The sequence below is a fragment of the Chiroxiphia lanceolata genome, chromosome 2 (assembly GCF_009829145.1).
Source record: "Chiroxiphia lanceolata isolate bChiLan1 chromosome 2, bChiLan1.pri, whole genome shotgun sequence".
NCBI classification, from domain to species: domain Eukaryota; kingdom Metazoa; phylum Chordata; class Aves; order Passeriformes; family Pipridae; genus Chiroxiphia; species Chiroxiphia lanceolata.
The window spans coordinates 113,933,097-114,046,476 of NC_045638.1; the positions used below are offsets into that span (position 1 = coordinate 113,933,097).

General features: G+C 40.8%; 4 protein-coding genes and 1 long non-coding RNA gene across 6 annotated transcripts; 3 read left to right on the forward strand and 2 right to left on the reverse strand.

The window, feature by feature from the left end:
• Positions 1–38,571: 38,571 nt before the first annotated feature.
• Positions 38,572–44,776, reverse strand: C2H3orf38 (chromosome 2 C3orf38 homolog). The gene is given in 10 exon segments (XM_032680912.1): positions 38,572–40,039; positions 40,042–40,095; positions 40,098–40,195; positions 40,197–40,230; positions 40,233–40,270; positions 40,272–40,369; positions 40,371–40,528; positions 40,531–40,570; positions 42,256–42,476; positions 44,574–44,776. Coding segments are annotated over 10 exon segments (909 nt in total). The 5' UTR covers positions 44,707–44,776; the 3' UTR covers positions 38,572–40,004.
• A 4,026-nt stretch (positions 44,777–48,802) lies between these two features.
• Positions 48,803–80,755, reverse strand: ZNF654 (zinc finger protein 654). Its single transcript, XM_032679786.1, is given in 16 exon segments — positions 48,803–52,640; positions 52,991–53,119; positions 53,122–53,676; positions 53,679–53,735; positions 53,738–54,112; positions 54,115–54,944; positions 54,946–55,057; positions 55,060–55,309; positions 57,959–58,086; positions 58,089–58,099; positions 62,604–62,743; positions 63,495–63,697; positions 66,493–66,628; positions 68,254–68,335; positions 71,484–71,629; positions 80,610–80,755. Coding segments are annotated over 16 exon segments (3,294 nt in total). The 5' UTR covers positions 80,742–80,755; the 3' UTR covers positions 48,803–52,632.
• Positions 80,756–81,119: 364 nt separating this feature from the next.
• On the forward strand, positions 81,120–87,755 carry CGGBP1 (CGG triplet repeat binding protein 1). 2 transcript variants are annotated; one of them, XM_032680399.1, is made up of 2 exons: positions 81,120–81,162; positions 83,338–87,755. In XM_032680399.1, the coding sequence occupies exon 2, from the start codon at positions 83,360–83,362 to the stop codon at positions 83,861–83,863; it is 504 nt and encodes a 167-aa protein (XP_032536290.1). In that variant the 5' UTR covers positions 81,120–81,162; positions 83,338–83,359; the 3' UTR covers positions 83,864–87,755. The 2 variants fall into 2 exon arrangements, with proteins under 2 accessions (XP_032536290.1, XP_032536289.1); XM_032680398.1 differs by lacking the exon at positions 81,120–81,162 and adding an exon at positions 81,995–82,152.
• A 3,904-nt stretch (positions 87,756–91,659) lies between these two features.
• On the forward strand, positions 91,660–103,834 carry BTLA (B and T lymphocyte associated). The gene is made up of 6 exons (XM_032679976.1): positions 91,660–91,782; positions 99,730–100,041; positions 100,983–101,015; positions 101,684–101,821; positions 102,110–102,156; positions 103,277–103,834. Exons 1-6 carry the CDS (start codon positions 91,695–91,697, stop codon positions 103,613–103,615), a joined length of 957 nt encoding a protein of 318 aa, XP_032535867.1. The 5' UTR covers positions 91,660–91,694; the 3' UTR covers positions 103,616–103,834.
• A 5,820-nt stretch (positions 103,835–109,654) lies between these two features.
• LOC116783483 lies at positions 109,655–110,733 on the forward strand. The gene is made up of 3 exons (XR_004355708.1): positions 109,655–109,822; positions 110,402–110,493; positions 110,628–110,733. It is a non-coding gene; the product is annotated as an uncharacterized LOC116783483 (long non-coding RNA).
• The last annotated feature ends 2,647 nt before the right edge of the window (positions 110,734–113,380 follow it).

Here is a 113,380-nt window from a genome sequence, read left to right on the forward strand (position 1 = left end):
TTTTTGAGCATGCTAATCTAAATATTCTCCTAGAAAGAGTGAAGAATGGAGCTACAGCCTAGGAGAATGTGTATGTGAGACTAAGACAGCTGCAAAGCTGAGCAAACCTTGCTTGTGAGAGCTGTAAAGAGCTGCTTTGCAGTTCACAAGAGCAGCAGTTTGCTGCTAGGACACATTTCCCTGTGCCAGTAGATTTTCATACAAGACAGATGTGTGTATGTAAATAGTTAATAGATCATGTCCTTTTTATAAAGGCAGCTCATCTGACAATAATAAACAAAAATGTGCAAACACAGCACATAAGAAAATGCCTGAAGACTGTCCAATTTACATTAAAGACAGATGTTGTGACCTCAAGCATATTGCCTTCTTAAGGATCATTTTTTGGTTTATTCTGTCAAGCATACCTGTACATTTTACACAAAATTAAAAAAAAAAAAAAAGCCAACCACAGCACACAGAAGAAAGCAAATCTTGTTTTACCTTTTATTTCTTGTGTATGAAACAGAAGGTGACTGCAAAGGGCTCAGACTTCATTTAAAGCTGGATGCTTCAAAGTTGTTGGTTTGAATTTAAAGACAATGATGACACTATCACAAGGACAAATCTTACATGCTGATTTTAATGGGGAATTTTATTCTTATTTTTATTACCCATTCCTTTCACCCAAATAAGGATTTTGATTTGCAAAAACCCTCAAATTCCTGTCCCTGAAAGGAAACATCTAATTCCAGACATATTTGGTGAGTTGGAGGGCAGGAAATAAGTCAATGATTTTGCAAGACATTTACATTTTAGCCAGATCACATCTGAATGGGGTTTTTTGGTCCAGTCCTACCCAATATTGTCATTTCCATCATCCCCGCCACTGCACCACACAGAGGGGAGCCAAGCACTCATACGTTCCCATGAAATGCAGCTCGTGGGAGGCACTGAAACCAGGAATGTGGCATATGTTGGATGCGCCCCCTCTCCCTCCCCTGGCACGAACGCCACAGAGCTGGAGCACAACTGGGACGAGCAGCTGCTCATGGTGGCACAATTCCCAGGTAGGAGCTTCTCTTCCTGCCCCTGATTTCCCTCTCTCACAGCCATACACCCAGACTGGATCCTGGGCAACCTGCTGCTGGAGCCCTCTCATCTGTCTGTCTTCTGTAGGAAGATGTATTCCCTACAAAACTTTCCCTCTAAGTCTCTTTCTCACTGCAGCTTCTCTCTTCCCCACCCTTCCCACTCCCAGCACTGTGCCTGCAGTAGCTGAAACTGGAACGTGCCTTCACACAGCAAAAGTGGTCCAAATTCACACAGGCACTACCTCCCCCACAGAAAATGTTCAGATGACTATGTTTTCAGGCTACACAGGGAAAAATGTTTACACAGGAACTATGCTTTGGGCACTAGCACAACCAAAAGTCAGAGGCACATAGTCTGAAGATTTGTTTTCAGAGGAAAAAAAGAGAAGTTTTTTTATCTTCCTGAGTATATAGCATAGTGCATGCCTTGGAAGGCAGCCCCAAGGAAACCAGTGGTCCCGAAGAGAGAATCCTGTGGACATTAGTCCTATTTTGCCCACATCTACAGTAGGAAACTCAGCTCTTGGTACCCTTCACACATTCTAATTCTACTTTCTGCATGTGTCACCAGATAAAGTTTCCTCCTAAGTTTTTCTTCTTGCAGAAAGACAAAGAATGTCATAAAAAGTTTCAGCTTTCACTCCTTAAAACTGGTTAGCAGAAATTCTTGTTATCTCAGTATATTGTGTGATTAAGTCTCAAACATCTTTTCAGATAAAAGGAGTTTATCATTTCACACTTTAATAACAGCTGAGAGCCTAAAGCTAAAAAGAGTCTTCATCATACCAACAAGAAAATGATCCAGAACCATCTTAGACAAATATCTTAATAAGTAAAGCAAAACTTTTGCCTTCTCACTTTAGAAACAGAGATACACTAAATTAGTCAGATGCTCATTAAAGATGTACTTGGGAGGACGGAAGAGAACTGAGGCAAACCGTTGCAGTAATTTAAAAAGAAATTTCCAGCAGCAGATTAGAGCCTAAGAAACGTTGGTCTTCTCCCATTTGTAACACAGCAGTGCTAGTTCTGGGCCCTAGAATGGATTTCACATCTGACAGAAGACCACACACAATTTCCCAGGCATTGGCAGGAGTTCAGACAAGCCCACGCACTTCTGGTAGGGGACAAGTACTCAATATCTTGACCTGAACTAGGAGCAGGCCTTAAATTTGCTGTAAATATGCAGAAAAAAACTTAGACATGCTAAGCACTCAAAATTTTGAAGGTGGGGGAATAAGTAAGTTAAAATAAAAGGGGGGGGGGGGAACACATCTGCTTTGCAAGCGAAGGTTGGTTGAAGTGCAAGATCAAAAATTCTGGTAGCGCTACAGAGCCTGCTTGGCTGGGAGACTGTCACTGGAGAGGAAGCCAAAACATTTCAGCCATTGCACAGCTCCAGGTAAACTTGTTTCCCAGAGCAGAATTGCTGCTCATTCCAGCTGCAGAATCCCTCCCCCAAAAATATCACTTCAACCCATTTTCAGCTTTTTTTTTTAAATAAACCATCCTTATAGACTACATAGAAAGTATTCCTGATGTCACTCATGAACAAGTTTTTAGTTTTTTGGGGTTTTTTAATCCCTAATGAAGCCCTATGGCATATTTTGCACAGGCCAAGGAGGAATTCATATGAAACATATGAAGTTACACAAATTGTGGTCAAAGACTTCCTGACATTGAGATCTGTGGGGCTGTAGAATATTCTCCCAAAGGAAGTGGAGGAGACTTCAACATGTGAGACCTTTAAAACATGTACCAGCAGAAGAATGGCAGAAATTAACTCTGTAATAACTAAAGGACTATTTCTTGTAGTAGCTACTCCTGGAATTTGAAGTTTGTCATGGTTACCCTCAATAGAAAGACCAATTAAACACTGTAAAATCCAACAAAAGACCATATAAATCTATTTGCATGGTTTCTTCAATCTTTAATAGTTTTTTGCAGCACAGGAACCAGATGTACTTTTATTGAACTGGGACCCTAAATCTGGTGTAATTCATATGGCCAAAATAACTAGGTAATAATAGTGAATTTACTAGGGGACCATAATAATTGTGGGATATTTCTCTTTATGACGTATAAGCAAAAGTTAACCACAAATGTAATTTACAAACTATTATTTTCTTATATTAAATAAGCTACATAGTAAGCAGCATTGGGACTGAACTGAAAAAGAAAACTACATTTTGGAAAGAAAAGACATTGTGTGATACCATAGCTGGATTCTGTTTATCTCCCAGCTGAATAACAAGGAGGTGACCCCCTTCGAAGCTTCCTGTCCAGAGGAAGGGAAACAAATCATCTCCCAGCATCTCCTCTCCCTGAGGATGGACATTTGGGAACCACTTTAAGCTGGAGATTTGCAGTCCAAATGCTTCCAGGTTTCAGCTCAAGGACTAGGAACTCCCAACCACATCCAGTATTTGGAGCTGCAGCTCGGGGCTGTTCCCAGAGTCCTGAAAACTCACCCTCGTGCTCACATTCTCAGGGCAGCCTCTCAAGCCCTTGATGTTTTGTCTTCCATCCCTTCATGTGTTCAACAAAAATCATTCCCAGCCAAATTTGCTCTCCTCCTTCTGCAGAGTTTTCGTTGCAGCTACCCCAAATAGATGTTCCCAGAAAAAGGAAAAAGTCTCAGCCCTGACTGCCACACCCTGCTCTCTATTTGTGCAAAGGACTGACTGGGTAAATAACATCCACGATTTTCTCTCTTGCTCCACTTAACAAAACTCTTCAAGAGTCCTGCTCTAATATGAAGTTTCTCATCCAGAAGTAACATTTAAGCCTAATTGCACCATCCTTTTATTTTTTTTATCTAGATCAGAGCATAACAGAAGAGCAGTTCTTAGTACTAGACTAAGGCTATTAAGTGCTGGGACATAGAGCTCCAACATTTCAAAATTCAATCTCCTTCTTCACAGGATACCCATACACTTAACATGGATTGCCACATGCTTCCCAGGATCCAATCCAATCCAATCCATAAAGGTTTTCTGTTTGCTTTTCAAATTATTACTAAATGCTTTTAGGATTGGGGTTGTATTGTTTTGTTGCTTTGGCGTTTTTTTGGATTTTTTTACTTTTCAGTAAAAATTTCAGTGGAATTCAGCAGCAGGGTACATGCACTTATAATATCAGATTTGTTTCTTCAGAGAAATACACCTGAAATTCACTTGAAAACTTACAATGAATTCTGATTGAAATAATACAAAGAGCAAGCTAAGTTTCTCATCTGCATTTGAAACAAAATCCTAGAAACCTCTCAGGCTGTTTCTCCCCAGAGTTTCTTATCTCATCCTGTTCACTTGGTTCTCCACTCTACCAAGAAAGATGCTTTTTTAAAAGATTCGTACACTCTGGCAGAAGAATGATTCCAAATTACCTTTCCTCCCCCAACTTGTGGTTGTATAAATACATATCTATTATCTCTAGGTGGACTTGGGAGAGAAACAGAGATGAAGCATTTGGAAGAGGAGGGGAGGAAGATGTAGCTCCTTTACCACCTCATTCACATCAGGTCACCAGAACGGGAGGTGACAGCTCAGTATTAGCCAAATTTGACAGCTCAAATTAGCCAAACAGCCACAGTAAGACAAGGATAGTAAGACCTCATCCATAACACTGTCTACTTTATCTCTAATTTTTTACCTATGCAAAAATTAGATTATTTTTTTTCTGATGCTTCTAGATTTACTGATAGCCTAAAATATTTTACTCTTTGCAGAGAGCAGCATTCACTGCAAACACTTTTACATTGTAGAGAGGAGAAGAAAGGCAGGGAACTTCTTATTATTCCACTTTATTTTCATTAAATCAAATGGTTGAATGAAGGATTTTGAAAGTCCTTTGCAGTACTAACACCTTCTGAGATGATTAGCTTCTAACAAGTCTCTTCCAGGGAATAAGCACCATTCCCTCCTGAAAACCTACATTTAAAGCATATATAGTTCTAACAATGCTCTTCCAGTGAATAAGCACCATTCCCTTCTGAAAACATAAATGTAAAACATATACAGTTATCGTAAAGGAGGATAAATTATGTTTATTCCTCAATTTAACCACAGAGCAGAGGAGATGGGCACAGAAACCAGGACACAACGCTGGGCAAATGCCCCTTGGTCATCTTGTGGCAGAGTCTGTGTCCAGAGCCTGACAGCCCCTGCAGACTGAACCTTGCAAAGAGTCCTACAGCAAATCAACATGGTTTCTGAGATATGGATACACATCCACCACGTACAAGCTGTGTTGGCTCCCAACCAGTCCATCAGCAGCAACTTCATCGCCTCAACAACTTGTCTGACTTCAGCATAAGAAAGTGCCTGCAGGTGAAAGGCTCTGTGCTCCATCACCCATCACACACCACCTGCTCCTGCCAACATCCACATATTAATTGAGCAGCATTCCCAAACAAGAGCCTGCTTCTTTGTCACCATTCAAAATCAATCCTGCGAAGAGCAACCAGACCTCATAAAGAACAGCTAATAATTAATTGCACCCCAATGGTCTCCCAGCTAACTCCCATACATCACAGCCTGTTGGATGCTTTTAATCAAAGTGCTTCATTATCATAGAGCAGTGTATCACCTTTTTTTTCTGAAAGGATGACATTTTTATGGTAGTAACCTTAAACTTTCCAGCCACACATCTTACAGCTTAAGAGATGCCATGAACAACTGCAGATATGGTAGGAAACTATTCTTCCCTTTAGGAAGTGAAGTGGCATGCACACTCTTTGGGGGTTCTGCTAAAGAGTTCCCTGGTGCAATTCTACAATGCATATGGGGATGGTCCTGTGCAGGGGCAGGGGTTGGACTCCATGAACCTCGTGGGTCCCTTCCAATTCAGCACATTCTGTGATTCTGTGGTATTCGCTACGTTAACCAATCTCATTTACCACTGAGAAACCAAGCCTGGAACAAATCCTTAAAGTTTTCACATTCCTCCCAAGTACTTTCCTGAGGGAGCAAGGAGAACACAAGACACACACCACAACTTGAAAATCTAGGTTATGTGACAGCCACTAGGTTATGAGTTAAGAATCAGGTCTACTCACCTGTGCCATTTAGTTCTGTATTTTCTTCTGTCAAATAACCCAGATTCCTTCCCACACATGTTCAGTATGGTACCAACTACTCCCAAAAATGCATAAATAATGCTGTCTTGAATAAAGTCCCTTCTAAAGCATTGCCAACAGTGGACTTTCACTCTTCTCTGCCTTGTCAAGCTTCACCCTCTCCACAAATATTTGTTATGAAAGAGTTGGCCTACATATAAAAAAATGCATCATAGAATCATTTAGGCTGGAAAAGATCACTTTCCATAGAACTCTTTATAAATATGGTGGTTTTCACATTTGTTTCTGCCCTGCTGTTATTCTATGGGTAGTTAGTATGCTTTTATGGGAATTACATATATTATGGAACCTTTGTTTATTTTGAGGCACAGTAATAACCTACTAACACTGCAGGGGAAAATTAATCACACAAAAGGTGAAATACCTCTGTCTAGCATCTCTGTTCAAACATCAAGCGTAAATGGCACACAAAATTCATATTCCAAGACGACATGGTCAGTTTTATGTACATCACCCACTCCCAAATCCGTTAGGGTTCCTGATGAGAAAAATTTCTCACAAGAAAAAGTATGTGCAATACAGCTTTAAAGATCCCAAAGAGCGTGGAAGGTAAAATAGGTTTCAGGCTAAGCAGATATGATTTATTAAAGGAAAGCAAGTGATACAGAAATCATTCAAATTGTGCCATATGACTTTCCCCATTTCTTTTTAATGGAGACAGAAGGTAAATACTGTTTTACCCACACAAAACAACACATGTGAAGGCAGCTTTTAACAAAGTTATGTACCTAGTTAGATGCTAGAAAAAATATAAAGGAGAAGCCCTTCCATCAAATATTTGCATAGAAAATTACAATTTCCTTCAACAAGCAATGGTTCACAAGTGAAACCGAACAATTCCCAGCTCCAGAGCATTTTAAAAAGTGTAAGTTAAGATCCCTTTCCACTCTCACATGATGCATTTCTGGGACTGAATAGGCAGATGATGGAAGTTTCTCTAGCACCACGCACCCTTGCTGGCACTTGGCCTCAATTCTTTGCTGCTTGTGGTATAAGAATGGGCACTTGCAGTGTTCAGAAGATGTAACAGAAATAGGAGAAGTATTTTAAGGAAGATTTCTGGTCTCCTATGCCCACCACGAAATGGCTTTTAAGTTGTCCCTTCAGCAAATAAGTTACTTTTACATACATGGTGATAGAAAGATAAGGAAAAGACAGGCTAATGCTGAGACAGTGACACTAAATTTAATGTACTGAAAACACACACATGCTTTTACCTCTCATCCTAACAATAAAAATAGTGTTAGCATACAAGCCAGCTTGAAAATTTGAGGTATTTTCAATCACATTTCTAGTCTTACAACTAACTGTCATTTGGGTTCTGATAGCAATTGGTACTCAGACTTTTGTTTCCGGAATGTTTATAAAACATTTATAAAATGTTTATAAAAGCTTCCTATGGTATTAAAGCACAACGTAAGCTGTTTTTTCAATAAGATATATCAAGGTAGGAATGAACAGTTAAGCTCCAACTCCTCAAGCTGCAGTGTCCAAGTATTTCCTGGAGTACAGAAGGCATGCAAAGCCTTGGTTCATTTGAATGCACTAATTGCCCATGAGATGCGCCATTTCCTGACCTTATGTTCCTACAGTTGCTTTTACACAAAGATCTCATCTCATTTCATTAAAGCTGGATTGCATTTGTCCTGGCATGGGGTCTGCTGCCAGCACGACCCACAGAGCTGTGGAATGGGAGAGTGGTGAAAATGTGGTGCAGTTGGACTAGAAAAACATTGTAGGTCCCTTCTAACCAAAAATATTCTATCTTTAAAGAGCTTCTCTGTCCAGCCTCCCCTGAGGAGACAGGCAGGATGGGCTCCAGACAGTGCTGTCCATGGCCACAGTTGGTGCTTGGGAAATACTGACAGGACTTCCCTGTTTGCCACTGCTATAAAAGCAGGGATATGGGGAACAGCCTTCCCTTAGACACACACACACTTTTCATCCAGCATTTAAACATTAAATTGTCTCCTAAATTGCCATTCCTGACTCCATCCAACCAAGGACATGTGCAGGAGTCAGAAACAAACTCTTGACCTCTCACATTGACTCCTAGACAGGCTGTACCCCTTTCACACCATATCTAGGACAGAAATGTTTACTTCCTGCTACACAAGTGCAATCATGTGATAAAACAGCTGGCAAAAGATGTCTCCTGTGAAGGAGGGCTCCCATGACAGGCTAAAGCCCCAAGCTCTGGTTGCTGACAGCCACCTCCAGATATGCTCACAGGACTGACATCTGTCCCCTGCTCCTCACATCGTGCCTGCACAGGACTCTTCAGACTTGGGATTTAACTCCTTGTCATGGTTACTCCTCTGACAGCCCTGAAAAGCCTGGATGTGTCTGGCAGCACTTGGCAAACCTCAAAACATCATAAGCACCTTCAGTTCCTCTCACTACAATTATTTAAGAGTTCAGAAATGCTCAGACAGTGTCCTAAGGCATACTGACTCTGAAATGCCAGCCTGGGCAATTGCTGCCCAGCTTCACTTAGTGACAGGCTCTCACACACTTCCACCTGAGGCACAAGTGTGTCTGTGGGGTATAACTCACCTCCTGAAAATTCCCTTTCTTTTAAATTTTCTATCTGCTAATTGAGAGCTGTCATTATTCAAAACAACAAGCTTAAAGGGGGTTGAAGGCATGGGAATAATTCTGAATCAGGAGGATGAAGTTGCTGCCACAAATGAAAGGTCATTTTGCCAATTATCTCCTGCATATATTTTGTATTAAATTCTGCATTATTATTAGGTTCACCAGGTTTTCTTCTGATTGCCATGTGGAGAACTGAATATTTACATAGAGCATGAGGTTAAATTACAAATCACTGAAAAATTATGATGATGGATTTCAGTTTAATAAGTGGTGACATCAGGAAAAAAAATATCTATGCATATATATAAAATACACATACTGTGCTTAATTGTTGAAAAAGCCTGCTTTCCTACTTTAAGTGCTCTCCATGCTGTGCAAGAAAAGCAGCATCAGGAAGGGTTTTAGGTTAGAATAAGCACTATCCCATCAGGTCAGAATAAGCACTATCCCCTTTAGTGATTAGGCATTCCACAATCAAGCAATTTAAAAGAGCTTAATTTCCTATATGACTTAACGTTCTGATTGATAAACTTTTTCTAATTACACCGTGCTACTGTTAAACCATTTACAAATTTCGATATTGAGCAGGAGTCTCTGAAGTCATAATTAAACAAGATACTTTTTTTTAACTCTCTCTTCCCTGCCCATTTGTTTCAAACGGGCCCAGAGGAGCTGAAGAGTCCCAGTGCCCCCTCACCCGTGACTGATGGTGGCAGAGTGGGGACCAGGCACGAAGCCCACGGGTTGCTGGTGACAGAGACAGATGCCTCTCAGAGCTGTACAGATGGCACCAGCAAGACATCCTTGGCTCCTTTAACTAGGGGGATGTTATCCCAGGGAGAAGTGTCTCTGAGCAGAGATAAGAAGAGCAGGGAAGTGTCAGCTTGCCTATCAAGTGGGAAAGATTTTAAGGCAGATTGAGTAGTGGTGGATAACAAAATTCTCATGTTCTAAAAGCAACGATCTGGCCCAGAGGGCTGAAATATGGGGAAGTGATAAGAAACTGTAATAGAGTCTATCAGAAGAAAGCAGCAGTGTGACACTCTGAGAAACTTCCTTGGATGTCTATATAATAACCCTATGAGCATGGAAAAGGGGAAGGGGCAAATTAGAAGATCTAACAATTGGACTAGTACTAGAAGATTTTCTTGTGCAAAAGAAACAGCTGAACATAACTTACTCTGCAGGAAAAAAGATTCATTAATTAAATTTTAAGAATAATTAAATGTGAAATGATTTGAAAAGACTAAAAACATAAAAAAACCAAGGGTGATGTCATTATAGGCATTTTACTGTGGCTAAATCAAAAGCACACCAGAAAAGAAGCCACTGCTCCCTGGTGCACAGGGCAGAGAACTTCATCTGGGTATGTTGGTAAAGCAGCAGAGAGACACATTGACCAACTGGATTTCAATGGGATAACCTTTCATCTGGATAAATCCTCCACCCCTGTTACAAAAAAAATGCAGAGAAAATTACCAGAGGGGAGTTATTTCAGCTCCAGCCCTGACTAACAGGAGAGTGGGAGAGTACCAACTCAGAATTTGACATATGGGAGTAATAAATAACACTTTGGAACAAAGCAACCAAAAAAAAACCCCCAAAAGCATGTGTATATATATACATAATTATTTTAAGCAAAACAGCTTTTCTTCTGATATAGAGGAACAGAATGCAATAGCAAGACCGTCAGGGCTGTGCCAGAAAGAAGCACTTGAAAACAGAAAGAAACATAAATCATATATCAAAAACAAGTTTACATGACTGAGGAATACAAAAGAACCAACATTAATCAAAGTGCATTAAAGACAAGCCACAAAGCTAAACCAGAAAGGGACAAAATGCATCAAGAACAGCTTGGTGGGCACACAACAAGAGGAAACAAAGAAAAGCAAGACCTTCTTCCTGAGAAGATGATGATGCATTTACTCCCTTGTGCCACAGATTCACCAAAAGGGGAAATGTCCTCATGCTTGTGGGGTAACTAATGGGGGAGTGGCCCAAGGGCTGGGTAGGTAGGGTTCCCACCAGTCAGGTATGGACAACACTCCCCTGGAAGACATCAGAAGCTGTAAGAAGGGATCTCAAAGCAGGCAGGAGCACCCTTACCAGCCAAAGGGACACAGAGAAAGACACAGAGGGATGGATGGAAGCAAACACAGCACTGGCCAGGGCTGAGGAAAGCCCATCCACCTCTTGTATGGGGACAGGCAATCCCCCAGCCCAGAGCCACTGCAAAAACCACCCCAGCTCTGTCAAAACCTGGCTCCTGATGTGATCAAAGAGGGCAGGTTTCCACTGGCAGATCAACCCCTGGTCCGTGAGGGAGGCACATTACTTTGATGAAACACGATTTACTCATTTGGTAGGGTACAATTCTTGATAAGCTGGATAGATTTCAAGAAATTACGTTCCTGAATTAATTGCAACCATAGGATAAAAGTCTCTGTTCCGGTGTTTTCTCCCTCTTTCCTCCTTTTCCTCCTATACAAGGCCTTTGAAAGGATGAATAGACAGGTACTTCTCTGCAGTTCTTTGGTGCCTACTTGATCTCCACGGGAAGCCTCCATTGATCTAATTAGGAAATTGCACACTGCTTGGATCAGTAAGTGCACATCTCTTTCTGTAGTGGTTACAGAGTGGTGGGTTTGCTCCAATAAAACCTAAATTAGGTCAGCATTCCCCTATCATTATCCTTGACTTCTCTGGGAAACCAAATAGCAGAGAGGAAACATTTATCTGCCATCTCTGATCCAGCTGTGTTTGCACAACTGACAGGGACCCAGTGCGGACTCCTGGCTACTCTCAGGACCAGAGCCCAGACCCTCGTAAACACAGCCCATGCACATCTGGAAAACAAAGATTTTGAAGTGTTTAGAAGTAACCTACAACCAGCAGCAGATCTTTAAAACAAGTCAGTCATATAGGACATGGAGAAAGCACATTTTGGGACTGCTGAAGCTGCTTTTAATCTTGAATCTCACTGATGAGCAGTTGTGTGTTATGTCAATGCTTTGCATAACCAGTGAACACTGTGGGAGGATTCCTAAAAATGCTCCTTTAATTTTAAACAAACTTTAAACTCTTTGGAAAATTAAAATGATGGAGGATTTCCATCATTAAGCTAACACTAGCTTAAATCAGTTTTCATGGCAGAAATACACTTTCACAATAGCAGGTAAGAAAAACTAGACTGAGTTTATGCTTTTAGTAGGCTTAACAACATTCACTGCATGAGTAATGCCAGGAATGCACCAGAACTGAGCTTTTAGCCATTCACACCGGCCATTCACATTCTACATATTAAGCTGTGGCTGTGGCTTTTGAAATGGTAATTATAGTCCCTTCCTATGTAATAAATTTTTCATTTCTTGGGGGAAAAAGGTATTTCATTAAAGCTGTAGCTCACAAACACCAACTGCAAAAGCTTACAACTGAATATGGGCTTGATTCCATCTGATTACCAGTAGTTATGCAAGGAGAGGATCTCTCACCACTATCATAGAAGACAGACCAAAGGATTTTGGCTCAATGAAAAAGGCTGTGGACAACAACCAGACGATTTTTACTACATATAAGGCAGCTGGTCTGCATATTCAAGGGCAGACAAGCTTTCATTTGCACCGAAAGACATACAAACCAGATTTTAGGAAGCAACAGCACCCACCACCAAGCAGCAGCTAAGGTCAGACATCCATCAAGGATAACTTCAGTATCCTTGATTGCACTTTTCTTTCAGGTTCCCTCCATCTTTGTAGCTCAATAAATCTATCTCAAGATCTTCTAGAAATCAGGCATGAGATGTTGCTGCCGTGAGCCCCAGTTAAGCAGGAGAGTGGTGACACGTGGAAATTGCTTGCCATTATTTGATCTCCAATGATTCTCAGTAATGCTTTGCTGTTGCAATGATTTGCATTCTTATTAAGATGAATTAAGATCATCACGTTGTATCATGACACACCTAATTAATACAAAGCAACTTGGTGGCTTTATCAGGAATATGCATTTTCATGAAAAGCTCAATGTCCTTGCAATAAAAAGTATATGGTGTTGTCACCTTTCTGTATTTTCACCGCATGAACATGACAAATCCTTTCTCTGGCTTTTTTGGGTATTATAAAGTATTTCATGTGTACAGAGGCAACATTTTGTTGAACATATAATGGAAGTACAAGTATTGTGTTAACAGTACCCTTGTACTGTTTCTGACTTTCGTATTCAGAGATAACACAGTGCATTAATACACTCCAGTGGATTTAGTTTAACAGCTGAGTAATGAAAAGATAACCATTTATAAAACTTGATGTGATACTGGATCCATTTGGAGCAGGACCAGGTATAGAAGCTCTGTGTGCAAGTAAGTGATGGGGAATAAGAGACATTCCCTCTACCCCCATACACTTTTTTATTTTGACTTGGGAACATGACATAATTTCAAACACACACTATCCAAAGCAGCATGATGGAGAAATTTCCTCTCTAAAAAGCAGGAAGCTATTTATCAAAGGCTACCTTTTAATTTTGAAAAAAGACTGCATTCAAGCCAGAAGATCAGCTACCAATATTTTTTAAGTGATCTGAAGCATGACAAGCTTAGCCAGCAATAGAAAACCCATACAATCTATCCACTATTGTCTGAGGTTTAATATAGTTATACCAAGCCTATTACTTCTGAGCCTCCTAATGAAAAATGTTCTATTTAACAAAGTGAACATCAACATCTTGAAGAGGTTCTTCTGCTATCTGTCTTCTACCTTTAATTTTAATTAAGGAAACAAATGGACAGTAAATTTGAAGCAAAGAATCAACATTAATCTCTAAATCAAAACGATTTACATTGAGATTACAATTAATCACATGCATGAAATATCTTATTTAATAGGGTGATGCCCTCAGTTACTTTGTTTAATCACTAAAACAATTCAATTTCCAAAATTAGAATTTGGAACCATTCCAAACACAACCCATTAAGATTATCAATCCAGCAAGAGCAGTGACACTAAACCTCTGAAAAAATAAACTCTTCAAAACTTTTTTATTCCTACACTGAAGAATTTAAAGTGGGCCTCAACAGAGTGACCCTCAATTAAAAATAGGGAGGGGTAATACAATGTCTCATCAAGGAGATGACCCCAGAACATTTGCACTGAAACTTGTTGGTGACATTACTCAATACCTTCAAATAAAGGCCATTAAGCCAGATTTTAGCCTGAAGTAAACAGAGAAACTCCACCATATTCCTGGATTTCCCTCCAGTTACACTGGATGTGGGTTTGGCTAATTAATAGAGACAGGATTTTTGCCACCACCCCTAATAAAGAGCAGAGAGGGGACAGTCCCAGACTTGCACTCAGAATTACCAGCTGCCATGGGGGATACTGCACAGACATAAGTCTTGGCCCAGATGCACAGACAGGTTCTCACCAAAATATTGATTCCAGGGTACACCAGTGACAGCTCCTGCAGCTGGATAAGCCTTTTATTCAGGTTCACTTTAAACCTGTTTCTTCAGCCACCTTATTCAAACAGAGTTGACATAATCATTGTCCATGCCCTCCTGTTGTCAAAAAGGGAGAACCACATATCCTTAAGAGACTGTCCTGCTGTGGAGGTGTGTGCTGGGATTTGAGAAGGCAAACCAATGCAGGATTTAACCTAGCTGTAATATTTTAGCCAGCACATCAAAACATGGCCAGAACACCTCACCCAAACATGAATTTACACACACACACATACCCCTTTTACCTCAAGCCAAATGCCATAAGTCTTCAGATTCTGCCTCAGCAGGATTAAGACAAGACTATTCATTATGGGATCAATGACCCTGTCCTCTCATGGGCTCTTTTTCTCTTGCCCCACTCAACTCCAAATCTGTGGCAGGGTGGATTTATTTAAAGGAATGGTGTACATTAACTGACCACTGCTCAGTGATTTCTGTTCTCATCTTGTACTCCAGCACTATGTCTGCACACTTAAAAAGAAAAAAAAAGAAAACAAAAAAAGGAGGAAGAGGAAGAGGAAGGGAATATAGAAGAAATGGGATCTTGGTGCTCTGGATGCCCCAAAGTGTGTTTGTAGTGTGTTTGTGTATGCCTGTGTCATATCTTAACAGAGAGCAGTCACATACTACTTTCCTGTTTAAGTGACACTTCTCATCTAAAAATTCATTTTTCACGTAGATTTTCCTCGCTCCACATCTCTAGAGTTGCACTGCCAGCAGAGAAGAACAAGTCCTTCTGGCTCCCTGCCCCCTCCACATGCCAAATCTCCTCCAGTGGCACCTCAACCACCTTCTTTTCCTCTCTCATATGGTTCCAGCCACTCAGTGCTCTGCAAACCCACCGGCAGAGTCAGCAAAGCAAAAAGCACCCCCAGCTCCTGCCCCTGAGCCCCACCCTCAAACCAGGCTGCCAAGAGCCCTGCTGAGAGACACTGACCCACCTCAGCCAGGAGACAGTCACAAAACACAATTTACTGCTCCCCCTCAAACCATCAGGCCATCTCACTGCCCTGAAGGAGTGGGCAGTGTCCCTCCTTCCTCTGGCCCTCAGGAAAACGCAAGGTTACCCATCAGCGCAAGGAGCCCAGAGGTGCTCTGGCACCAGTGGCAGACAGAAGCAGACAGCAGCAAGCAGGAACACACTCTGGGCATTTTCCTCTGGCTAAAATGCACAGTAGAAGGAAAGAAGGTGGCTGCTGGCAGAGACAGAGGGACAGAATTGAAGTCCAGACCCCAACAAGTCAGGGTGTCCCCTCATGCTGGTGGGGAGGGAGTCTGGATTGCCTGGAGGAGCCCTCTGCACCCCATTCCCAGGCCCTGCTGCTGGAAATGGGGATTGGAAGGAAAATACTGCAAGTTTAGCAGCCTTGCAGTACCAACCCTGTGGGAGAAGCAGTAAGCCACAATTACCCAGGGCTGGAGCTGAAGGGCTGTCCAGATTACAAGCCTAAACTCTCACTGAGAACATGTGCATTGGCTGAATATATACAAAACGCAAATTACATAACAAACAAACTCCATAAACTTGCAGAACAGTAAGGGACATCACTATAATCTAGTGAAAACCTCACAGATATGGGGAAGTTGTCATCGTGCTCAATGTTTTAGTGCTGTGTTGTATTACAAGATTTTCGTGAGCTTCTCTTTATGCTTCTTCAGGTAAAAATGTGCTTTTGTATCTCACAACTCTCTGTGGCAGCTCTTTTTGAGAAGACGACACATGGCACATGTAAAGGATTAGAGTTAGGACTGTTCTCTAAACCAGCTTTCTTATTTGCTGAAAAATGTTATTTTGTTACTCCAGGAACTCTATAGGCTTCCATTTCCCTGGGAATGTGGAGGAAGTACCTGCAGTTAATGCATGAATGGGATATTGGAGGGGGCATCATTTTATAAAAAAAAAATTTCTTTCCAGGCAGCTTATCTTCTTGACATATCAACTACCACATTGCCTTCAGGCAAGAAATAAGGAATATTAACCAACAAATCAAATAAACACATCTTGTGTGCTTTTGGAGTGCAACAAGATAATGGTTTCCTAAATAATTCTTGCTTTTGTTGTTGAAAACCCAGAAGAAGGATATATACAACACGTCTTACCTCTTCTGAACACCCACAGCGATTTAAAACATTAGAGTTCTCTGTTTCATAAAACCTGCTGTGAAAAATTCAGCAAGAATTTGCAAACATCTGAAGCCGAGGGTGGTGAGAAGGTGGCAGTGCACTCCATGAGCCCGAGCACTTGCTCCAGCAGCATCACAAGTCCGGATTCCCTCGGAGCTGTGCCAGGTGGAGCTCCTTGGGGCACGGATGAGGCGCTGCCCCTGAGCCCAGGCTGGTTACAGCAGGCTCAGTCAGCCACTGCCACCCCACACAGCTCCCTGGATCCCACGGGCTGGGGAGGGGTGATTGATCATGTTAATGGGGAAATGGGACACCTCACACCGAGGGAAACCGATCCTTCCCGGTGGCAGCGGAGGCACCAATCCTAAGAAAAGAGTGATTAATGGAGAAGAATTGATCCTCCCAGTCCTTGTCAGGCCTCCAACTGCTGCCTTGAACAAAGAGGTCTGTGTGCAATGCTGCCAGGCAGTCAGTCACGTCATGTCACAGCCTATAACACCTCCCCATACCTTCCCCACTTAAGTCCACCCTTCCTTTTTAGCAGCTACTTATGTGCTAAACAACCTCTTTTTCTGCACACTCCCAAGACTGACAGTGGAAAAACATCCTTGAGGGATGCAGCCCTATCCACCCAGGTGCCCCCAGATCACATCCCACCTTCTCTAAGAAACAAGGCCATAAAATATTTTCAGAAAAGCCCAAGGAGCCCAGGCCAAAGAAACTCTTCCAAAGAACAGAGGCAGATGGAGGAAAGTCTTGGGAAGCTTCCCTGTCCAAAATAAAGTTAGTCAACAAGTGACAAAGGAGATGGGAGGGAGGACGTGCATAGCTTTCACCGTGTCAAAACCCAGCTTGGACTAGGCACAATAAAGTATTAATTGTTGCCTTTTGGCAGTATGTGTCACATCCGTGAAATTTGTGGGGGTTTTAATCTTGATACATTTCCCGAATTAATTCTGTGGCGTGGTGAGGCAGAGGAGTCACATCACTCTGCCTGCGAAGGGCAGGAGTACACCTCTCCTTCAGATTCGACCCTCAAATCTCATTAACTGCAGCAGCATCCTTAGGGCCCAGTGTTTGCACACGATGTCCCCGAACAGGAAGGGAGGGAGGAGAGATGAGAGCACCCCACCAGAGCAGACGGGCTGCCTGCTCGATCTGGCTCCACTCCACCCCCACCGTTGACAGTCCCCCAGGGCACAGCTCTGCTAACAAAAAGGGGCTCTGCAAATACCATGTGAGATAAGCACAGTAGCACATGCAGCTTTTTTGGCATCTGTTTATCATTAAAGATAACCTCACCTGGATGACTTGGGGAAAAGGCCCACCTGTTTTTAAAAATAGGCTTCATCTCTTCTCACAGCAATCTGCCTGTGCTGAGTGATGCTTTAAAAATATACCAAGACATGGTGCTAACACTGAAGCATTTCCTTACCCAACCGGGCAGGGATAAGATCTGCATCTCACAAAAGGCCAACATATGGTGCTGATAGCTCCCTGATTATGTCAACATTTATTAGTTAACTAAAAATCACCAGCCTCCTTTAAAGGAAGGAGCCCAGATGCCTGCAATTAATATTTCCCCACCCCACCAAAGAAACTGTAATGTAATTCCTAATGTCTCTACTCAAAAAGGCTCAAAACTCACAAATTATGTCATTAGAAACAGCAACTGGTAACAAGAGGTTGGGTATAATGTATTTTCATTAGCCGAGGCTAATTGGAGCCAAATGAGTAAAACAATGCAGTGAGGGCAGGCAACAGAAATCCTTGGGTCTTTAGGAGGCGAAATAAATGAGGGTAATCAGTGGTGTATGCAGAATACAGCATGTTCAATTAATATAAATAGGATAGCAGTCAACTGCAGCGCTCACTGGGGCACAGATGAGAGCTGGTGGGCAGCAGATGTCTTATTACAGTGTACAAACACAGGCAGTGTGGCAGCCTGAACCAGGGGAAACCCTCTGGGGGGCTGAAGGGACACCCAGACAACAGAATTAGGGGGTTAAAAAACCCCATAAATTGGCACATGAGGGAATTCTGCTGAGCCTGGTGGAGAAACCAGCCCAGACCTCGGGAGGAGATGGACGCAGGGGAGGAGGCAGCTGCCTGTCATGTCAGAGGAAAGACAGTCGTGGCAGCTCTACCCTTGGCAGCTCTATCACTTTGCCACCTGCACACACAGATATTTTGTGGGGGTGGATTATCTGATCCATCCTCCTCCTCCTCCTCCTCCTTTTCATCATGTCAATTTAATTGTTACAGTAACGATAGTAAATTGATTTTGCAATTTCAGCTTTCAGACCCTTCTCAAGTGAGAACAACCAACCTTGTCTTTCACTTCAATCTTCTTCTCAATAAGATCAAGGCTGCTCTCCCTCAATTTTCTCTTCTTTTAGAAGAGAGAATAATGATGAGCTCCCTCTTCAGTATTTGCTTCTGGTCCAATCTGTGGTAGAGCATGAATTTTTTTTTGTTGTTGTTCCCATTAGGCAAACCCCCTTTTTTAATATTTTGGGACTCAAGACTTTGGAGATTATGTTATTTTATAGCTCAAAAGTCACAAAATGCACATGCTTTTTCAAGTTACTGGCATTTTTATGCAATTCCCAATATATATATATATTTTTTTGCAATTCCCAAATAGGAATTGCCAATAATTCTATTGTTGTTCTCCAAGTACAAAGCTCAGACACTCTCAACCCTGTACAGCCAAAGCGTGGTGAACTTTTACCATTCACATCCACAAATATCCTGCCTCTTTTTCATATTCTGCAAAACAATAATAAAATTCTGTATCCATTAATAAAATTACAATTTCATTATGAAGTCTGCACTGACTAATCTTGACTTTCATCACTTACCATCAATAAATGGTGCTCCGGTGACTTAAGTAGTGTATGATAAACACGTTTTCAGTCAAAGACTGATTTTATCTTATCACAATTCATTTATTTCTGTTTTACCATTTGATACACACAGATTTAGGTGGGGTTTTTTGTTCTTAATTCCAACATTCTCCTCCTTCCTTTTTGTCTTCCAGAAGAAAATAGCTTTCACACTAAAGGAATCTGGGGGAAAAGAGAGATGCACAATGCTGGGAAGGTCAAAAAGTCATGTCATTTCGAATCTGAAGGTGTATTGACATTTTTATTTTGTGCTCTATTGCCTGGCTGGTGTCTGAAGATCAGGGCAGGCAGCAAATTAGACAGGAGCTGTCTGTGCAATACAGCCACAAGAAGAAATAGTCACACAAAAATAGTCATGCAAAATTACTCATGAGCAGCTGAACGTCCATATCCATGATCTGCTAAAATATGTTCCAAATTCCTCAAGTTTGTCTAGACATTTATCTCTACTTGTTGGTCCTAGAAATCCATCTATGCGTGAATATCAAATTAAAATAAAAAAGTTACTACTGCAAAATCAAATAGCCCTAATCCTGGACCAAATTTTTGAAAGATGCTCGAGCTGCATCATCCAAACAACACTTTAAAACCCAAGTAGAGGTCAAATCCAGACCCTGCTATTGCTGACTCTAGAAATTCCCAGCAAAAAGTTAAGCTGAAAAAAATGAATCCAAGGAATCCTCTGAACACTTCACATGCAGCAGTTGCTGGTGTTATTTTATTTATCCTGCACCAGTCCAACTGTGCTGAGAGACATTAATTTTTTCCTGTCCTGCCTGATGGAATGAGTTATAAGGCAGACCATGCAGATAACCTGAAATAAGGGAAAGTGCAAGTCTAAGCTGCCCAAGGTTGTTGGCAGCATAGACAGACAAAAGATCAGCTCCTTGGATCACTTACAGACACTACAAAAGAAGCCTGGCTTTGGTTTAAATGATTTTTTTCCTGGGAACAATTCATTCCAGGGATATTTCCCTGTGAAATACTGGAGAAAAAGAAGCAGATGACTGATGTCCACACACTTTTTTGGCCCTGGAATTGTTAGATTGCCACTGAAAACAAAATAATTCTGCTCCCTTCCTCCCTCAGTGGCATATGATGAGAAACTTGAAGGAAGAATCTATACATCCAATGGGAGATTCAATAGCTTTTTTTTAAAGCTCGAGAAGAATCTGTGAGGACAGGAGAAAAATCCCAACACTTCTTTGAGGAGAAATCTAAGTCCCAGTTAAGATAGCAGTGAAACTCTCAAGAAGGCTAGAGATTTGCCCCTTCTGATTTATTGTACTCCTCTAATTTTAAGGAGCAAAGCATAAAAATGGTTAAAAAAAACTTGAAGTATTTCTGTAAAAAAAGATGAAATCTCAAATCTACACTCATTTAAAATATTTACCTCAAAATATCAAGAAAATGTAAAGCAACAGTTAAAAATCTCTGGGTGAATAATGTGGAGAAATCCTGGTGACGTTTATTTCCATTTTAGAAACTAATCAGGATGAGTATTTTTATTAACAAATATATGTTTTGAGATAAGAGTAATTTTCTAGAAGACCACAGGAGGAACTTAAACCAAAAGGTGTTATTCCCAAGCACAGTGTCCAAACCACCCTCCAAGTCAAATCTTACAGATTTTGCCATTGTAGCAGCGTTTTGCTTTCACATAAAAGAGTGGAAGAAGAGACAGGGGAATGGTCAGAAAGAACAAGTTGCATGTTTTTCAGCACATATCTGCCATCTACCTCTGTAAATACATGAGATCTTAAAACCCCTTAGTTAAGTCCCCACTAGGAGAACCTTGAAGGATCTGCTTGAGGTCAGAAGTCAGGGAGGCTTCAGCTCCAGGAAGCACCAGAAGCACATCCTGCCCTGGGGCTTCCAGCAGTGCCCTGCCTGACACCAGCCTTCCCAAGCAGGAAGGAGCCCAACCAGGGCTTTGGAGAGAAGAACTGGGAAGAGAGAAGATGTAGGAAGCAAAGAGAATGAAGCTGTATGTGCTGGAATGAAGTACCATAAATCTACCTTCAATCAATCTTATATCAGTGCAACCTGAACTCTTGCTTTTTAAGTTGCTCCTCTAAGTTCTTATTCCTTCCCCAGAATAATCTTCACAGAGCAGAGACACTTCAGGTTTTCCAGATAAACAGAGCTCGTTGAAGAACCTGTTTTCCCACATGATGTGTGAAAGTGTGTTCTATGTAAAACTTGGTTTAGCTTTTACTATATAGGTCATAGTATGTAGGGTAAGCAACTCCTGAGCCAGATCACTGACACTAGAGGTGCTACTACATGGTCTACCTGCAACAATTCATTTTTCCAACAGCAAACTCATCCCAGAGGTTTATCGGAGAGATTGCTTAGGTTAAACTCCTGTACTGCACATTAACACACGTGTTTGGGGCATCAGTGTCCAAAGGCTCCCTATTTCCCACCAGCACTGCATCCTTGGCTTTGCCCTATATTGCCTTTGCTATGGAGGGAAAAGGAAATAGTGGCTTTCAAAGCCAATAACAGAAGAGGGCACACTAATTGAAAATCACTCTTTTGGGCTTGGGTATCAGCCACAGAAACTACAGGGGCTGACCTAGTGACCTTCCCATCAATGCCAGCTAGGACAGGGATCTTGTCATCTTATTCTTCTACTACACAGTGATACAAGGCTCTGTGGATTTAATAGAGCTCTATTTTTCCAAGGAAAATATCACAGGTATGTGGTGTTAGCATTTTACAATATCAGCATTTCAACAGGACAAAACCATCAGTGAGGGTTTCCACTGCACCACAGCCAGAGAAACCCACTGGACACGTCCCAAATGTATTTCACAGCCAAAGAAGATGGAGATGCTTCAGCTGATGTTTATTGTACAGAGCCACAGCTGAGGGTTCACCTCTGCAGTGCCCAACTAAGCAGATTATCAAGATACCAGGGATGGTTTCTCTGCAGATGCTCTTAATTTGCAGAACAGGAACTGCAGCAGGGTCAGGCCTTTCTGTCATGACAGGCTGTCTTGGGATTTGGCTATGGAAAGAGTGCCGTTCCCCAACAAGGAGGCTTAGGAGGCTGCAAATATCCTTGTTCTGGACATCACTCAGGAGTCCTACATCTGATATTTCCAAAGTGGAATATTTATTCTCTCTCTCCACTCCATGGAAATTATGTCAAATCATTAACCTTCCCATTCCCCAAAAGGAAAAACATCTCTGCCAGATCTCTCCAGTACTGCAAGTCTGAAACCGTGTTATCCACTGTTCATAGCTTCGCTCTGACATATTCAGGAGTCAGTGATAATGTCAGTGAAGTCCATCTTCAAACTCTGGTGGCCCAGTCACACTCTTACAATAGAACTTGGAAAAATAGCCCTGTTTAAATCTGTGCTTGCCACAAACAGAAGACACTTTTCCATTACCACTTGTATGCCACCCTTATCTCGATTTCTACCTGAATTCATCTTTCCAGGTTGCTAACAGGATGTTATGTCAATAAAACAACCAGCACCTGGCTAAGATGAAAGGCCCCAAAATTCTCCCGAGCAAGTTCTACTCTGATGAACGTTTCCCAGCTTTCAGGCACAAATACAAAGAGTGGCATTTCATCTGCTGGAAAGGTGTGAGCATTTCAGCTGCTGTTTTCACAACATGTGCTTTATATATTAAAGCAGCAGATCAAGGTCAGCATGGTTTCTAACTGTCCTGTTAATATGCAGGTTCCAACTCATTTCTCCCACCTCTCTCTTACAACAAGAAGAGATTCTCTGTCCTTTTTATGTTTAAAAAGGAGACTGCTTTGCTCTTGAGCAATGACATTAGTTATTAAAGTTAAAAAGAGACTAGAGAAATTAAGGGGTGGGTGCAAGAGAGCACCAAGACTTCATGAAGGGATTTACCATAGGCATGAAGAATTTAGGTGTTTCAGAAAATTCACCAGCTGTGTAAAAGCACTAACACAAAGAGAGGATGTAATCACTTCACCAAAAAAAAAAAAGGCAGATAATAAAAAATGCTTCACGGTCACCAACGCTATGATAATAGCAGAAAACTCAGCAGCCACCAGCTAACAAACCCAGGACTTTATTGCACTCCAAAGCACCATAGCAGCCTTTTCTGCCATTACTCTGAGGCAGGTATCTCTCACAGCATGTCCTCAGACCTCTCCAACTCAGAGCACTGCAAAGAACAGCATTTTGTGTTTACAATACACCGGAATTAAGACTTGGAGATTAATTTCTGAATCATTTCAGAACACCTTAGCTCAGTGCCAGCAGCCACTGTTCAGTTCCCTTTTTTTTCTGCAGACAGAGGGAGAACAAAAGCTCCTGCAGCTGCTGAGCATCAGGTCTCTTCTCTTTTGGGAGAACTTTCACCGTGACAGTGAAGACCAGCTCAGCAAGGAGTAACTTCATCACTCCATCCAGTGCCATCACCAGCTTATTGGGCTACACTTTGAATTTTTACTTTAATACTTCTCACAAACAAACTCTAATTTCCCTTTCTACCTCTAAAAATGACCAAACAGTCTTTCTTTCTACCTCTGAAAATGACCTCCTAGCAAAAATGTCCCTCCCTGGCCATTATTGCTGCCATCACATCAGCTCTGGCAGCCAGACCCCCTGGACATCGGAAGGACCAGCGAGCAGGAAGAAGTGCAAGGGGACCCAGCCCACCCAGATTGTGCTGGTGGCTGTTGGGCCACATAAAACTGTTCTTACCACCCACTGCTTTTTCCCCAATCTATATTCGTTTCACACAAATCACGTGGGGTGAGATTTTTATACCACCTGAAGCGAGACACGTGTCATGGTTTGTTTGAAAGTTCACACAGTGCTGTTCTTCACTCTCTTGTTTTTATCTGTGCCATCAGATATTGCTATAAAACATTACAGAAATAACCCTTGAGACCCTTCATGAGAGGAGGTCTCAACCACTTTCACCAATCTTCTCTACTGGGGTCAACCAAGGGGTCCTTCTGCTGGGGGAAGAGCTCACCCCACTCAAAGAGGAACCTTCTGAAAAATTCAAGGGAAGCCTCAAAGGAAAAACCCCTTCTGCCTCTGAAAAAAGACAGAGCTTAACTTTAACTGCTGCCTGAATTTTGTATTGCACTCCCATCATTAATTGCCATTGACAATCAGCTGTAATTAGTCATCCGTGATTGCATGAACCAAGACACCACACAAAATAACAATTAGTAGATTGGTATACACATATAACTTTGCAATCTCAGCAACACCTTTCAAACATTAACTACTCAGGGCTTCTTAAACTCCTTGCCCATGTCTCTCACCTCTCTCCCTCCTTTGCATTTTCCCTCCTTTCCTGCTGAGCTCTTGTTTGCTTGCAGGGAATCTCCTTCCTCTCCCAGCTGTGAGAAATCTGTCTTCTGCCCTAACCACACTTTACTCGCTCCCTCATCTTCACTTTTCACCCCCAGGCATCCTTGTTCCAATTAAAAAAAACACCTGGAAGATACCTAAATGCCCTAATGAACAGTGAGATGTAGCAAAAGAGATATTTAGAGCTTTACTGTGTGAGCAACACAGAGGAAAGGAAATATGAGTGATAGAAATAAGGTAAAGCATGTTTGCCTCAAAGTGAGGACATCAGGGAACTGTAGAAAAGAAAGAATTAGCAGAAAAGAAGACAAGAACCATTATCATTTATTTTTTCTTACTATCAAGGTCTCAGGTGTGGTGAGTTCTCTTATTTCAAGCTGCCCATGGAGACACAGCACCATGTGAGCCATGTGTAAGAAAGACCACAATCTGATGCTGAAAGACATTTAAAATGCCTTCAAATTCCATAGCTCTAATTTTATTCCTGAAAAATGTCCAGACATTCACACAATTGAAGTGAGATAAAATTCACTTTGCATTCCAGAAAGAAGAAGAGAAAATTGTAAAATCGTAAAATAGATACCAAAGATTCAAAATATTCTTTCTGTTCAGTATGATTTAAAAAAAAAAAAAAAGTTTCAAGGAGAGAGTGAATAATTTTTGGGGATGTGTTTGGCCTTCAGAGCTGTGAGCGCACGTTGCCAGCTCATGTCCAGCTTTCATCCATGAGGATCCCCACATCCTTTTGTTCTCAATAAGTTCATTTCTCAGTCTGTACTCCTGTCTGGGATGGCCATGGCTCAGGTTATTTTTGCATTAATTTATCACCTTCACTGATTTATGAATAAATTTTGAAGCAACTATTTGAAAGTTTCTAAGAATCTGGAAAGTGAAGTCCTCAAAAAGCCTTTCAAGTAAAATGATGAGGAACCTCTGCTGCAGCAGCTCCAGTGTGACAACATGATGGAAGCAACTGCACAACAAAATACAGAGATCCTCAGAGAAAATATCAGGTCCCCAGAACCTCTGAGGAGGTGCAGAAGTGGATCACTCCTCATTTCATCCTTGTTCATGTCCAGTGGCTCCACAATTCCAGGTGCACCATGGTCACACACAGGGTCCAGTCTGGGCTGTATTTCCTCCCTTGATAAGTAACTTGCCTTATTCAAGAATATTTCAGGGTTCCTGTGAGGTGTTGCAGACACCTGAGGTGGGAATTTGCTCCTGCTCACACTGTGTGCTTTTGATGCTCAGCACCTGATTGTGGGGTTTGAGGTGAGAAGCCTTCCTGAACGTGACACCAAGTGGGGTCATTTTATTTTTAACTTTCTTTCACAAGATAATTTGATTTCCTAGAACAATCTGGGAATTTGACATAGGAAACCTCCCATTTTCCCAGGGACCAGCTGACAACATCCCCCTCTGCTTTCATCCTATGGCAAAAGGCAGCTGCTGGTCCTTCCTATTTCTGCACTTGGGGAAACACCTCTGGGCTTGTGAAAATGTTCTGCAGGCACACACAGAACAGGGGGTGAGAAAAGAAAAGGGGAAAAAAAAAGATTGGCTAGTATTTGTAAAGGGAAAAAAGAATTTTGCTAATTCATAGCTATCCATTCTTTCCATGCAGCAAGGCAATGGGATTTGAGCCTCTGGAGTGTTTAAATCCTCCATACTCCTTGCCTTTTTGGAGGGTTCCCTGGGTGACACTGAGTGTCTCCAGCTCACAAGGCTGTTCTTACCCCCTGCAATTCCTGCAAGGGCTCTGCAGGCATCACACAGGTCCTATCCAGCCCCCTGGAATTCCATAGACAGGGCTTAAGTAGGTAACCTGCTGCCTCCTGGCATCAGGGCATTGCATCTGACACCTTCCAGCTCTTCCACATAGGTCTCCTGGCTGGAAGAAACCTCCAAGGACATTCACAGTGAAGGCAGGGACTTGTACCTTGGAGCAGCATCTTGTTTGCACAGTGTAATGCTGATGGAAACCCAACCTTATGGGATGGTCATGCTGGGGATTACTTTTGTTCTGCTGGTGACAGGAAACAAAAAAAGTGTTGTGGTAAAGCTGGCTCCATAAATTACATGGAGCAGAGTTAATGCAGGTGTGCTTTCTTGGCCCAGGCTTCATATGGAGCAGGCAAGGGACTCAAGTGGTGGCTCTGAGGCAGGGAAATTTGAGATTAGCGGGGCTGCCTTCAGCAGAAAACTGATTATTTGGAATTAGCGTTAATAAATCTAGCTCTCTTTTCCTGTACTCACTCCCCCTTCTCCCACTCCTTCCACACAGACTCCCTGCCCATTCCAGTAGCCAGCACAAAACAAACCTCTTTCCTATTCTTTGTGCCATGTTTATCCACTGATACAAAATCTTTGTGTCCCTTGCCATGGCTGACATGCCAGCCAGAGCCAGCAATCTTCACTTGGCATGAATTTCCATGTGAAAAGAATATTCTGAAGAAAGCCTGTGGGCCAGAGCCAAGGTAAAAGCCCCTCACTCCCTCAAGCAAATGCTGCTTTTCCAGTGTGAAAGTGTGAGCCCACTGCCCTCCAAACCACTGTTCCCATGGATTTGTCCCAGGTTGGAGCCTGTCATCCTCACAGCAGGAGTAGGAAGAGGCTTTTGCAGCAGGATGGGGATGGCCAACAGCACAATCATTGTTTCTTCACAAAGGAAACAAACTTCAGTCTGAGGTTTTGGCCAGCAAGGTCTCCCTAATGCAAACAGTTGCATTGCTCTGAGAAAGGTGACCTGACAGGGAAAAGGTATAATCACATGCAGTGGCTGGAAGCTAAATCCAGGTGATTTAAAATAAGAAGCAAAGTACCCATTTTTAGCAGTTACCCACTGAAATGAGCTGCCAGGGGGTGAAGTTGGGCCCTTTATGCTTTGTTTAAATTTTTCAAATCAAGACTAGATGCCTTCCCTGCATCGGAAGTTGTTGCACTTGGAAGAAAAGCAGACCCGAGGCAAGACTTGTTGAGTTGCAAATACCCTTGCACAGGTTGAGCACTGCAAAAGAATGAGGCTCTGTAGAGCCGGGGTTTCAGCTGGAATATTAGAAATGACCAGTACTGGTGCTGCTACTCTTTCAATTCGAGCCATTAGTTGGATTTGAAGTCTTGCCAGCAACGTCCCTCGGGAGGGGAAGTGGGCGCTGGAGTTGGGAATGTCTTCACACTGCCCGTCCCTGAGTGCAGGGTGTATTGCACAAGAACAGGCAGCAGCTTCACTGGCGAGTCAAAGCCCTTCTCAGTCACCTCAGCAAAAAAAATCCTCTCTTAACTTTCATTACGAGCACCGCCATCAGCTTTCCTGCCACCTCTTCAGCGCGTCTGATACCCATTGCTCAAATAACCACACTCAAACTCTCATCCCTAAGTTTGCCTCCAGGCTCTGGGGCAAAACTGCCTGTCTTTTTGGTCAGTAATTCTTACTGTTTCAGCCACCCACCTCTTGAGGGATAATTTCCACGCGAAGCGAGGCAGGGGGAGAGGGCAAAGCGCTCCGCGGCTCCACCTCCGCAGCGGAGCCACGGCTGCTAAAATACCCCGGCGCACCCGCTGAGCTCCGCGGGCAGGGAAACGCTCGGCCAGGCGAGATGTGCTGGCACACGCCCCGGGGATGCGGGCGGGATGCTGCGCCGGGATCCATCCCGGGGGCGGCACGTTACTCTCCGTGCTGCTGCTGCAGGGCGGTGCCCTGGCACGGCGGGCTCCCTTTCCCGTGGGATGCGGAGGAGACACCGCACGGTCCCGGCGGGGCCCGGCTCTAAGCGCGGCTCTAAGCCCGGTTCTAAGCCCGCAGTCTCCCTCTCGCGGCCGCGGGCGGGAACTGCAGCGCCCCCCGCCCGCCGCCACCGCGGGGCAACAGCGCCGTGCCGCGGGCACGGCCGGAACTGCAGCGGGCGTTTCTGAGCCCAGCTTTAACCTTTCCGCCGAAGTTTTAGCGCCAACTACAGCTAGAAGGTTCTTCCCTGGAAAAGAAATTTGGTTATCACAAGCTTGCTGTGGGCAGTGACTTGGCGTGCCCTCAAAGAGAACGCCTGATGTGTGACATTGTTCAGTGCTGGTGGTCGTGAGCTGTGGATGTCAGTGCGCTGGCCCTGAAAAAGGTTATTGATTACCTTTAATGTGTGCAGTCACTTGATTCAGGACTTTTGTGCTTCCTCCTCACCCTTGCACTAAGGGACTCCTGCTTGTAGGGTTGTTACTTGCTGAGAGGTTGGCAAAGAGGAAGCATCCCACACAAAAACACTGCTGGTACATCACGATCCCTGGGCTTTCCATATTCATTAAATTTTCCAGACAGAAGGCAATCACACGTAAATACACTGCGCACCACTCCGGTACAGCACACTACATGTAGAAAGGCAAATTTCCCCACCGTGATCCCCAGCAGCCCCGTGTTTATTCATGCTCAGCAGGGAATCTACTCCTACACTCCTCCCGCAGCTCCTCCTCACCCTTCTGATTCCTCTGCACCCCGTTCCCTTCGCCCAACCAGGCACGGCGATCACCAGAGGACTCCTTATCTCCGCCACGGTCTCTTGAAATGCCTTTTGTCTCCAACAGCTCATCGCCCTGCCCCTCACCTGCTGAGATCAACTGCTTTCCTATTGGGAAAAAAGAATAAAAAATGAACTCTGGGAATAATAAAGAGTTCAGAAAACTTTCAAGATCAAAAATAAATAAATAAAGGGGAGGAAGGAGGGAGGATTGCATGCTTCTTTTTGATTAATTCCCTCCCTTCCCACCCCCAAAGACCATGGGGTAAATAAAATGAAGTACAGCCCTGACAGACACAAACCTTGACTGTCTGTTTGTAGATGGTGATAGTGCCAATATTCCAGAGGGACTGTGCAAAACAAATCTGTCAGTGAATGGGAGCACATGTTAGAGAGTGTGAAGGTACATGCTTCACATTAAAAACAAATCCTTCAGAATGTGCAGAATACCCTAAATCTACATCTGCCACACTAAGTTATTTCTATGACCTCCTTAAAATTCATCCCCGAATTTTATTTTCCGCATCTTGGAAGTGTTAGATCTGTAAAACAGTGTTGTAACTGCAGCTGTTGAGAAGTTCAGCTCTGAATAAGGATGGAGCTGAATGTTGGCTGGAATTCTGATTTTTACCTCTGAATATTCTTTTGGAAGCTGCCCAGTTTGAGGAAAGCATCACTTCTGCCTACAACTACAGTGCTCAGTGATACCACCACAGCTCAGGGTGATGTGGAGATGTTCTTTTCATGCCTGACTCACCCCAGCTCCATCACCACCTTTTCCTAATCCTCTCAGCCCCTCAGCACCAACTCCCTGTGCAGCTGCTTTTGCTTCCATATTGCCACCACTTTATCCCAAAGAACCACACCCAATGCCACTGATGCCACAGCCCTGGGAAATAATTTCGAGGGGCAGAAAGAAGCCAAACATGGCCAGGCAAATGACTTTTTGCTTTTTAATCTTTTGTTGCTGTTACCACTCCCTGACAAGGGAGCAGATTTGAGGATGGTTTGTGCTGTACAGCAAATTACAGTGTGAATTTTGAGTCAGGTCTTTGATCACACCTCCTCTGTATTACCAGGCAAATGCAACACAAGAGAAACATGCCCAGTTATGAGACATTGTTTAGTATCAACTAATAACCCTATTGATCGATTTTTTTTCCATGATGAGTTATAGGTACATTACACAGCCATCTGCATTAGACTGCAGTTGGATTTTCCAAGTGCCATTTCTCAGATGTAAGGTTTCTATAAAAGCTTTCCTCATAGCAAAAACCACGGACAGAATAGTGTCACAAGTTTGTATCTGCATTTCAACAACAAATTAAAACTTATTTCTTTTATCTACACATACATGAACACGGGTTGGAGCACAGCAAAAGGCAAACCTCTTCACTTAAGAGCTACAAAACAGGCAAGTTTGCTCCCTCTGATCCCATTTTTACTTAGAGTGGAGGAGAACACTGATTGTTTCTTCTCTGCTCCTACACATCAACAGAGCTGGAAGATATCACCATTCCCTGGCTGGACTTTGCCAATAGAAATAGAACAAAAGATTTTAGCTCAGCACTCTTGAGTAACAGCTCTTCCTACAGGACTTGGTCTGAAACAAAATCTCAGAAAACCCTCAGAAAACAGTTCAACCCTTTCCCGTCCTTCAGCTGGAGTTCACACCAGCCAAAGGCACCAGCACAACTTCCCCAGGTTTGAGTTGTGTCTCTGCAAATTGTTCAAAGTCCTGACATGAAACAATGCCTCAAAAAAGGGAAAAAAAAAAAAAAAAGAAAAAAAATCCCTACCTCTCCCCTCCTACATGTTCTGGATTCCAAACCTTGGCTCGGGTATCAATTAAAAAGCACGAAAAAAGCCACATGGAAGGAAGTGCTGGAAAATATCCTTTTCCCTGGCTACTCACAATCAAGGTCCCTCATGCTCACTGGAGTTTTTTTATGTTACGTTTTTATATCATTGCATTTTCTCCTCAGGTGAGTGTTGCAGGCAGACAGACCTCCCTGGCCACTACATTCTCCAAGGAAATGCAGAGGTGACTGTGCTGACAGAGATGAATCATCAAGCCCCAGAAAAATGTCATGTAAGTTGTGTGAATAATTCTTGGGGGATAGCAGGAGATCATGAAAAAAAAAAAAAAAAAGGGGGGGGACTTGAGCAATGTGAAATGTTATTTTGGTTGAGAAGAGAAAGGGACACTTCTGTCTGTGCATTAAATACGAGAATAAATGCATTCAGATGCATCATTTGCAACAATGATGACAGTAATCCCCAGCACTACTGCAAGAGACAACTTGTTTCTACTTGCTTCAGGTTTTATGATAGACCTCTGGATTTAAAATTAAAGAAGAGGAAAAAAATAGGGGGAAAAAAAGAAAAATGGGGGAAAAGGCAAAAAAAGCAAAAAAAAAAAGGGAAAAAAAGGGGAAAAAAGAAGAGAGGGGAAAATGGAAAAAAAGGAAAGGAAAGAAAGGGAAAAAAAAGAAAAAAAAAAAGAAAAAGGAAAAAGGAAAAAAATTAAGAAAGGGAGAAAGTGGGAAAAAAGGGAAAAAAAGAAGAAAAGGGAAAAAGGAAAAAGGAAAAGGAGGTAAAATGGGAGAAAAAAAAAGGAAAAAGGGAAAAAGGGAAGAAAAGAAAAAAGAAAAAAGTAAAAATGAAAAAAGGGGGAAAGAGGAAAAAATGAGAGAAGGGGCAAAAAAAAAAGGGGTGAAAAAAATGCCACAGAATTTGAATTAAAACATACTAAATCCACACATTCATAGCACACAGGTCATCTGATAACTTCACCTGCAGAGATCAACCACACAAAGCACAAAAAAGTATTTACAAACCACAAAAAAGTAGTTACAAAGAGAATCCAATCTGGCAGCCCTTCACTTTAGACCTGGGATCTGAAGCTGTACTTTTCTGGCCCAATTTTACTTATGTTCAAAAACTGTAATACTACAAAAAGCATCTCTCTACAGACAGCGGTACACATAGTACTCACATTTGTAGCTGGCAAGTCTACCTAACCTAGTTAGGATTTGCCAGGTCAAAATAGACATTGAGGATTTGAAGTGTGGCAGGTGACTCAAGCAACCACCATCTCCCACTGCCTTTAGCTGATGGATTTTTATTCTTTTTAATGGATCCAGGACAGATCTAGAAGTCATTTGTTACTGTAGAGAACTACAGTCCATAGTGCACATAGTCCACATGGGTAGTATTTGCCAAGTGAATATCTGATCAAATATTTGGAATTTTTAAAATGTTCCACTCTAAACTTTTTTCCTTTGTCTCTGTTATGAAGCTCTTTGTTATGCATATTTATTGTATTATATAGAATTGTACCCAGTCCATATCTGATTTATCATGTTGTAGTCTTCAATACTATTAAGATAAATGAAAACAGTTCTATAACAGTTCTAGTTAAATGTAAATTTGGGACAATGTCCTTAGGATGTTGTAGGATTTCTTTAGTTACCTCTGTAAAGTAATGTTAATATCTTAATCATTAGGTTAAGTTCCCAAAGCTACATTTAGAAGTATTTTCAGGAGAAACACATCACAACATTAAAGAGTTGGAAATGGATGTGAGCAGAACCTGCAGAGGTTTTATATCTACAAAAATAACGTTGTGCTTGAATGTGTCACTTTCATAAAATAAAAGCTGCTACATACGTGATCATCATTAATTTGGGAATTAATGAGGCATTAAAGTGGCACAAATAAAGTGGCATAAATAACGAGGACCCTGCACTCTTACCTTTTATAACATTTTCAGGCTCTGCAAAAGGTTAAATGATGGATGGAAATGACCACATTGCCCCAGTTGTGCCATGCAGGGACTCCCCGTGTTAATGATGTTGCACGAAGCACCCTGTGCATGGGGGGAGAAAGTGGCAGAGCCATCTTCCCTCTTGAGGGAACAGAAAATTAGCTCAGAGAAGCAGAAACTTCCTTTAAACAACCCACAGGGAATGGGAAAAGGGGAACAACCTTCCAGGACAACCATTTCCCTTTTGCACACTGAGAACGTCGGGATTACATGGAGAGTGTCACCAGCCTTGTGGGACCAGAAGGAATCTGTAAGTGAAGCAAAAAGCTCAGAATTTCAAGGTGAAAGGGTGAGAACTAGAAGATAATAGAAGTAAAAATAATTCTCTTTAAGCCCTTTTCCTAATTTGTTATGCTCTAGTTACTGTAAGCAGATAGGAAAAGTAGGAGGCTCTAATTCTCTCCAGCCTTCCCAGGATCCACAAGGCCAAGGGAAGATATAGCATGTGCTTTCTGCTGCAAAGTCCAGATTTAGGGCACTGTGTGTACAAGAGAATTAGAGACATTAGAGAATTTTGGGACACTCATAACTGTCCAAAACACCAATGGTAACTGCACCACCTCCATGCATTGCAACATGGCACAGTTACTAATTAAACTTACAAATTATAGAATGTTTCTGACTCCCAGGACGTGAGAAATCACAGTTTAATGGCAGCACAAATGAGCTGCAGGACAGTTTTGCTTAGGCAGCTTTCTCCATGTGAAGTCATACATCCAAAAAACATCAGGATAACCAGACACCCTTACCTCTGTCCTGCTGGAGGACAGGTTTGGTGTTCTTTTCAGAAGAGCCACAGAGCTGTCTCTTTGTGCCACAGGACCACCAAAGGTGACCAGTTTCTCCCCATGGAGCCTTAGACTCCTTGGAGCCCACAGCTAGATATTTGCCATGCCAGGGTTTAAAAAAATTCTATACATTATATTCAGCAGTGTCAGCTGGCTGCCAAAATTTGTCAGCTATAGCTTGTGAGCATCCAATTTTCTTCAGGTTTGAATCACAAGCCTTCTGTTACATACGTAAAAGCATTAGGGCAAACACAGTGTTTGCACTCCCAGTGCAAAATTGCTGGTGGTTGGTTTTCCCTGATGTAAAAACCTCTAACAGTGTTTTAATTAGAATGCTCTAACATGGTATTTTTATGATCTAATGGTTTTATTGTCACCACTCAGCATGCCAGTGACACTGCTTGTGCTCAGCAGCTGTAAATGGGTGGCACGCTGGGCCAAAGCACGAGCTGCCGTGGCAGTCACTCCCTTCTCACTTGTGCTGCTCAGGGAGCTCATCCAGCCCTCCTGGGCTCCAGCTACAGCACCTGACAGATTCCTAATCCCAGTTTGGGCCAATAATATGGAAGATCAACTAGCACTGAAATTCAGCTCACCTGGGGGAGAATTTGCCCTTCTGCCCCTCTGAAAGCCCTTGTTCTCACTATTAACACTTCACTGAAACCAAAGTAATTGTGTATCATTCTCCTGCCTCCAGCGGAGTCCTTTCCTTTATATCTGGGGAAGGCAGTTCCCACCAGACAGAAGTATCCTTTTTCTTTCTCAGCCAAAGCAATTCCTTATAAAAGAGATTTTTAATGATTATTCCAATAGCTGCAAAGTCACGTGTGCCATGGCAGCACTCAGATATCCATCAGTTCCTGTCACAGGCTACACTGCCACCAGCAGCAGCAACACAATTTAAATGTAGAAATAGGTGTGCAAGCAGCCAGGGGAGCCCCCAGCACTCCAGCCCAGACATATTCCATATTCCAGCAACTCTGAAAGGGCTGGGCAACACCCTGGGAGATGCAGGAGATACACTGGAAATACTGAGATGCTTTTAGAGCCATAACTCTATTTCTAAGGGCAATGTTTAAAATGTATCTCCTAACCTGAAGTTTCTAATTCCAGAAAAAAAAGAAATACTGTTCATCTGGCCTTTCAGATGCCATCAGCCTGCAAGTAATTGAAGGCAAAAGTGGATTTTTGCTGTAATAAACCTTCATAATGAAACAACAGAGGAAAATCCTAAAGTTCAACTCAATGCATCATGTGAATCTCCAGAAGGGATTATTCTTGCCACTATCTTGTTAGAGCCAGGGCACTGTGCAAAGTATCTAAAACACATATTACCAAAGAGATATTAAATGATCAATTTATTTCAATAAAAAATGCAAAGTTTGAGAGAATTCATTAATACTCAGAACCCAGCCATGCAATAAATAATACTAATGAACTGAGAAAAAGGAATAGATGAACAAGTACTGACATGATGTCTGGTGCTTACTGGTGTTAAAGAGGAACTGACAATTACTCCACTTGAAATGTAAACTCTCACAAGGGAAATGCTAGAAAGCGAAAGACTTGTTAAAAAATATGTATGTACATATATACACACACATTTTTAAAAAGGCATTAGGATGAAAACTAATTTAATTTAGTCCTAAGGAGGCCGTATTACCATTTTCATCACCCTTAAGCTGTGTTTATGTAGCAAACAGGGCTGTGCAACAGGAGCACGAAACAGCTGTTGCCCAAATGCTGCAGCACAGAAACTGTACATTTTAGGGGGGTTAGTGCCAGCTGGCTCCATGGTGGTCCTGCAGACTGACTGCCTCACCCCAGGGACAGGACTGGAGGATCTCCCTGGTTTGGTTTTGCCCCAAGGGACCTCGAAAAGTGCATCCCCTGTAATGGAATCAAAACACAACAAAATTTCATCAAAAAAGCCTCCTTTACTTGCACTGAAGTGTTTGCTGCAGCAGAAACACTCCGGACACTGTAAATGGCTCACTCCAGGATGGAACAGCTACACTCACCCACGGTGCCTAAATATCCCATGGCAATGAGGGGTTCCCTAAAATTGCCTTTTCAGTAACAATAGGCTGTGATAGCTGTCAAGAGAGAATGTAAACACATGTTTTTCCTTATGCTTGCAAGGCTCCTGCAATTTGCTACAAGGATTTTTGATTTGCTAAATCCAAACCCACGGTTGGCATTTTGGGATTACAGTACAGCTATTCAAATAGCATACTTGGAGTTAGCCAGGCTGCTTCAGGGGACGCTTGCAATAATTTTCCATAGGCTTCCAATGCAGGCTGAGACACATTCCACCAACACCTGTACATTCACTGCTCCTTAATCTGGCATTTCACAGAATCAATGAAGTTGGAAAAGACCTCTGAGATAATCGAGCGTAACCTATGATCTAACACCACCACTAAGTGCCACGTTCTTAAATACCTCCCCACCTCCCTGGGCAGCCCATTCCGACGTGTAATCACCCTTTCTGTGAAAAAATTCCATCCTATTGTCCAACCTAAACCTCCCCTGGCACAGTTTGAGACTATGTCCCCTCATCCTGGAAAAAGACTGACCCCACCTTGTAGACAGCCTTGAGCCTCCTTTTCTCCATGCTGAACATCCCCAGCTCCTCAGCCACTCCAGACTTGTGGTTCCAGCCCCTTCACCATCTTCATCGCCCTTCTCTGGACATGCTCCAGCACCTCAATGTCCTTCCTGAACTGAAAGCCCAGAGCTGGACACAGTCCTACAACTCCCTGGCAGGAGGTTGTGGTGAGCTGGGATTTGGTCTCTTCTCTCAGGTAACGAGTGACAGAAAGAGAGGAAACAGCCTCAAAATTGCACCGGGAGGTTAAGAGTGGATACCAGGAATAATTTTTTCACTGAAAGGGTGGTCAGGCATTGGAACAGGCTGTCCAGGGAAGTGGTGGGTTCACCAGCCCTGAACTGTTCACAACCAAGTATGTGGTTGTGGCACCTGGGGACATGGTTTAGCAGTGATCACAGTGGTGCTGGCTGATTGCTGACTTGGTTCTTAGAGGTCTTTTCCCAACCTTAGTGATTCTATGATTTATTTACTTATTTTATTTATTACCCTATTTTATTTTATTTACTATCTGAGGATAACTTGTAAGAGAGGAAGAAGCTGAAATGCCACCATGCAAAAAAACAGATGTCACAAGGTATTATGATTTTTACCGCAAAACCTGCTCCTCATCCCCAGTTTGTTTGTGTAGCTGAAAGGATTTAGAGTGCCTAGGTCTCCCTCAAAAACAAGTTACAATATATCTGTGAAAATGCCTGTCCAGAGAGCTGAGACACTGCAGACTGACTAGATACGGCAGGCAAAAAAGTGGCAAAACCATAGAAGATACATTAAATGGAAAAATATAAAGATTAAAAACTGTTCCTGACACTTACCTAAGTGGAAAGAAGCATCTCCTCATTGTTTTTTATGCCTGCCACCTGCCATTTTTACTCAATTTGCCAATTCTTCTCACAAAAACCTTTGCTTTGTTCTCATCCATGTCTCTAAACAAACCCCAAAATGCTGGTTTTTGTTCTTTCTGTAAGTTTATCAAAGCAAGTTTCTTAGTTTTCATTCTACTCCATACAAAATGTGATGGGCTGGGCATGTCCAGCATCTCTGTTCAAACATAATTTCTAATATATTTGGCTGTTTCTTTTGCATTTTTATGATTAGAACTGGGGAACCTGGGGTAGGGGAAAAAAAAGAAGGTACACTTGGAACACAGCATGATGCAGACACATATTACCACTGAATGAAGGTTCTCTTGTTGGGCCTGAGAGGTGATTAAAATTTGCAATTCTGAGCAATACTGAGAAAAAGCAACTACAGTGCCTTAAGGATCCCAGTCAGCAGAGCGAGGACAAAAAAACAGGGAAGGAGATGCCCAAAGAAATGTATTTGTTAACAAGTCACCTGAAATTTTGTTGCCAGGAAGCTACTTCATCACAGCCCTAGAACACAGGTATCCTGAACGTCACAGCTTGCCTTCACCGAGGGGGTGATACCTTTAAAGCATCCTTTCAGATGCTTAGCAAGGGCTGAGGAACTGCCTTCAGCAAGCAATGAATCTGCCACCAGATGTCACCCACAGGCCATGACGCCTGCTGAGACTTCCCAAGCCTCTGGATTTCCAGCAGACAGGGCAGGGCTGGTTAGAGCGCTGTTATTACCCTCGCAGCTACACCAGGTCGCTCCTTTCCACTGCTGAGCTGAAAATGAGTCTAAAAAAAAGAGGATTCCTTGCAATCAGCTGGTATCACTCCGTATTGCAGGTTTACTTACGTGGCATGCAGGTGTTAACAGAGAGAGAGGGAAAGAGAGAGAGAAAGAGAGAAAGGAAAGGAAGGGAGAAAGGGAGAAAAGGAGAAAGGGAGAAATAAAGGGATAGGAGAGAGAGAAGGAGATAGAGAGAGTGTGTTAACACATCAGCCACAAACCGAAACTCGAAATCTCACTGCAAGTGTGTCATCACTGCACAGAAGGCAGAAGAGCCCTGTGCTGGTGAACACATCACACTCGAAACCTGGTGGTCTGAGTGAAATGCATCCGGAAAAACAGCTGCTGACAACAGTTCCTGTTGATTCCAAGCTGGGAGAGAAACACTACACTTTAACTTCAGATTTCTGCTTTGTTTCCAGAAAATAAAAGAAACTTTCAAACTGCTGTCAGTCTTCAAAAGCAAAATTCTTTGAACACTGAAATACATTGCATGGGCTAAAAGCCAAATCCTATGATTGTTGATATCTTTACTGAAGATATATTATTTATATTTACTATATTTCTCTTTTTACAGAACTTGATTAGCGCAAAGTTCAACACATAAAAGGAAACTCTTCTGAATTTTAAATTTTGATTTTTAATTACTATACATCAGTAGCTGAAGAAGCTGCAGCTCAGCTGCTTTATTGGCAAAGAACATTCCAACACAGTATTTGAACTTTAGCTTAGAAATTATTTTAGAAAATTCTAAGGAGAAAACAAGATCCATACTGCTCATAAAAATCAGTTCTATGCACACCTGAATCTTCTTGTTTCCCCTCACCTACCCATACTTTACCATTTGTCCTCTTTAACAAACGTGGGAAGAGTTCTTTTGGTTTTGTTTCTTATGGGGAATGTTTCCATCTTCACAACATGAATTGCTGAAGCTAGAAAATTAAAGCAAAACTCACAAACAACCCAAATAAGGTGCAGAAAGAGGCATTCCCACTTAGTTTCACCTCTAATTCCTTATAAATATATAAAGTAAAAAAAAATCAAGGTCTATAATTGCAATAATTTCACTTATTGAGTAGTATTTGGATATTTTCTTAGTATGACCTATTGTTGTAACCAGCCAGTGTTAACAAACTGATTTCCAGTCAATGGAATAAAGCAGCTCAGAGTACACAAAATACTTATTTTGAGGAAACATACAAACATCACAACTATTATATAAAGAACTCTGTTATAATTATATATACAATTAACTATCAAAGCATTTGGTTCATAACAGTGCTGCTGCAAGTTATGGAATGAACTATTTGATCCAAGAGAGCCAGTGCCAGAAATGAGTGCCTGGGCAACCATCTCAACCTGTCTGTTTGGGGACACAGAACAACAGTTGTCTGTGTTCATTACGAAGTTGGAACCATAAGGTAAAAGGTAAGGAAGTTATACATCCAAAGGCAAACACAAAAAAGACTTCAACAGTGTTAAATTCCCTGCAATGTCCCATTAAACCACATTCAGAACATAAATGGCAGCTGCCTCCATCCCTCCACTCACAGAATTTTGTCTGCCCTCTCCAAAAGCTTCTTGGGACTTAGATGTCCATTTAGACACCTGCCCATCCCAAATTCCCAAAGTCAATGACTTCCTACTCCATCTCAGGTAAGAGTTTAAACTGGTGTCCTGAAGAGAAGGAATGTGCAGTTCATGAACCCCAGGTCACCTGTTCTACACTCCTGCCAGCCCACAGTGAAATGTAACCATGTTTGTACCAGGATAACCAAACTAACTCCACTCTGCATGTAAAACCTGAAGTAATACTCTGAAATATGTGATAGCTTTTGGAAAGGTGCCCACAGTATCCCCTGTGTTAATACTTTAGACTTCGTATCTCAGTGTGCCACCCAGAAAATCTTACTCGAAAAGGGTGCAAGCATCACCCAGTGTGAAAAAATTTCTGAAAAAATCTCAGAATTTCTGAGGTTCAAACACGGTCAGTTCCTTCCATCATAGAATTCTCTCAGTTGGTTCAGCTCATATGTTATGGAGGGTTTCTCATCTGCATCCCAGGCTCCAGATCGTTCTGTCCGACTATTTTAAGATTCACGAGTTTTATTTTCCAGGTGTTATTCCTGACAGGGCAGCTGATGATCCAAAGATTGCTCAAAGATGCCCAAACAAGTGTCGTCTCTTGCACTGTGCCATCCACTGCCACCAGCACCAAGCCATGAGAGACAGGCATATTTGAGGCCATTGCCATGCAGGTTGGGGTTGAAGAGAAGACATTCCTCCTTCACCAAGGAGAGCAGCCGCAGGCTCACCATGTCCGCACCCAACGTACTAGTTCATGTTCTTTTCCGAAGTGTCATAGCAGAATTTCATTCTGGCATCCTCCCAGAAATGCTGTGGTCCCCATGTATCTTCAGATGTTTACTCCCAAGGGATGTTGAGAGTCAGGAGTTCAAAGTACCACTGACAGAACTGTCCTCCAGACCACCAATGTCATCTTGTGGTGGCTTTCTCCCTCTCCCTGACTCTGCAATCAAGCAAAATTTTTTTCTTAGAACTATTTAGCCTTAAAATGCAAAATTACCACTCAGAACATAAATCATGCACATACTTATTTTGAACATTCTAAGTATTCTTCAAGTGTTTTGTGACAGAGAAAGCTCAAAGTAAAATCTCATTTATTTTTAAGAACATGATTATCTTATATAGAGAACCTAGACACGTTCTTTGAATTAGAAGAGTGCTTCAGTTTTGTCTTGGTCTCCTTATAAAACAAAGAGGAAAATCCTGGTTCTAGTGAAAAGGGGCAGGGGAAGGATTTTCAACAATATCCATGAGACTAGATTCTCATACTGAGACAAAGTTTCTGCTGAATAAAGTGTCCGGGGTTAGTAACTTTTTGTTATCCTTTACGTTTCCAAAAGAATGTTCCAGACCCAACCTAAAAAAGCCAATCTCATATTAAGGCACATGAATTTACTGAAAATTGCTTACAAAATAAGCAATTGTCTTGACAGGTTTCTCCTTTTTCATGTTCCCTTCAGCCTCTTCTTTTTGGTACCTTTTAATTTGGTGAATTGTGTTGGTTTTCTGCATCTGCTGAGAAGCAGCTGATAAGAACAAATAGTATTTATTGAGGAGTTACCTTTTGAATATTCAATCCTAATGCTGACAGAATAATGCCAATTTTCCCTGTGTCAGTGGGATGTGATAACAAAATGCACAACTAATCCAGGAAGAACTGAAACTCAAAACATTAATGTGTTCCAGAACTTTTTCTCCCCACATGATGTACTTAAAATTTAGCCCTTTTTGGTAGTAAGACTGCCCAAAAATCATCCAAAAGATGTTGGTAACTTTAAAAGGCGATGTTTGTATTCCTCACCAAGTTTGTTAACTCCAAAATCTAGTAAGTAATAAATTACCTCTGTTTTAAGTTTTAAGTAATTAACCATGAAAAGTTTGGAGACTTCTATATAGAAACTGCTGTATTTGTTTCACCATCAACTGTAATTAACTCTAATTGTGTTACACCCAAGACAAATAAAATACTGAAAGTTCATCACACCCACCAGGATTTGCTAAATGGCAAAGTTTTGATCTTCAAAATAGCTGGAATTGCCAAAACACATTTAGTTACACTGTGTTAAGTGTTACTAATATCAAAGGAAAACAAAGCACAGGGACCTGGCACTGCTACAAACTTTACAATTCAATGATACATAAATTTGCTAAATCCAGTTGGAGCTGTAACTGCAAAAAGTTATTTGGGAATATCCTCTATTTAGCTTCACAGTACAATTTAAAAAATTAAAAGCCCGGAGAAGACCCTACGCATTAGAGTTCAAATGCACTAATATACTGTGTAAAACGGAGCAGAACGCTGGGCTCTGCAAGTGATACACTGGCACAGACACCTTTAAACGATGTCATTAAAGAAAACTCACAAAAATGAAAAACCCAAACAAAACAAAAAAACACCCCAAACCAAAACAAAAACAAAACCCCCAAACAAACAAAAATAAACAAAACCAAAAACCAAAGAAACAAGAAAACCCCAACCAAACCCAAACCAAGAGTTAAAAAGATCTGGTATCTTCCTAAATGCATCTGAAGGGCCCCATTTTGAAGGTGGATTACAACATTTCCACGGGGCATCCTGCCAAAGCAGAGCTGAGCACCCGCAGGTTTGCCAGAGAGCAGGACTCACCTCTGCATGCGGTTTTGTCTGCCCGGACTCCAAGGCTCGAGCTGAGAGCTGCCCACTCCAGAACTGCCTCACACGGTCAATGAGCAGATGTTTCTCCAAGGAAGGAGGGACTGGAATTCCTTGTGCTGCCAAATACTTAAAGATTATTTCTCTATAGACCTTCCTGCGTCTCAGAAGTTCTTCCACGTTCTGGCTGTAAACCAGAATGGCGTGAATGGCTTCTGCAAGCAAAGAAATGGAAGTTAGCAGGTGCTTCTCTCACAATTAAAACTCAAATTAGACACAGAACACACCCAAAGACTTGCAAACATGTTTGGAAAACAGTGCTGTTTTTACTGAATACTTTTTTGCCTTGTAATCCCTAATTCCAGTATCCATGACTGCTTGGAATTTAGTATGTATTATTTAAGACTGATGAAAAGGATGCAAATTTTTCTTCCAAATATTTTTCTTCTTCAAATATCTTAAGGAGCTTATAATTCTCAAGTGCTTCAAGAAGAGTAACAATTCTTGCACACAATGCACTTCTATATTTAACTTCAACATAAGGTCATTTAACATGAAACCATTGAGGGGTTCCTGCTTTATGTCACCACACAGCCCTTTAGCAAAGGCTGCTCTTGGTTTCCTTCTCCATTTGAGAAGCTCTGGGATATTTCAAAAGAAGGCACCTAGCTTGTCTTCTTAGAAGCAAGATTACACAGCAAAAGAAAATCAGGCTTTTATGGTTCCTCTGAACACAGGATGTGAATCTTACATCCTGCATCAATGGGTAGCTCACAGGATTTGGTCAAAGAACACACTGTTATTCTGAAGAAAATGCAAGTTTTCAAATGTCCCTGAGAACAGAAAATGGACAGAAATGCAGACAGAGAAGTAACCAAGGTAATCTGATTCCTTGTGAAGTTCCTTGAACAAGAGTTCTAGCACCAAAGGTCTCAGTCAGTGGCAGAATTCGGAAACACAACAAACTTAAACTCATTTTTAAAGCAGTTGCAGCAGAGAGTTCTCACCTGCACTGAGGCTGGTACTTAACAAAGGACTTATAAAACCCCTAATCTGAACAAGAAGAAACTAATAGTTAAAGTTTAAAAAAAAAAATCTTGTAAGGTAGCCTACAACCACAGCAAAAACTAGACAAAAAGGCAAGGAACAAGCCTACAGGCAAAAGACCTTTTAAAGAAATAGGTTTGGCAAATCTTACATGTCTCAGTTATATCACATGAAACAAACTCAAGGTTTTGGGATTAATATATTTCAGAGCAACATATTGAGAGCGTTAGGCTTAAAAAACTTAACCTAATAAATAATATAATAAAATAACCTAATAAAATAATAAAACAACTCTTATAAAAAAATAACGGTTATGAAACGAATCTCAGCAAAGCCACGGAGGGTGGTCACAACCGGGAGTGTTCTGTTCTGGGAAGAGCTAAGTTCAGTGTTAGATTTGTGTTTTACCCTTTCAAAACCTGAAAGCAAATGTCATTAACACCAATAGCGAGAGACTCCTGAGCTTTAAATACGTTCTGAAGTGGTACAGCAGGAGCTGTCTGGAGGAGTGGGGGGGTCTAAGGGAGGAAAAAGAAGCGCTGGAAAGCTGAAAAACCTCCTAGTTTAGGGGTTTAGAGATGTAACAAGAACTGACAGTATTTACAACGAAAAAACTACAGAGTTAAGTGATTTAAAGAAGCACCGGGGAGGGGAACTGAGGCAGCCAGCGAGGCAACACCCAGGTACTTTTTAACTTGTCCTGAAGCAGTTTACAAAGCGGTCACTTAGAACTTGGGTGGGGGATTCAGACAGAGAAGACACCGAAGACCACCAAGACCCTCAAGCGACCTTTATAAGGACATGCATATATGCTAATAAGTGTTGGGAATGGTCATGAATACGTAACAGGGAGGCGGGGAAGGAAAAATGAATAACCATGTGATGCTGACAAATAACCTGCAGTGAAAACCTCGCGGAGAAACGATTCGCAGGGCAGCCACCCGGCTGTGCTGCCGTGACCGTGCAGCGCGGCCTGATAAAAGCATTGATTTCTAAAACTTACAAATGGAGCGTTTAAAAGTTAAAAGTTTCCTTTAAGCGCCGCTTTTAGGGCAACACCAGCAGCCACCGCGAGTTCCTCGGCCTGAACGACTCCCAGACCCTCAGCAGCGCAACCCCGGCTCCCAGCGGCGACCCCCGAGCAGACACAGCCCCGCCGGCCGGGCAGGGTGCCCGGAACCCCCCGGGCACCCCCACAACGGGGGCCGAGCCCGGGGCAGGGCCCGGCAGGCGGTTCCCGCTGTGCCCGGAGCCCCCCCGCGCACCTTGCCGGCTCTCCGGGTGCACCATGCGGCTGGTGACGGTGTCGGTGAGCGCCATGAGCTCCTCGGTGCTCAGCAGCTCCAGCAGGGCCCGGCAGCCCGCCCGCTCCCGCTCGCTCAGCCCCGGTCCCGCCATGGCCGCCGCGGCAGCGCCGCCCCGGTGCGACCACGGGCGCCGGGTGGAAATGGCGGCGGGCGGCGAGGTTCCGTGTCGGAGCGTCCGGGCTCCTCATGGCAGCCTGAGGAACCTCAGCGGGCTGTGGCCGCCCCCCCAGCCCGTTATATACGTTATATCTTATGTGCGTGTGAAGGGTTTGTAATGAAACAGCTCTGTAATTAACCGCCCTCCCCTCCCGCCGGCTGGGCGGGGGATTGTCCTGCTCTGCTCTGACCTGGGGCGGCCTCACCTGCGATATTGGGGCGTTTTGGGGCACAGCGATGTGTAAGGAAGATATTGAGCCATCAGTGTCCAAAGGAGGGCAGTAAAGATGGGGAAAGGGCAGCCAGATGAGGGGAGGCTGAGGGCACTTGGTCTGTTCAGCCTGGAGGAGGCTGAGGGGAGACCTCAAGGCACCCACATGAGGGAAGAGAGAGGCAGCTGTGTGACCTGAGCTCTTCGCTCTTGTGACCAGGGACAGGACCCAAGGAAATTGCTTTGTGAAGCTTTATCAGGGGAGGTTTAGGTTGGATATTGGGAAAAGGTTTTTCACCCAGAGGTTGGCTGAACAGGCTCCCCAGGGCAGTGGGCACAGCACCAAGGCTGACAGAGCTCAGGGAGCGTTTGACAACACTCTCAGGCACAGAGTGTGACCCTCGGGGTGGTCCAGGAGTTGGACTCGATGATCCTTGTGGGTCCCTTCCAACTCAGGATGTTCTGTGATGTTATTCTATGATTTCTAGTTTTACTCCCCTCACCCCTCGGGCCAGTGGGACATTGCCAGGAAGCACCTTTCTGACCCTGGGCGCTGGCTCAGGGCACAGGGACAGGGCCCCTCCTCGCAAGCGAAGACGAACACAAAGCAAACCTCCCACAAGTGTTTACTTTAATGACAGTTTCCCATCGTTGATGCAGAGCCCACACACCCAGTCTTGTCAGGGTGTGCCTGGAGTTGGAGGACTCCTACAAACAAGGCTTCCAGCAGGATCCAGCTGTGCGCCAGATCCTCGGGAATGGCTCAGTGTGCCTGCTGGGTCCAGGCAGCTGCTCGTGGTGGAAACAGCCTTTGGAAGTCAACTGAGAAGCTTCAAGATTCTGTGGTGGTTGCTGGACCAACTTGTTTTTGAATATCTGAGATGCAGCCCCTGTGGCATCGAGCAAATCATCCACTTGTGACTGAGGGAGCCGTGGGACCCCTTAAGAACTAATGCCAAGCAAGGAATACACGTCCCCAGGAGTGGGAAATCTGACAGCACATGCCTAATTAAGTTCTATAAGTCAAAGTTGCTTTTTTTTACCACATGCAAGGCCTCAGCCTTGTGCTGCTCCTCCACTTGGCAGTATTTTCTCTGCCAGGGGCAGAAAAACCAGTGATGGTCACTTTATGAGTGAGAGAGGAAAAGGAAAATGAGGAAAGATGAACAAAAAAAGGGGAAAGAAGGCAGCAGGAGCTTCAGTTGTGCCAATAAAAATTAAGAGGCAATGAGTACTTGATGTCGGTGTGGCAAAAAAAGGAGCCCTCTCATCAACCCCATGTTTTAATATGGGTGTGTAAGGAGGCCACATTTTGGTGCTAAAGCTGCCTGTGATTTCAAAACCAGGAAGACTTACATTCTGTAAAGACACACAGACCATCACCTGCAGATTCAAGTTAAAATTACTGATGATGCTATTGCACAAACCACCAAACTGGTCACTGTGGTGGGCTCTGTTCAGATCTGTAGTAACAAATGCCTGCCCTCAAGATCATGTAAACCTAAGACAGAACACTTACATGAACAGAGAACACATTCCTACCCCCCATACTATCCATATGCTTTACATGCTTGTGTCCTCCTTGAAATCTAAAAACAGTCCCTGCAGATCTCCAGGTTCATCAAAAGGAAAACCAACACACATCCAGCCTGAGGAACAGCTGCTCTCTTGAGCTGGAGCAATGAATTCCAAATAAACCAGAAACAGCTGACCCAATTTTGCCCATGAATTGCAAGTCCTACATTCAGATAAAAACTGAGTCCTAAAGCATCTGGAAAGACTGAACATAATAATGCTTATTGTCTGCTGGGCCAAATTACATTCCATACATCCAGTTACTTGCACCCTCTTCATGTACAAGACAGACCTTCCATCACAACATGTAGTGCATCATTCTGCTTATCTGTGGAGCTTACAGAGCAAAATCCTCAAAAATGGGACTACCTACGTCACCATGTTAATTTAGCTGTTGAAATTCTGAATTTATCATCCTGCAAACTAAAAATTAGAAAATGCATCTGAGAAATATAAATTCGTTTTGCTTGTATTTGAACAAACCTTTTTAGATTTGCAGCTTTCAAGGGAATAATATCTTGTTTTAAATCAAGGCCAGCCCTTTCAGCAGGATTATACATGCACCTTGCAAGTGCTTCCCCTTTGGAGGTGGTGGTGGGAGAAAGGGAATTATTTCAGAAGTAGGGGTTTTTTCCTTTCTCACAAGTCAGAATTCCCTACAGTTTTTATACAAACTTTTAATTGACTTGAGCATTGAGCAGGAATTTAAACTAGCATTCCTAAAGGGGAAGAAACAGGAAAATTATTAGCCTACATGAACCTAAAGGTGAATAGAACTCTTGGAATATTAAACTGCTGTCTTAATTCAAGGAGTCATTACAAGGTATCCTCTTGACCCACCAGATTTTTGTTATATTTTCTCTCCCCTGTTCAGTTGAGCAGGGGCATGACAGAGCAGCTTTGGTGTCCAGTCATGGTCAAATCACCACAATTCCTTCAAACACTAAGCAAAATAAATAAGAAATTACAATACAAGCAAACACATAATAAATTTTAGTGCCATCTGCAGAAGCAGCTGTTTTGTAGGTGGGCAGAGTCATAAACTATATCAATGTAAAGGATATTTACATACTTAAAATGACACTGGCTACTGCATTAACTGACTCTACCACTGCAATCCTACACTAAATTTTTCAGCAAGTTAGCTTACAATAATAATGTTGGTTATGCTGAGAGCCAAAGGTGACATGTATGGCCTGAAATACATAAATAATAATACTGTCAAAATAGACAACAGCAGGTAGTAACCATATGATGGACATTCAGTCTCACTGTACCTCCCACTCAACTACATTTCACAACCTTTATCTCTATTTATATAAATATACTTACAAATTGATATTTATGTATTTTATACCTGTCATAATTGATGGTTATTTTTTCCTACATAATTCTAAAAACAGTTCCCAATGATCTTTTCAACTTCCCAACATACAAAATTCAGTATGTACAAAGTTACCTGCATACTCAAGAACCTCAGTCGGCCTTTGTCTTAAACTAAGAGTATTTCAAGCCCCCTTGAGCACCTCTTTGGTCTTTTGAGGTCTACCTAGTTCTCAGATGCCTCCTTGACCCAGGCACCTCAACGTCCCCTTGGGCTCAAAGCTCAATATTTAGTCCTCACAATCCAGCTGTGTAACCGGAAACTCAAAGAACATTAAGAATTTACAGGACTGCAATAATTCTAAATAAACCAGCGTTTCAGATTAAAGTATTGAACTTCCAGAAGCAAAATCAAAAAAAAGCAACTCACTGTCTTTATCTCTGGACTACACCATTCAATCAAGGGGACCAAACAAGCAGTGAAAAACAAGTGTATCACACAGGGCTATCCTCTTGGCAGCATTATCAGAGACAAACTAAGTTCATGAAGTGCAAAAACGAGGTACAGCTCCATATATTATTGCCTTCCAAGAGGTTTAGGGCAGCATTTTGTACTTGTACGATTTTATGATGAAGACAATTAACCAGAAGCAGAGGGACCTTAAAACAGCTGCATCCAGACTTGTCTGTGGCCCCAAGTTTGGGGTTTGAGCCCTAAGAAATCACTTTAGCAGTTAAATGCCCCTCCACCACCCCTATTTGAAGCTTAGCTTATCAAATGCAAATATCCACACCTCTGGACCATCAAGACCTGGCATCCTCACACAGGTGCCAGGCAACTCTCCCATACCAAACACAACACAGCAGCTATGAAGGTTGAGCAGCATTTTCAGAGGGATTCTCCAAAGACAAGATCAATTTCTATCAACAACAAAGACAATGTTTTATTGAACAAATCTATGTACAGTACAAAAGGTTTTTAAAATGAAACACTACTGTAGATTTATTGCAGTTTGATGGCTCAGTTTTAATTTGTACTCTTATATAAAATGCAAAGTAAAATAATTTAACATTCAACAAGGAAGCACAAATTTCCTTTCTTGCTGAACCTGTAACAGCTTTTACAAATTAAGAGTCCCAAAATGCATACACTGCATTTATCAGAAAGGTGTTATACAGTACCAAATAAATTAAGAAAATAGTAACACTACCACCCTCTTGGGTCTTTTGTCCATAGCACTGGTGTTAAACAATAAAAGAAATGAGTACAGCTGAACCTTCAATGTGATATTAAAATCACAAAGTTAATGTTATAAATTATCCAAACTATACAATTTATATAATTTTAATGAATATGGCTAAATAACCAAAGTACCAGTGACCTTCCCCACAGATATCACCACTTTCAACCTACTTTCAGTATTCCTTTTTTTATGAAAGGTGCCCACCAAAATGGCAACTCTTTGAAATAGAACTTCCATGACCTTTAAAGTGAAACATGATCGGATTAGAGAAGAGTCTTAAAAGGAAAGTCCAAATCCAAGTTGCAGCCAACTGGAGGAATGTTGGTGGAACACAATATCCACAACAAATGCACAAACCTTTGATCCAACAAAGCTCCCAAGCTCATGTGTAACTTCAGGCAGCGTTAAGGGAGTTGCAGGCTTACATTACACATGGATTTTAGTATTTATTGAATCAAAGTGATACATCTGAAGGATTTCCAATTATATCATACAATGCTTCTTAATGCCTGGAAAAAACCAGCTTTCAGATCTAGATCTGTAACCTTTGTCAGCCCTAGAAGTTGCAGGCTTAGTACAGGGTAATACTCAACATACTAAAGAATCCTTAAAAGCATGGAGAATTATCCCACACACAGTACACAAGTATCCTTTCCTTCTGATTCAAGTTGCTTAATACTGCAACTATCTGAGAATACCAACAGGTATCAGAGAGGAGCTTAAGAAAATGCAATGTCTTCTGAAGTAAAAATCATGACTTAAAAATGTGACCACCCACTTGCTACCTTAGGTCAATTTAATTTACACTTACCATATTTCTGGTAAGTGTTTGGGTTTTTGCTAATTTTCACCTACAGAAGAATTCATATTTCCTGTTCTCCAGAGTGTATCTACTGAACACGTGACATCAACAAATGGTGGTGTCCAAGAAAAGCATCTTGAACAAAAATGAGTTTAATGCAGGTACAAAAAATTATGGTCACAGTTTATGCATGTACACAGATGCATTTATCTACACACTTAAAACCAAGAAAATACAAGTCTCAATCATGATTTAAAGCATCTTTCAAACACATGAGCTCCAGGAAAAAGGCAAAAAAAGCACCAAAGATTAAAGTACATTTGAAAAGATTTTACATAAACATTTTTGTCATATCTACTGACTCGGTTTTTCAGATTTTTAGAACTGTAATACTTTAAAAATTAACCTTTTTTCCCCCCAAAATATATTTAGGCAAATTTAACTAGATTAACAAAGTTAAGCAAAGAAAGGGAGCCTGGGAACATTCAACATGAAAACTGGGTCCTTAAAAATTAGTTGGTAACTTAAAAGCAAAAAAGGTCAAAGTGCATTTGTCTGATAAGGACCTCTTTAAATTTAAAACAAACTTTTAATGTATTTATATATGTAAATATATATATTGTGTGTATATACGTATATATAATGAATGATGCATTTAAATCAGGTTTTTTGCAAACTGCAAAAAAAATTTCTTTGGTGCCTCGAATGTCATACAAATCTCTGAAAGTGGGCCATGGTCGGTATTGATGTAATGCACCATACCTGTGATCATAATTTTATAACCTTTTCTGTAAATCCAACTCAAAGTTAGGCAAAAATTTCCTAGAGTTCAAGAGTAAGATTTTGAATTTGCATTCTTTTTACCCTCCCCGGAGGGGAAAACAAAGCAGAAGGAATGCAAATCTGTTTACTTTCACAGAGGATTATTAGCAGAGGCATTGCTGAGCTATGAGTTTAGTTCCAGAACTACTTCACAGCCTATCTTACAACACCCTTGGCTTTACAAGTGTGAGCCATTGCTACAGTGAACAGGCTGTATGCACCTCTTGATTTTTTATGCGTTAGTTTTTCCATATCTGTTGATTTAAGCCCTACACACACTGCGATGACCTATTCCATAAATAAATCAGCTGAGTGGGAGCAGTTGGGCTTTGCCATCCCACATTTCTGTGAAGAGACTCCATCCCTGAACACCACTATCACAACTATCCCTCCCCTGCCTACAATCACATTAAAAATTTACCCGCATAGAACAGGATCCCAAATAAAAACTTGTCAGGTGGCAAGACAGTGTGAGATAAATGAGAGGAGAAATTAGCACAGTAATTGGGCAATGTGTGTGTTTGCCACACCTCTGCCTGGGCGGAAAGACCAAAAACTACAAGGGCATCCTTTTGGTTCCCAAATGTTCTCTATTTCAGTGTTACACATAGAGCTGAAAGACTCACACTTCATGTCTTCACATTCTGATTGTTTCTATGAACAGTGACTTCAAATAAAGTGCTTAACATTCCAGTAACTCCTTCACCAACTGCTGGGAAAGGCTCTTTTCAGGGGATGCTACTAAATAAAGTTACAATGTGTCTTAAAGAGATTGAATCCAAACTATTTTCTCCCTTCCTCTAGACAGTAAATAAGTAGTTACAGTACGAGTTGTGGCCTACCACCATTTATCACACATGTAAAACAGGCTCTTCCTGATCTTTTTTCCCCTCCAACCTCTGCTCTGCTTTTGTCTGCCTTCTCAAATTCTTTTCAGTTACACCAACAGCTGAGGGACCTCTGTATTTGCATAATAATAACTCTGCTCTGTAATGCAAGTTTAACCTCCTCAACATTCTGCATTTGTTTCAATCAGTTCCTGTTAAAATCCACATGGATCTGTGCAGGTACTGCTTGGATTGGCCTCCCCACGCCTACACAGATGTTTCACAGGACATTCTTTACCTACACCTTCACCTTATCCTTGCAAAGGGCTTCTCTTGCATTGCATCTGATTTCCATTGTGTTTAAGTTTTATATCACATCAACTCACTTTTCCTTGCATGTGCTGTATTTCGAGTTTTTGGCTATTCAGCATTCCATCTATCTTAAGATTTCTTTCCACATTCTCTTTGGATTCTGAGTATAAGTTTATTAATGAGCTCCATGCTTTTGAGCAGGACTTTTAATGGACTTGCTTTTAATGGACTCACACACTTGAGCTTTGAAAAAAGAATGCATGGTTCCTCTATGCATTTCTTATCCATAGTATAATAATTAACACCTTCTGGAATGATTCCTTCCCAGCTGTGTGGACAGACACTCCTTTAATGACACAAACTAAAGCAGCTTTCAGAATTGGCTGGTTTTCCACAAGGCAATTAACATCTCTGCTTTCTCTGCCTGCCTTATTTTCCTTAAACCATCCTGCTAGAAAGGCTGTGCCATTCACCTTCAATCATCTATTTGGAATGAACATGGCTTTTCAGAGGACTGGTACTTTGGGGATTTTGTAGCAACACTTCTGGACTCAAGACCTGCAGAGCTCCTATCACTCCTCTGTGAGTTTTGTCTAGAAAATGTGCTTTGTCTTTATCAAGGTCATGTTTCTCTCTAGTATTTGAGACTGCTTCATGTTTAAGGCCACTGGGAAACGAACTGATGCTTCTTCATGTAGTGTTCCTTACACCACTCCTTATCTGATACTTTCCTCCTAACATTGAATCAGGCACCTGTAAAAGAGAATGCATTGGACGTCAAAAAGTAACTCATTCTTTAATACAGAACACTGCTTATGCTTTTCAACATGTTTAGTTTCAAACATGCAAGGAAAGTCAGACTGAATTACTCCTTCTGTTTGAGGAGAAGGCTTTTCCATCAGAGTTGCTTACAAATTCTCATCACCTCTTTCTTGTTCTAAGCAGTATTTAAAAGCCATTTAAAAGCGCAATTAGCCAAGTATTCTGATTTAGTTGTCTAAGTTCTAGCATATCTATTCCATCAGGCTATCTGATTTCAAAGACCATTTTCTGATTGGTGTTTACCCCCAAAGAAACCAACCCAGAAGGACTGTAGGACTTACTTTCATCATCTGAATCGAATCCAAAGAGCGTCTGACACTTCTTTTGTGCAAGGTGAGCCTCAAGTGCTTCTGAATTACAGTAGATGGTCAAGCAGTTGCCACATCTAAATCTTTCTGTTGTTTTGCTACAATTTTATCTTGTTCAGAGTAAGCATCTACTTCCTCGGCCAAAATTTTTCTCCGTTTTGGCATGCTAATGTAACGTTCGTCAAGGTAACTCGGAGGCAATGGTCTGACATAGGGTTTTGTTAAGATGACACCATATGAAGTAGTCTCTGTTGTCTGATTTGGTTTAGAAGGTACTTGTGAGGCAGCAGCAGCAGCATTATTATTTTGTGGTGCATCATGACAATTCTGTAAAACTGGTAACACTGACCCATTTTCTGTCCTTGTTTCATCTGCCACTCTGTCCAAAGGTGTCTGTGATGACTTGGATGACGTCTGATGTGGGTCACTGTGCCCATTGATTAGTTGGTCACTAACAACATTACAGTTTTCAGAATTTGGCTGTAACACAGGTGTCTTTTGGTCTATGGAACCTAAAATGGTAGCACTACCCTCAGATGAACTTTCATTCCCATTGTGAATTACATTATTTGTTTTCTTTTCTACACTTTGAATATATGTCTTTGGTTCTGTAGAATCTTTCCTTGACTTCCAAGTTGGAATTGGTAAATCTACAGTTTCTTTTCATTAACAGATTCATCATCATCCTGGAAACTACAAAGTTCTAAAGGATCATCTGAAGAATCTTTTCACTTGCATCTTCCAAACATTCTGGGGTTTTATTTAAATAATGCTGAGCCTCATGTTCATACAGCAAAGGGAGCTCCTCAAATAGCTCACAGCAGTCTGAAAAATTGCACTGAGCTTTAAACACACTATGACTTTTTGTATGTTCTGCAAGCTCAGCTGACAGCTTAAATCTCTGATTACAATTAAAGTGTAAACAAAAGTAAACATTTGGATACACATGTCTCTTTAGGTGGTCTATAAAATGTTGAGAATCAGCAAATTTTCTCTGGCAGAACCGACACTTTCCTTTATTCCATTTCATTATATGTTGCTGCACCTTCAGATCAGTTGGATGACTTTTCCTTGCATGTTTATTGAGGAACCTTATCTTTTAAACACTCTAGCACAACCATTAGCAGGGCACTTAAAGGTTCCTTCCTCATCCAATGCATCGAGGTCTTTTTGAGGGCAAAAGGCCCCATTCACTTTATGCAGAACAGGTGACTCTTTACTGGAGTTCTCATCATCTTCAGGCAAACTCTCTGTACTTAAAGCATCAGGAACATTATTAAAACAGCTGTCACTACTATTTTCAGTAGCATCATCCTGGTCACTTAGATGGTTTTCCACCACATCAAAAACCTGTTCTGCATTCTCATCCTCCTCTTGGACCACTTGCTCAGCACTTGGAGCTATTGCAGCCGCTGGTTCAGTATCTTTGGAACCATCGGAATTCCCATTTTCAAGAGAGAGAGAAACATCAGAACATCCTACTTCCTTAAGAGCAGGAGCCTGCTGGCCAGCCTCAAGAACTGCAGCAAGATGTTGCCTTTCTATCTTCCTGACATGATTCCTCAAGTGCTTCAGCATCAGTCCCTTTTGCCTGAACTTTCTGGTGCAAAGTACACAGGAAAAACTGCCCTTTTTCTGGTGAACTTGTGCATGTTTCACGATGTGATCACCGAGAAATTCCTTGTTGCACAGCACACAGCAGTGCCTGGGTTCACTCGCACTCAACATTTTAGATGCCTCCAGAGCTTCATGGTTCTTTTTGGTATTACCTTTGGACCGTGCTCCAGAGCAGTTTCCAGGGTCGAGCTCCCCATTGCTCACATCAGTCAAACAGACACATTCCTCACTCAGAGCCCTGTACTCTGCTATTTTCTCTGGATTTGCAGTCGAGTTTTCCAGTGTACTTTCACTTAAGCCATCCAAGGCTTATCCCCCAACAACGCCAACAATTCTGCTTGATCATCAAGAAATTCCAAAACTCAGGATCAAAAAACAAACCCTTTTTCAAAATGGGAAGCAGTTCAAAACGCACACGGTTTGAACAGAACTAGTGCACTCATTGTATTCTTCATCGGCACATTTATATAAATGTTCAACAGTGTAGTAAGATTCCAAGGTGCGCTCCAGAAAAAAGATGGAAAGAGCACAAATTCGGAGGATCTCCAAGTCATTTGGCAGAAAATGAGCAATTGCTTTATAAATAAGACTTTTCATGTTGGGATCTTCACGGAGGTCCAGCTGTAGGGCACATCCACATATCTCAACACAGATCTGAAGACCATCCTCACCAACCTGCAGAAAGGAAATTACCGAATTATAAAGTATAGCTGTTTCCTGATGGGCTTACAGAAATCTACAGCTTGAAAGTAAAATAAAAAATATCAGACCCACAGGAAAGAAAAAAAAAAAACCCAAAACACAAGTAGTATAAACAGTGCCCGAACATCAACACCACATGTATTTATATTCATCTACTTGTAAAACAGAAGTTCAGAAAAGCATCCTGCTAGTAAACTTTACCTAAAGGCACAGACATTTTTAATATTGCTCAAACAAGACTATAAATACAGATACAAAAACTTTTGGGCCATGCAGTTCTATAGTTAAAGACAACTAATTATTTGGGGATATAAACCAAAACTGCAAAAAATCTGATATAAAATATAATACAAATATCCGATCTCTGAGTATCTCCTGTCTGCCTCTTCCTTGCCGAGGCTGTTCTACACTATAACACAGTTACTCTATATTTGACCTTGTTCTAACTCATTTAGCTGCATTGCATAAAAATGAGGGTAATACAGCTTGCAATTTTGAACAAAAACCACCAGGGAAACCATAACAACTCATGGCCAAATAATCTAAAAGGCTTGAATTTTCAGAATTCCTATTCCACACTTCAGGCTGGGGGCACTGTCATGAAATTGTAACTCAGAGGGACAATCAGAAACATACTGCCCAAAAGGCAGCAAATTAAAGCCAAAAGAGTTTCAGGGAGCTGAGAAATAATTAATACCTTCTATATATAAATGTTTGTTAACAAATGTAGACAATGCTCCATATGTAGTGGGTTATTAAAAAATAAGACTATTCAGATGCAAATAGAAGTTATTAATACCATCACAAGCATTTTAGAATACAAATCAGGATGAAATCTTAAACAGCAGCAAACTACTGCATTTCGATCTGTACAGCAGCTCCACGAAAAATAATTTACAGTTTATTTAGGGCATAAAATAGGAAGGAGCTCTGTTAAATCAGGTTAATGATAAATAACATTTGTTGGGAAACAACTCACATACCCGTGTGCTTTTGATTACAAACTCTCCAGCCCACAGCTGGATAAACACATCGTGTGGTGGGTGAGCAACTGGCTCAGGGCTTGAGCACAGTGACTGGGGTGACATCGGATTGTGACCTGTCACTAGGGGAGTTCCACAGGACTCCATCTTGGGCCCTGTGCTCTCCAACATCTTCATAAATTACTTGGAACCAGGACTGGAAGGGACACTAAGCAAGTCTGCAGATGACCTCAAACTGGGAGGAGCTGTTGAACTCACCAGGGGGCCCTGCAGGGAGACCTGGACAGATCCCAGGGCTGGGAATCACCAACCATGGAAAGTTCAACAAGGGGAAGGGCTGGATTGTGCCCTTGGGATGGGACAACCCTGGATGGATGGACAGACTGGGGAAATGAGAAGCTGGAAAGCAGTGCAAGAAAAGGGTCCTGGGGGTCCTGGTAAGTGGCCACTTGGCCATGAGTCAGCAGTGCCCTGGCAGCCAGGAGTGACATCCCTGTCCTGGGGGGCACCAGGGATGTCACTCCTGCTCTGCTCTGGCCTGGGGCGGCCTCTCCTGCAATATTGGGGCAGTTTGGGGGGACACAATGTAAGGAGGGTATTGAGCCATTAGAGAGTGTCCAAAGGGGCAACGAGGATGGGGAAGGGCCCTGGGGGGAAGCCATGTGAGGACACTGAGGGCACTTGCTGGTTCAGCTGGAGGAGACTGAGGGGAGAGCTCACTGCAGTTACAACTTCCTGGGCAGGGGCAGAGGAGGGGCAGGGACTGAGCTCTGCTCTGGGGGGACCAGGGACAGGACCCCAGGGAATGGCTGGAACTGTGCCAGGGGAGGGTCAGGTTGGATCTCAGGAAAAGGTTCTTCCCCCAGAGGGTGGTTGGGCACTGACCAGGCTCCCCAGGGCAGTGGGCACAGCCCCAAGGCTGCCAGAGCTCCAGGAGGGTTTGGATGATCCTCTGGGGCTCCCACAGGGTGGGACTCTGGGGACGGGCCTGTGCAGGGCTGAGGGTTGAACTCGATGGTCCTTGTGGGTCCCTTCCACCTCAGCCCATTCTGTGATTCTGTGACATCTTTTGCAGATGTTTGTACAGGGCAGTACAAGACTAACATCTGAAGCACGAAATACTGTGCAATTTTCTGAAGCAAAATAATGTCTTCTCCTGTACTATTCTAGCCCTTCCTTTATGATATATTAAGCACTTTTTCAGATTTGATTAGAACTGCTAAAAGGATTCAGAATTTAGCAAGGATGAAGGGTGGATACAATTACACAAGTCCTATTTCCTTGAGAAGCCAGGCTGAACCCCCCCTCCCCCAACCAATAAATTGTTCAGATCTATTCATATACTTATTACTAATTTCCACATTTATTTATAGAGGATGACTTTCCTCAAACTTACTGCAGAAAAAGAAAAGCTCAGAATTCAGTAAAAATAAAACCTTAAAAACACAACTAATCAAGAGTAATCATAATATTGATGCATATTCTGGAACTTGACAAAATTTTTAAGTTAATAGTGTCCTTCCCTATCCCCTGTTTTTAACTTTCCATAAAAAACTGGTCATTATACAATATAAACATCACTTCTCTTTAACTAGTTACAAAACGAATGGTGGCTGAGGTAAAAACAAACAGAACTTACTTCATCCTTAATGACTTTCATGAAAGGGAAAATGACTCTGATATTTGTAGCAATTCTTAGGAGCTGGTAGCAGTGGTCAACAAATACTTGTTTTGAAGGGTTAGATTTAAGCTGCAGTTTACTCCAATGAAGATCAGGTCCCTATTAAGTATAGAATAAAATATTCCAATTAGATTGAGTTTTTAGAACTCTATCACTAAGCATGATGCATTACTAAAGACAATTATTTGCATGTTCTGTGACTAAAATCATATTTGAGGGCTTAATACCAATCTAATTAACATCACAACGTGCACAATGAAAAATGCAACTTAATTACTTTGTTAAAGCATTCAGGTATCTCCTATCACTGAGCCAATTAAATAGTCAACAAAATATTAACATATTCAGCTTAGTTTATAGAGAGAACTGCACAATAAAATCAGATGGTACAGATATAACCCTTAACATCACAGGCAGTAAACATCAAGCTCTGTGTGTTCTCAGGATTAAAGTACTTTCAGTGCAAGGATGAAGAGTCCTTCAGGAAAAGAAGGTTTTGAATGTGGAAAGTGGAAGCATTGTAGAAAGGTAACTTCTGCTATGATCCAGTGACAGGAATAGTGACATTCTCCAGTTATGTGCATTACAACACAACTTTCTGCCAATAGCAATTATATGACGGTATCAGGCTCTACAGCTATTCCTGTATCTCTGGGATCTTCAGTCAAATAACATTCCTGCCTGAGACAAGGAAAGCCAAGAACAGGCTGCTGGGCTCTGCAGCAGAGCTGCTACACAGGTCATGTGCTCAGCCTGTAAAATAGAGCTAACTGAAATGTACAGCCTGTAAATTCTACACACTTTAATTCAGAGACTCAGAAAGGCAACTGGACTTAACTTTTAGTGATAAGATTTGCCAGCACAAAGATTTCACACAGGAGAAGATGAATTAGGACTGTTTAGGAAGAAATCCCACCTCAACATTACAATGAAAACAGGACTGACTTCCATTTTCTGAAAGAAGACACTTTTCTATTCCACCAGTGTCCTCCCTCAGAAAACAAATGTAATTACTGACAAAATATCTGGTTGATCTTCCGGAGTCTCCAGTCTGTGCCAGCTACAAATGAAACCTTTCAGGATTAAGCTTCTCTTAGTAAGGTCAGTGCCTGAATGAAGGGAAGTGATGGAACTGCCTATGACAAAACACCAACTTCACCTTTCAATTTAGGACAGCTCTACAGTTCTGCTTGACATTTTAAGAGCTAGACAAGAAAGCTTGATTGTTTTCTTTCATTCAGAACCCAAGAAAACTAAGGTTGAAAGAAAGATTAAGCTTACATCATGAAACTGTGAAAAGGGAGACCTATAAGCAGCTCTATGCACAAAAAATTAGTCTTGCAGGTTTTCTAACAATATAAGCTGTCCAGGCTGGAAATCTGATTTCTATATCTTTGCTGATTTCACACAGAAGTTTAAAATGAGTGTCTTTGTGGACCAACCATTCATAACAACTCAGTAAAAGTCTCAATCTGAAGTACAGAGGTAAGAACTGAATATTTCTGCTGTTATATGTTACCACAACTGAATAATCCAGTTTACCTCTGCTTTGCCTCATACCATTTCAGAGCAACCCATTCAACATTAATCCCAGAAAATTTGAGAAAACTCAAATTATCCTTGTGAGAGATTAGTGGTTGAAGTGGTCTGTGGTGCTCAGACAAGTGTGATGGCTGGCACAAGGAAAGAGCTGAAAAGGGAATGGAGAAAACTGAAAGTATGAGGAACAGCTCCCTGGGGAAGAACAAGGTGTTAACCACCATTTGACCATTTCTTGTAGACATGGTGGCTTCTTCTCAAGCACATTCTGACTTTGACAATCATCAAGGACTAAAGTCTTCTTAAGGAGCTGATTGGACTCTTTCAAACCACTTCTGTGCTTTAGATACCAACTTTCACGCTGAAGTCAGCAACACCTGAGGTATTTCAGTGCCACTGACCAGAACACAGATGATGAATCTGAGACAACATAGGCAGGGGTAGTTTTCTCTTTGCACAATCATTATGGCAAGGTAGTATAGTACTTAAAGACCTTTACTTCTTGGATGGTATAACTTAGTTCACACTGAGGCCTTTCCTACATTTTTATAGCCTTGTGTTAGGGCCATTTAAATTGTTACTGTGAGATCACAGAACTCAGTACCTCTTTACCAAAGGCAACCATGCATTCCAGTCTCTTAACTACCTACAAAATACCACAATCACTGCACATCTCCATCAGCAACACAAGATGATGGTTAAACCCACCCTGCCTGAGCTAGATCCCAAACCTTTGATAAGCAGAAGGTCTGTCTTTCCTTGGGTATAGAGAGCACACTTTACCAAAAGACTGATCAAAAATGTGGTAAAAATTCCTTGACTTACTTTGAATTTACTGCATAGGAATCACTTGAAAACAGCCAAAACAGCATTTAAAAAAAATTGCCTGGCAGAGAAGGAAGGCAATCCTGCTGTGCCTGTTTATGACTGTTCCATCAAAACACTGTCTTGCTGAAGAGACATCACCTTACTACTACATCACTGTGGACTGACCTCTCACCAATACCTCGTATGAAAGTATGTCTAGTAAGACCAAACACAGCTTGCTTTGTGATTAATTTGTAAGTGGGCTTTGATTTCACACAAACAATTCAGTTCATCTAATCTAGAATTTATTCTTAACATCAATGAAAGTAAGAGCTGTGCAACAGAGCTGCTTAAAGTTCATCTTCCTCTGAGATGGCAGTTGATGGTTTCACCTTGAAGACTTCATATAGGTAGCAAATATCTGCTAGTTACAACTTTCTAATTTATTTTGCTGTCTTAACTTTGCTACTTAACTTTTGCCCTCAATTCCAGACAAGGTGAGATGATTTATGCTGTGCTGAAGACATTAAAATCTCCTCTAGGGAAAAATACGCTCTCGAAGCTAAATTAACCTGGCTCCTACTTCTTCAAAAATTTGAATTACAGTGTAAACACATGATGATGTAGTACATGCAGCCTTCATATGATCTATTAAGCATTATACAGAATTCTCTTGTTGGGAACACAATTGTTAAGGCTCAGCATCTGTAAAGAATGAAACAGCTGTTTGAGCTGCACAGATGTAACTGCTCTGAACTCTTCCAAAGATTCCCAAGTTCTCTATTGTGAACAGCCGATTAAAAGACTGAGATCGTTTCCTTCTAAAACAGGTATCCAAAAGTACTTGAGTCTCTTCTGGAATTTCATCTTTGACAGAACATAAGGAGATACTTCTTGTTTGGAACAGCAATTTCAAAAATGGACGATGCAAAATCAGATTGGCAAGAGCAAGGCTAACATTATATAGCATAAGATATAAGAAGGTGGTTTAATTACAGTATTAAAAATGCATTTTTTAAAAACACTGAATCCCTGAAACAGAAAGCACTAACCATGTAATTATACATGTAGGTTATATCTGTCAATTCCCTAAAAAATAAGAAGTCAGGAGAGGCAGCATTTGGGCAGGAATAAGCAAATAGGGATTCTATTCTAAAGTGGCCATGGGGCTCACACAAACTTTGTACCTTTTCAGTTGAACTTCTGTCCAGTGAGAACAGCCATGACCACCTTTTTCTGGACAGACTGAATGAAAAACACCACCAGCTACTGCCAACACACTGTACTATAAATGTATGTCAACCATAATCCCAAAGGTTTTGATTGAACAATTACTCATCCAGTAGTTAAGGAATAAATTTAGTAACAAACCAAACATTATCATGTCTGACCTTCGTTACTTCAAGACAAAAAACCCTTTTCAATTCCCTGAAATCTGGGAACACAGAAATCCTAGAGATTCTAAACTCCATGTGAAAATTAGTTATGCAGATGAATAATTTGATCTCAATTGATGGAAGAAGAAGATCAAATCCTTGCTAAGCTGTTTTGCTTTAACTACATCATCAAACAAACAAATAAAGCATACTTTATATCAAGGAATGCAGATGTTCCTTCAGGTACACAAATTACAAAGGCTAAACAGAAGAATTATCTTCCTTCCTTTCAGTCCTCAGAATGACAAAATTGTTAACAACTCTAGAAAACACTTTTAACCCCTAAAAACATCCAAGTATCAAGATGATTCAATGCGTATGAAGACATTCTTACTTAAATGTTTATAAAGGACCATCATTTATGTAATGGCTCTGCTTATGATGTAGAAGTTTCCATAATCAATAGCACATTTCAGAATGACATATTCTCTTTATAGACACATTTAGACACATACTATAGCTACAGAGCAAAAGATCTTCATTGTTAAGAGTCTACAGACTGCATATTGTTACACATTGCTAGTCATAAATGCTTATAATAATTTTTTAGGTATTTATAGCCTCAGGTTTGTAAAGGCTCACTCTTCTCTTAATTTGAAGCAGTTAGTAAATGTTATGTACTATGTACTACCACTGCACACGACCCTGTGTAAAAAGGCAAACAGGCACAACAGATGCACTAGGAATGTTTAAAAATTGTGTTAGAACGTTTTTAACTGGTATTTTAAACTTGAGCTACATCTTAAAAGTTAGGTGAGTTTCATTTTGGCAACAAGCATTTATTTCCTGCTAAGCTGCTTCACCAGAAATAAAGTATTTACCATATACAATACATGTCCCCATTTTGGAGCTGTGGGACTAGGAAGGATTCACAAAGCTGTAAGGCTAAGGTAGTCTTCCCTTCTTTTTCAGTGTTGCAGATGATCTCAATTCCACTCTTGCAATCAGTCCTCAACAAGTGCTATACAATTAAAATAAAATCAATTTAGATCAGTTGGCTGACATGAAATAAAAACCTACCAGATCTTGCTATACTAAAGTTACTGAAAACTTCAGGAATTGCTATTAACATAGGACAGCTTTGGAACAGCTTTTGTGTAGGTCTGTAAATTAAGATTTTGGAGGTATCTAGAGCTCCTTCATATTTCTTACAGTAGTGACCATCAGAATAATTGTCTGAAAAATTAAAATACTACACAAAAGCACTTCTTTGCATGATGGGAGCTTGTTCTTAAAACAAGGTTAAGAAAAGCACTGTTATCTAGTAAGTGCTACTACCGGAAAAAGCAGGGCCACATTCAGCTCAAGTGTCATTTTACACAAAAGGACATCATTAAAAAATTTCAAGCCTACCAAAACTATATAATGTACAGAACACTGGACTGGCATCAATTAGGCTCAAAGTGCTTTTACTAAAATAATAGTCTATAGTAAAATAGTCAATACACTGAAGTCACAAAATATTAATGATTTAAGTTATTTAGGGAATATATCCACAAGCACACTTGAACCAAAAAAATTGCATTTAGGTCAACAAGATCTGCAGGCACTTAACATTTACCACCTCCAAGCTTAAGCCAGCACTAAGTTAAGCCTGATTTTATGACATTTGGTTCTACAAAAGCAGAGTTCCACACGCTCCTCTTGACAACTTGTACCCAGCAAGTATAAAGTCCCACTTCATGAAAACAATGTATACTGACAAACAATACCTCCTGGAATAGCTGATCTTCTAATGGTGACATATAAAGACAGGTGAAAAGAGCTTGATGGAAATACAGATCTTTACTGATATCTGGATGATTTATGCAAGATTTGATAAGAGCCATTGCCTCAGGGATGCGTTCACAGGCAATAAGGTATCTGGCACGCAGTTCAAAGAACAGTGGATTTTCAGAGCTTAAATATTTGTTAACTGTACAGAAAAGAAAGATTTAAAGGCAATTAGAATATGAAGTCCAACCAACAATTATTTTATGTTGTTTTTAATAGTGCAATGTCAACAAATAATATTAAAAAAATTAAGGCTCTGCTAAAGAATCGATCAAATATTAAGTTAAATACCATAAATCTGTCCTTCTGCCTGGAAACAAATTGTTATTTTTCTTACACCAGTAATCTACTTCAGTATTTTGTTTCTAACAGATTAACACAAGGTGCTGTAAAGGATTAGTAAGATTTACACTATATAGAAGATGCAAACATTTTTAAAAAAATTCCCTCCTTTCTCAGCACTGGAATCTGGGTGACTGTCAAAAGTATAGGACTGATATCACTTCCAAACTATAATCACAAATATTTAAAACAACTCAGGATACTCATTACCCATTAAAATGTAAGACCTCAAAGTGATGAGAAAAAGGTTAACTACAATCCACATGCTGTTGCCTTAAGCAGCTTTGAATGCCTTGATTTTTCTTGCCAAAGTGGAAAATATACTTTTTCCTTCCTCTAAAAGTGCTACTGGGCACAATTTATATCTAAATACCTTTTAATCCTAGCCCCTGATTTCTCGAATTCTGTTTTTCAGACCTAAAAGATAATCTTAAAGCTAACATATAAGTGAAATGATCTCAATTGAGATACTAAAAATATTTAACATTTAAGTAACTGGAAATTCAGAAAACCCTAGAAGACATACTTTAGATCTCTATTAGAAATAGGATTTCTCTAGCATCTTTATTTTTATGGAAGCTAACGGTGTAACACGCTAAAAAAGGAATATTATTCAAGGTGTTAGGTTTCAGATTATATTTGTTAACAGGAAAAAAAAAAATCTAATTCCCACTATCCATGTGCACTTCTGGGTACAAACTCAGTAAACAAGAGGACTCAAAGGAAAGCCAGTGTCTAACTGAGGTCATTCACTGCAAGAAAAAGTGATTATACAGAAAAGTCCCTAGAGCCAAGTAAAGATGTCAACAACCCCCTTAGAAAGTAATTAAGTGGGTGCACCTCTCTAATGATCTTTTCTAGATCCTCACATTAGACCACCTTATTTCTCTCTAATCTATCACAAGTTTATTGCTCCAGTGTTTCAACTCTACAATTTTTCTTTAAAACCCAATAACTGCCTTTCTTTCCAGCCATCTCAAAATAGAATGTACATCTCAAAGTATGCTATAACTCACGTAAAGACAGAACAGAGAGGTTAGTCTCGGCCTAAGCTGCTCCAGACAGTTAATGAATCCAGACAGGATTATGTAGTTCACACAAACTGACTTTTGCAAGTAATGGTTGGTGATTCAGCAATAGGCAGCTTTCCCCATTAGAAATAACGATCCCTGAGGAACTCATGGCCAAATATACAAAATTACACCAATTAATGCTAGCCTGTAAAGTAGCACAGAATGTCTGCTTTCTGTAAGACTTGACAAGAATCAGGTTTTAGAGGAAGTGAGATGAGAAAGAACGAGCTGTCCAAAATGTCATTCTCTAACATAAAACATTTGTCCTCGCAGATGAGATGTCAAGGGTGTGTGGGATATCAGAAGATAAAAAGCAGAGAAATATCTCAGCGAGGGGAAGGAGATGCAGCCTGAAACAAAAGGAAACAAGTGATCATCTGGTGACAGCAGGCAGTCTTATTCCTACTCTGCCAGGTTAAAACTAAGTAAACATCCTCCAACTGTTACCAGAGAGGGTTCATGATGGTCAAGAGAATCATTACAGCAAAGGATAAGCTAATTCTTTGCTGGAGAGACAGAGATTGAGACCTAACCTCACATCATAATCAGCAAAACCGTGCAATGCAGAACAAAACAAGGTTAATCCTTGTTTCCATTTTGTTTCTGTACATATTTGACTAGAACTAAACCAGATATATTATAAAAATAATGGGCAAATATGTTGCTCGAGCACTTGCTTCACAACAGAGACAAAACAACAAAGACTACCCCTTCAATCACGTTAATTTGCTATCAAATACTTTTTCTGGTTAAGGAGGCAGGCTCAACTTAATCCTCTTCCTCTCTCTACAGAACGAGCACACTGTCATAAACACAGGACTGAGTTTGTATCATGCACTACACCATAGCAACTAGAGAAAACTAGCATCTCCCATCACCATCAAACAGAAAACACTTTTAAGAGATCCTCTGTGAGCACTGCTGGTAAATGTTAAGATATTAGTAAAGACTTCACTGTAGATTGGATATTTTCCTCTTATGAAGTTTCATTAACATTCCAGTGATTTTGTTTCCATCTTTCTCCTACTCTCAGCTCTAGGAATTACACACACAACAGAGAGCAGCTGTCACATGTAATCATGGGCATTGCTGTAAAGAACCGAAAAAAGCCACAAGCCCAGTATTTACAATTTAAAAGAAAATTAAATGACTCTGATGGGTATTTATGAGACATAAATACACATCAGATCTTCTCCAGTAGCCTAAGTGAAGTCAGGTCAGTCTCCAATGCTCTGTCAGGGTTGCACACCTAGATTTGGTAAATCCATGCCAAGAATTTTATGAACCACCTGTGTCTGAACATCTGATCTCTACACTACAAATAAGACTTAAACCAGTAGCAAAGAAATTTAGCTTTCTTTCAAATAAAAGAGGGACCAGCATGTTTTACTACAGAAAAATAAACTGTGTGCAATGCCAGCTGACAATACCTGACTAATAGTTTAAAAAAGCATAATTTAAAAAAAGCATAATTTAACACATCTTTCAGCGCTCTAGAAAATTACTGTGGTAAATGAAGTACCTAATTCCTGTGACACAGGTTTTGCTTTCAGAATTGCTTGTAATACTGGATCCTCCCATGGTCCACCATCTCGAATGATTCGAGTCACTAGTTCCAGGTTCATATTTCTGTATTTGTTTAGCAGGTTCTGACATTCCTACATGCAAAAAGAAAAGCAATTAGGGAGAAGAAAAAGATGTTGTCTAAAAAGAGTTAGGCTATCCAAAAGATACAAAACAAGAAACCCACACATGTTTGAGTATTTCCTCAGTCAGCAATTGGAGCTACAAAGTCTTTCACTGACAGATTTAGACGTGTCAGTGCTGGATTTGTGATCCAGTGATGGTGTCTGAATTCCAGGAGGGAAAAATTAATTAAGCCACATGAGTCACCAGCCCTCAAGCAACCATTTTTCTCCAGATCTCCATGTATAAGAAACTATGTTTGCCTATAATATTAGGAAATGCTTTAGCCACCCGTGATTTTCACATGTCAAGTTCCCTCTCATCCCCACACCTTGTTATTTGCTGGTAAAGTGTCAATATTAACATTAATGGACAGAAAATTTTAATCATGAGAAAGTTACCTAACTTTGAAACAAAAATGCAGCTGAAGAATGGTTCCATGCACACAGAATTACCTTCTTCACATATGCTTTCCTGCTGCAAGTTCTTTTATTTTCAAACCAATTTTTTCTTTTAGATTCAAAAGAGTATGTTTGATGGTAAGCAGTGGTTAAGTAACTGAAACAATGCTTTTCACTACCAGTTTGATGACACAACTGAGGCAGGAATTCTTTATTTAGAAAACTGTGCAAAGATATATTTTAATACATTCACTGTTTAAAAGTAAAAAGGCAATTGAGAACTGTAATACAAAAGTACACATCACATTTTTGCTAAAGTCTTCTTATTCAGAGACTGCTTTTGACAAGCACTATTGTAGGACTGTCCCACTACCCTTTCGTGAGAGGACTAAGCCACTGCTTGCCCACATTCTTCCACTAATTGTAATCAAGCAAGTAGTGGCTGCTGGTTTGATAATTAAAGGTAAGCAGCGCTGATACATTAATTTGCAGAAGCAGTAACAGACAGGTATTACCATAAAAATAACTGAGGAATAGCTGTTTTTCAAACTGCAGCTCCATGACCAGCATTAACAGAAGACGCAACCTTGTTTTCATCCTTTCTTTCCTTACAAAGTTTCCTCTCATGGTGGTACAAGTGGCCTGGTCCCATGCAGTGAACTCAACCCTCAAAATCAGGTAACATAAATAACAAACCAAACCCCACACTTATCTGGCAAAAAAAAGGCATATTTTTAACCCAAGATCACTTATCTTATGCAGTTATATAGAGTCAAACAAAACTTTGTCCCAATCTATGCAAGAATAGAACAGCTGCATATGTAGTTTGTGCTGACCTGAGGATTTCACTGAGGCAGAGCTTCGACTTCAAATTTACTGTTTAAAACCACAGTGGGGAAACAGGAGGTTTCGTGTCATGACACTGGATGACATTAAGCCCTAAACAGACACAATAAGCAAGGCTTCCTTCTTCTATGTAGGAAATGCACAAAATACGACTAACAAGATTGGTACTACAAAGAGAAGTACATTTTGCTTACTCCGAGTAGATTCATAGAGCAAAACTGATGATAAATGAAAGAATAAATGGTTTTCCCTTCAATGGTGTATTTCCTCCAGGTTATATACCCACAAAAACTGTCTTTACATCACCTAAAATAACATTACAAGGTTTATATGAAAGCAGGCAACACTACCTGGATTGAACCTAAAATATCTTTCAAAGGATCTTCATAGAACTCATCCTTTCCAAAGAAGAGCAGCAATTCAAAAAAACTCCTAAAAAACAGAAGTAGTGACAAGTCAAGCTAAAAATATTCATTCAAAAAAATGAAACTACTACAAGTCTATTAATTTTCACAGCACTTAAAATCACAATTCTAGACCCCGTGCCCATGCTGGAGTCATTCAAATACAATACAGCTCTATATAAGCTAACAAGAGCAAACTGGCAATAATATAGATTATATTGAAAAGTCAACTTAAAATCCCTCCTGCTGCACTTTTTTCACAAGTTCATGGCATTAAGATTCACAGCACCTGCCTGATCTTCTCCCTCAAGAGGTCTTGTATCCTCCATACAACAGTGAACCTTCTCAAGAGCCAAAGAATTTGTCAGATGTGCAGCAATTTTGAGGAAGAAAGCAAGATTTAAAGACAAATCAGGTGCATGTGCAGCAACAAGTGTTACCTCAGAAGTGGTAGACACAGGAGCAAGCAGAGCTGATCCTTTCAATCTATATTTAAACTGACTTGTGGCCTCCATATTTTCCATCATCTTAAAATACCAGTCTAGCATTTTATTTCTTTTAAATATAGTGATATAGACAAACAATCCTGTTAACAGGTTTTTAAGTCAAGATCTTGCCAGTGCAATTTCTTTCCTGACCTATTAGTCTTTCATTTCAACTGTTCTTGAAACAAAAGGCAGGTATTCATGAACAGCTGGACAAGTAATCCTTTGCAGAACAATTAAATTCACTGCAGTTATCCCCTAATTTCAAGTCAAACTTCGAAATATTTGAAGGTAACACCCAAAGAACAAAACAAAATGTTATGGTTTTAATAAAGCAAATTCAAAAAAGTTCATTTTTCCTCTGAATAACATTTTCAGAAATACTGTGCATTAAAATATTCGCACAGACAAAATTAAATTTTCTATAGTAATAATGGCAAAGGATCATAAAATTTGGTTTCCTTTAGATTATGTTGCAGTAATTTTTTTCCTAACCAGGGATAAGCTATGCCAAAAACAGACCTAGAAAAATGAAGTTACAAATTCATTATGTTCAGTGACAGAATTTTTCCCCAGGTTAGGTCCTCAAATCTCAACTCATATATGGAATGAAAAAACAACCACTATCTAAATAAGTCCTTTGATCTGAAAAAAACATTATCTCATTTCATGTTAAACAAAATTTTGCAGCACATTTGACTCTCAGGAAAGGTCAGACACGAGTCATGTCAGGATCTGGAAAGCAGCCAAACCAGAACTTAAATAATAAGACAAAACTAGTTATAGCAAGTGATGTGTGCTTGTGTTTAAATCTGCTTTGACTGATTTAATAAGAACAGGACTTTGAGAAAAAAATCTGTAAATCAATAGTGAGCAAGTGTAAACTGTAATTTACTTCCCTATCACTGCACCTGCTTATCACACTCTTTTCAGAATAATAAAGGAAGCCATCAAAATACTTCTATTTCCTCATTACCAGTTTCCATTCAGTTAAAATTCAGGCAATTCCAAGTTGGTCCAAGTTACCTTAAAACCTGCAGCATTGCACATCCACATTTATATCTATATCTAGATTTACCACATCACTACTTCGGTATTACTGGCACCAGAAGATTGCCCAAGACCACTGGCACCAGTAGGGAAAACCCTGGGATTAATGACAATACAGATGCTCCTCCATTTGATATGAATAGCAAGGCTATTAAATATAGGAAATAAAACAGTTGTTATTGTTAAGAGTTTATTGTCTGGTTACCAAGGAAATCTTACTCAAGTATGAAAATACAGTCAGGCAGATTTTTTGCTCTCCAAGAACTAAGACTTAATATACACACAATTTTCAAAAGATATTCCAGCAAGGTTTCCCAGGTAACTGCAGCTACTGAGCCCTAGGATCCCTTTATATCACATCACATGCAAAAAAATGCCAGTCAGGCAGAGTAAGGAGAAAAAATGATCTGACATTCTGGAATGGAATTTACTCAGTGAGTAAATCCAGCTCAAAAACCAAGACAAACCAGGGTGGCAGGAACTCAGCTAACAATTCACTTCTCAATTATCAGGGAGTGTCCAACCCACACACAACAAATACCTGAATTTCCACCTCTTTACCTCCCAAGCTTTCATATTTAGAAGTAGAGAAGCATGGTCTGAACTTTGAGGTTTTTTCCCCTAGAAACTGGGGGATAAAAAACCAGCACCAGAAGTCACCATGTTTTGATGTAACTGCTCAGTGATCCTCAGATACCTGAGCATTCCAGGTTTGAAAACTGTGGTCTTGTGATTCCTTAAGTATGTCAAATAGTTTCACACACAAAACAGTAAATATTACACAACCAGTCCTCCTGACCAAGGAAACTAAGAGAGGAAGACCAGGGGAGCTTCACTCACTTGTGATGACCAGATAGGGGAACAAGACATTTCCACAGAAAATTCTGAGCTGAGAGACTGAGCTGGATTTGAAAGCACTGCTCAGCAAGGAAGCAGTTTAACCAGCTGGACAAATAAACCTGATTTACTCAAACCCAACTTGCAATAAATTCAGTGCCTAGGCTTCTGTCTCCATCTGCTGAGAGAAGATCAAGTACATCTCAGCTTAAGTATATCTAATTCACTTGAACATTTACTTTTCTTGCTTCTATTCAGGTCTTGAACCCTGAAAAGCAGGGGTTTAGAACAAGAGATAAATGGGACTTTGACTTATTACTTGTCATTACCATGACACTTTCAGTCTTTGTATGGGAAAAATCACCAATGCATCAAGAAAATTGGAACTAGAGCAAGATTTATGGCATAACATTCTCCAGGTCTTTAAGCTGAATGTGACTGTGGGCCAGTTAACTGTAAAACAAGTAATTCCCATAAGCATTTTGATGACTCAAACATAAAAATCCATTTAAAAATCATTGACTTATTTCTTAAAGAAAATTATCTTAAGAAATACTTGGCTTATTACATCACTGGAGGTAGAAGAGTAAAAACTTGAGATAAATTACTACAAAACATTGTAACAGCCAATCTGAATATTCAACAAGGACACAAAATGACAACTAAATTCCAGGTTTTGTAGCTGAATGCAACTGAGGATACATGTCCTGGTAAAAGCAGTCTCTTGAAAGCTCTGAGGACATGAGACCCTGTTACCGTTGTGACCTGTATTGTAAAGGAAACAATAACAAATGATGTACTTACAAAGCCAGGCTACTCAACACATATTGGACGTGCTCACATTCTGCTGGGAAGGACACACAGGCAGAGGTGAAACAACACAGAGCTGTTTGGAGCACCTGGAGCTGAGGCAAAGGAACCTGCCACCTCCCAGCATAGTCCTCAACAACCTAAGGACCAAAACATGGAAATAAATATTACAAGTGGAAGACATTCTCCTTAGTCAGTAGTACTTAATACTGTACCTCCTTTATCTCCCCTCCTTCTCACTCAGAAAACGTTCAAGTTTTTTGCTTACAAATTCTACTACTGTTATTAAACAAAAAAAAAAAAAAAAAAGAAACCAAACAGACACTTTATGACCTACATCAGAAAAGGGACACCACAAGGGACCTAAAACTATTCTTTTCAGGCAGGAAATACTTCCTTCTCATGCTGCACCACAGTAGATATGACACTCTGCATTTAAACACAAGGTTTTGTTTTGTGAGGGGATACAAATTAGAGAGTTTATAACAACATCCAGACATTCTAGTCTAAAAACTTTCCAAGAGGGGAAAGAGTAGCCTGCACTATTCTAGCCTTTAGTTCAGCACAAACACAGCAGTCACCCTTCCTTATTTGATCAAGTGAGTAAGTTTGGCTTTTTTTATCCATATGGTGGAACTAAGGCTAGTTATGCCCTCATCTACAGTTACAGAACTGCATCACTATTTATAGAGATACATGAAGGGGAAAATAGATTTTTTAATGAGAAAAGTCCTTGGTTATCTAATCAATCTTGTTTTTATTAGTAAAAACAAATTTCTGGTACTGGCTCAATAACCCAGCACCACCTGATATTTCTACACAGGTAACCCTACCCTGAAGGCCTCTGAAAGGCCCAGTCCATGTCTAAAACACACAGTTCCAAGTTCAGCAGGAAGTACAGCAATAAAATAAATGTCTGTAAAGGCACCCACCAGTTCTGTGAAGGATTAGTCACTAACTTTAAGGCTGTGCAACATGAACAGCCAGTGTCCCTTTGCTGACACAGGACTGGTAACATTTTCTCCGCGTCAGCAGCAGCTGAGATGGATTCATCTTTGTAGGTAGATTCTGACTTTTCCACCATTATTTCCATTTCTTTTAAGAATTTCTGTTTGGAAATCTGTTAGCTTAATGCAGCAAAAATCTAGGTCAACTGAAGGAGAATTAGCAGACTTGTAGATAAATAGTCTTCCTCTTCAGAAGACCAGCCATTTTACCAGATAATACTGTCTCACACATCTATTAAGAGTTCTCTGAAATAGTTTTAACAAAGCTCTTTGTATAGAAAACCACAAAAGCCTTGGAAGAAACAAAGTAGATAGAAAGAATAAACATCCTTTAGTGGTGCAAAGGGTCAAACAAAGGTAGAAATAAAAGTTCCCACCGTGGTGCTTCACAGTGCTGTGACCTGAGAGGCACAGCAAAGATACATTTATAAATGATTTCAAGCAATAAAACATGTCGTAACAATATTAGTTTATTTTCTTGGTAGCCTAAAGTGTTAACTGTAAAGAGGATTTATGACAGTGAGTGACTGAACTCAGCACAGACAACAGTGGTACTTAGGGAACAAAACCAATAAAATGGCCTTCAAACTGACAACTACCACCCAAAAGCAAGGCTGTCTTATTATGGTAGATGTTTTAACGAAAAATCACCTCAGTCTTCATCACAATGGCCAAGAAAGCAAATTAAATCTTAGAAGAGTGATATAAAACAAAGCATAAAAAGAAAAATCACATGCTGGTTTGCTACCTACCCATTCCTGCCTCAAGAAAGATAGAGAAGGCCTTAAAAAAAACTTTGAAGGAAAGCAAGAAATGCTAAGTAGCCAAAATAAATGTCACATATGGATCAATGCAGCCAACTAGGACACTTTGGATTGTGAAGAAAAGACAGGTGCAGGGGGGGACACCAAAAAGGTCAGTAAGCAGGATCAAAACAAAGAACAGGAGGTGGTTCTTCACACAGTGTGTAATTAAGCTGTGGAGCTCCTTCCTAAAGTGATGCTACATGAATTTAAAGAGGCTGCAGGAGCTGCAAAAGATGTAAAAAAAGTTACTAACTACAGTAAATTAGCCACACTGAATACAGTTAAAGAGGGGAAAGCTACTGTATTTTCTCATCTCATTCTTTAGTTTGGTATATATGAAATTTTGATAATATTTTGGTCCTAATGTCAGTGTAGGGCCAGTGCAAACAATCAGCATTCAAAAGCAATGCAACATATAAATTAATCATCAAGTTGATGAGAATAGATAGCCTTTGTAGTCTTGAAAAGGTGTACCCCAAACTGGTCAGGAAGACTAGGAACAGCAAACTTTCTTCTTAATGTGAAACATTCCTCAGTTTCCTCAGAAAAACAAAACATCAGTCAGTTCTGAGCAGACTTGCAACAATCACCAGTAAAAGATGGGAGGGTTGGAGGTGGGTGGAGAAAAAGCTAAACTAAGTACAAAATAAATTTCAAACCACACTCCATACACATTTTATATGGAAGGGTGAGTGGGGAATAATGCACATTTGGTTTAAATTCTATATATACTTCAATGTCTGGTTTTAAGTCATCTCATGGAGTAACTTTTTCTGTAACAGAAATCAACTCCTTTTTTTGTTCAAAATACTCAACATACCATGCTTTGAAACAGAACTGTAAAGGAGAACACAGCTAAAGGTTTATACTAAAAGAGCCCCCAAAACAACAAAAAAAACCCCAACTTTGCAATTTCTCAAGGCAAACAAGTTGAAGGGACGTATATGTTCACCCTCATGTGGTGAAGTATCATCACAGCACTTCAGAAAATCAGAGAGATTGTGATGCTTGAGTCCTAAATGTTTTATATCAAGTTTATGTTTATCAGCACATTTCTAACAGACTAGTTTCAACATAATGAAGTCACCCAAACAAGAAGCACATAACATTTGTCAAACTAAAGTGGCCTGGTCCTTATCCAGTTAACACTGTAGAAAACCAGAAGGGTGGCAACATTTTTACATGACTTTCTGCAACAATCCCCTTCAAGAACTCTTAGAGTGCAATTTTTAATTTTGTTTTTTGGGCTTTTTGTTTCCCTTTCTCATTCAGTGCAGACAAAGGTACTGAAAGGGAGGTTTTCTGACACCACCCCCCAGCTCAGCTCCACTTTTTTCCCACACCAATATACTTCCCCTTTTTTTAACATGTTTGAATAACTCAGAGCAAAATCCATGAGTCAGATGTGACCTATTAAGTAGAAAATCAAGACCAGACTTATCAGAAGTTACTAAACACAAAGCTAAGGCAGCTCACTCCAAAAATAACAAGGGAGTAATTAAAGACCTGAACTGACAAAAAAGTAACTTCCCAGAATATTATTTCTTAACTGATTAAATATACATATATTTTAAGTGACTAAATATGCTCATACAAAGTTATTGAACTATATTCCAACAAGAAATAGCACTGCAAACAACTTGATTTGCAAATATACACACAAGATACAAACGTTTTAGGCAGCGCTAGGTCTGAAGTTGCCACAGCCTTTCCTGTTCCTCCCCACAACAAAACCAGAAACTACAAATCCCACCAATTATAAAGGCTTGTCATTATTAGGATTTCAAAATTACCCCATAATTTCTTGTGAAATTAAACAGTAAAGGAAGTCGCCACAGGATTAAAACCACAATAGTTCTGTATTTCTGCTTATAGTTTTCAGACAAAGAAAGTTTGTTGGCAAATGTAGTGGCTGTCATTCGTTATAATAAACACATGTAGTCATTTGTTACAATAAACATCTAGAGTGGCCGTCATAGGACAGGAGGAACCAAAAAAGATTTAAATTGCTAAGCAAAAAAAAAGGGGCATGCTTAAAAATAAAGTTTCCTGAAAATTAAAACCCATAATTAAAAGCAACACCTGGTCAGCAGAAATACCAGAGCAACTCAGGCACTGAAGCTCAATTCCAGAAGAGAACTTGACTAAAACTACATTTACTCTACACCTGGAAACACCTCAAGAAATAATCACTTTATTTTTTACTATCTTTTTAACATGTTCAGTGGATAATGAACATTTTGTTCTGTTTGCATACAAACAAACTGTGTCCTTACAGATATGGATTTCATTATCCAAATAGAGAGTAGAAAAGGCCTGAAGATTTCAGGGTAACATAAAATATTATTTAACATATAAAAGTTTAAAATGGTTTTATATAGAAAGAAAGTAAGTAATGGCTGTTCACAATCACCTAAAAATGTGAACTTTTACTGCAATTCACATGTGAATATTACATAAGGAGTAACCAAACATAATCACATTTCTGGCAAAAGAAAATACATCACCCAGCAACAGCATGACACATCCTATGAGACAAGTTGCTGCCAAAGCTCTACCTTAAAGCTAAAATGCTTCCCCCCACCCTTAATCACTGAAATCTCAACCATTTCCTCAGCCTGCTTGAGTCAGGAACAATCCCTCGGACTGGGTTTCAAGCGCCCAGCACATTTAGGTATTTAGAAAGGCACATACAGTTACACTCTGCCACCTGTACCACAGCAAACACTACGTATTGACTCGAGAAGAGCAGTTTGGGCTGACTGCAGCACTGAGGTAAATGTTTTTATGTAGAATTTATGACTGAAAGATACTTATATTAAAACTAGAAATATTCCTCCCCATCTTTTAACTAGCACCCACCCACCAAATCAACGTCAACTAATTGAAGGAATTGAAATATGAAAGCAAGGACTGACAACTTTGTAACACACACAACTTTTTATATCCACATCACTAGTAATTAGTAAAACACAATTTATGATGTGTTTCAGTTAAGAAGTACAATTATTTCTTTCCCTTGTCTGAACAAAAGGGCTTAACTTTTTGATTTTTGCACTAAGTGTGCCTTCTCTAACTTGAAAAAGCAAGGCTACAGACAGACAGAACCATCATGCAACCCAGATCCTTCTTTTTAGGTATAAAAACCTGCATCTCTTTATCAGTTACAACCCTGATATATTTTTTCCAAGCTTATTTTCATACACTTTAAGAAAAGGTGTTAAAACTTGGAGAAGTAGCAACATCAAGAAGTTTGAGAGTGTTCAGTGGGGAAATTACAAAGAAGTAGAAGGAGAAAAATGTTACAAAGATCAAGAAATGTCTACAATCTATTTGTATAATGTTTCTTTTTTAAATACTAACTCTTTAATCCCACTTGTAAAGCAGGGAGATAATTTCTCAGGGTAAAACTAAAAGGACAGCAGGCACAAGAAATATAAAATACATAAAATAGATGGTTTAAAATTACAGATTCTGCCTTCTCAGAGAAAAAAAGCTTCAGAGATATTGAAGAAATCATTTTCCACTACTACTCATGTGAGCAAGATTTCTGTAGCTAAGCTTTAAAATGATGTATGCAGATCAAATATGGATCCTAGGAGTCCAAAATGTAATAAAATAAAAGTCTGTCGTAACCTACATGTTTGGGGTGGTTTTGTTTGGAGATGTTTTGGTTTGTTGGGGGTTTTTTAAATAAAATATAAAAACAACTTAACCCTTATTGATTTGACGTCCAAAGCAAGAGACAAATACTTTCAAATTTGAAGTACGTGAAAATACTTTATATTTGTATTTAAACTATTTGAAAACACAAAACAGAAAGTGTGGAAATGTATTAACCCTCAAACTAGGAGAACAAACATTCCAAGTTGTATATTTTTCTACCTCCATCACCACAAAGACAAGACACCAGTTGAGTCATACACCCCTGCAATTTTGTCTGCTAAAATAAACCCAGGAAACACCATCTTCTCTAGTGCATTACTAAATTTTACTCCTTAGCTTTTGAGTTTATAAGCCCAGGAATTATTTTTTCCAGGAGTGACTCAAGATGCCACCAATTAATGGAAGCAAACTGGGTAATCTTTATTTCAGGAAGGCTGTAAACTGATGCCACAGTAAGCGTTTATTCCTCATGGCATCACTTTGTTACTTTAGATGAACTCACCTTGCATTTATTTCAGTCATAAAATAACATCCAGTGCAGCTCTGCAGCCACGTGGACAACTACAGAAATGCTGGGAGCAACTTGGAATATTTTGATAGGATTTAATGTTATGAGAAAATATCCTGAATATTTATCAAGCTGGTTGATAAAACTGTACCCACTCGAAGTGCAATGAAGGAAACTACATCCATTTTCCAGCTCACTAATAAGGTTTGTTTTCAAATCAAGTAAATTTGGAAACTCATGCTTCTAATTACAAAAGTACCCTCCTCAACCCTCAGACTAAGAAGTCACCATCTCTGCTATTTTCACCATTTGTATTTCAGACACACAGGAAATCTCTCAATAGCTCTGGTTCCTGAGAAATCTCACAGGAGAATTTAAAATTCTGCATATAACAGAAGCTGAAATTCCTGGAGCTCTTCGAAATGTTTAGGCTGAGGGGGTTTCTTCAGGTACAACCTTTCAAATTAAACTTACAAAGTAGTTACAGGAATCTTGTTCTTTTTTCCAAGTGGGTTTGGAAGTCCTCAAATAAGAAACGCCTCATCAGCACATTTTAGAAAGTGCCAGAAACAGCTGGTGAGATGCATAAAGTGGGCACTTGACTCATCTTCCAAGTGTCTCTTTTCAGCTCCAGCCACAGAAATGTTGATTTTTTTTGCTTTCTGCATGTCATCAATCCCAAAGAACAACCTAAGAAAACATTCCATTTTGCCTTCAAAGATTCAGGCTGGGATGACTCTGTGTGACCATGAACACCTACAACACACAGATCCCAAAACTACACATGGTTTTAGAGGTGCCACATTCCAATTGATCCTGTATCATTACACTGTATATTTATGCAAAATTCTCTGATAATCCTGCCTTCTTCTTTAATTGTTATTTAATTTATCTGAAAGAAGTTGAGCTGCAATACTCCAAAGAACTTCACTACTATATGATATGATTTAATGGGATGGTACTCTAAAAATAAAAATCATCCTTTTGGGTGGTTCAAACCCATCTCTAAGCAACTATTTCTACAACTACGTTCTGACAAAAAAAGGAGGCAAACTGGGACATTTGGAAGTGCCAAATGACTATTAAGACAAGCAAAACTCTGTTATCAGTGCAGAGAGGAATGAGGTGGAAATCTGCACAACAGTCAAATGTGTCCTTCAGATCTGGATACACAAGTACAAAGCATCAGGCTCTGATAAAACCAGACCTAAAGGAAAAATTGCATTAAAAAGACATCTGGGGAGGGGGAGAAATGAATTTAAATCTAATAAAGTAACACAGTGTTTAAGGGAGATGAGGTGTCCCCCCCCCCGCAAAAGTTATGAGAAAGAGATGACCTAAACTTCATGATATTTTCTGAAGAAAAATAATATGAATATGCTTCATTCCTCATTAAATAGGCTGAGGGTTCTGTCAGCCCTCTCTATGTACAGGGGTATATGGGCCAAAATAATTCCCCACTGCCAATCTCATGAGGGTAAATTGTTCTCTTTGACAACAACTTCATTTGTTGTTAAACCACAAATGTCACACAGCTTTTCCCAGCAAAATACCCCTTAAGATCTTGCATTTATGTAGCTAAAGCAGCAGAAAAATCCATCACTAAAAACATGCTCAAGCAAAACTCAAATTATACTGAGCAAGCACATGACTGCTGATCACACCAGGCCAAATTTAAACCAACCAAACAAAAAAAATCCCTGCAGACAAAGTGTTAATACATTCATTTAACTGACTTTCATCAGGATCATTTAAGCTGTGGATTGTTAAAAAGAAAACTTGAAGAGAAGAGAAGCAGAGCCCTTTCCATGCTCAGAGCATTGGCTGCCCACATGGAGAGTTCATCAACTCAAAGCAAAACCAAAGTAGGGGAGAGGGTTTGGCCTCATTTCTACAGGAAAGAAGCTGCAGGAGAAGTCAAAGTCAAATGTTTCAGGTACTCTACCAATAATAACTGGGATAAAACTATTTTACAGGAAAATTCTTCCCCTGGTCTTGTCCTCTGCTATTCCCTACTAATTCCTAGTTCTATCTGGGAAATGGGATTGGCAACAGGATGTGAAGGTATTACCCTGCCTGAACTTTGTCCTTAAGGCAAGAAATTCAACACACATTAAGCACAGACAGAAAAATTTAAGATAAAACTCTCAGTGTCCAGCAGAATTAAATGTCTTTCCAAGCAGCCAACATAAACAAACGAGGCTGTGCTTCCTCTCAAGTGCAGTCCACACCACACTTCCACAAACATTCGCTTCTCCTTTCACCGGCTCCACAATTTTCCCTCAAACATCCAAGTTCTCAGAGATCACTGGAGAGAAGAAAATTTAATAAAAGGAACAGCAACCTCAAAAAGCAACCTGTGGACTTAGGGAGCAGCACCCGAGCTTATTAAACCACCCAAGATCATTAAGCACATACCTCAGTAAAAAAATACTTCAAACAGATGTTTCACTGAATGTTAAAACAGAAACATAACAACGACATAGAAACATATTTATTTAAATTGCAGAAAACAATCGTGGCAGCCAAAAAGGTTTGGCTTGAAGGAAAGGAAAGGTTTGGCTTGAAAAGGATTGAAGCAATTCTATATACAGTACTCTCTAATACATTCCATATAAAATAACCTGTATTATATCCTATATAAAATAACCCCTATTATATTCCACCTAAAATAACCCCTATTATATCGACCCAGCCTAACCAACGTTCCATTAGCAGGTGTTGGCGGAACAACTAAGGGAAAAGCAACCTGTTGTTGCTCGTTACTTTGGGGGTTGCGAGGAGCACGGGAATTCCGGGGCCCGTACCGAGAAAACGCTGCTTTCAAACGGGAAAAAATAAAAATAATAACAATAAAAATAATAATAAAATTGGCTGGTTTAATTCAGGTACGGGGGCCGTTCCCGAGGCCCTCCCGGGGCGGTTTTGCCCGCAGCCCCACACGTGTCCCCGCAGCCGCCCCCGCCTCTCCCTGCCCCGCTCCCGGAGCCGCCTTCCCTCCCCTTCCCTGCCCTTCCCTCATCCCGGGAACCTCCCCGCCCCTCCTCAGGCCTCGCCATCACCCCGGGCCGCCCCTTCACCCGCGCAGGCCCGGCCGTGTCCCCCCCCGCCCTCCCGGCCGCCGGGCGCTGACCTGGCAGAAGCGTCGGCAGTAGTACTGACTGCGGAGGAGCGCGGGCAGCCCTGGAGGCAGCCCGGGGGCCGCCAGCGCCTCCAGCTCCTCGCTGAGGCGCTCGGACTCCTGGTCGCTCTCGTCTTCCGCCATGGCGGCCCCGCCGCCCCGCGCGTACCGAGCGCGTCAGCCCCGCCCCGCCCCGCCGGAAGGGCCGCCCCTCTACCCTCTCATTGGTTAGCTCAGCTGTCCGTCAGCGTGCGCTAGCACGCGCGGCCCCTCCTTCCTTCTGCGATTGGCATGAAGCTCTCAGCCTCACTCCGTCCATTGGCTGAGAGACCCGTCAGTCGCACCTCACCCCTGCCACAGCGCCCCGCCCCGCCTCCATCGTGCCCGCCCGCCCGCTTCTCATTGGGAGAAAGCGCCGCTTATCAGAGTGAGGAGCTAATCAGCGCGAGACTCGCGGCGCGGTGGGCGGGGCCGTGCGTGTGGGTGGTGGAGCGGCGGGCCCGGCCCGGCGGGGCCTCGGCGGGAGCGGCGGCGGTGGCGGCGCCGGGGGCGGCGGGGACGGAGGGTAACGGGGCCCGGCACGGCGGGGAGGGCACCGGGCTGCGCGAAACGGGCTGCGGGGCATCCCCGGCCAACACTCGGCCGCACCTGCGCGGCTCGGGGAGCGCCGGGCCGGGCCCTCCGCGGAGCCCGGGGCGGGGAGGGAGGGGCGGGTGTGACCCCGGGGAGCGATCCCTGAGGGATGAACGCGTCCAGTTCCGGCTCCAGGAAAAAACAGACCCACCCAGAATGCTGTGTGTCACCGCTCGCGGAATCCCTGCGGGTATTGATGAAGTGCAAACACCTGGTTTGGTGGGGGATTTCTACCGTCGTTTCAGAAGCCAAAGCAACAAGTTTGTGTCGGGTCAAGGCCCGTTTCTTGCTTGATTTCACAAAATTGTTGCTTAGGAAACTCGTGGGCATGATTTGGGAAAAAAAAAATAACAAAAAAGAATGAAGAAAGTTACACTGATGCTGGAAAAAGGTTGTTTATCTTTGTGGTGTGTCTGTAGTGTGTCTTTATAGAATTGTACAAGTCAAGATTTAAAGTCAAGACTTACACTTACAGAAAGTAGCAAACAGAGCGAAAAAAATTAACTAGGAGAGTCGTTAATATCAAGATCTTTGCCTCCCTTTTTTTTTTTAAGAAGGTTGTAATCTCTTCATGTAACAAGGGTTTAAAAAGAGATAATTTTGAAGACTGAATTATATATTCTGTAGCGTGGTGCTGTCAAGGCTTACAGTTCAGGGAAGTAGTAAACAGAGCAAAAAAAAATTAGGAAAGTGGCTGATAACCAAGATCTTTGTCTCTTTTTCTTCAGAAGATTGGAATCTCTTCCATGTAGCAATGTTTTGTTTTTTTTAAAAAAAAGACAATTTTGAAGGCTGAATTATCTATTCCTTCAGTTCCAGGATGAGCAAAAATGCAGCAGAAACTGCATTCTGTCTTTTTTAAAAACCTTGCAACAGCAAATTGTAACAAAACAAGTGCAGAGAAAGTACATCATGCCCATAGGTAAATGACCAGGCAACCTATTGTATTTCTTAAAAAAATAAAATTAATATATATATAGACACATATATTTTGGAAAATACTTTGAAGATTCTAACACTTGTTACCTTTTTCTTTAAGGAAATGGGCAGTTAATGTGATGACCATTTATTTTGGTCAGAAAACCACAAACCTGAACAGAGCTATTACTTGATTTTATTTTTGAAAGGACTTAAATAATCTTAGCTGAGATTTACACAGCTACTCCAAGACATACAGGTCTTGTTTGATTTTTGGTGCACTTGAGTAGGTCATTGCCTGCTTTGACAACATAAAGTGTAATTTAGAGTGATGTTAAAAGTGTCCAACTCTCTTAGTTATCAGTGACCTCCCTCAGAGAAGTTGTTATGTTTGAAAACACAGTTTCTTATTTTACATTGAAATATATGCAATTTTCTGTTCCCATTAGGCTACCCCTTGGAGTTTTAGGCTCCAAGTTAAGGTTCACTCTAATAGTTGTGGTTTGAGCTGGAGTAAAAGCAAGGGCTGTTTCCAAACAAGTGCTGACAAAGCTCATGTTTGGTTTTGTTTAGTTTGGGTTTGGTTTCTTTTTTTTTGTTTGGGGGGAAGGGGGAGTAACTGGCTTTTGTAAGTGACAGTAATTGTCTTCTTGCCTGCCATTTGGACAGCTAAATTTCTGCTAAATAAATGAATTTTTTATTAAACTTCTGCTAACAGGATAAACACTTTCAGGAAATAAACAGAAAAATACTGACTCAATGAAAACCATCAAATATGTTGAAAATACTAAGAAGAAAGCATCTAAAGTGTAAAGTATAAAAAAAGGTCTTCAAGAAAAGCAGAAAGCCTTTCTATTTGACTTTAAGTGATAAACAGATTGGTTTGGAGGGTTCTGAGAGTTCTGAGTGCTGTGAGTTTGAGAGTTCTGAGTGTTCTCAGTTCTGAGCTTTGTAGTTGTAGAAACCGAAAGTCTTTTCCTCTGACCCATAAGGAACTTCATTCTCCAATTTCTTTAGATTTTAAAATGAAGAGCCTTCCTTTCATAGCAATTTCACATGTGTATCTTCCATGTAATTAATTATCTTTTAGATGCCAGTAAGTGCTGTATTGGGTGTCGAATAGACTCTGTCTAGGAGAGTTTGGTTGAAATCCTCAGCACACTTTGACCACAGTTTGGTTTTTTTCCAGCTGTGCCTTGTTGGAGGCAGCAATGGAACGGTTTGGAGTGAAATCCGCCCCGTCCCGTAACCGCTCCAAGACTGCCCTGTACGTGACCCCTCAGGACCGAGTGACTGAGTTTGGGAATGAGCTCCATGAGGATGGAGGGAAGCTCTTCTGCACTTCCTGCAACGTGGTCCTGAACCACGTCCGAAAATCTGCCATCAACGACCACCTCAAGTCCAAAACACACACCAAGAGAAAGGCGGAGTTCGAGGAGCAGAACGTCAGGAAGAAGCAGAGGACTCTCACTGCCTCCCTGCAGTGCAACAGCACTGCCCAGACAGAGAAATCCAGTGTCATCCAGGACTTTGTGAAAATGTGCCTGGAAGCCAATATCCCTCTGGAGAAGGCTGATCATCCCTCTGTGAGAGCCTTCCTGTCCCGCCACGTTAAGAACGGCAGCTCCATACCCAAGTCAGAGCAGCTCCGGAAGGCTTATCTGCCTGATGGCTATGACAACGAGAACCAGCTCATCAACACCGAAGACCGCTGAGAAGGAAACTGTTTTCATCATTGTTGTGAAGTTTTACATATTGATGGTGTGGTTTATTTTTATATTCATGCATATATACAGTGTTACATATTGATTTTACAAGCTATTTTGTATTCTTGTAGAAATGACAATCTATTCCTGGACTTAGTGGTGTGCCACAGATTGTTACTGACCCTGCTGTGGACTTCAGAACTCCTGATGAATGTAGGGAACATTCCTGGCGTACATCTGATCTCTGCCCGGTCCAGCAGTAACTGATGCTGAGATAAAGGCACTTGGATGGAGGACCTAAACAGTGCATCCAAATATCTGTGGAAGATGGTGTGGTAGGGATTGTTAATGATGTCACTGGATTGCTTTGTCTGGTATCCTGTCCCTGAGTGACCAAGAAGTGGTACTGCACGTTTGAACTGCAAGAAGCTGTAGAATGGTTAATTAAAATGTGACTGCTCTGTTGGGGGAAGACTGTTGCAGCTTTCTACTCCAGTTTGGTTTACCTTTTAAAACAGGAAACCTTTTTTCTTCTAGAATACTCTCTTAATCTGGTGCAACTGTGGATGTATCCATTAGCTGGAATAGCCAGTCTCTTGTGTTGACCTCTGAGCTCCACAGTTCTCACAAGGCTGGGAGTTGTGCAGGTTCACCATGTCTGCATTTCTGAAATCGCTGTTTCAGCATTTCTAAAATCACTGTTCTGTTGTCTCAGTTGTTGCCCTTTCAGCTTCAGTGCCAATCCTTGAAAGCTGAGTAGATAAACCAATAACTGAGTGTGGTTTGCAGTGCAGCTGCTGGCAAATGAACCTTGTGCTGGACCAAGTTCTTAGGGGAGAGGGTTAATGCCTTTTTCCTACTGGCAGGACTAAGGATGCAAAATCTAAATTGGGGCTGGGGGAGGCACTAAATTGTGGAGCTGAGAAGGTTTTTTCATTGTGCACAGGAGAAGAGACTCTTCCATCTTCCCCTGAAGGTCCTCGACATCTCCAGCCTTGTCATCGGCCTTTCAGCCAAGGGCAGTAAAGCGCTTAAAATCAGTGCTGCAAAGACTGTTCAGTACCTGTAAGCACAAGTAGGGAAGTGTTTATACTTGGAAGCTATACTGGAATTACAGACCTGGGCTATATTTCTTGCTCTGTGCTATGGCCACATCTGTTGGACTGGCAGAACTAAAATGGGAAAAGGAAGAATTTCAGTCATGTTACCCTCTCCAAACTCTAGTTGAGCCAACTAACCCACTGGATGCAAGTGCTCTGTAAGAAATGAGAGAGCATTGTGCAGAGTGCTGGAATACAACTGACCTCTGCCTGCTCTAGATTTCCTGGAGAAGCTCTGGGTTCAGAGAGGTGCCAAGCAGTTTCTGGTAGCACAGAAATCCTCCCACTCAGTGGATACAGTGGAGTAAACATGCTTTAACTCCCTTGGGTGGAGCCAGTTAGCCAGCTTCCTTTCCCCAGCAGAATTTCACAGTATTTCTTTTATTCCAGATATTTCCAGCAATACTCAGTAATTGCTAAAAAGAGACAAAACAACCTGATTATTTTGCTTCTGCAATTATTTCCCAAGCTGTTCCTAAAGCAATCTTTTTTGCTGGGCTGAGAGAGACTTATGTACTTAGCAATGACTGGTTTTTTGTGCACTTAGCTTCTGAAGAAATGCACTTGTGTTACATGTCCTGCTAAGAAACTCTGGACAAAACCAAAAGCAGGAGGCTGTCCATCCATGTGCACCAGGCCAGGGGTACTCAGCCCACTGCTGCACCTCTGGGACTGCACTCAGTCACATCCATCCCCTCAGTTGGGTTGGTTGTTGGTCCAGAGCTCCAGACAGAAATACCAGTAGCAATTCTTTAATCCCAGCTAGCAAAATATGCCTTCCAAAATATCATTTGCTTTTGCACAAGCTTGGGTTTAGCTTGAAATCATGAGCTGCCTTGGGCTAAAACTCTTCTGTAAATCTTCTTAAGCCAAGCCTTTTCTGTCCTGACGATAATTGAAAGTGTTCTTTCACAGCTGCTGTCTCATTACAGTGAAACAACATTCTCACTTTAATCTTTTATTTTTTTTTAAACCTTATCAATGGAAGCAAATGGAAGACAGTGAAGTGTTGAGAAAACAGGCTTCCGTTAAACAAAAGCATCTGGAGAAAAGAGGATGATTAAAGGGTGTGATTTTGGGCCAGTTAGCTCAGTTTTTACTAATGTGGGATTTTTCAGGCTGCACACCCCCATAACAATTTTGGATAAGATTCAATGTTTTATGTTTTTTCCTTAACTGACAAACTGACAGGCGTTTTGAAAAGCTTAATGGTGACATTAAATAGGGTGTTGCACAGCTTAAAAAAAATAAATCAATTTATTTTTACAGTTTTACACAAAAATAAAGAAGTTGGCAACATCAAGAGTTTTGGTTTAAAAAAGAGAACCTGTCATTCTCAATAAGGCAAAGGAATATTAGAATACTTATTTTCTCAAAAGCTTATTCTACTTACAGAGCAATGTCTATAGAGAGATTTACAGAATCAGAGCAATTCTACAAGTATTTTCATTAATTCTTCTAGTACCAGTTTACTTTTATGCAGTACAAGCCTGGTGAGGAACGTGATCAGCAGAGCCGTGGGCGACCGACTCCTGACAGTTTGGAACCAAGAGCTGGTCGTCAGAGTCTTCAGTGGAATGAACTTAATTCCACACAGCAGTTTGTAGGACATTGGTGTCTTAGTAAGGGGATACTTTCATTTAAGAAGGAGCTGCAGCATTTTACAAACTTTTTGAAAATCCAGATGCTGGTCCATTGCAACAAACATTAATAATGGAGTGAAACAATGAAAAATAAAGCACTTGCAGGTAACAGACAGAAGAATGAATAAGTTAAGTTTATAATCATGGACATGACTCAAATCATCAAGACCATTCTACTTTTAGAGAAAATAAGTGTGAGTGGTTCCACTCAGTTGTGGAACAGAGTCCCGCAAACATTCAATTTTAGAGCATAATTTTTACCAGTGTGGCTACAGTTGGATAAACTTTTAATTTATAATAACCTTTTAATTGCTGTTGATCTGAGGGAAGATTTACAGCAGAAGTGTTCTGGTATATCTAAACTAACTAATCACTAAATCCTAGCTCAGAGGCTGTGTGATTAAGTTATCAGTCTCTGTGCAAGAACACATTATTATTTTTCTATGTATTTCCTGCAAAGAAAAGTACCTTCAGAAGTAAAGGTAGGATGGTAGCAATGTCTGCTTTTCACTTTACATATGTAGGGACAAGCTATAAGGGATACTTGTTGCCAGGTGGTTTTATTAATATATTTGAACTCTAAATGTAATATTAAAAAAAAATTAAAAAGAAGAAATATTTTCTTCTCTGACCATGTACTTCAATCAGTGTAGCCAACTCACAGCTAAAATTACTGTGAAATGCTTTCCTTGGAACAACACTTTCAAAGAGTAAAATAATGAAAATGAAAAAACATGAGCAAGCTTCCAAATTTTTAATCATTTTGAAGCCTCCTTAGGGGAGGTGAAACATCCAACATAATGAAAGGGAAATCTGTTTTTCAAAACTTGTTCTGCAAAGTACGGGATATTTTCATGATAGAAGGGCTATTTTTAGCCAGAGCCCCTTTTAGCAGTTCTGAACTGAACAGTGAAATGCTCCCTGGTTTTGCAGCATAATGAGCTGGTTTTCAGGAAAAAGAAAAGAGAACAAAAAAAAGCTGGAAGTTTGGCAAGGATAATCTCTATATTTACATATAAAGAGAGGCAAGACTCACTGTTGTTGCATTCACATTGTACTCACTGCTACTTAACTCTTTGTGTAATTTGAGTGCTTGTTGTCTTTGTACAATTTTAAGGTTGTGTCTAACTTTCAAAATAAATCTTTTTTTTTAACAAAGCTTCTCACTGTAATGATTCTCTTAGTCTCTTTTAGTCTAGTGGAGATGCTTTACTTCTGGTTTGGTGGTAGGGATGTTTTGCTGATGGTAAGTGGCCACAGAAATGGTTTTATTTTAAAAAAAGTCCAGAACTTATGATTAGATAATAAAGTAGGGCTGAAAATACCTGCAGTGCCACAAGATTTCCTGTTGGAACAGTTAGACCAGAGTAAGTGATTTAAATTTTTATATTAAAACAATACTGAAAAAAAAATTACTTTGTGAAGTTTTCACTCAGTAATGGAAAAGTAGTCTCCTTAAAAAAATAAAAATAAAAAGGTATTCCTTTTTGATAGATTTATGCATGATCACTTATTTTGCCAACAAAGTGGATGAAGAATATGTGGTAGTCCATATATAAAGGTGTAATGTAAGATGGTAGAAATGGATTGTGACTGTCTGCAAAAAGGTCAGAGTTTGATCTCTGTCTCCCTTAGGGACCTCCTAAAAATTGGGCAAATAGCATCAATCAGCCCATCAAAAATTATCCAGAGTGGGTTTGATTCCTTACACATTCTAAATTCTCACCTGGCTTGACATCTCATGATGGATCAACAGTAAACTCATGCAGCCTCCTGACTGATGACTTTTATTAACCATTGCTTTCTCATTTTCACTCATTTCCAGCACATTAGAATCAGGTGATATTTATTACCCTGATATGAAGTGGAAAAGCAGAATAAACATATCCTTTTGTAAAGTTTTTTTTGTGTGGACAACTCTATGAAACAGCACGTGCAGACTTGCAAAAATGAGTGTATTGGTGAGGATTTGTGTGCAAACTAATGCGGAACTGGGTGAAACGTGTATTTAAAGTTTAGTTATTAGGCCATGCTGAATTCTTACAGGGACACTTTTCTGTCTGAATCCTGGCAGTTCAAGCCATATCCAGGATGCAGTAGGATGGAGGATACACAGCTGCTTTGAGGCCACACTTACATTAATAATTAGGTTTGGCATTTATCATTTACACAGGGGAGGCAGCAGAGGCAGGAGGAAACACAATCGGGGCAGTTCTGCCCATGTCAGGTAAGAATTTGGGGGTTTGGAATTTGGAATTTGTGGGTCATCTGGTGGTGGAGGCCCCCTCTCTCCTATCCAAAAGCAGATCATTGAGCTCACAAGTAGGAGCAGAAAGTGTGAGGTCAGACACAGAGAGCTACTTTAAGGATATCATTCGGCAGCTCTGTTCAAATCTGGGAGAAAAAGAATTAGGAGCTTTAGAGGTTCTTAGGGGGTTTTGTTGTGTTGCTTTGCCTCAAGTGGGTTTTTTATCTGCCCTTCAGTGGACAAAATAGCTCTCAAGTTCAGCGCTGGATTTCACTGGAGTAAATGAGACCTCCTCACCTTTGTTCTTCTATAATTAGCTTTAAATTGCTTCCTCCCTCCCCTTATTTCTGAAGCCCGTCGTTACCATAAGACAAATCCAATAGCTACAACACCCTTGGAAGTGTTTCATGTACAGCAAAACCCTGAGTAGAGTCTTCACCACCTCTGTATTGAATGAACTGATGTCCCTCATGATGAGAGGGTTCAGGCCCAGGCTCAGCCTGCACTTTAGAACCTGTTCTCTGTTCTTTGATTTAACAAGGGTTGGCTCCTCTCATTAAACTGAAATTGCTGGGGGAAAAGGGAAATGCAGAGAATCTCACAGGAAAAGGAGAGGGCTTGCAAAGAAATGAAGTAGCAGATCTTTAACAGGGAATTACAGTGATCACTCGTGACAGGCAAGGAGCTGGATGGGACACTAAAATATTGCTGTCAAACCTTCTTCATGTAGGGTTAAGGTAACTCTCAGCAGACTTACTGGAACCCACTGTCAAAATGGTGTGTCTCACTTTGTGGTTGGAGACTGATCACCTGCAAACAGGAAAAAAGCAGCCCCAAACCACAGCTTTGGTCTTGTGATACTGTAAAAATAGAAAAGCTCACAGGAATGTCTCAAGGTGGTAAAACAGTCCCAACAAAAAACATGAAAAATTTAGATTCTTTGCCATTTTCAGAAAGATTATAAAGAAAAAACCTACCAAAACAAACAAAAAACTCAAAACAATTAAACAGATACCAACCAACAACCCCAGAGCAACCATTCTCCAGGAAGGAGATAAAGGTAATGATGTATCAGCAGGGGCAGTGGAAGTCTCATTTGCCAAAGGCTTTTTACCAAAGTACAGATGAGTGTCCAAGCTATTTACTATAAAAAATAAAACGTAAAGAATCCTTACAACCTATCTACAGTGTGCAGGACAGGGAATATATTCCTTCCTGCCACTCTGACCCACGTCTCCTCTCCCAAAGGGAGACAGCACAGAAGACTTCCACAAAATTGCCAAAAAGGGATTGCCCACCCAGAAATTTGATCTCAAACCACCACAGAGAACAGACAAAACCTTGTTTAATGAAAAAGCTTCAATCTGCAGCAATCGAGCCCAAAACACTTTGTCTAATAAAAGTACAGAGCTTAAGTACAAACTACTAATATTACATTCCTGGCATAGGCTGTGGATAACTCGACACAGCATAGGCAGAAATGGCAGTAGCAGGAAATCCCTCCCTGAATAACCATTTTTTCTAAGTTAGACATGGATTCACCACTAGGTGTCTTCACTCTACAACCCGTGGTAGGAGTGTTTGTCTCCAGCGGAGGCAATGCCGTGTGTGCAGTTACACTCCACGAGTTTTCTGTCATAAATATTTGCCATTCAGGCTGGACTGTAATTTTGTAAGGCTTTTTCAGTTTCTCACCAATATCAGGATGATTCTCCTGTGACCAGACCCTTCCGAACTCAAAATTTCAGAGAGTTGTTCCGTTATTTTCTCCAAAACATTACTTTGAAAAAAGAATCCCGAGAATTTAAATTTTTTTAAGACCATAATATTCAGTATTTTCTCTAGAAAAATATATTTCAGTGTTTGACTACCCTCTTGGAAAGTTTAAACTCCACCATTTTAACACAGGGTTTTATAACTGCATTATTTTCCTCTCCCTGGTTTCTTTTTGGGGTTGATGTATTTGCACTATAGGCAGAAGTGATGCCTTCTATATATACAAAGTTCCTGTTCCACTTGAATTTGGCTTTAACTTCATGAAGAAACTTTGCATTGTCAGCAGTTTTTGGGAAGGTTCAACTAAGTGGTTCAATGTTTCAGAAATATTGGGGCAAGAGAGATACTAAGGACACGCTGAAAAAGGACCCACAAAATCAAATAATCAAATTACTTGGCCTTTTGTTATGAGGATGCTAAAAATAACTAGTAGAAACAATAGTACAATGTTTGTAATATTTAATATTATTGTCTCCAATATCCAATATTACAAACAATATTAGAAACCGTAGTACAGTAGTACTTTTAGTGCAGATTGCTTTAAATTAATCTAACACAAATTAAGATATTCAGCCGTTTCTGACATCTACCAGCTTGTGAATGGTGAATTTGTTCAGCTTCCTAATTTGCTAATGTTGAATTAGAGTCAAAGACAAGCACTGAAGGACTGAACAAGTGCCTCCCTCTCTCTGCTGTATTTGCTGGTTATAAAATTTAAACCTCACGTGCAGGAGCATCTTTCAAAAAAAAAAAAAAAGCTGTGGTTCCCTGCACTGTGAGGGCAGAAGCAGACAGCTCTGAGGTGATGTGAAACAATGAAGCAGTTCACATTTCAACCACAGACACACACACATACACACACACACACACAAACCCAACAAAAAAATAAAGGCAACTGTGTAACCCATCCTATTTTTTCAGATTTGTAGCTTCCCCACCCCTTTTTTTGCCAGCAGCACTAGTGGAAGGACTCGACTCAGGCACACACCCCAGGGACACCTCACAGGATGTGAGAGACCGTCAGAGCTGCACCTTTGAAACCCTCAGGAACATCTTTTTGCAATGCCCAGGGAATGAAGGTTTCTGCAGTCATGTTGATCAAAAGGATATTGCTGTACCTTCTCCTGCTAATGCTGGCTCAGAGCATCTGTCAAGTTTATGGTAAGATGTGGCTTTATAATTTAACCTGAGTGGAGTTTTATTAAACACTGTGGGTGGGGAACAGAAAGCAAAGCAGTGCTTAGTGTACCCTGGAGATAGCATCTTGTTTTCTTACCATATCAGAGATTCCTAATTTGAGTGAAGAGAATGATAATGTAATAATTGAGAAATACTCAGTGACTGTCTAGACAAGAACTTCAGCTTCTGGGGACCAAATACATTTTTCACTGTGGTTGGGGCTGAAGGCTCTTCCTTCAAAGGGTTTGTGCCTGAAATCTGGGAATCCTACTAGCTCTGAACTAGGTCTGCTTTTCAACCAAATTATCCTCATCAGACAAGTGTCTCTGCAATTACTTGGCTTACTTATTATCCCACTTTAATTATCATCCCACTTTCAACTTCGAACCGCCACGGTTTTGGAACAAGAGGTTCTTCTAATGTGGACTGACGTGAAGACAACCCTGTGCCCAGTATACTCCTAATACTACTTTTACTTTAGTTTCCTTAAGGAGATTATTTTGTTTCAAGTTAGTATACTCCTAATACTATTTTTATTTTATTTTGCTCAAGGAGATTATTTTGTTTCAAGTTCTTCCTGCGTGATATCATACAGGAGCCATAAGTCTTGGCATTGAAAGGAAGGAAGTGATACAAAAAGGCTCAGAGCTGCTGCAATGGATACACTCAGATGCTCTTCATACATTTCAAATGGATCAACTGCTAAATTGGTCGAAATAATGTGATAAAATCCTGCTAATATTACACAAATTGAATTGACTGTGCAAAGCTTAGCTGACACGTGTGACCAGCCCTGCAAATCTACAGCATCTTCTGACACTCCTCTTTTTTGATGAATAAAACACTTTATTAATACTAATAGGAAATGTTAAACAAGTAGTCAGAGCATCCCCAGGAAGAGAAACCCAAATATTTCGCTTAAGAGACACGAATTACCATGCCAGCTGCTTAATCAGAGTGTGATCTGAGCTTGAGCAAGCTGCTGAACTCCTTGCTTTACACTTGATTTTCAAATGACTAAACTAACATGCTTCTGAAGGGGTTGTATCTCGAGCTGACAACCTCCTTCATTCCCTAAAGGAGCGTATTTTCTTCTAAGAAAATTAGACGGTTAGAAAATTAGGCACTTCATTAAGTCCCTCTGTTATTAGTCCCTCACATAATCACCTCTCTTCGTTGCCTGGTAGAATTCTTTCCTACTTGGACCAACCCTCCACACTCTTCTGCCAGGTTCCAAATACTGCTTTTAAAACAGAATGGAAATTCTGTTTATTGCATCAATCTTTTTTACACACGGTTAGGGGGTTTTGTTTGGTTTGTGTTCACATTTTATTAGGTTTTATTCTTAGATCTAGGAGAGAACTACTTGGAGTCCTCCAAGAACACTAATATTTCTTTCTCTGCACCTACTACAAAAATAAAAATGATGTTCACAAGAGCATTACAGGGAGAAAACTTTTGCAAGTCAGTCTCTACAGAACAATGATACATTTTTTAAATGTATTTACATTTTACCCAAAGGTTTCCCCGAACTTGCTTGGGTTTTATTTGGTTAAAAATAAGCTGAAAATTGAAGCCAAATTATTTAAGCTTTGTGTGTTGCAGATCTATCCAAAGGTTCCCTTACTCCAAACAGAAACAAAGTTGACCCCTCAGATTTCATAGATGAAGTCAATAATAAATAATAATAATAATAATAGCAACAACAACAACAACAACAACAATAATGTTTTCTAAATTAGGGAAAGAAAAATAAGCCTGTTTCTAATAAGTCACAAGCAGAAGGACCTTCTGCCCCCACACCCCTGTAATTTTAGTCCAGTTAGACCCTGTTTCCTCTGTAACATCCGAGTTTTTCCTCATAAAGAGTTGCTCTCTGGGCTGCAAACACAAAATAAATGAAGTGTTTCATCCCAGTGAAAATAAAACCCAGCAAGCTGGGTTTTAATAATAATAAAACTCATTCATGCTCCAAGAATCCCATCCAGAAAGCGAGTACATGCCCACTGATGGTGGGCACAGCTCTCAGCCCCAGTGACATCTTGCTGTCAGACCTTCTTGTGAGATGCCCTGCACGTGCCAACAGAAAAGTCCCATCTTCAGGTTTCAGTCATCAAAATATAAAAGCATGTTTTCTGCACTTAGACAGCTTTCACCAAGGAATAATTAAAAAAAGATGCAACTCTTCATCAGCTATATCAGCAAGCGGACCAGCATTGCAAACACCAGCACTACCAGAAAAAAAAAAAAGTTGTTTGCTTAATTAGTCATGTCATGGCTGTTTTCTAGAATGTAAAAATGAGGAAAAAATTCTAAAAATATTTTTATTAAAGTACTGTCAGGAATATTTCCTTACTGTACAATGATGGAATACCTGCTTTCATTTGAAATCCTGGTAGAAGCTTTGCTTTACTTAATCCCTGGTGCAAGAGAGCCCAGCTCACTGCAGCCTCTTCAGAAACACACTCAAGGGATCTAAAAGAAAATGTACTTTCAGTCAGTGGGGATCTTACTGAGGAGTTCAAGTTTGAAGCTGACACATAAAGTCTGTTACAGATTCTTTTCCCCTCTTGAAAACTGCACATTCAGAGACTCGTCATGACCACCGATGTTTGCGAGACTGAAAACTTAAAGCCTCAGTGTAAAACCTTGTAACTGGCTTCTGTACTAGTGTTACAGACGTTAATTAAACTTATTTTAAAAAGCAATATGGAACATAACTGGCAGTGTCTCTACCACTGACTTCTCATGAGAGGAAAAAAACCTGAGATACTCTTCTGAGGAAAAGTCCACCAAGCCACGTATGTGCTCCGGTTTATTTTGCATGTGTCATTATAATGACAATTAATGAACTGAAGAAGTGTTCTCTCATTATCAGGTGTGTTGATTTTTTTCCCTCCTATTTAAAAAACAAAATATGTATCACTCATTCCCTAGGATATTATAATTTATATTGTTATTTCATCCCAATTCTCCACCAAAAGCTATCTCTGCCAAATGGCCTTTGTAGGAAATCCATGAAATATATTTTTAAAAGTTTGCCTTAAATATTTGGTTCTATATAAAATATATCCCAAACATTTTTAGTTTTAAAAGGATTTTCTCCGCTGCTTTTTATCCATTTGCAGTTTATTGCCAAGGGAGGTGTGATTTGGGACAGAGGAAAGGTTAACTAGAGATTCCAGGACATGCTCATTACCAATTCCAGCACTTAAGCACTAGAGGAAAAAAAAAGATGGATGATAAGAAAAGGCTTTCTCTAGTCCAGATTTTTTGGTTACTGAAGTTCAAAATAATTGAAACTAAGAATTTCACAAAACCTGAGGAAAATGTTTTAACTCTTATTCATTCATCTCATCTGGTGATATTGTTCTAGACAACATTTACCAAGGACTTCTTCCTGGCAAAAATTTGAAACCCTGAAGCCTAAATCATTGAGTCATCAGTCATTAACAAGTCCTTAACATTCAGCCATGAGTCAGTAACAACATACCAAAGCAATGATTTTTATGCTCCAAGAGTTGTCTTGTAGTAGTTGAAAAAAGAAAAGGAGCTTAAAGACTGATTGGTTTAAGCCCCTGAAAGTAAGGCCCTTTTGCAGGCTCTGACAAGAGTCTCCACATTCTCACACACACTGAAATGGGAGCTGTAACTCATATAGCTTATTAAGAAATTCAAAAGATTGTTCTATTTGACTGTCAAGGGAAAAAAAATAAACCAAAAAAATCACGAATAGTGGTGTTTACCTGGCAGGCACAGGCTTTTTTCCACAGGATGCACAAAGCAGAACTAAGGAAATTCAATCCAATTTCAGTAAGCTATTTTTTTTCCCTACCAAAACTGGGGCTGCACCAGAACAACAAGTGCAGGACAAGTTCCTCCCACGTGCTGTTCCCAAAGCCCAGGGGCACATTCCACAGGCAACCTGTTGAAGGAAACAAGGATGGTGGAGTCAGGACCACTGGATGGCAGGGAATTCTGCTCTGGGAGCAGAATTTAACCAGACTTGATTATACTGGAATTAGAAAGTGAAGGATCACCACCTGCAGACAAAGGAGCAAAACTGTGGCACATGTTTGCACAGGCATTGGGAAAACAGGAGAAACACTGTTCAAGCTCATCTAGTGGGAGACGAGCACGTTTTATTTCAGGTCTCTTAAAAATATATAAGGAAAAGTAGAACAAGTAATAAAGTAATAGCAATGCCAGTGGAACTTTAAAAAAACAAACAAACAAAAAACCAAAAAAAACCCAAATCAAACAAAAAAAAAATCCACAAAAAACCCACCCCAAAAGAAACAAAAAACTCCAAACAACCCCCCCAAACCAAACAAACAAAAAAACAAAGAATAAATTGTAGCCAATTAAATCTTTTATTAGCAGTGAAGTAGCTCCTTATGATTGAATTGGAGACATACAAGCATATTTTATTTCAATTCTCTTAAAACTGTACTATGTAAGGAAATAAAACACGTAATGTCAATGCCAATGGAACCTTAATTAAAAAAAAAGGCAAAAAAACCCCAAACAAAAACCCCCACCCAAACAAAACAAACAAAAACCCAAAAAACCCAAACAAACAAAAACAACAAAAACCCCCCACCAAACAAACAAACAAACAAAAAAAACAAAAGCAAAGGATAAATTGTAGCCAACTAAATTTTTTATTAGCAGTGAAATAGCTCCTTATGATTGAATTGGTAATAGTGCAGGAAGGATAGAATTTTCTCATGGGGATGAGAACACTTGAACTGCTTATATCTTTCACCTGCAGAGCAAGAGGGGCATAAAAACTACCCTTGAAGTACATCCAGACCTCAGTAAAGCTTCTGGTCTGGAAATTTCTACATTCCCACTCAGGAATATAGAAATTTCTGGGCCACCCGTGTTCCCTGAAGTGCAAGACAATTATTTCTTTAAAGCAATATTTAATATTGATAAGACATTTTCCTTTCCGAGTACCCACGAAACTCATGTCCATTGGAATTCATGAGAAACTCAAAACTTGTTTGAAAACAGAGAATTGGACTTTTGGGACCTTCTATAAAAGTTCTGGCATTTAGGTTTTTTTGGGGGGGTTGTGTTTTGGTTGGTTTGTTTGTTCTTCCAAAAGAGAACTTTAAAAAAGATAAAACTATGTGATAAAATAATTAGATGAAGGTCCTCAGAAAATATATTTGCTGCAGAGATATACAGATCCTTCTGGAAATATATGTTACATAGGATTGTATCCAAAAGAAGGCTGCTATCAATCTTTATAGATAACTTTCTGGAGCATTATCTTCCAGGGCAATCACTGCTCAAAGAACTGAAACCTTCACTTTCTAATTTGAGCTTTTAGTTTCCATTTTCAGGCTCTTGATAACCATGTGCTGCTACTGTGGTATGACCAAAGGAGGTCTGTCCCACTTGCCTGAAACCTGAAATCATCTGAAATCTGCTTTCTTTTAATTGGAGATAGAAGATTTTAAGTGAAAGTGAAGTGATATTGCTTCATAAAACTCAAATATATCTTTTGGAATGCTCTTATTCAGGAAAGCAGGGAAGGGACTGGATGTCCCCTAACACCTAAATACTGCCTTGAGAACATGTTAGAGTAGGTATTATTACAATATACTTGACACATCATATATATTGCAACATCCCCCATGCTATATATATTTAATATATTAACACTAAATTTAACTATTTTATTCACTTTAAGTATCATGCAATATATTAAATGTTATATTAAATATGTTGCTTTTGATACTATATCTCAATGGAGATACATATAGAGATATAGATAGATATATATATATATATTCATTCATATGTCAGTGTAGGCCACTCCTCAGCACCACCAGTAATTCAAACTCTACAAGCTTCCACAGAAATCAGTTCCATTATTACTATTTTCACAACTAGAAAGTTTTTCAAACTATGTAATCAACCTTCCCTACTTCACTTTCAGCCCTTTATTTCTCCCCATACCTACCAGAAACATGAGGAAAAAAAAGTTGTTTCATTCTTCTTTTCTATCTTACATGATTTTATTATGTCCTTTCCTCTCATTTCTTTTCTTTAAATGAAAAAAAATCCACAAGAATTTCAAGCTTTACTTTGTGACCTTCTTATCACAGTTCTGGTGTTAGCTGGCTTCTTTCCAGCTTGGAGAGTCTCCAAACATTACCCTGTTCTTTCTTGAAGAGTACTGGACAAGACCTAGGTAAAATTACCAGAACACAAAGCTTTTCACATGCCCCCTGTGTATCTTCTTGAACTGAGCCTACCTTTCTACAAATAATTTCTGTTATCTGTTCAATCTGATTTACTACTGGTAATCTATTGGCAGCTTTCTCTCTCTAAGTAGTGAAATAATATTTTCTTAATTTTACAAACAACATATTTGCACTTGATGTCCTTTTCCAAGCTCATCTTATCCTCTGCCATGACTTTTCCAATGTTGCTCAGTTCTTTTATGTCCCTCCTTCATAACCAGACCTTCTTTTCTGCTTTTGGAGGTTTCTTTCTTGTGTCAGTGAAAAGCTTGCTCATGATTTGGCCAAAATAGTCTTTTCCTGCACTGCTACAGAGCTGAGTGCTTGTACTCTTGCCACTTATTTACATCTGAGGAGTTCTTATCTCCCACATCTCCAAACTTACTGAAGAACTTACTTTCTTTACCAAACAAAACTATTTTTATTCTGCTGCTCTCATTCCTTCTCTTCTTAGGGCTACTGAATTCTGTCTTCTACTTCCCCTTGGTTTTTATCCAGATATTTCTCATTAATAAAAAGACATTGTTTGTAGCCAGGGCTCTTCTCCTGATTAATTTTCTCATCTCCATCCAAATTATCTGAATTTCCTCCCCTTGCCCCTTCCACAGGGACAAGTTTTAAAGTCCTTCTCCAAGTTGCTTTACCTGTGTGTTTTTGCCACTCTCCTCACCCCACTTCAAACCTCATTTAAAGCCATCCTGACTAAGGGAAAGTTGGTATTCGAGGATGACTTCAGATTTGGACCCCTCAAACAGAAACTTCCTGGTATTCCAAGCTCTGTGGGCAGAGGAGTTTCAATATTCCACATGGCAGAGATATATCAGAGACCATCTTTTTTGCAGTGGCTGCAAATAACAGTGAATAACCCCCTCCTTGTTATCAGGCAAGACCGGGTACATTTGACAGGGCAAAATGAGGACAATATTCAAGATACAGGTTTGAGTGCTACCTAATTTTTAAATGCCCATTTCCAAAGCCACTGTAAAAGAAGGTAGAGCAGTAGGAAGCATGTGAGTATCACATATTTTTTGAACATATACTTTGAACTAGCCAGAGAAATAAAGCATCACATGGATCTTTGATAAAAGGTCAGGACATTCAAATACCAAGTCCCAGAGTTACAGTGAGTCAAACCCTTTATATGAACCCTCAACTAAACAAAATGTAGCAAAAATTTAAAAAGTAGATAAGATATATTTGCATTAAATATAATTCTATTCAATACTACAATTATAAAAATCTCTACCAAAAAAAAAAAAGCCTTTACTTCTGCAAGTTAAGAAGAATTGAGATCAGAATTGAGAATTCTAATCTCAATTAAATCTAAAAGGAACAGGAAAGATCTGTGAGAAGGATGACACAGGAAAAGTTGCTATGTATATCTTACATATTTTCTTCCTAAAATATTAAATTTCTAACTTGATTGAGATACAGAAAAAAGGGAAAGTTTATATCAGAGAGAGAAAGCGTGTTTTAACAACCCTGTGGAAACAAAAGCAGCAGTAGTGTTGATGTTATCTGCTCTCACCGCCCCATACAGAGATCAGATCTGCTGCAAGGAGACCAGGGAAGTCTTGAGTCATGACAGACACAAAACCCTGTGATCAGAGTGATGGGGAGTACACAGTAGCCTCCCACTGCTGGGATTTGTGTTATTTTTTTCTTCCAGGATCTGATGCCAGAGGTTGTTCACCTGAAATTCAAGTTCAAAGACGCTCCCAGTACAAAGCTCACGTTGGGGGCTCTTTGTCTATAGAGTGTCCGGGTCAGTACTGCCAGACAAAGCCACTCATGCAGTGGTGCAAGATGGAAGGAGCTACATGTGTGCAGCTGGAGAAGGGCAGAGCAGGATGGAAGTCTGACTCTGTGTTCACCCTGGAGATTTTCCCAGTCCATCAGAACGACACTGGACGTTTGCGGTGTCAAGCGAAAGTGGGCAACTTGTCCATTGAGAGCCACGAAATAAAGATCATTGTTGAAGGTGAGCCCCCTGTGTTGTGAAAGAGCCCTTTTTAAAAAAAAATGCCATTTACAGCAACGCTCCTGCCTTCTGGATTACAGCTCCTCCTGTATTTGACTGGGAGCACAGTTGTGCTGGTACTTGCCACTTCCTCCACGCTTTTATGCTGTCTCTTGGTAGGACAGAAATCTAAAGAAAGAACAAAATAAAGAAATAACAGGAGGATCTCAAGAGAAAGGCAAAGCTGCCAACACTAAAGAGCCTATTTGATAATTAAAAAAATATCAATTGGAACAAAAACAGTTTGTGGGAGCACAGCCTGGTTGTACATCCCATGGACTAGACAGGATACAAATGATCATGGAGCAGCAGTCACTGAAGCCACACAACAGTATGGAGGACAAAGTAATCCAAGTGACTTGTTGAAAATTGTCTCCTTGCAACAACCAGGGTATGATTTTGTACCCCAAGAAATTCAAGAGCAGGAAATATTACAATAGCTTTAAATGATCTTAAAGGCAAATTAGGTCTTCTCATTGATTTAGTTGGCATTCCCAGTCTAGATATGAGGAGTCGTGTCTGCCTTCCTCAGTGTTGCTCAGCAGCTCTAGAAAGTGGTCTGTGTAGCCTTTGTGTCCCACTGAGCCCAGGCAGTGAGCTCTAAGGCTGTTTGTTCTGCTGCCAGTTCCTCTCCTGGTGAGTTAATGAACTTTAAAACACAAAATTATAAAAAATTATGGCAAACAGAGTATAGCCCAGCTCCTGATACATGTTTCCTTTGAAATATGTTCTAGTGATCTATTTGAATACCCGAGAGGTCTGAAAGATAGAACTACTCTGTTGGCCATGGGAGACAAACTCATCATTCCCCCTCCTCCAAAACGCCTTTCCTTTTGCTTGATGCCATTGGCGACAAATGTCAAGTTGCTGTTTCATTTCCCTGTCCTGCTTTTATCTTTCAGAAAAATCTGTAAACATCACAGTTTCACCAGAAAGTAAGTTCTAATTCTTATTTCCTCTTTAAGAGAAAGGAACTAACCTGTATTGCTATGACTTTCTGGTTTGTGCAGTCAAGACAATTTTTAAACTCATTGCTAAACTACAGTTGCTTTCTTCCTGCTTGAACAAAATGCCCTCTCAAGGGGAACGGTTTTCAAGGCTGGAACTGTCCAGAATTCAGCATAAAAGGGACAAAGCCAATTAAATTACCTCCTGGTGCTGTACACTACAGTTCTGGCACACTCTTTAATATCTCAGTAATAACACATACATTCTTACACATACGAAGTGTTAGAATCCTGCTATACCATCACTTATAGCACAGCCTGAAATATGGGTTTTACTCACAGTTGGCTGTTGTTCACAAGTACAATTGCAAAAATATGTTGGAAGTTCAGAGCATTCCTCTGATTCTGAGCCTCTCTTTGCTCCAGTTATGCATTATTCATGAATCACATTTTCCCACACACTTTTCCTTCCAGTATCTTCATACTTTGTGGGATGCCCGTGGAGCTCAGGTTATCCCCTGACATGCTGCACCAAGTTACAGAATGTTTGTACATTAAGAATTTAGTTGCATCAGAAAGACATAATACTAAAAAAAAAAAAAAAAAAAAAAAAAAAAAAAGCCAGTCAAATATTTTTTTTGCTAATGTAATTTTAGATACCACCAGCATCTCAGAAGAGTCTCAACAATCTGGAAACTACAACATATTGCACATTATTTATGTCTCAGCACCCGTGGGTCTATGTTGTCTGTTCATCATTGGATGCATGTTTTGGTGTCTAAAGAGGTGCCACAGTAAGTAGTTTTAAACTTAGTTTTAAACTAAGCTTTGCCTAGGATGCATTTGACTACACTCCTTTTCATGGCTTCAGGGAAGTTGCATTCAAAGCTCTATGAAAATCCTCTTATAATTATCCCAAGTGATTGCTGTGATGTCCTTGTAGAGTGTGCCAGTTAAGATACTGAATCTTTAAGGCTTTAATTTGCCCTGTATATTGTTCCCTTACAGAGACAGAAGGATGGAAGTAAAGTCATAAAAACCTCAGACTTTACAATAGTCTTTTTTTTCTTTTTTTTTCCCAGCAAAGCAAAAGAGAACTCCACTAACACAACAGAGACAAGAGAGCCTGGTACGTTTGACTTTTCCCCTCAAAACCTGACCACAACCACACACCAAGAACAAATCTTTGTGTAGTATAAAACATGGCACAGGATCAGAGGCAGAGGCAGTGACCTTCCTTGTGCCTGGGTGGTTTGTCTGGACTGAAATATCACCATGGCTGAGTTGAGGGAAAGAACTAAGAGTCTTAGACACAAAGGTACTTTACTTTAAATTCCTGTTAAAACACAATTTAGGCATCTGAATTCCTGTTAAAATACAATTTAAGCATCTAAATTCCTCTTAAGACATATTAATTTCTAAGTGCCCTTCCAGTAACAGTTCAGGCACTTGAAGCACCTGTGTTGAGCTGGTTCAGACTGTCTGTGTAAGACAAAATATGACCCACAGAACAAGGCAAATGACCGAAAATAAAGACTTCAATATGGGACTAGCAGGAATTCAACAAGTTCTGCAATTAGTTCCAGAGAAGTCAGACGGGCAGAAGGCAGAACACAAAAGATGCAACCAGAGCTGACAATTATCAGTCACTGCAGTGCTGCTGGTGGGGATCAGAGGGCACCAAACAGGTTGCAGAGCTCCCAAATGGCAAGTTAGAGGAAAGAAAAGACAGTATATTCTAAGTGGCTGGAAAAATGAGTGACAGCAAATGGCTTAGAGGGGATGAATTTATAGAGGAATTTTGGTTTGGAGAAGGAGAAAGATTTATTTGGAAAATAGTAAGAAAGAGGATAAGAAGCAAGAGAGCAGGAAATGAGGGAATAGGAGGCAATGAGGAAAAGGGAGTGTGGGGTTTGGAGGAGAAAACAAGAAAGATTTCATAAACTGCTGAGGGAAAGCCTTGAATGAGCAGTATAGAAGAGCTCCCACAAAATGCTAGATCAGTTTTGCCTTAAGTTGGCATCTTGTAAGAAAACACATGAGAGTTTGGGAAGGGAAAAGGAGGAAGGCAGGAGACAGAAGAGTGATTTCTAACTTTATTCCAAAAATCAGAATAAAGTCCAGTGACCAGGTGAATCCTATCCACCTCTACTAAAATGCAGTTTAAATGGGATAAAATGACTTGGACAAAATCTTACATGCCTCTTATTTAGGAAACAAAGAGCTCTACCCTATTGTGTTTTTTGCAGGTCAGGAGTCCAGCAGCTGCTCCACCCCCTGGTGCTGGAACAACTCAAGCTTCAGAAGAAAGCCCCTCACTTTACTGTTCCATGGTCAGCCCACTACAGGCCTGGAAGGACAACACAATTTATGACAACGCTGTCCCTCCCTGGAACGCTCAGAGGAGAGCCCTTCATTCACCCTGCATCACTCCTGGTATTCCTTTCATCCCAGTTTTACCTGAAAGCCCAGATGTCATCACATACGCTGCACTAAACCATTCTGCTTCTGCAGAAAGATGCCAGAGAAGGGAACAAACCACAGTAAATGAAGTTACAGAATATGCCTCCATTAATGTGCATCGATAAACATGGCCAGGACTCCTCCAGACAACTACTTTGCAGTCTCAGTTCCAGCATCCCTCCAGGATGTTCATTTCTCTTTTGGGAAAGCTTCCTTTTATTAAGAAGGACCAGTGGATGCTCTGCTGTGACACCAGAATTCAAAGCACAGCCCATGTCAATGGGTGGGTATTTGCACTGTGTGTTTGTCTCTTAAATATTGGAATAAAATTAGTCAGCTTTTTTTTTTCTCTTTTTTTATCTTTTTTTTTCCCTTTTTTTTTTCCTTTTTATTTTTTCCCCCAGTATTCTGCTTCTACTACATTTTGGTTTTGGTTTGAATATCCACAAAGGGGAGAAAGGAAAGGTTTTCCTAGGATAGAAACACGTAAAATGAACCTGTGAGGAAGATGATACTGAGTCAGGTTCATTTCTCCCAAGAAAATGTCTCTGGGAGAATTTTTCTCTGAGTTTCTAAGAACACCCTTCCAAGAATCCAGCTTTTCAATCCACTTCACTCTACCTCCTTGCAAAGTTCTTTGAGCATCATGAATGTCTAAAACTGTTATTGACCAAAATCTAGTGAATACTAATGTGTGTGTTTGTATTCTGTGGATGAGAAGAAGGGGAGGGTTGTTTTACAAAGAATTCTCACAAATAAGGTGTGAGAAAATATTGAAATATAGCAAATTATCTTACATATATTTATAAAAATTTCTCTTGGTGGGATGATTGATTGGTGAAGTTATTGAATGTTGCTTTTGTCCACAACGGATCAATGGAAACAACGAATGATCAGCAGTGACTGACCCCCAGTCAAAATCAAAGCTTCTGTTCACAAGTAACTGTATAACTGTGTCATGCTAAGTTTTCTTGCCAACACTGGCACAAAAAAAGGTGATTATACTTCTTACCTAGGTTTGTGGCAAAGAAGATAAAAATGAGATAAAGATCAAGGTGCCCTTTGAAGTTCGAAAAGAACACTCATGCCCCTCGTCTGCACCAATTTTTCCGCTCTACCTTGGACACTGTGCATCTGCTCTTGCAAAATAATGCTCTTAAAATTACTCTTAGTGACATTTGCACCAGAGGTTTTTACAGCAGCAAGCAGGGAGTCTTTAACTTGGTTAAAGGTTTGCACCCCAGTAGAAAAGGAAGGATGTGCCAGATCTCAGGCTGCATGTCACACACCTGATGGTTTGTTGATGGAAGAAAGTAAAGGCTCTTCTGTCTTTACTCTTCATCCGGGTGTCCAGCTAAAACCAAAGCTGTTAAGCACACACACATCCACCCAGCTGTTCTGGTCAGCTGAATGGTTTATTATGCTTATGGTGCACTTGTGATCTGCCCCCCCCTCACCTTTGAACTCAGTCACAGTATCTGTGTGGAGAAAAATCCACAGTAATTAGTTCTGTATTAAGTTTCTGTACCAAGTTGTTAGTCCAGTTTTAGTGGGGTTTTTAAATGTATGAATTATCATTCCAGTAAATCATTGATAATCCTTACTAAAAAGAAGTAGAAAACTGTCTTCTAGAAAAATTCAGTTGCTCTTTTTGTGTTAGTGGGCCAATTCTTATGTGGACAGAGATTAATTATTTTAGGTGAAAGGCTGGGAAACTTGGAGTAAGTTGGGTATGAAAAGGTCCAGAAACAGACCTTTGATTGTATTTCTTGCTCAGATGGTAAGGGTACAATTATTTTTATAGGCAAGTAGCTCTGTTTCTCTGACACAGATTCTACCTCAGTGGCCTTAAGCTGAAAAACAAGGTTTGTTCAGAGCAGTCCCAGAATAACAACTGACATTTGGGACCTAGAATGAGACTGAACACTTGTGGAAGGTGTATCACACCATCAAGAGATGCAAAGCCTGGTGAAATCTTCACATTGTGTGCTTCACTTGTACAGCAAGGCTGAGCCTGGACTTAATCAGGTCCCCAGAGAGCCCAGTTTGATTTGGAAGATGAGATTTTTGTAGATAAACAGGAAGTTCCTCAGCACCTCACCAACATGCACAGAAAAGCAAAGCTCAGGAGCTTGCAGTAGCTTCACTTTTTTAAAGCAGACAAATTGAAAGGCGGTGCCTTTTGAAGCAGGGAAACTAAAGGTGCTGACTGAAACCTTCTGCCTCTTAGGGTGCAGATGATCCGTGCAGATAAAGCTCAGCATTGCTCAGATTTCACAACACTCTGGAAGAAATGACAAAAGGTTATTTCCACCATCCACTGACTTTAAAACTGGCCAGTGCAAGGAAGGACTCTACTAAGGTAGAGTCACTTAAGGTGCTACATACTTACCTTAATTGTCTCGTACACCTTTCCATAACATAATTCACATTTGAAACATCACACCCAACACTGGTGGCAGTAAGGCTCGGCGGATGGTCTCCAAATTTCAGACATTCACCTTGCAGCATCCCACTAGAAGGGCAGGACAGCCTTCTGATTCACTCTGTGAACTCAGGGTGTGACTGAAAAGGGCCAGTTCTGGGTGAAACCATGCAGGGAAACCACACAGCCACAACAGTGCACAACGACACAAAGAACACAAGGAACAAAAAGGCTCAGGACCCCTCCTGAGGGAGATGAACAGCCCCCCTAAGACATGATCTGAGGTCCTCCAATTTATATGACATGATTTCCGAGGTCTTGCCTTTCCCTTGCTATTTTTGCCCCAAATATTCTGTACAGGTACAGTCACACAGGAAGCCCAAAGAACAGAAGCAAAGCTGCACAGCTCTCAGTTACACCCACAAACCCACACAGAGGGAAAAGAGTGAAGTCTGTGGAACTGAAGGTCTGTTCATGCCAGCAAAGCACAGTTACTGCTCTTCACTGCAACCTCTTGCAAGGGAGGGACATGTGACAGGTTCCTCCCTCTGAGCAACCCACACAGCACACGAGCCTCTGAAGAGATTAGATGAGATGAATGAGCTCTTAGACAGTAAAACACACCAACCATCTTGGTTTCACTTTGTCCAGTTATTCCCACTGCCCGAAACTGTGCTTCTTTATGAAGACATTAAAAGTTTACACGGGTGTGACGTTTATTCACTTGCCAACTCTTGTGCCCCAAATTTCCACCAGACAGGGGACTTCTGGCAAACCACAAGCTTTTTCATACTGCTAGATCAAGCAACAGCCTGCTGAGCCTTGCTTCTGCACCTACCTGTTTTGCAATACTTTCCCCCACATCCCCACAGTAGCCTGAGCCCCATTTTAGCTCATAAGGCCCACAGGCAGCAAGGAGAGCACAGAAGGAGGTGCTGCAGCTGACAGCATGTCAGAAGTGGAACTTGAGCCTGCAGATAAATGGCGTTGCCTCACATTGCTAATTTTCCTGTAGTTTTCCACCTAAGAGAGTGGTCAGGATTGCAAATTTGCAGGAATGCTCCCAAAAACAAAGGAATAGGGTGTACAATGTTTGTCTTCCAGTTCAGCTGAGCTGCTCCACCCAGGTCCTGCTGTGCCTGCATTACCTGCACCATTAAGGCAGTGGACTTGGGAAGAAAAAGGGATGGCACAGAGGGAAACATGGGATAGTTCATGACTCAGTAGCCAAGCTCCACACCAAAGCCTTGTCCTTGCACACCCTGTGCTGCCAGGTCAAATCTTCCCAACCTCTGGGCAAGTGCTAGCATTCCCAGGATCTCCCTACACCCCATGTCTTCATCTGGGGACAGAAGGCACAAGCCCAGAGCTGAGCCTTGGGACCAGACCACAACACAGACAGCTGCAGGAAGAAGTGAACATCCATTTCACCGAAGAGGGATGTTCCCTGTCCTGCTCTGTGCATGGGGTTCCTCATTCTGTGGTTTCCATGGCTCTGCTTCCCCGCCATTTCATGTCAACAAACATCAGCCAAGGCAAATGGGAATCAGAGACAGGAACAGATACTCCAACAGTGACCAGGAAAGAGAGAGAAACAGATTTCAGTGGTAGAGAGAGGGCAGGAGAGCTGAATGGACACCCAGAAAAGGATCCCCAGAGCCTAGAGGACAGTGGATTTAGCTACAAAGCTTGAGCTGAAAACAACCCCATGTCCTTCAATACAGACAAAATGAAAAAATCTCATTTTTCTGTGAGTTTTAAGTGGCAACTACTACTTTCCACTAAAAAATCCTACACTGGGCCAGGCCTGCTCACGCTCTATTCCTGCTCACCTAATGAAAACACCTAAGAAACACAAAACCCCACATTTTCATTCCCACAGCCAAGATCACCATGACCTTTACATTCCTCACCATCACAATTACATCTCCAACCTGAACTCAAACTTCAAACTCCTATTCCCCTTTCTGCCTTCTCATACACACACACACACCTCATGGTGACCCACAGAGGAAAAACTACTGCCACAGTTACTGTAAAATAACCAAAGCAACAGGGAATAATCACTACTGGAAACACTGTTAAGAGGCTGAGCTTCCAACTGTTATGAATCTTGACAGAGAAGTTCACATTATAAATAATTGTATAATTAACTACACATCTCGTATAATTGGTTTTAGTCGGGAGACATGAAGTTTGGGGTAAAGAACATCCTTGCATGAGATGTAACCAGACTTAACTGAGAGCACAGAAGTGATCATTTTGCACAACTGAAGAGTAGAACTTCACTTTGAGCTGGCAGTGTGGCATCTGGATTTTCATCCAAGTGGCATTTATCCTCAGGTAAACTAGCTTGAATGCTTTTTTCAGATGAGATTTTCTAGCCAAATTAGTGCTTTACTTTCTGGCTATCTCACCTCTGCACATCATTACTGAGACTCCACTCAGCAGCTCAGCCACCTCTGCTGCTGAGACACAAACCTGGCAGTGAATCACACCCTCTCAGCTCCAGGAAGAGTAAAGGCACTCAGGGCAGGCACATCCAAGTTCACTACTGGTGCATGAAAAGGAACTTCAGGATCCTGCACTTGGCAACCAACAGTAAATAACAGGCAGTCTCTCCAAGGTATGCACTGGGATTCAAACCTAAAGGTCAAGCTGCCTCGGCTGATAAGGATCTCTTAAACCTGACAATAACCACCTGTTTATGCATTTCCACCTGGAATTGTGGCTAACAATCTTTTCTGTGAATGACTTGCCCCTCAGCCAGGGTATTACCCAGAAGAAGGCACAGCTGGTGAATGAGCAGCATTTCTGCCCACAGCCAGATGCCCCAGCACACATTGTTGGCTGAGGTCTGGAGCTGAGACCACATCTCCTCAGGTCTCATCACAGTTCGCTTGTGCTCACAAAGAGCCAGCTTTTCACCTCACACAAAGGGATTCAGCACCATCAATGTCTACAAAGTTATTTCACCCCATACTGGCCTGTAGTTATTTGGATTTCACAGACAGTCCATCAAACAGAGCTCAGGGTAATCCATAAAGTCACTGTCCATGGATTTCTGGTTCCAGTCTGAGAGGCTACATTCATTTTCTTTTATGTAACCTGTTCCAAAACAATGCTTGCTTCAGTAAAAGAGGTAAGATTATTGAATTTTAGGGTGCAGTAAGAAATTTACCTACTTTCTAATGTTTCTGGATTACGGGAAGGACAGTAAAGCTATTTAAGTTGTTAATATACAGAAGTCTATGTAAAATTTACATTAGAAATTTAGCCTGCATTGTCACAAATTCTACAGAGGCTAAGAACCTTTGGGAAATGCCATTTCAAATGCATTTAATAACAATACTAATAAATTAAATAAATTGCAGCTCCCTTTGTTCATGATGTATTCATTTACAGGTATAGTTTTGTGGAAGAAGGGGTAGCTTCAGTAGACACTGTTTTCTCAAGAAAGCCATATTTAAGAGGTTAACTACAGTGTCAACCTCTGTCATGGCAGAAAAGCAAGGCACAAAAACTCACCTTATGTAACTTGTGGTTATAGTATCATCACCAACCCCCCTCACAGATGAACGTGGTGGTCGACTACCTTGGTCAGAGGCTGAAAACCCCCGTGAGCTCCCTCCTCTCTGCAGTCTGGGAACAAACTTCACCTCAAACAGTGGCCCTGCATTATATGCAAGTGATGGGAAGTAAAAAGCCTGCTTTGATTTTGGACATGTCATGATGAAGCAAAGGTTGAGTAGAAATGGCTTCCAACACCCAACTCCTGTTCCGGTGTGGTTTCTTTTCTGTCTTTGAGGGGCTTCAGAGCTCTGGGCCTACAAAAGAGAAGTGAAACACAAATCAGAGATAAAGTACTTCAAATCACATGAGTGTTACCAGGAAGAAAGCTCAGAATGTAAGTGAACAAAACGAGCAAAAAACCCTCCCCAGGCCTCTGGAGAACTTCATGTTTCTTTGCAATAGGCCTCCAAAGGTGTAGCCCTTGATGAAGCACAGATTTCCACTGGTATGTGTAAGGTTTCTTCAAAGAGAAATGTTAACTGGGTAAGATGGATGGGCAAGGTTTCATTTTCTCATCTTCTGAAGGTTTGCAGCACCCACCTGGCGACAAAGAGAGATCTGGTAGCAGAATCAGCACTGTCACCAGCACAGAAGGACTTGGAAGGTTCTTTCCCCAGTAAAAAAGTGAACAAACACAAGTCATCCCTAAAGTAGCCTTGGCAACACAATTTCTCAGCATGTTTTGCAAAAAAGCACTCATTTCACACGTAAGAAATGTGAATGCTAAATGCTTGGAAATCAGACAAGTCCTTCCTCTGACCAGCTGTCTTACTGCTGTTCTCTCTGCTCTTTTAAATTGGTTGACATATTTCTTGAAGTACAATGCCTGAAAAATTGGACTCAGTGCCTTCTAAGACCCTATTTCTCTGAATCAGCAAGTCCAATTCTCAAATAATTCTTCATTTCTTTACAGAGAAGAATAAAATCTAGTGATGTCCTGCGCTAGATAAAAGATTGTGAATTCAAAGTTCTGGAAACACCATTATTGTTCCAGAAAACATACAGGTAATAAGGCTTCACACTCATATTATTAAAAAAAACTTAAGACCATAATGTCACGGGAAACATGGATTGTGAAAATTCTCTATAGAGCTAAAAATTCATTTTCAATTTGAAAATTAATGTATTTATTTTGCCAGGACCTGTGGCAACCCTGGGCCTGGACACACCTGCCAGCACCTACTTCAAAGACTGTTGTGGAAAGAGGAGCTACAAACATCCCACTCTGCTGTTTGTTAGACACACTCCAATTTCTCTGGGTGGGGAATGGCAAAGGATAGAAATAAAAAATGATGAAGTAATCTCCTGTTTTTACTTCATCTGATTACTGTGGAGGGTAAGGTGGAAAGTACCAGCCTTGTAAAACACACTGTTGCCTTTCATTTTCTACTTGCACAGAAATTCTGGAGAGATGTGTCAAAGCATCCTGCTTCTTCTGGGAACTGTTTTTACTAAAACCCCTGATAATCTGAACCTACCTGAAAAAAACAACACCCTGAAGGTTACACTTGAAATTTATTAAACATACCAGGGGTGTACACAGAGAACAACCTTTACAGTTCCCACAGGTGGGTAAATAGGAGAGATCAACACAATCATCTGCATTCCCAAGTTACATTTCCTCTTACAACAGACATCAAGTTCACCATCCTAATCTAAGAGTTGTTCCCAGGTGGTTAAGTGATGGTAAAGTCTCACAAAAGGAGGGGGTGCTATGGAAGAAATACATCTCAAATACCAAGGAGAGCCACAAGGGGGATTTCCTACACCAGGGAATTTTTTCCCACTGTTTGCCAGAATTTTACTCGTCTGTTGCTATGGGGGAATGGTCAGGATAACCACATCGGGGTGTGCAAGCCCGGAGGATGCTGTTTCTCCCAGCACAGTAGCACCGAGGACCAAAAAACCCCTCGGGCTGTGATTCCTTCACGTCAGCGCTGTCCAAACCCCGACTGAGGTGTTACCGTAATAACTTCGTTACTCAGGAAACGCCAAAGGTCAAGTTTTAAAGCCCTTTCCAGCACAGCCAAGGTCAGAAAGAGTGACCAAAACCTCTACCACCTGAAGGGAACCTCCTCCTCCGAAGGGAAGGGCGGGCAGAGGGGGGCAGAGGGGAGGATGCAGGAGCGCTGCGGTGGCAGGGGCAGAGCGATGCCCACCTGGCACTGCTCTCTCCCCTTCCCATGGGGTTTGGAACTCCGTGGGCTGTCGGGCAGAGGAACTGCTGCTTTGGCAGGCCACTAGATGGCAAGAAACGGCAGGAATTGAGCACCAGCTGTGCCTTCTTCCCTGCGAGCAGGACCGCTCATGCTCCACCCCACCAAACCTGCAGATCGCCCCTCCTAAAATCAGTGGCTGCATCAGAGCACAGACAACACCCTTCCGCACACAAATTAAATCTTCAGTCCTCAAATTAATTTATTTTTTCTTTTTTTTTTTTTTAGGTGATATTTTGGGTGTTCTTTGGTTTTCCTTTGTCTTTCCCCAGTGCTGAAAAAAGCCCTGCACCTGTTTTGAGATGCCACTGAACTGTGGCGGGGTGGTGATGCATGAACAGAGCCTGTTTGTTTGGGGGAAGTGCAGGTGCTCCCCTGAGGTTCTTTGGAAGACAGCATGACATGCTGCCAGTGGTTTTCATTGATTAAGAACAAACCAAACGCCTCACACCTTGAATTATATCCTTAATTGCTCATCCTTTTTCTCCCTTTGCTGCAATGTTCTGTGTCCTGAGCAAAAACCCCACAAAATTGTTGAAATTTCAGAGCTGAACAGGTTTACTCTGAGCAGTTTTAAGCACTACCTGTTGAGGTACAATTTTTATTTGCATTTTAGGCCAGGACAACTCTCCTTTGCTTAACCAAAGAAGATCAAACCCGTTTTGCTATATTTATCTAGTTTCAAGTCCTTTCTCTAAGTTTATGCCTTTTAATTACTCTGGTGTCAGTGAGAGGTCGTGTCATACAAAAAGTTATATTCCAAACAAAAAGAGAACAAGGTTCCCCTTAACAATATCTATCACCTCCTGTCTTTCTTGACCCAAAGGAATTCCCTACAAGGATCAAAGCTGGCTCCTGTGACCATCCCTGACTTGAACCCTGGCTGTACTTGGCTACATAAAGTTAAGACATCAGCTGAACACCTTTAGTTTTGGTGACTCTCTAATTACCACAGATCCAAATCCCTCCCTGCTAAGAGGCTGCCTCATCTGCAAGGCTTGCTTCTACTTGGCTGTCCCAAACTAACTGTTAAAATAATTGACTTATTTAGATTTTCTTAAAATCACGTTTCTTTTAAATTTCATTTCTCTGCATTTTGTCCTTCCAGCCAGCTTTGTCTCTGACAGATACAGTGTTTCAAAGCATGCTCATCTTCTCTCAGAGTTTCTTTCTCCTTCAGGAAATAATTAACCCAAAGATAAAATTAAAAAAATTGTTTGCTACATGGCATGTAGTCAAGAATCTTAAACCCAAACGTGTCGTCTTCTTCCCATGGTATGGAATGAATCCCACTCATTGCAGACAACTACAGTGTAGTTGTATCTGAGTCAACCTCAACAGACTTCTTTGGAATTCATGGGAGAAAAAACGAATCCTATCTCGTTAGTGCACATCCTCCTCAAGGGGGCATTGGCTGAATCACCACATCGTCACCACTGGCTGATTCACTCCTTGATTGTGAAGAAATCCTTGCCATCTGCAGAGCAGGGACATCTATTTTCCATCCTGTCCAAGCCTCCTTTCCAACTGCTGTAAAACACATCCACCTGGATCAATTAAGGCAGGTCTAAGACTGAGCTCTGCTCACCTGGGCTGGGTCTGAGACTGGTCCCTTGGGTCTGAATCCAAGACTAAAGATCCTCAAACTATGTTAATTTGTGGGTGTCAACAATGGA

Excerpts from the sequence above, each read along its gene's own strand:
- CGGBP1 (XM_032680398.1), top strand. The coding sequence starts at position 82,061 with ATGCAGCAGAAACTGCATTCTGTCTTTTTTAAAAACCTTGCAACAGCA. Across the intron at positions 82,153-83,337 it reads AAAGTACATCATGCCCATAG|CTGTGCCTTGTTGGAGGCAG; the intron begins GTAAATGACCAG and ends GTTTTTTTCCAG.
- BTLA (XM_032679976.1), top strand. The coding sequence starts at position 91,695 with ATGAAGGTTTCTGCAGTCATGTTGATCAAAAGGATATTGCTGTACCTT. Across the intron at positions 91,783-99,729 it reads GAGCATCTGTCAAGTTTATG|GATCTGATGCCAGAGGTTGT; the intron begins GTAAGATGTGGC and ends TTTTTCTTCCAG. Across the intron at positions 100,042-100,982 it reads AATAAAGATCATTGTTGAAG|AAAAATCTGTAAACATCACA; the intron begins GTGAGCCCCCTG and ends TTTATCTTTCAG.